The 142,512-nt window shown below is 41.9% G+C and overlaps 4 protein-coding genes across 9 annotated transcripts; 3 read left to right on the top strand and 1 right to left on the bottom strand.

Annotated features, from left to right (window-relative positions):
- Nucleotides 1-9,454: 9,454 nt before the first annotated feature.
- On the top strand, nt 9,455-11,668 carry LOC135492453 (thyroid transcription factor 1-associated protein 26-like). The gene is made up of 3 exons (XM_064778952.1): nt 9,455-9,572; nt 10,214-10,394; nt 10,586-11,668. Exons 1-3 carry the CDS (start codon nt 9,455-9,457, stop codon nt 10,836-10,838), a joined length of 552 nt encoding a protein of 183 aa, XP_064635022.1. The 3' UTR covers nt 10,839-11,668.
- Nucleotides 11,669-12,976: 1,308 nt separating this feature from the next.
- On the top strand, nt 12,977-17,465 carry LOC135492688 (NADH dehydrogenase [ubiquinone] 1 alpha subcomplex subunit 9, mitochondrial-like). The gene is made up of 9 exons (XM_064779273.1): nt 12,977-13,053; nt 13,641-13,811; nt 14,052-14,149; nt 14,524-14,615; nt 15,196-15,467; nt 15,828-15,972; nt 16,305-16,400; nt 16,560-16,626; nt 16,893-17,465. Exons 1-9 carry the CDS (start codon nt 13,014-13,016, stop codon nt 17,064-17,066), a joined length of 1,155 nt encoding a protein of 384 aa, XP_064635343.1. The 5' UTR covers nt 12,977-13,013; the 3' UTR covers nt 17,067-17,465.
- Nucleotides 17,466-24,936: 7,471 nt separating this feature from the next.
- LOC135492318 (uncharacterized) lies at nt 24,937-39,979 on the bottom strand. Of its 2 annotated transcripts, XM_064778708.1 has the most exons (15): nt 39,897-39,979; nt 38,503-38,728; nt 36,732-36,940; nt 36,190-36,423; nt 35,849-35,946; nt 31,719-35,410; nt 31,344-31,450; nt 31,041-31,119; nt 30,610-30,741; nt 29,393-29,638; nt 27,379-29,226; nt 26,877-27,040; nt 26,572-26,698; nt 26,020-26,301; nt 24,937-25,504 (listed from the first exon to the last, which is right to left on the bottom strand). In XM_064778708.1, exons 2-15 carry the CDS (start codon nt 38,701-38,703, stop codon nt 25,412-25,414), a joined length of 7,512 nt encoding a protein of 2,503 aa, XP_064634778.1. In that variant the 5' UTR covers nt 38,704-38,728; nt 39,897-39,979; the 3' UTR covers nt 24,937-25,411. The 2 variants fall into 2 exon arrangements, with proteins under 2 accessions (XP_064634778.1, XP_064634777.1); XM_064778707.1 differs by lacking the exons at nt 38,503-38,728; nt 39,897-39,979 and adding an exon at nt 37,285-38,149.
- Nucleotides 39,980-60,842: 20,863 nt separating this feature from the next.
- On the top strand, nt 60,843-141,116 carry LOC135492658 (LIM domain only protein 3-like). 5 transcript variants are annotated; one of them, XM_064779226.1, is made up of 5 exons: nt 65,059-65,410; nt 65,814-66,131; nt 134,638-134,857; nt 135,956-136,081; nt 136,332-141,116. In XM_064779226.1, the coding sequence occupies exons 2-5, from the start codon at nt 66,080-66,082 to the stop codon at nt 136,519-136,521; spliced, it is 588 nt and encodes a 195-aa protein (XP_064635296.1). In that variant the 5' UTR covers nt 65,059-65,410; nt 65,814-66,079; the 3' UTR covers nt 136,522-141,116. The 5 variants fall into 5 exon arrangements, with proteins under 5 accessions (XP_064635300.1, XP_064635296.1, XP_064635295.1 ...); XM_064779230.1 differs by lacking the exons at nt 65,059-65,410; nt 65,814-66,131 and adding an exon at nt 60,843-60,972; XM_064779225.1 differs by having other exon boundaries at nt 65,059-66,131.
- Nucleotides 141,117-142,512: the final 1,396 nt, after the last annotated feature.

Raw genomic sequence — 142,512 nt, 5'->3', positions numbered from 1 at the left:
GGTCGCAGTTTCCGGCAACCTCACCAATGAATGTCAGGAAGGCATATGACAGTTTTTATTCAAAGAAAATTGTAAGCAAACAAATATATGTCGTACCTTTTTTGCATCGGTCTCTGTGATCAAGCAAAAACATTGTAAGATCGCTTTTTGATAATGGTTGACACTGAAAGTGTCTCAAACTATATAAATCTATCGCAAAGCCTTCCTTGGTGAAGCTTTGCGAGGGTTGAAGTTATTTCCACTAGCCGTTGGACATCTTATGTATCGTGTAGTTATTTCATACTGACAAGCTTTGGTATTCGGATCCTGTGGACACACACCCACTCGCATCACGTTGACACACATTCATTAATTCATTCTTAAAGCGCTGCATGTTGGTAAACTGCGACAAAGCAAAACCATGCACCCTGTTACATATTCTGAGAGAGATCAGGCTCAGGCTTTTTTCCTCCTATGTCATTTACAAAAATATCGACAGGCGGAGTATATTGAAAACTACTGGTTCATGCCCGGATGCCTGCGATACCACTAATAACACTTTATAACTTTAACTATACCCCCTTCATATTCCAGTCGTCCTAATTTCTAATTTTAATCAGATTTTCTAATTTCCAAACGAACGGGATGTCGACATTAAAAGGCTACGTCAATAATCACATTTCTACTTACATAAAAGTACATATAATTTATTTTTATCTTCTTAGAAGTGCTCTAAGCAAACGCCTCTATCTGATACGATTATACCAGCTCTGAGGCATGTACATTTTTAATTCCCAATTAATCCCTGCCAAAAACATGGCCAAATATTGGATTGACAATTTTTCGCTCTAACTTACCGGACTGCTGACCTCCCTGAGATGGATAGTGCGCGGAAGGAGAAGTTACCTCTTCAAACTTCACGACCAGGGTCATGACAGTACACATACACGGGGGAAACTTTCTATGAAAAACAATGTATATAAAAATCCTTTTTAAATCTTTGGAAAAACGGTCAACTTAAAATTACGGACCCTGTGACAAATCTAAAAATGGGACTTAGTTTTTTTTTATTGCTGACAACATTTCGATTGTAGAATGAAAATGCTATCATCGTTGTAATCGCTTCTTACACTAAAAACAAAAGTTCTCGCAAAAACAGTTTCTCCTAAAAAGATTGACGTTAGTCACCAGAACAGCCTGTTAACTGAGCTTAAGTGAAAAATTAGTTTTAGTTCATGAACTATATCCTTGATAGCAGCACTGAATGGAGCAAATTTGGCCGCCTAGGAGGCAGTAAATGAACTAAAATAACTGGGGTTGGTATGGGATTTTTTCGTGATTAATAAAGTCAGTATATTCAGTGGCGTATTAGTGGCGGAACTTTTGTTTTAATATGCCGATTATCAAATTGAGCCAAAAAAAGGTTAGGTTAACAATATTATTTTTTGTCAACTTGTAAATCTTGCAGAAAAAATATTTTTCCCGGCATGGCATTTTTTTATTTGCGTTTTTATTTTTCTTTATAAGTAACAAAATTAGAATTCGCGGACTCTTGAAACCATCCCCACAATAAACAATAATATCGCGCCAAAATTGCTTAAAAATTCCATTTTATTCCCATCCAATATGAATAATAAGGTACATGCATCATATTTCTTAGGTCGAATTTTTGGCAGATGTTCTTTGTACTACTAATTATTCTGCAGTTGAATGCCTGAATGTATAATTACACGCCGTAATGCATCTATAGCCTACTTGTTTATTAAGCCGGGTATGCCTCATCCCACCCTGACATCAATTTTTTTCAATATACATACATGTATACTCTACCTCTTGATTATTTCAACGACTTGATTAATTTTACTAGCAGTTATTCGCGTACTTGAATGAAGAAACTCACCCCGACGTCGCTGCCGGCCGGAGGCATGCTTATAAAGGGACAACTTTGGCGTTACCTGGCCAGGAGGATAATACCCCTTCTTGCCAACATGCACCGCCACTGGTAGTATCTCACTTTGGGATCTATGGTAATGATTTTCGTCAGTATTTCGAGGCAATTTTGGGCATGGCATTTGAATTTCAGGCAGACCTATGACTATACACCCAATTCTTACATTCTTTATGGCAGTTCAATGATTTTTCAATCATAATGTTTGGAGAAATAACGACTGTGCTGGAACCAATGTTTACCTCATGAAACACCAACATACTGTATCCCAGACCCTATAGTTGTCCCTTTAACAGACAACAACTGCTTTTGCGACATCATACACAACTACATGTATTACTCTTCACTGTACACGTATTAGAATTTTTTAAATCGGTTCGATTGTTTTCATAAATTCCGCGTGGCGTTTGTGTTAAGAAAAAATGAAAAACCGACCTCCCGTATTACTTTCCTACCGTACCTAAAAAGGATGATGAATTTCCCAACGAGTTGAAAAATTTCTTCTTGACATCGATGACAACTGTATTCGTTGAATTTCTGCATATGTTTTCGCCGCCGTTCGTTAAAAATTTGAAATTTGTAATTGAATTTGAAAATTTCTAGTTGCTTCAATTCGATATCTATACATTTCATTAATGCTCTTGTGCAGACAGATAAGCAAATAACAGAAATGCGTTTCAGCAAAATCGTATGCATGATAACTGCAAGAAGGCATCGTGAAAACTGCATTTCTCTCCTGGACCACCAGCATACCTTTTTAAAAACCTGTTGGTTTAAATGATGCACATATCAATAGATTACGTGCTCTCATTATTGGTGGTGTACAAAATATTTGCAAATGTTCAAATGGTATGCTTTATACATGTGTTCCCTTTCTCTGTAATTTTATTTGTATCAGGTATGACAAGAATGGATGACGAAATGGACTGCATCGGGGTCTAACTGTACCAAGTGTTCCTTCGGTGCAACGTCTGGTAAGAACCGTCATTTCAGAATTAATAACATTGCACCAGTCGGAGGTGCATGGCCGTTCCGAGCCAAATCAAACATGGTTTGTTGCGGCTTTGTCAACGGCTTCCTCCGACTAGAACGACGTTACCTGAGTCACATTGTCACACACCAGTTGATGAGAATTCTGTACCTGATGTGATAATCTTTCACGAGGTTTTCTACAGTAAGACATTAAAGACAACGTGTTCTGCGTTATGTCAACCAGGGTCGGCATATCCATTCATTGGAGCATAAAGTGTAATTCGCTTTGAAACGAAACGAGAGCTCTCACATACATGATCGAAGACACACCCCCGACCCGCATTTCCTGGATATTTTACACAATAGCGTCTTCTTCCTTCATGCCTCCGTGGAGTCAACAGGCAGCAGAAACCGTCATGTAAAAACCTAGCCCGATTTCCTTTTCTTGATATTTCCTACTGTTAAATAACCATAGAATCAACAGAAAAAAGAAAACCCCCGTGTAAGAAAACTATCCTGAATTTTATTCCGTGATATTTTCAACTTTTACACAAACCATGGAACCAACAGAAAACCGTCATGTAACGAACCCATCCTGATTTACAATAACTTTACTTTCAGTAACCATGGAATCAAAGGACAGAAAAACATCATACAACAGAACTATCCTGGGCATCACGTTTTCGATCCTCTCGGCCTTGTGCTACGCTTTGACTGTGCTTTTCACGAAACTGGCGACGGATTCGGGAGCCAACCCCTTACAAGTAGGAACAATCCGTACGAGTTTTGGACTCCTAGTTGCAGCAGTGTCTCTCATTGTATTGAGGAAGCCAATAGAATATAAAAACCCATACGTTTGGTTAATAGGTGTTTCTTACATCGTACAAAACTATGGTTGCACCGTTAGTGCGACCTCACTCAGTGTTGGTGAAGTGAGTTCGATTTTTTTTTCTTCGCCGGTATTCGTAGGTTTCCTAGCCTATTTGATATTGAAAGAACCTTATGATATTCTGGATGTCCTCTTAACTATTTTAATGTTCGTTGGTGTATTATTTGTTTCCCAACCGGACTTCCTCAAGCGACTATTTCACTTTAAAATGGCAAATGCATGCAATACGTGGACGCCGGATAGTGCAAACGGCAACAGTATTCATGAGGTAGTAAGCAAATCGGCTGACGTTTCATTTTATGATGGCAACTTTAGTGACGTATTAACGGACGTGTTAAACCTGAGCAGAAACGGAGATGAGATGACCTGTATGCCGAATTGTAATTCTAATATTAGTGCTGGAAATTATCTGGGAGGTTTAAACAACACAGGGCCTGTACCAGATAATCACGACATGTGGTTACCACGACCATGGGCTTGTTTCCTTGTAGGGATTTCGGCAGTGTCTACGGCATTCATGTACATCATAAATAGAAAGGTACCGGACGTTCACTTGACGACCATTCTGGTCCAGGCGAATTTCGTAACAGCATCATTTGGTGTAATCTTGACCGCGTGTGTAGGAAGAGGCTGGTCATCCGTACCAACCGTGGTAACACCGTGGGTGTGGATCATTGGAACTGCTGTGGCTAACTTCGGCGCCCAGGCATTCCTATATATCGCTTTGAAATATGAAGCGGCCGCGGTGGTCGCAATGGCCGGTTCTTCGGAGGTCCCTCTTGCGTTCATACTCCAATCTATATTCATGCGAGAGAATGTCAATGCTGTGGAAATCGTTGGGGCGACCATGGTGACATCTGTGGTATTCGCCTGCGGAGGAAAGAATGCCTGGCGACAGTGGAAACAGGGAAGAGAGACGGTGAGAGAGCCGGAGCGCCAGCCTATTCTAGAGTCTTCGGGGAGTTGATGATGACTGAAGGACTTCCACGGAGGATGCAGCCAAAAACCGTGGGCCTCGTGCTGCTTCGGGAATGGCCTACAGTGATCGATCAAGACCTATTTCTGCTGTTTTATCGTCGGAATCGGGTGCAACAGGGTTTTCCAATACATGAATTGCGAAGCTGCTCTTACATGTAGCTTTATTCGAGTTTTTCCCTCTAATAGTTGCAAAATATCGTCTCGGCATCAATAATGATTGTCCTCGTTGAATATCTGTATATTTTCAAATCTTAAAAACCCTATGATTTCAATAGTGTCTCAATAAATTTCAGTCTAGTACATATACGGTATGCTTTGTATTCCCTTTATCTGTACGTTTATTCATCGTATGTCCATGTGCATATCACACCGAATCTATGAAATAAAGGTACAGGAAAAAAGGTACAGGAAAAATGGTATGGAAAAAAGGTACAGGAAATAAAAGTAGAGGAAATAAAAGTACCGGAAATAAAGGTACCGGAAAAAAGGTACTGGAAAAATTGGTACACAAAATGGCATAAAAAGGTAAAAAAGGTACACAATTTTGTTGTGTCTGCGAAGTGTCTGACGTCTTTTGGCGGGGCACATTTCGTAACTACTTGGTCTCTGACAACTTGAACATAGGTACATTTATCAGTTAACCTTTAACACAGGGAATTGTCCTAGAATGTTTACAATCATCATGATCTTGATAGCCGTGTTTCGACTATTGAAAACCATAACGGTATACTGGAAATTTGATATACCTATTTCTAAGGCCTATGCAATGCCTACGCAACAAATAAAGTTAAAGTTATGAATAGAAAAAGAGAGACATCAAATAATATTAAAAAAAAATTGTGTACCTTTTTTACCTATTTATGCCATTTTCTGTACCTTTTTTTCCGGTACCTTTATTTCCAGTACTTTTATTTCCTGTACCTTTATTTCCGTACCTTTTTTCCTGTACCTTTTTTACCGTATACCGCATATCACCACAGTGATGTGACACTGTATACTTGTATTTTGTTCTTGCACCCTTGTTATAATCAAATGGTGTTTGATACAGAATTAATTGAATCGTATTAGGAATATTACTGGCTTTACTCAATTAGTCATTGGAAAGACAACCGCGTGTCGACACTAATTAGCTACCCTTGGTGGTTGCATGTAGCACTGTGGCAACATATCGGCTAATTCACTGGACAAGGGTCTTTGGGTAAATATAATCCGTTACACTTCAATCCGCAACAGTCGAAGGAATGGCCGTGTGGAGAAATGATAAATCCCTCGCCAGATGCGACAACACGACTCGGCCAGGCCACCTTCACAATTTTTCATTATTTCAAGAGATTTGTGTAATGCACTTCCATTGACAGATGACCGGGAGAAAGTGAGGCATCTATCAACCATGGAGGTATTATTAAGATACCTCCATGTATCAACTTACAAGAACGATTTGGGAAAAAATAATCATTGCCTTGTTTGTAGCCATATACAGTAGAACCTCCCATTGCGGACACCTCTGCTAGGCGGACACCATCGCATTACGGACATGTTCGTTTAGTCCCGATTTTTTTCATTTGCTTTAACCAAAACCTCTGTAGGGCGGACACCTCTCTACTCCAAATTGCGGACACGGCCATGGTGACTTTTTGGTTCAATTACCTCGTAATTACGGACAGTAATCGCAAACAATGGCTTCCCGTGTTCACTTAGGTAGTCGATTAGACCTAACAGGTGTGAAGTTTGCGTAATTGATGATCATAATTAGACACTCAGTTCAGTTAATTACAAGGTAGAGTGAATTTAATGTCCGTTGCTCTCCTTCGCAAATTGCGAAATACTGACTATTTTCCTCCTGCTAGTTCAGCCACATGTTGTGAGAGACGACAGGATAGCTATGCTCCTGCTATAGGCCTACAGTACACGGGCCAAGAAGTTCTATGACACCATGGGTGATATGAATAAAGACTAGCAAATGCTTTTATCTAAAACTCCATGTACATTTACACTAGGCCTTTCTGTACAAAATTGAAGTAAAAGCATTTGCTAGTCTTTATTCATATCACCCCATGTGTCACCAGCTGAGAGTTGTAGGAGACAGGTGTCCATTCATGCTTTCAATGAAGCCATGCAAGAAACAGGGAAACAAATCCTCGGCTTCCGAAAGACCAAAAAGGAAGAGTGGATCAGCGCCGCATCATGGACCAAGATTGACGAAAGAAAAGCTATCAAGAAGAATCTACTGAGCACCAAGTCACCACGTCTACAGGAACGCCGAAAAGCTGAGTACTCCCAGAAGGACAAGGAAGTCAAGAAGAGCTGCCGAAAAGACAAGCGCCAATACTTCGACAACCTTGCCACAGATGCCGAGAATGCAGCCAGGAGGATAAGGACATGGCAACACTGTACAAGGCAACAAAGAAAATGAGAGGAAACACAGGACCAAGCCAAGACACCCCGGTGAAGGACAAGAATGGCTCATACATCTCCGGCGAAAAAGAAAAGACGGAGCGTTGGAGAGAACACTTTGCTGAAATCCTGCACAGACCCCCACCAACAGAACCAGCTGTAATACCAGAAGCGAGGGAAAGAATGGACATCAACACTGGCCCCATATCAGTTGACGAAGTAAAAGCAGCGATCAAGAAATTGAACAACGGAAAGGCACCAGGCCACGACGAAGTGAGCGCTGAAATGCTGAAGGCAGATGACAAAGAGACCCCAATATGGCTACACCAAGTTCTCCAACGAATCTGGGAAACAGAGGAGCAGCCTGAGGAATGGAAGACGGGCATCATCATCAAGCTACCGAAAAAGGGCGACCTTGGAAACTGTGGAAACTGGAGAGGAATAACCCTGCTCCCCCTAACCTGCAAGGTATTCTGCCGCATCATCCTCAATTGGATAGCCACAGCAGTCGAGGGAAAACTCCGCCAAGAGCAAGCCGGTTTCAGGAAAGGGAAATCATGCGCTGACCAAATCTTCGTCCTGAGGCAGATCTTGGAACAATCAGTTGAGTGGAATGCCAGCATGTACGTACTGTTCATAGATTTCGAAAAGGCCTTTGACAGTATACACAGAGAAACACTCTGGATGGTACTAAGAAATTATGGGTTTCCAGAGAAGATTGTCAGGGTGATTCAGATGCTATATGAAGACTTCGAGTGCCAAGTCGTATGTGGAAGCCAGATGACAGACAGCTTTCCAGTACACACAGGAGTCAAACAGGGTTGCATCCTCTCACCCCTCCTCTTCATACTGGTGATGGACTGGCTGATGAGAGAGACCACAGAGGGACACAGAACAGGAATCCAATGGACCCTTATGACACTCCTAGAGGACCTGGATTTTGCTGATGACGTGGCACTTCTATCCAGCAGGCACAATGACTCCCAGGAGAAGGCAAATACATTGACCCCAATCGCTGGGAAAATTTGACTCAAGATCAACGTACCTAAAACCAAGTTGATGAAACAGAACACAGCAAACAACAACGCAATCACTGTCTACGACAAACAAATCGATGACGTGAACGACTTCGTATACCTCGGCAGCAAGATGGCCTCGAATGGAGATAGCGAAGCCGACGTCGATGCACGCATCACCAAGGCCCGCCAAGCGTTTGGGATGTTGTGGACAATTTGGAAGGCAAAGAAGCTCAGCCGGATTACCAAGTACAGGATCTACAAAAGCAATGTACTGAGTGTACTGCTCTATGCGTGCGAATCATGGAAGATGACCAAGAAGATCAACAAGAAACTGGACACTTTCCAAACGAAGTGTCTGAGGAGAATCCGAGGCATCTACTGGCCAAGGACAATCAGTAACGAAGACCTACTGAGAGACGCTAACCTGAAGCCCATATCAGAATTGGTGAAGGAACGAAGATGGCAATGGTTGGGCCATGTGCTCCGAATGCCTGCAAATGCATTGCCAAGGAGAGCACTCACATGGACACCACAGGGGAGACGGAATAGAGGCAGACCAAGAGAGACCTGGCGGCGTTCCATGGCAAAGGAACTTCAAGAGAAGGGCCTAACGTGGGAGGCAGCCAGACAGCGAGCAGCCAACAGACTTGAGTGGAGGACCCTGGGGAACGCCCCATGTGCCACCTAGGGCACGAAGGGTCCTAAGTAAGTAAGTAAGTAGGTGTTCCTCCTGCATGCTAAAAACAGGGATAACTAACTATTCCTGGAGCTACGCCAGTCATGGTTTGAATATTCCTTCTGCTACACCAGCAACAAGTTGTGAAAGACGGACCAATCTTCCTGCTGCGCCTGTCGCTATTTTAATTCAATTCTGGCCGGGAGCGATTTCTCCTGCTACACCAGCCAGCGGTTGTGAAAGCCGCGGGATGGCCCACTAGAGAATTGCAATGAAGATACCGGGGAATTAGATCATCTTGACTTCATGGTATCCACCCCCTAGCTGGGGTATATCTTGTGTACCTTGATAAATGATATGCAACAACCTTGAGAGATTAGTAAAAATTTCCAATCTGACTCTCATGGTTTTATATTACCTTTGAATATAGAGTCAATTGGTGAGGTGTAAAAAAATGCTGGTCAACACAATACCGTTATAAGATTTTAATGTTAAGTTTTTAAAAAGACTTGGGTGCACAGCCGAAGACAATGAACATGATGAGATAACGGGCATGATGGAAGTGATCATCTCGTGTTTACAAATTGTTAAGAAATAAAATGGAGTCTTCGATTGCAAAATCTAAAAACACCCGGCTTAAAAAGTCATTTCCAGTAAAATCTAGAAGAGATAATAACAAAACAAAGCATCAGAACTTTAGAGGAAATGTCGAACAAGGTACGGGAGGGCGATTGTCTTTTAGAATATGCTTGTTTTCCTGAAGCGGCTTTCCCGCTTAATGTCCGGAAATAGGTCCTCACTTTCCCTTGATGCCATGAACGCCGCGTGCTAGGTGGGTCAGGGAATCGATTGTCGGATACACATTTCCGTGGCAAATAAATATGTGACCCGCTCTACCAAAACTAGGCGCTTGTCGCATCTGAACTTGACAGGTTGATACGGACTTGTTGTACTTGTTGTTCATTTCCCTATTGTAGACCTTTTGTGAAATGTGACCAAATCAGTTTGTAATAGATTTCACAAAAGGTCTACAATAGGGAAATGAACAACAAGTCCGTATCAACCTGTCAAGTTCAGATGCGACAAGCGCCTAGTTTTGGTAGAGCGAGTCACATATTAGCACTCTTCAGTTAAAACCTGATCGCATGAATATGGTATCGATTCTATTGTCTGCCACAGGCATATACTGGGTTCATATGAGATATCTGACCCCAGCCAGGCTCAGACACCCCGGGGCCGGGATACCGTACTGTGCCGGGCGGCTGTGCCCGTGGCGTGCAGTATTACAGGTAACCAAGTCCCAGACATTTTTTTAACGTTTTTTTAACAGATTCAAATATATATATTTCACTTTTCAGGCCAAGGATTCGCGGATATCAGGAAAAAGAAGATGTTTTACCAGTACAAGAAACTGCAGAAGAAAGAGCGCTATCATGAAGAAAAGCAGAAAAAATCGATGGTGGATTTGTACCAGGATGATGGCGATAACAGACGAAATAAAAATAAATCAGATAGTTCTGGGAAATCTTCTCAAAAAAGGTGATTTCTTAAAAATTCATGATAATACCAAGAGACAGTCCTGATGCCTTGCATGTACAAAAACTAATTGCTTTGAATTTAAAAAAATGTCATTGTGTATGTTGACTTCCATTCAAACCCTTTGCCTAACCCAAGCAACATTCTCTTTCAACAACAACAAACATTTGTATTTCCTGAATTTTTCTTTGAAGGGGTGGAAAAAAGTTGAGCGCCTTCGAGAAGCCACAAACAGAATTCCTGAGGAAGAAGGAAGAGAAGAAAAAAAAGTTTCAGGAGCAACAGAGACAGCAGAAAGAACGTGACGAAGCTATGGAGACGTATCAACAGAAGAAAAAAAAGAGGCAAAAGCTACTTGCTAAAAGGACGGAGAGAGGGCAGCCTCACATCGGTAGTCAAATGCAATATTTATTAGAAAAAATCGAGAAGCAAGTGAAGACGTCATGATGGTATTCAAATCTGTGATGAGGTGACTTGTCTCATATAGTGAGAAGACTTTTAGTGCTCGAAACCAGTGTTAGACAAGATTGGAATAACACCAGAGGATTACCTGTTCATTTCATTCATAACGATGACAGAGAGGTACCTTTGGTTGGAGGGTGTTTTGAACTTTGGAAAGGATATCTTCAGTACAATGTTTGTTAATAAACTCTGATGTAAAAATCTAAATTAGGTCATTGCTCTTGTTTTATTTCATGTCCTTTTTGTATCGTTATGTATGGTGTGGGAATTTGGAATGCGCCTCAATGAACATTCCATGTCCATGGTCTTGGATATTGTTTTCCATGTCTATTGGGCCAGCATCTGAATAACATTTGCTTCAGTGTTGCCTTGGTTGTGACTTCTGAAGGACGGCTGTCTATTTGTCTAGCATCTGAATGACATTTGCTTCAGTGTTGCCTTGTTGTGACAACTGAAGGAAGGATGTCTATTAGGCCAGCATCTGAACGACATTTGCTTCCGTGTTGCCTTGGTTGTGACGTCGGAAACGAAGAGATAATGTGGTAATTTTTTTCTTTATCTGGTAGTGACAAATGCATAATCAATTCACAAGTTTGTGTGATTGTGAACATTGTCCGAAGTCCAAGGGTACAACCATATCTCATTGAAAGACAAAAGAAACCTTAACTAACTATTGACAAAACTTGTATGCTTTACTAAATGGAACATTTATGATTGACAATGTGAACTACAATGACATCAATTAGGCCTGGGTTAAAGTTCAGATCATTGACATTGTGGAATTTCCTTTACCCCAGGATAATGCTGTCCTTTATAGAAGCGTGTCCTGATTACAAAGACATGAATTTGGGACCAAAACCACTGATCCCAATTGAGAGGGTGTCCTTCTTCTTTAGATAGGATATGTCTGAGAAGATTAATCTTTTCGAATATCTACTGAACTGTTATAGACAACATCCAATCCATAAAAATATGATAGTGAAGTGATGAAGACCCCTTTTAGTACCGATATTTGGTCGAATAGTCTTTTGGCGAGATCACTAAACCACGTCCTTTACGCGCTCCACGGAAAACGGTTTCGACAACGTTTACAAATTCTTGTTGGTCCTCTAAAGCCCAGTTTATCTTGTTATTGTTACCAGTTCCCAAATCAATCATAATGTGCTTATTCCTGTAGAAGAACATCACGGTACATGGATCGTACAACTCGTACATTTTGTTGAAATCCGGAACTTCAGTGATGTCAACAAGATAAATTACGGCAAAATTTTTGATCTTTTCACAAGTTTTGTACAGGATTTCATCCATTTTCATACACGTCGGATCCCAATCGTGTCCAAATCGTATCACAACAACCTTTTCCTCCTCCGACATGATAGCCTGGTCGACCTGCCATCCATTGTGAAGATGCGGCAACAAGTAAGACATCTTCTGTAATCAACTGTTTGAAACACCTGGAATAAGAAATGATACGAATGAAACGTCAGAAACTGTGCGTCAGTGAGTGTGTGTTTGTCAGTCGATTGGGGGGGGGGGGGGGCTATTGAGCTCTTATTTCCACGTGCCTGTGCCACATATGGCAATGGTAACGCCATGCTAGACAAAGATGATACGCTCTCTGTCAGGGTTGTACGTATACGGTCACTAGTTGGCCACTCGTTCTCCCCTTCAGTTCAACTTCTGTTCTTCACTTCACTTGCGCGCTTGGGCCTTGGCTTCTTTTTCACTTCCAACATTTACCAGGTGTATTCAAAAGAACTACTAAATAAAATCATTTAATGGAGGATTTTGTGAGTGGAGTACGAATGTATTGTTCAGATGGCTGAATATCTCTCAGAAACTAACCAAGATTTATTCGAAAAATGCAGAATTATTACCAAAAATGCCAGAAAATTCTCAAAAACAAAGATTTTTTTCAAGTCAAGGAACTTACCGACGTACCATAGCCTCGATTTCGCTTAAGTTTTACTCTCCAATTTGTGTCAATTTATTCAAGTTTATTACCTTATTTTATCACTATACGCTTACATATCTCATCAAGACCATAAATTTGAATGTTTGTTTGATTTTAAACTGGCCAAAATACATATTGTTATGGTAGTATTGAAAGACTGAAGCAATTTCTCATCCGGCTCGCCCTCTGGCGGTCACCTTCAGAAGATGGCGGCTCTGGTCGTATCAAAATTTGGCCGAATTGGCCGTAAGTTTCCCCAAATTTTGACCCATCTAATATAGTGTTATTGATAACAATAAATAATTATGAAAATTCACTTCACAAAGATTGCATTCAGCTATGCTGTTTCTAAAATGCACCATGGTTATTGGTTTAATTTATTCCGAAAGGTGACAGTCTGTTGATCATCGCTTCAGTAGAAAGTGTGTACAAAATGTACACTCCGCATGCATTCATGTAGGCCTATACATACTACATACATTACATACACAGCCTCACAGGTGCAGGTGAGATGACATGTAATATAGGCCTACACAGTTGACAATGAATGTGTCTCAGCTGAAAGTTAATCCAGTCTTGGTGACAGGAGTGAACCTTTCTACAAAGTCAAGGACAAATCCCAGCCCAAACAAATCAAATGCGCTTATCAGAACTCATCGGAAGCCTAAGGATACTTCGGACAATGCCATCACTGTGACCCTCTGTTCCCGGTGAAACGCATCATGACTCGTCGGTACCCAAACAAACTTCAACAAAATGTCGATGTCCCAAATCATAATACTATGCTATCATTACTTTGCCGCACTCTGACACTGTGTTTTCCTCTTCAACAGGAAAGCAGGTGACTCCAATACTTGGTGTTGTCGGAATCTGCAAACGTCACAAGTCACATACATTAACCAACTACAAGAGAGGAACTGGTGGACGGTCTTCCTTCAGTGGAACTGTCGCAACTGTCTTTGGAGCGTCTGGGTATCTTGGAGGAGACATAGTCAATAGGCTGGGTAAGATATATGAGAAGTGTTGCCTTGGCTATTGAATGAAAACACTCGGAACATCTGCACTACCAGAATTATTGTTGCGATCAAAAGCACAGTTTTATGACAACAAATATGGCACTTTTAACACAACAACAAGTGTGGCATTCACAACTTATGCCGTAGTTCATAATCATAATTTAGTGAGACATGTTTTTAAAAAATATTCACGATTGTAGAGTCTGACAAATACTTGGTTATTTCCAGGAAAGACTGGTTCCCAAGTGATCGTCCCATACCGAGCTGATCCATATGAAGTTCAGAGGCTGAGACTCTGTGGTGATTTAGGACAGATTCTTTTCTATGTAAGTTTTTAACTTCTTCAGTCACTCAAATTATAACAAACAGCTGCGGTGCTGGAGTGAAAACTTCTGCAAATAAGGCCAATGAAAATAATGTACTTGTTTCTTGTGAGCTTCCTGAATGTGCTGTGATTTTGGTCTGACACAAAAGGTGCATTTTTGAGTAAAATGCTAAGAATGTGGCAAATATATACTTGCCAACTTATGTTTCAGCTCATTCTGACTTGCTGCAAAGTGTCAAAGCTAGTCACCTCCACCCATGAAGCAATGAAAAGCTTGATTGAGGGAGAAACAAATCCATTGGAAGGGAAATTAGAACTGGTTGGTCTTGGATAATACTAAGCCAATAGCTTATCATGAGATATTTTATGATTCAGCCTATCCATTTGCAAGATGAAGCAGCTATCAAGAGATGCATGAAGTACTCCAATGTTGTGATCAACCTGATTGGTCGTGAGTGGGAGACAAAGTGAGTGCAATTATTGTCAATTCTCAGGGGGGTTAGTGTACGCAAGTGCCCCTTGTCTAATCTCTGACATCAAATTTTTCTGGGGGGAAGGATATTTTGTTGAAGGGCAGCTAGCATAAGCCATAAAGGGGCCTCATAGCCTAGGGGTTAATGCTGGCTTACAAGCATAGGGCCCGGGTTCAATCCCGGGGAGGAGCCAGAATTGTAAGTCTGGATAAACCAGCGTGGCTTTCTAGGAACTTAAATTCCTGGCTCTTCACACTCCTTCAAATCAGACATAAACCAGAAGTTCCTTTATATATTTGGTGTATATGCCAGGGCAAAGAAAAGACCGCATCAAGTGAGAAACATGAGAAGCTTGTGTGGATTCTACTGCTGGCCAAAGACACGGTCAATAGGCCAATAAACCCTGTTCGTGTGTGACCTCCCTCAGTGGCACGGAAAATCGCTCATCCCATGTTGGAGGAGGAAAACTCCTAGGAGAGGACACTTCTCAAGTGCCGAGTGAAAGCTGAAGAGGAAGAAATGTTAGCATTGTTCGTGTGTAAACAATATCATCTATGATATATATTTTTTGTAGGAATTTCAAATTCGATGATGTTCATGTGGACGGTGCACGCCTGATTGCCAAGTGTGCCAGAGAGGCAGGAGTGGAGAAACTTCTTCACATGTCAGCCCTGAACGCCAGCGAGAATCCCCAGAAGATCTACTTGAAGAAGGGCTCTCAGTTCCTCGCATCCAAAGCACGCGGAGAAGATGCCGTTCGAGAGGAGTTTCCCGACGCCATTGTTTTCAGGCCGTCTGACATTTTCGGCGGTTATGACAAATTTGTCACTTATTATGCTAAGTGGTGTAAGTGAATTTGTATGAAGCCTTTCTCTTTGGCCAGCACGGCTTGGGTGCTTCTGCTTTCTTGACGCGGTCAAGCAATTCCCCACAGTCAACATGTGACATGTGTTTCAACCCCACAGTCAACATGTGACTCTTGGCAGGTGTCTTTGTCTAACTTGTCTTACTCCACCCAGCTGTGTAAGGCTGCGTTGGATCATAGGATCATCCAGTAAGCCAAACAAAAGTTCATTTTGTAAGGATAGAGGCAGACATGGACCAAGGACAAACTGCACAAGTCTCTCTGTGGGGCATCCTTTACTTGAAGAAATGTATGAAAATGTCAATGAATATGATTCAGTTGTTGTGATTCTATCCTTGCAGGGAGAAGAAGTGGAAATCGCATCCCGATGTGGAGGAAGGGAATGGAAACAATCAAACAGCCTGTTTTCAGAGGGGACGTAGCCACGGGCATTGTTAATGCCATCCAGGACCCAGACGCTGTCGGCAAGACCTTTGATATCGTTGGGTGCGTTCCAATATATTTCAAAAAACCTTTTCAATACAAACATTTTGTTTGTAAATGAAAAGGTAGCTTGTTCTTTCACTTGTTTGGGACAGTCACTAAGGTGGCTTGTTCATTCGCTTGTTTGGGACAGTCACTAAGGTGGCTTGTTCATTCACTTGTTTGGGATAGTCACTGTTTGGGACAGTCTCTCACACAAGTCATTATCATCAGGACTGGGACCAAGTCGAGAAAGTTTAAGAGAAATATTTTCACTGGATATTAAATCAATCATGGGGAAAAACGGTACGATCATCAAAATTGCTTTTATGACTTTTGACACCACTTGCTTGCAGGCCTCACCGATACTATCTTGGCGATCTAGTTCAGTTCTTCTATCGCTGCTTGAGGAACGACTACGCAAAGATTTCGTTTATGGATCCAATCTTCAGGTAAGTGTACATCATCATCATACAGTGGAACCTCCCTTAGTGGACACCTCTCTATTAAGGACACTAGTTTTTAGTACTAGTACTAGTACTAAAAATGATTAGTTATTGATCAATTTGTTATCATCAATAATATATCAAATCATTATAAACTTCTTTCAGAGCCAAGGTCCGATGGATGACGTACGCCCCAGCCACTCCAATCATGACTTGGGAGAAAATTGAACGGGTAAATATGAGAGTTATTTGTTTGGTTAAGTATTATACTGAGAGAGTACCAGAATCGCCTTGTTCCTAGGCATCATGCCAGGGTACGATCAGTGCACAAGTGAGACAATCCAAATGTAAGAGAGTCTTCTTGGGGACAAGATTGAGGGATGTAGTCCCCCGAACCTGACTACGAACAAAAGTACGCACTGATTCAAGGCGGGCCACTCCAGAGGATGTTTCCAAAGTTCTAGGTTAAACTCATTTTCAAAACTTCCATCTCTACAGGAATTCATCACCGATATGACAATGGAGAATCCAACGCTAGAAGACCTTGGAGTCAAACTTACACGGATAGAGGACCGAGCAATTTTCGATCTGAAGCCCATGCGTCTTTACAACTATTACGAAGAGAAATTAGGAGAATTTGCTCCACCCTCGTGGCCACCGGTCCTTGCATGATCGGTCTGGTGCCATAGAACAATAATTCTTAGAGACTTCTGTGTGCTACAATTAAAGGGGGGCTATAGGCAGGAGCAAGGGGGTCTGATTTGTGGTCTCCATGTGACCAATTTGCGCTGGAGGGGAGCTGGGTCTTCATCGACTCTGTGATGAAGAGTCTTGCATCCTGTATGAATAGTGCTGATATGCTGCAGGATCCTAAAGACCAGCCATCTCCCCCATTTTTTCTGTGGGAGTTAACACAGCTCCGAACTTATTTAAAACATGGACAATTATCAAAATTCAACACCAGGGTACCCTTGATCCTGAATTGATGTGTAAGAACCATTTGTTTGAATGGGCACTGAGGTATTGTTATTGTAAATAAATTTATTGTGTAGATTTAAGAATTTGTTCAATTTGGCTGGTATTTTGTAGACTTGTCAAATCTAGCATTTTCGACTGTTGAAGTATTGTCAACTCTGATTGATTCGTGGCCTCTTTGGCAGGTCTCGTCTCTTTCCTCATGTTGTCAGCATTGAGCATCAGCCTGGCTCGATTGGGTTGCAAGAAGGCTGAGTTGTTCCCAGCTACTGCACTTGCCAATAGGAACAGCCCTGGCTGCTCCAAAATGTTGAAAAGGTTGTGAAAAAGTGGAGACAGTACAACCGTCTTGTCAACAAACCCCGATCAGGCGTGTGACTGTTGCACTTTGTTCACACATTGCGAAAGAGACGAGACACTAAGAACCATACCATATCAGGCCTGGTTACTCCATCATCGTCTTGCCAACATGCTCAGATAGGCGACAGTCGCAACCAGGCCGAATCGGACATTGTGCGAGAGAGGAAACAGTCACAATCATCTAAAGAAGCCTCATCTCTGGGCATGTTGGGAAGACGGCTGAGGAGCTGTCAGGCGCTATTTTTGTCTCGTGAGTCGTTGTGACTGTCTCGTCTCTTGCACCTCATTGTCAACACAGTAAACCAGCCAAACTCGGTCTGATGTGGTTGTGACAATGCCATCTGTCACATGTTACCATGGAGCTCATAGACAGTGACCGTCTCTCTTATCTCTTACCATGTTGTCAACACGATTGAGGAGGTCATAGGCCCGATTTTGACAGGTTGTGACAGTCTCATCTCTCACCATGTTGTCAACTCGGTTGTGGAGCTCATAGGCCCGATTTTGACAGGTTGTGACAGTCTCATCTCTCACCATGTTGTCAACACGATTGTGGAGCTCATAGGCCCGATTTTGTCAGGTTAAGACTGTCTCATCTCTCGCCATGTTATCAACACAGTAGTGGGGTTGACGGGCACGATTTGGTCTTGGTGGGACTGTCTCATTTCTGTCACCATGAGAGGAATATGGTCGTGGAGCAACCAGGCCTGATTTCGTCTGGTTGTGACTGTCCTCTCTCTGTCAAATTCAAAGGAACAAGCCAGACTGCTGCACCATGTGGCATCATTGCGAGAAAGATTGGACAGGCCCAACTACATCGGACCAAACCTGGCTGCTCCACCCCAGTGAGAATATCGTGAACAAGACGAGACAGTCACAACTAAGCATCTTTGGGCCTGGCGGCTCCTTGCCAATGTGGTGAGACAGAGGAGACAGTCGCAATCAGATCGAATTGGGCCTGGCTGCTCCGTGGGGAGGTAGATAAAAATGTCACAATCAGACTGAATTGAGCCTAGCATTTCGACCATCCTGTTGCTAGCGTGTAGAGACAGCGGAGACATTCACATTAGACCGAATCGAGCCTGGATGCTCCACTACCATGATGCCAACAGGGTGTGATAGAGGAGACAGTCACAATCCGGCCGAATCAGGCCTGGTTCCAGCACTATCGAGTTACCAACAGGGTGTGATAAAGGGAACAGTCGCAGTCAGACCGAATCTGGCCTGCTTACTACACCGCCATATAGCCAACACGGTGTGATAGAGGAGACAGTCACAATCAGACCCGATCACCCGACCGAGCCTGGCTGATCCACCGCTTTGCGGTGGGACGGATGGGATATAGTCATTACCGGATTGGATCAGCGCAATTTCGTCTAATCGTGACGATCTCGTATCTTTCACCATATTGGCGACACTGTGGAGCAGCCGGGCCTGGTCCTATAGTTGTGACTGTCCCATCTCTCTTTCCCTGTTGGCAACATAACAAATACTATGGTGATGGTGTACCAGGCCCAAGTAGGTCTGATTGTAAGTGTCTCGCCTCTTCCATCATGTTGTCAACACGAATGAGCAATCAGGTTCGCTCCAATCTGACTGTAACTGTCCCATACGTCTCACCATGATGGCAAAATGTTGGAGCAGCCATACTTGTCCGGGTGATTGTGACTGTCTCGTTAATCTAAGCATGTCAGCAACACGGTCGAGGTGCAGCCACAGCATGTTGGCACCACGATGGTGGAGCTGGCAGGCACAATCTTATGTGGCTGTGGCTGTCCCGTCTCCCTCACCATGTTGACAAAACGGTGAGGCAGCCAGGCTTCTTTAGATGATTGTGACTGTTTCCTCTCTCGCACAATGTCCGATTCGGCCTGGTTGTGACTGTCGCCTCTCTGAGCATGTTGGCAAGACGATGATGGAGTAACCAGGCCTGATATGGTATGGTTCTTAGTGTCTCGTCTCTTTCGCCATGTTGTGAACAAGGTGCTCCGTGGTGAGCTAGATGAGACTGTCACAATCAAACTGAATTGAGCCTAGCATTTCGACCATCGAGTTGCTAACGTGGTGAGACAGAGGAGACATTCACATCACACCGAATCGAGCCTGGATGCTCCACTACCATGATGCCAACAGGGTGTGATAGAGGAGAGAGTCGCAGTCAGACCGAATCTGGCCTGCTTACTCCACCACCGTGTAGCCAACACGGTGTGATAGAGGAGACAGTCACAATCCGGCCGAATCAGGCCTGGCTCCACCACTATCGTGTTGCAAACAGGGTGTGATAAAGGGAACAGTCGCAGTCAGACCGAATCTGGCCTGCTTACTCCACCACCGTGCAGCCAACACGGTGTGATAGAGGAGACAGACACAATCCGGACGAATCAGGCCTGGCTCCACCACTATCGTGTTGCCAACAGGGTTCGCTCCAGCCACAGCATGTTGGCACCACGATGGTGGAGAGGGCAGGCCCAATCTTATGTGGCTGTGGCTGTCCCGTCTCCCTCACCATGTTGACAAAACGGTGAGGCAGCCGGGCTTCTTTAGATGATTGTGACTGTTTCCTTTCCCGCACAATGTCCGATTCGGCCTGGTTGTGACTGTCGCCTCTCTTAGCATGTTGGCAAGACGATGATGGAGTAACCAGGCCTGATATGGTATGGTTCTTAGTGTCTCGTCTTTTTCGCAATGTTGTGAACAAGGTGCAACAGTCACAAGCCCGATTTGGGTTTGTTGCGATTGTCTCATCTATGTTGGTAAGACGGTTGTACTGTCTCCTCTTTTTCACCATCTTTTCTACATTTTGGAGCAGCCAGGGCCGTTCCTATCGGTGAGTGCAGCAGCTGGGAACAACTCAGCCTGCTTCCGACAGTCTCATCTGTCTCACCATAAGCAAGACAATGGTAGATCTGCCAGACCGACGCCTTTGTGGCGACTGTCATCTCTCTCCGTCAGCGTGTTGGCAACACGGTGGTTGAGCTACCAGGCCGAACTTTATCTAGTTCTGACTGTCTGGCCTCTTTCAGCGTGTTGTCAAAAAGATAGAGCAGCCAATCTCAGTCCTGCCTCATTGTGACAGCGGTGTACCCGACTCACTTCAAAGCCTTGGCAAACTAGACTGTCCTATCTCTGTTAAATTCAAAGGAACAGGCCAGTGTCTCACCTATTCCGTCATGTTATCAACACGAATGAGCAATCAGGTTCGCTCATGTCTGACTGTAACTGTCCCATACGTCTCACCATGATGGCAAAATGTTGGAGCAGCCATGCTTGTCCGGATGATTGTGACTGTCTCGTCAATCTAAGCATGTCAGCAACACGGTTGTGGAGTTGCCGGGCCGAACTTTATCTAGTTCTGACTGTCTGGCCTCTTTCAGCGTGTTGTCAAAAAGATGGTGCAGCCAATCTCAGTCTTACCTCATTGTGACCGCAGTGCACCCGACTTCGAACCCAGCTCAAAGCCTTGGCAAACTAGAATGTCCTCTCTCTGTCAAATTCAAAGGAATAAGCCATGGACTGCTTCACCATGTGGCAGCATTGCGAGAAAGATTGGACAGGCCCAAGCACATCGGACCAAACCTGGCTGCTCCATCCCAGTGAGAATATCGTGAACAAGACGAGACAGTCACAACTAAGCGTCTTTGGGCCTGGCGGCTCCACCACCATGTTGCCAACATGAAGAGTTTGATGAGACAGTCGAAACCGCACCAAATTGGGCCTGATGGCTGCACCGTGTTGACAGCATGCTGAAAGTGGATGATTCATTGACAACCAGGCTGAATCCGTCCTGGCTGCTCCACTACTGTTGCCAACATGGTGTGATAGAGGAGGTTGGCTGCTCCACCATCGTGTTGCCAATGTTGTGAGACAGAGGAGACAGTCACAATCAGATCGAATTGGGCCTGGCTGCTCCATTTTGAGCTAGATGAGAATGTCACAATCAGACTGAATTGAGCCTAGCATTTCGACCATCGTGTTGCTAACTTGGTGAGACAGAGGAGACATTCACATCAGACCGAATCGAGCCTGGATGCTCCACTACCATGATGCCAACAGGGTGTGATAGAGGAGACAGTCACAATCCGGACGAATCAGGCCTGGTTCCACCATTATCGTGTTGCCAACAGGGTGTGATAAAGGGAACAGTCGTAGTCAGACCGAATCTGGTCCGCTTACTCCGCCATGGTGTAGCCAACACGATGTAATAGAGGAGACAGTCGCAATCAGACCCGATCACCCGACCGAGCGTGGCTGCTCCACCGCTTTGCGGTGGGACAGATGTGACATAGTACCAACCAGATTGGATCAGCGCAATTTCGTCTAATCGTGACGATCTCGTATCTTTCACCATATTGGCGACACTGTGGAGCAGCCAGGCCTGGTCCTATAGTTGTGACTGTCCCATCTCTCTTTCCCTGTTGGCAACATAAAAAATCAAATGGTGATGGTGTACCAGGCCCAAGTCGGTCTGATTGTTAGTGTCTCGCCTCTTCCGTCATGTTGTCAACACGAATGAGCAATCAGGTTCGCTCCAATCTGACTGTAACTGTCCCATACGTCTCACCATGATGGCAAAATGTTGGAGCAGCCATGCTTGTCCGGGTGATTGTGACTGTCTCGTCAATCTAAGCATGTCAGAAACACGTTCGAGGTGCAGCCACAGCATGTTGGCACCACGATGGTGGAGAGGGCAGGCCCAATCTTATGTGGCTGTGGCTGTCCCATCTCCCTCACCATGTTGACAAAACGGTGAGGCAGCCGGGCTTCTTTAGATGATTGTGACTGTTTCCTTTCCCGCACAATGTCCGATTCGGCCTGGTTGTGACTGTCGCCTCTCTTAGCATGTTGGCAAGACGATGATGGAGTAACCAGGCCTGATATGGTATGGTTCTTAGTGTCTCGTCTTTTTCGCAATGTTGTGAACAAGGTGCAACAGTCACAAGCCCGATTTGGGTTTGTTGCGATTGTCTCATCTATGTTGGTAAGACGGTTGTACTGTCTCCTCTTTTTCACCATCTTTTCTACATTTTGGAGCAGCCAGGGCCGTTCCTATCGGTGAGTGCAGCAGCTGGGAACAACTCAGCCTGCTTCCGACAGTCTCATCTGTCTCACCATAAGCAAGACAATGGTAGATCTGCCAGACCGACGCTTTTGTGGCGACTGTCATCTCTCTCCGTCAGCGTGTTGGCAACACGGTGGTTGAGCTACCAGGCCGAACTTTATCTAGTTCTGACTGTCTGGCCTCTTTCAGCGTGTTGTCAAAAAGATAGAGCAGCCAATCTCAGTCCTGCCTCATTGTGACAGCGGTGTACCCGACTCACTTCAAAGCCTTGGCAAACTAGACTGTCCTATCTCTGTTAAATTCAAAGGAACAGGCCAATGTCTCACCTATTCCGTCATGTTATGAACACGAATGAGCAATCAGGTTCGCTCATGTCTGACTGTAACTGTTCCATACGTCTCACCATGATGGCAAAATGTTGGAGCAGCCATGCTTGTCCGGGTGATTGTGACTGTCTCGTCAATCTAAGCATGACAGCAACACGGTCGTGGTGCAGCCACAGCATGTTGGCACCACGATGGTGGAGCTGGCAGGCACAATCTTATGTGGCTGTGGCTGTCCCGTCTCCCTCACCATGTTGACAAAACGGTGAGGCAGCCAGGCCTGGCTGCTCCACAGTGTCGCCAATATGGTGAAAGATACGAGACCGTCACGATTAGACGAAATTGCGCTGATCCAATCTGGTTGTTACTATGTCCCATCTGTCCCACCGCAAAGCGGTGGAGCAGCCAGGCCCAGTCGGGTGATCGGGTCTGATTGTGACTGTCTCCTCTATCACACCCTGTTGGCATCATGGTAGTGGAGCATCCAGGCTCGATTCGGTCTGATGTGAATGTCTCCTCTGTCTCACCACGTTAGCAACACGATGGTCGAAATGCTAGGCTCAATTCAGTCTGATTGTGACATTCTCATCTACCTCACCACGGAGCAGCCAGGCCCAATTCGATCTGATTGCGACTGTCTCCTCTGTCTCACCACATTGGCAAGGAGCCGCCAGGCCCAAAGACGCTCAGTTGTGACTGTCTCGTCTTGTTCACGATATTCTCACTGGGGTGGAGCAGCCAGGTTTGGTCCGATGTAGTTGGGCTGTCCAATCTTTCTCGCAATGCTGCCACATGGTGAAGCAGTCTGGCTTGTTCCTTTGAATTTGACAGAGAGAGGACAGTCACAACCAGACGAAATCGGGCCTGGCTGCTCCACGACCATATTCCTCTCAAAGTGACAGAAATGACACAGTTCCACCAAGTCCAAATCGTGCCCGTCAGCTCAACTACTGTGTTGACAACATGGCGAGAGATAAGACAGTCTTAACCTCGGAAAATCGGGCCTATGAGCTCCACAACGGTGTTGACAACATGGTGAGAGATGAGACTGTCACAACCTCGGAAAATCGGGCCTATGAGCTCCACAACCGTGTTGACAACATGGTGAGAGATGAGACTGTCACAACCTCGGAAAATCGGGCCTATGAGCTCCACAACCGTGTTGACAACATGGTGAGAGATGAGACTGTCACAACCTGTCAAAATCGGGCCTATGACCTCCACAACTGTGTTGACAACATGGGAAGATATGAGAGAGACGGTCACTGTCTTTGAGCTCCATGGTAACGTGCGACAGATGGAATTGTCACAACCAGATCAGGCAGAGTTTGGCTGGTTTACTGTGTTGACAATGAGGTGCTAGAGACGAGACAGTCACAACGACTCACGAGACAAAAATAGCGCCTGACAGCTCCTCAGCCGTCTTCCCCACATGCCCAGAGATGAGACAGGACCATGTTGCCAAGACAGTGAGAAAGACGGGGCAGTCACAATCACCCAAAAAGAGATGAAACAGTTGCAAGACTAAATTGGGTTTTCTTGCTCCAAAATTGCGTCGCTAAGATTGTGTGAGTCATCGTGGGTGGAGCACCACTAGGACTAGGTCAAAACAAGAGGCGGTCTGTGGCCAATGATGCAGGGATTCAATGCGACTTTCCCCCACCTCACCCCTTTATTTCTGCCAAAGACCTTTTTGGGTTTTGCATGTGTCTTTGCTGTTCCTCTCCCATCCCAAATACTGGACAGTGGAGATCATGCACATTGTCGTTGACACTTTAAATAGGACCAGATCAATATCAAAGCAAAACAAACAACTGATTTTAAGAGTATGACATCTGTTCAATATATCAAAGTTAACTAATTACAAGTTTATGTACAGGTACAAAATCTGGCAAGGATTAAGACAAAAATGAATATTGAAAGTGTCGAAAAACACAGCTACGTGTCGTTCAAATAAAAGTATACAGATGCCATCTTTTTTTGTTTAATGGCGCAATTTCTGTTGCCTCCAAAAAATAAGTCTTAAGTTTCAATACAAAATAACAGCATTATGACCTTCAGTTCATATAATCGGCAGCGAATCATAATTGATATCAGCAATAACTAATACTAAAAAACATAAAGTTTTAATACTGAGAAATTTTATCATGACTACACACGTTTATTTTAAGAAGTATGCATAAAAACTGTCAAAAAGAATACTCCGCTCAATCATTCCTTCATAATCATAATTGGGCCGTTGGAATGGCATAATGGAAACATTAGCGCCTGTCACCACAGTGGTCCCAGGTTGATTCCTATTAAGCTAGCTTTGGGAACTCCTCGGGGAATAATGCATGTGAGCGACAAGTTGGACAAGTTCTCTCAACGCTGTAGACCCACTTCTTGATACACTGAAACAAGAGAGGATAATAAGGCAAGGTTGGGACAACGATCAGCTACACCAGCTCTCCGAACAAGTCCATCAAAATCTTGCCTGGTTCTGATTGCAAAACTTAGGCCCAGGGAAAAAGTGCATGTTACTGGTCGCCTTGGCTGGGTAGGCAGGCTGACCGGACACACAATTGGTTTTCTAGGGGTTATGGGTACAGGTTCTGGTTCTGGTCAATACCACGACGTGGACATTATATTGACTATTATGCTTTCACTCAGACAAGGAGGGGAGTCCACGCAAGCTACTCATGTTTCTCACTTGGTGGGGGGTTTTACCTGCCCTGGCATTGACACCAGGTACAAGAAACTTCGGTTTTAGGTCTCATTCCAAAGACTGTGAAGAGCCAGGAATTTTAGTTCCCTAAATCCACGCCAGTTCATCCAGAACACAAAGCCTGGTTTCTCCCAAGGCCCTATAGCGTGGGAGCTGCAGTGTTAACCACTAGACTTTGAAGTTCCTCACATAGGTACTCACCATATCATGATAGGTATGGCCGCAGTCGAGAGTCTTGGTGCTGTATGTCTTGAGGGAATCGTGACAAATGACGCACATGTTATCAAGATCATCATCATCATCATGATGAGAGTTTGGGGCGGCAGCTAGATGCTTGGGTGGAGCCTGAGCAGGGACGAAAGGTTCCGCAGTGTCTGGTTTGGTTTCTTTTTTCGATGGAAGTTTGCCAAGGCTTTGAAGTGAGTTGGATTCCTTCTGTTCTATTTTTGTGGGCGTCTTGTTCTGGATGGCACTGGCATAATTCTGAAATATGCCACATGAATGGGAGTCATTCGAATAGCTTCACTTTCAAATGCAAAGAAGATGCATGCTCTAATGTGGTGAGAGGTTCTGCATACAACTGCGGTTTGGAGGCATAAAGTATTCCTGCAAGTCTTTTGTTTGCCATAACAGGTATATTAAATGGAAACACAACCATGACTACTGTATTAGCAGTAACGCATTACACTTTCCGCTCCTCATCATCAACAACTTGGGCCAGACCTGGACCTTTTCTTTGGTCAGACTACTCACCAAAGCTTGGTTGGAAGCCGATTGCTTGCTCAACTCCACAGCCATTTCAATGATATTTTGTAAGGTGAGTCCCTGCAGGCCTCCATTATGAGTACGCACTTCCTTGATCAGTTTGATCACCCCGTCCCTGCAAGAGATAAATCGAATGATTTATTCAGCTAGATGCAAATTTTTGATAACAGTGGCACTAAAGGTGTGCTGAACATAGCGTACTACCTTAAAGCCTCTGAGCAGAGACCTACCCCAATAGTGACACGATCAGACAGACCTCAGGCAGTGAGAACTACCAGCATTTTTGGACTTACCGACTGATGTCAGGCAAGGCATTCTGCAAGGTTGTAATCAGCCGCTCAAAGTTGTTGCTTTTGCCAGATGTTGCCTTCTTGGTGCCAGCTGAATCTTTCTTTGCCTTGCCGGCAGTGCTACTCTCCTTGCTTGTGCTTTCACTGCCAGGCTTTTTCTTGGTCAGCTGGAATAAAAGTTTACTGATGAGCTTGAATCGACCAGCAAACAAGCAATTTTAAATCGCAGCGACAAACAATCATAATATTAGCACAACCCGGTCAGATGCTAACCTCGTTTAAACTTAACATCAACTGTAACCGAGAGAATCTGACCTCTGCTGGGATCATGGTTTAAAACAAATTAGTCAAAGGACTTGGAATTGGGCATGGAAGCACACTGGGAAACCAACAGCCCGCAAGCTGGTTGTACATAACTTAAAATTCTTAATCTTTATAAAGGACTCCACCTCCTCGGAATTTAACCAAGGTGTCAAGAAATCAAAAGAAGAAGAAAGAAAATTACCTGCTGCCATTCTGCCGCTTTCTTCTCCGGCGGCACAACCTCTATGTTCAACCCACTTCCTGCCGATGTCGTACTTTCCACATCAGATGCTGGCATGAAACTCTCCGGAGGTTTAAACTTTGGCTGGAAGGGATCATGGTTCTCACTGAAGGAGTCCAAGGCACCTGCCTTGTACTTTGAACTTATCATGCCGATAGACTCACTGGGTGTTTTGGTGGACGTTTTCTTGACACTACCAAAGTTATTCCAACTAGATGGCTGACTAGCAGGAGTTAAAGTACTGGTTGAGTCACTTGTCGATTTCTGAACATCATCGAATGCATCCCAAGTTGTTTGATTAGCAGAACCAACGTGTGCAGACTCGCTCGACGTTTTGTTTTCATCGAAGGAATTCAATGACGTTTGACTAGCAACGACATTCTCTCGACTCGTCGATCCACCTTTTCTTCCCCGCCTTCCTCGAGTTTTCGGGGGTTTTGCATCAACCTTCGAGAGGTCGACTGTGACGGCCTCGTCCACGGCATCGGAAACCGACTTGGCTTTGAATCTCCTACTGCAGTTGACCTTGTAAAAAGTCGGGTTGTCATCGTGGCTGACGCTACTGTCCCACTCCTCGTCCCAATCTTCCGACGGCTGGAACGCATATCCATAGCTGGATTGAGGGCCCTGTGATGATTGTGGAAGAGAACTGGACAATCCCTGGGCCGATCCGTAACCAGGCAGAGCAGGTTGGGAGGGCGGAACGAAATTTTGCTTGGAATATTTCGGTTTTGGATCACTTCCATCCCCAGTGACTCGACGTGCTAAAGAACTAGATAATTCGGCCGAACTTTTCTGTGAGAGTTTGGAGTTATAAGAATCAGACGCTGTTTGAGAATGAGCAGCCTTTGCTTTATAGAAACCACTTTTGAAGGACGAATTGCCACCTTTCAGAAGAGAACTCACTGGTTTTTTTTGCTCCTCAGGAAAACATTTCGTAGCGGAGTGAGCAGAGTTTGGACGGGATGATTCCGAGGAGGGAGATTTTCTACCCAATGATTGTGAACAACAAGTAGCTGTCTCTAATGATTTAGAACTAGTGGAAGATTTCCTGCTTGAAGTTTTTGAATCTGGGTAGGCAAGAGTATCTTCCCAAGAGTCTGGTACATCAGAATTCGCCACAGTCCGTGATTTGGAAAGAACAGTTTCTTTTGGCGTTTCCTCCAGGTTGCTGGGTGAACGGTTTGAACAAGTTCTCTTCATGTTCTTGGACGGAGCTGCATCAGATTTCTTTCGAGTTTCCTCAGGGCCACTGGATGTAAACAGAGCTTCTGCTTCATGTGGAACCAATGTTTCTGAAGCGCACGCTGGGACACCTAACGTTGCGGAAGCAGACGCTTGCACACCAAACGTCTCAGCAGCAGACGCTTGAATACCAGACGTCTCAGCAGCAGACGCTTGAACACCAAATGTCTCAGCAGCAGACGCTTGAACACCAAATGTCTCAGCAGCAGACGCTTGAACACCAAATGTCTCAGCAGCAGACGTTTGCACACCAGACATCTCAGCAGCAGACGCTTGAACACCAGACGTCTCAGCAGGTGCCTGAGCACCATAAGTTTCAGGAGCAGATGCCTGCATCTGCTGATTATGCTGCATATGCATTATAGCACTCATCTGCTGGAAAACGAACGTCTGCAACAACTGTGGATCATTGCCGAGCATCGGATACTGTTGCAGAATCTGCATTGCCACTAACTGCTGAAGGACGACAGGGTCAACGCTAGAAGTGGTTGCAGCAGGAGCAGACAGCATTGTGTTGGTGACGTACTTCTCCATCTCTGCCATTTCATTCTCAGCAAGAGGCTCCTGAAAAAGAAATAGATTCAATTAATTTTTTCATAATTGATATTCCCGTTGTTTTGATTAACTTTGGTCAAATCACGTGCATGGGGTTTCCTGATAGATAGAGATACAGTTATTCATATAGAGCATTACCGAACAGTCAGGGAACTTATTCTGCTGTTTTACTTACAGGTACTGTGTTCAGACCAGGTGGTCGGGTTGGTTTGGGTCTTTCCATCCGAACAGCTTCTGATGGAGTTATCTGGCCAGCTTCTGGCAGGGTAATCAGCCGCTCAGTTGGCTCTTTCGGTTCTTGCAGACTATTAGGGGGCGCCAGTTGTAACGAATTGGCATGGAGACAATTTTCCAGTTCATCGTCTTTCTCACTCTCTACTTCCGTAGCCTTCAGGATATTTGGTTTTCTGTCGGCGGAATCCTGGAATATTGCCAAACATATTCATACATCACCCTACGAATACATCCCAAATTCTAAATGCTGGGGATCGTTGCTTTGTCTCTCCTCTCCCCTTAGTACACTGCATGAAATGAGGGCGACACCATCATTCAATGTCAATGCTGATGAAATCGCGGTCCGAAATGACTTGAGTCGGCATGAAAAATCAAGGGAATTGTTGTTTCATTACTGTTTCATGAAGAAATAAACATTTTTCTATACATGGAACACTAAAATCGGAAGACATACCAACCACACACCGAGCACCATTCAACACTGAATATTACAGATCATACACACTACAACACCACTGATATACTGATAAGCCTAGATTAATCCAAGCTGTTATAATTTAAAGCCAACTTGTCCATTAAAGCCATGTTGACCAATTATAGCACATACTGGTTTGAGACCAAATAGTTACATAAGTCAAGGCAGCTATGCACATCAGGTACATTTTGTGAGTTTTTCACTCAATATGACTGACCCTTCAAACAACAGGTCCAGTTCTACCTTACCAAAGTCTAGAACTGAAAACACACAGACAGCAAGTCACTATAATGGCCACAACTCCGATTATTCTTTTCTTTATGTTCACTGTTCACAGCTGTTACGAACACATCTTTTCTTTATGTTCACAGTTCACAGCTGTTACGAACACATCTTTATGTTCACAGTTCACAGTTGTTGCGAACACATGTTTTCTTTATGTTCACAGTACACAGCTATTACGAACACGCTTTGAAATCACAACAGTGTAAATCAGACAATGTTTCCACGGCTAATTGTTTGCAGACGTTTTATTTAAAATGAGCAGAGTCTTGAGATTAAGCCGGGCTGGCACCAACAAAGTACACTGCATAAAAGGACAATAATTGGGATGCAGAAACTGTACGCCTCCAACAAGGTTTCACCTTTGAGAGCAATATCTTTGAAATGTGATGTTTATTTACCTGTTTTTTGACTGTGGTCATCAGATTCTGGTTGATTCTGGTTTCAACACGTTGCATTGTGACGGTAATGGGTGGGAGCTTAGCCAGGGCCTGGCCATCTCTCAGTCGTTGTAGATTCTCCAGGTGAAGGTTCTGTAAGGATGCATGAGTAAGATTTTGAACACGTGTCAAATGGACCAGCAAGGCTTCCCAAGACACCGATGGAGCAGGAGTGAGTGGCCTATAGTAATCAGGGATGGCAAACTATTGATTTCACAGTAGGTAGATTTTCCTTCCGACCTGGTTGGAACTGTATTTGGCTCAAAATACGTAATGCCTGGAGGGATGTGGAGGCACAATTGACCTAGAAATGTCAGGTTGCCGGAGAAAGTGGCCGAGAGTAATCAGAAATGTCAAACTTTTGAATTCACAAAAGGCAGATTTACACCTACCTGTATTCTAACTATTTCATGATCAATGTTGGCCAATACTTTCTGATGGTTTTCATCCATGCCACCTTTCTCTTCTTGGCTGATGAAAAGAAAAACGAACAGGAGCATATAGAAGTTTTCCGCTGAGACACAACTAAAAGGTTTAAAGGGCAGCATGATCAAGAGTGCCCAATCGATTGACCATACTAGAGTGGGGAATAGACTTCCAGTAACAGTAGACCCACCTTTGTGGCTGATGACATGAGAGGTGTAAGGAATTTCTCACCCCCATTATACATGTAGCAGCACTAGCAGCCAACTCACCTCAAGCAGAGCAAAGCCTGTTCCTGCTGGTAGCTCATGCTCACATCACATTTCGATCTTGTTAGATCGGAAATGCATTTGCTTGCCTCCAGCTCAAGGATTTTTTCCTGAAAGAGAACAATTGACAAATAAGGAACTGTACTTTATTGATTCCAGGCCAGTTCGGACAAGGCTTCCCCAAGACACTGATAGAGGTCGACGATGCAGGTACCTGTAAATTATCAACGGGAAATCGTTCGTCACTTCTGATTAATCGAAGTTGTCATTAGACGAAAGTTATTCTCTCTCAAAATTGAAGTCAGAGTACTTAATGATGCGCAACCTCTCCCATTCCATGAAATTTCCCCGATTCACACAAGCACAACTACTTCTTACCTCAGCCATTAATGCCCTGGCGAGCGCCTTCCCGTACAGACTGCTCGAGACCAAATGAATCTTGGTTTGTGTGCTCTTCGAGGACGTGAGATTTTCAGCCATAATCCGTGTCAACACTGCCTTGTCCATCATCTTAGGACCCTTGGTGTTGGTCCCGACATCTGCGGTCTCCACTGCAGGCATCAGGAGGTCTAACTCCGTGTCGTTGAGCGTGTTGATCATGACATCGCACATGACCGGCGGAACAGTCTGACTCGAGACTTCCGTCATTTTTATTCGATGTGTAGCCACACTAGCATCCTGCGTGTCCCGGGAATCAGTTTGGCACACAGAGTCTCTACGAGAGTAACGAGGAGCAGCAGGTAAATCAGAGTCACTACGAGTACAGGATGAAGATGACTCTGTGCCTACCGAAGTGGTAGCCGTAGCACGAGCATATATGGGAGCAGTTGCCGGGTCTTTTGTCACAGACTTGGCTGGTGACGCACTACTGGGTCTCGAGGCCAGTGGCGTGGCCTTTTGAAGGTCCAAAGACTTGTCGCTTAATGCCTTGGTAGCAGCCGTGCCAGATCTAACTTGAGCTTCGCTACACGCTTCATATTCAATAATGGGCTTTGGGGACGGTGAGCAGCCGAATCTTGATAACTGCGGCTTATCCTGTGCTTGAACTGGTGATAATTGAACTGGAACTATATTGCAATTTGAAACTGTCGGAGAATGTGGATGAGGTAGAGGTGATGAAATGTGTAAAGGAGAAGCTTCTGGTGAAAGTACTGGAGGGGCTGAACAAGGTACGAATTGCACACGCTGACCAACCGGAGATGGTGGCGGTCCCGGGCCTACAAACTGAGTCTGCATAGGTCCTGGTACTTGAGACAATATTGTAGGTCCAGGCCATCTGACTGGAACACACCCAGGCACTGAACATGGAGGAGGCCCGGCTCCCATTTGAGGTCCTGGTACCATTTGTTGTCCTGGTACCATTTGTGGTCCTGGTACCATTTGAGGTCCTGACACCATTTGAGGTCCTGACACCATTTGAGGTCCTTGTACCATTTGAGGTCCTGACACCATTTGTGGTCCTGGCACCATTTGAGGTCCTTGTACCATTTGAGGTCCTGGCACCATTTGAGGTCCTGACACCATTTGAGGTCCTTTTACCATTTGAGGTCCTGACACCATTTGTGGTCCTGGCACCATTCGAGGTCCTGGCACCATTTGAGGTCCTGGCACCATTTGTGGTCCTGGCACCATTTGGGGTCCTGGAACCATTTGCGGGCCACAGACAGGCACTGGAAATGGTGGTCCCGATCCCATCCGAGGTCCTTGTGCACGCCCTTGGGTAAATACAGGTGCTTGAGACAGTCCAGTTCCAGGTGCAAAATAAGAGGCAGGAGGACCCACTACTTGGGCCGATTGCGGAAATGAAGCATATTCTTGATTTGGCACTACTCCTGCGTTTGTATTTGATATAGGCGGAGAAAATACTTGGGACGGCATATACGTAGAACCTTGCGAGGATACAGCACTAGGTCCGAAATAAGAAACTGAAGGACCAGAAAGAGTCGGCATTTGTCCTTGACCCGCTACTGGAGCAGGCTGTTCCGACGGGAAGGTATGATTTGGCACTGGTCCTGGGCTCATATTTGTTGTAGGCGGAGGAAGAAATACTTGAGAATGTATGGAACCTGCTAACGGCAGTGATGTTACAGCTGAGTGTGGTATAACTACAGGGGCAGGGTATGTCTGAGGTTGAGCCAAGGTAGATTCCGATGCGGATTTAACCGCTGGAGTGGACACAGACATTCCAACCACAAACGGAAGCGAGCTGGAATGTTGTGGAGTTTCTCGGGACGGAGTGGCATCTTTTGTCAATGGAGAAGAACCCAACAGCGGTTTGGAAGACTGTGGCACAAATTCTGGGCTGGCGAGGTCAAATTTGGTGCAGGCATCTGGTGGAGGAGTAATCGGAAGTCCAGGTACAAATGCAGGGGCATCGAACTTCAACGATGTTGTGGTCGATATATTGACTTTCAAATCTTTAGGCGATGGCTTCCCAGGCACAAACACGGGACAACCAACCTTAAAAGCAGTCTTTTTCACACTTTGACCAGAGCCCGGCATATCTTTGTCCAATCTACGGTTGGACGGCACTGACTTGTCATCTGAACTATGCGTAACGGAAGATGCAAAAATAGTTTCCTTGAGACGTAACAAATGCTCCAACTCGGATGACGAATTGTGCCTGTCGCCACAAGCCTCTGCTTCAATGATAAAATCCTTGAAATTTTCCAATGCATCAAAGACGTGATTTGGAGTATGAATACGAATTTCAGCAGCATGTTTAAGATCATCGATCCTTGCCAAGATATTGTTGACGCGTCCAGGAACATCACTGTTTTCAGACTGGTCTCCCACATCAAGAATAGCATCCCTAATAGCCTCAATTTCATCAAATAACACACAACCATTTTCAACACTAGCTGCATTGACAGCCTCTGATATAATGCCCTTGTTTCCAGCATCACCATCATTGTAAGAAACAAACATTTTCTCAAGAAGTAAAAAACGCTCCAACTCGTACAACTGATTGAGGCCCTGGCCACAAGATTCCGCCTCAATGATGCAATCCGTGAAATTTTCTAATACGTCACAAATATTATCTGGAGTACCGGTACAATTCTCAGCAGCATGTTTTAGATCATCGATCTTTTCAAGAATATTGTTTATTCGTCCTGGAACGTTTCTTTCTTTCGATTGATCGCTGGCATCGAGGATAGCATCTCGAAGAGCCGCTATTTCAGCAATAAACTCACAACTGTTTGCGACCGCCTCTGTAGCCAAACCCTTGTGTTCAACAGCAGCAACAACATCAACAGTGTTGGTTACAGCTTGGAGTGCGAAGTCTGTCCCAGCTTCTTTTTTCATGGCAGCTGGAAATCCAACAATATCGTCAACATTTCCATCAGTCGCAGCCTTATCATCAGCTCCTGGCTCGGTCGTTATCGCCATCCTCTGGCTTTTGAAGGTAGCAGTGCTAGCATTATTTTCATCATGAAGAGCATCCTGCTCTTCCTCACCATTAGGCACGACATCAACTTCAGCATCTGCAACAAGTTCAGCAAATACTGCACCATCTTCATCATCGCTGACGTAAATTTCATCAAAATCTCCCACATTGTCATCATCACCTACGTCAATATCATCATCAGCATCAGCGTAATCCACAACCTGGACACAGCCCTCTTCATCGGGAATGACCACGCCGTTAATAACCGTATTGTCTGCAACGGCTAAGTGGTCGAAATGAGTTGTAGGCTCATCATAACCATGTGACCACTCGGCTGCGGGACAGGCATCCGCCTCCGCCTCCTTCTTCAACTCGACTTTTATGCCCGACTTCTTCAAATTCGATAAAAACTTCTGGAACATTCCCTGCTCTGGCGACAACACGAGGTCTTGATTGTTTTCCTGGTCACCTGCCCCCAACTCGGCGTCTGCTTCCCCAACTTTGATACCGATCTCATCCAGGCGGCTTATGAACTGCTCATAAGACTTGTCGCTACTGGTGGTAATCCTTGGCAGCGTTTTTCGGTCCTTCTCCGGGTATTTTAAGAAGAAGTTGTTTTCCGTGCCGCCGTCTTGCTTGTTGGCGACTTCTGCGTCTTGGCATAACAACGTTGATTTATCGGCTGTAAAAAACAAGTTTCACAATTATAAGTTACATGACTTAACCCTCCTGGTGACCAAAAGATGCACAGTGTGCATCATATGGTAGCTAATGTGTCCATTGACTTATGGTGTACGTCAAATTGTCAAGTTTTTAGTAAGACAAGGTTCATCATTTTTCGCGTATATTTGGATGTACAGCGTACTTTTTATTGGGCACCTGGCTTATTCTAAAATATAGCTACAATTTCTTCGCGCTTCCATGAAATGCCAGCACTTGAGCTGGAGGTGCGTGGCAATATTTTATGTAAACAGTTGTTTTTTCGAGATCTGCGAATAAAAAAACTCAATTCCAAGCGAAGTTTCCCATCCGTCCTTTAGAGGGAGAGGGGGGAGGGTCAGTCGATCTACTACATTATTAGTGTAGGCCTAAAATGGAATGAGGATGTATCACATCATACCTGGGGTGGTCGGTGATTCGTCAACCTCCTCATCACTGAACTGAATATCTCCACAGTCACCGTAGCCACCTTGGTACCCGGGAAATGCGTGATCATACCTTCAAAACAGAAAAGAAAACACGAATATTACGTGCACCAGAGCATAGGACAGTCTTTCGTAAAACTTTTGCGTTGATATAAAGTGCATTTCAAGGGCTCAGTACACAAAGGACACACTCTATTAATGCACGGTTCTTAGGACAGACTGCAACCCAGTCTATCTGCATTTGACAGTAACTCACTTCTTTAAAAATATTGCATGTATGTCCGGTGTGCTCTTAGGCCTTCAAGTGACGTCTTACCCGGTTAATAGAGGTTCATCATCATCCACCCGCACAGGATTCTGGCCATCGTTTCGGACAAAAAACTTCGAATCATAACAGCCGAGATAGGGGCAATCCTTAAGAAAGTTGTGCAATGTGCCACGTTTCATGACGTATTCCCTCTCAACTGACGTCAGGCTTTTGAAGATTTCGATTATTTCAGGACTCTGCACTGAGATGACACCATCGGCAGGGATGAAGGATACGACTTTCCTGAAATAAGAACAATTTGTGAGTCACGAGCTTTTCAATTTTCAATTGGTGGTTGACAAATTTCCGTGTTTACTGTTGAAATTTATGGTTTATGCTTTGGAACTGAAATGTCCATGCTTTTTATGTTTGCCTTTGGCAGTGCATCTGAAAATATAGCTTTTTTTATTCCCGAAGATGATATTGATATTACTAAAACAGGCAAACCTTAGGAAAATGTCATCGTTCGAGATTTCATCCGCTACTGGTGATAGATACCACAGCTGCCAGGACTTTTAGGGGCCAAGCAACGTCCAGTTGACTACATTTACCTATAAATTGCTTCTTGAGTGACTTCATCTGTTGGCTTGGTGGGCTTTTTCCCATGGAAATGCGGAATTGGAGGTGGATTGTCAAAAATAGTTCTTTTTCGAGGTCTTTGACGAGGCTGGTTGAAATTCCAAGACTGGTCACCCGACCCTTCTAAGTCATAGTCGTTGTCATACCCAGCAACAGGTCCTCGAATACTCCAATGGTGATTCTGAAACCAAATGAACAACACTACTGTATTCAAATGAATAACTACTGTATTCAAATGAATAACTACTGTATTCAAATGAATAACTACTGTATTCAAATGAATAACTACTGTATTCAAATGAATAACTACTGTACATGTACTAAATCACTGCACTGCACCAATAAAATAACTACACAGCAGAGTCAAGTGTCCATATAATTTTTTTTCTTTTTTTCTTATAACAAATTGCAAAAATTGACAGGGCAAGTTCTATATATTTTTGCTAATTGGTAACACAAAGAAAAAAACAGGCTGCAATCAGGGACAAAGCTACAAAAAATCTGACACTAGACTCAATTACACACCAATTTTCCACGTCCCCATCCTCGTCCCACGGTGGAGAATGGAGAATTCAGATGTCGTTCGATTGGTTGTTGACTGTTAGATGCTGAACGACTTGCCCTGAGGTCAAGACTTTCTTCTACAGAGGACTCTGCTGGAGTTAGAGATACAGCCGAAGTATCAAACTGATCTCTGGAGACGTAACCAGCTTTTTTGGGTGACTGCATCATTCCAAGCTTATCACCAGTCTGTGCCAACAGCCGCCTTTCCGTTGACCGTTGGACAAATTTCACTAATGTTTCCTCATGTCTAGAACTGCCACCTTCTTCCACGAAGTCTTGCATTTGACTAGAATCAGCCGCATCCACATCAGACGATTTGACAGTGGTATTCAACCAACGGACAACAGATACATTACCATTAGTCTCATCGTCCGTTTTGTGGGAAGTATTCGAATTGTTCTTTTGGTCCATCTGCATTGGTAACTCCTTCCGTCTATTCGAACCACAATTGCTACCAGAACGGAAGTTGCCTGAACTTAACATACTCCTCTCAGCACATTTTGGCACATCAACATTGAATCTGGCACTACCCTTTTCACAGAAGGTGCCAGAATCATGATTCTTCCTTATCAAGTCGACAGAGTGCGCATCAAAATTAGAAGTAACTGACTTCACTATACATGTAATTTTAACATTATTAACAATTTTCTCTGTTGTAATAGTGTTAGCTGATAATGGCTGTTGTTGTGATGCAGTAGCAGAATGAGTTGAAAATACTGGGACAATAAATTCTGGTGGATTTTGAGCAGGTGAAAGCCTACTAGTAACCCGAGGTTTCAGACCGATGCTTGGATTCACAGATGGAATCGGACTTCGACTTGTGAGTTCTTTTGCGGCAGTGGCAATTGTATTTGATTGGTTCACATTTCCACTGAACTGTCCTACACCACCACTTGATCCTGGCTGGAATGTCTGGGCATACGAACCGGGAGAAAACATGCTTTGATTCATGCACTGACTAAAACTTGCTTGCTGCGGATTCAAACTTGGACCTTGATTATAGCTGTTTGGGTCTTGGTTAAAACCAGGCGCACTGCTGATATTTTGAAAATCAGGTGGCCTGACACCATGATAGACTTGCACATTTGTTTTCACTGGAGTCCCAGTACTAAATAGTGGTTGTCCTAGGAGGGGATGCTGGAACTCTGTATGCTGGTTTTGTTGTGCCCCCAAGTTTACCTGAGGAGGGCCAGAGTCTTGGTATTGTTGCGGTGGAGGAGGAGGAGGAGGAGGTGGGGGATATCTGTAAGGCATTGGATAGCTCATCATTGGTCTATTGGGCGGCCAAGGCGGGTACGGTGGATCTGGTGGCATGTTCATCGATGGCCCAGGGGGATGTGGTGGTGGTGGTCCATATCCATATTGGTTTCCAGGATACATTTTACACCGTAAGCGTTATGAAGACCTGAAATAGATAAAATAGAATTTCATTTGTTAGATATCTAAACTAGATTTGCATGTTTTTTGATTCACTTGGGTTCCAAGTGAGAGCTGCTTGGCCTGGCGATGTACAGATTACAGAAAGCTATTCTTCAGCCATGAAAAAAAGCCCTACTGACTGACTGAAAGGCTGTCCCTATCTCCATAAATCAGTGCATTTTTTCTGATCGATGAGCTTAAATTTCCAATTGGAGTCCACATACAAGTACTATGGACAAATCAACCTCTCCCTCTTGTGTCTTACACTACAGATGATAAATGAGCCAATGACAATATGCGCACACCAAATGTACCTGGGGCCAGGAAAACAGAACATCTTCATTAAAGGTCAGATGCCAGACAATGCCTCTAGCTCCATTTTCTGGCGTATTTGACCTATTACTCCATGGTTATTGTAAAAGACTTTTGTTTTCCTGTCCCTTATTGATGGTGTCCGGCTACATTTATCCTGCACTATAGGGGCCCTTACACCAGGCGGAGGAAGTCAGTGCTAGCCCTAACAAACCCTAATATAGGCACAACGAACAAAAGATCATGTGGTGTGCGACCATGCGGTCTTTTGTTTGCTGCTTGTTTGTTTGGTCCCGCAATGACTTCCTCTGCCTGGTGTAAAAGGGTCTATGACCCTAGGCCTAGGGTATAGTTTTATGTCGTCGCACGTACCACCACACTTTCACTAAACAGAAAGTCAGACCACACCCCTTTTATGTCATGATGTCGTTGGCTACAGTTATTACATACAACTGTAGGCATACCTGTACTGTGTGGGGCAGACAGGAGAGCCAGGGCAGGACAGGAGGGGTGAACCGTACTTGACTGAATGGAGTCCGAGCCACAGATGGATGGCACCAAAAACACAGAGTACCACTGCCACCAATGTATAAAATACCACAGAGGACAGGAGATAGTGTGATGAAGAGAGCAAGTTTCTTACGACTTCCTCAATGTCCAACAATAGGTACATCCTTGATCCTCTATATAAGATCGTATGCTTGTACTATCGTCCAATAGTCGGACAACATTTCTTTCGCCAACAAACATGGTTTTTTTTCGTTTGGAGGTGAATATTATGCAAACTGAATGCCCGGTACAATGTGATTAAGAGTTGTTGACAGATATTTGCAAAAACTGACCGGTTACAGTGGTCGTTTGATGCAGTCCCTTGGAGGTGTCATCTAGACACATCAATCGCGTTCCTATCCTTTCAATCGAAACTTTCTTCTTCAGTTCTGCAGGATTGACTCTGATTTCATAAGTAGCCCGCCATGGTTGGAATCGGTCACTACTTTGCCACGCAATTTTAAAAGATTCTTGCATGCTGTTCGGAATCTTTATTTCTTACATATCCACTCAATTGTATTACTATACTTTTTTCATGTCATGTTTACAGAAGAAATTATGGCAGATTTCTCATAAAATGATTATTATTCGAAGGACTATAAACCAACTCACATTCTTGAACATTGGAGAGCGGACCGATATATAGTATGGCAACTGTCATGGGTAGCAGGGGTGTCAGAGGATTGTTTTTTACAGATGATGGGATGCTGATTATAGGCCTTAGATACCAAACGGTTGTTCGAATGTTTTATCGAATGAGTAATAGTAAAAGGCAGGGAGCAGTAAGTGCAATTGGTCTTTTCATGTTATATAGTTCCAGTAGGCAAAGAATTCAACTCCACTGGAACTCCACTGGGATGAGCCTCTCAAGTCCAACCACAGCTGACTGGGGTAATAACTTATAGTCTTGAGCACATGTTGGAGATGATGCCCCCCCCCCCCCCCCCGTTGATGCCCAGTGGTGGTAGCAAATGAAGGATTGAGGTTCTATCCTTGGGCAGACTTCCCGTTCCAGAATGTCCATAGGTTGTCATAGGAATCCCATTGGCTTGTTAGGTCTAGGCCAACTGTGATACATCATATACTCCGCCTCTCGATATTTCAAATTATATATTTTGTGTAGGCCTACAGTGTATAGGAGTATCAAAAATCTGTAGGCCTATCTCAGGATGACTGTGATAATGTCTAAGCTTATAGCCAGGAGGTCAGGGAAGCAGGAATCCTTACCAGTTGCCAGAAAGGTAAAACTAATAGGTCCATAGATTTTTCATCCATAGTTTCTTATTGTTATTTTTATTTGATTGATCAATGTCAATTAAAATTGCATCTCTACAAGTTTATTCGGGCTCCTCCTCATCAACTCTGGGTGGAGGGGAATCCAGGTAAGTTAGACAAAAGTAAATCAGACAATGGTATTTTAGACAAGTTTATTTTAGTCAATGGTAAAGTAGACAATGGTAATCTAGACAAGTTTATTTTAGTAAATGGTAAAGTAGACAATGGTAAACTAGACAATGGTAAAGTAGACAATGGTAAAATAGACAATGGTAATCTAGACAAGGTTATTTTAGACAATGGTAAAGTAGACAATGGTAATTAACTAGACAATGGTCATTTTAGACAATGGTAAAGTAGACAATGGTAATCTAGACAATGGTCATTTTAGACAATGGTAATCTAGACGCAAGGATAGGTAAATTAGACGATTTGAAGAGGCTGTACACCTCTCCAATCCAATATAATAGATAAGGAAAGATTTTCATTTTGGCAGTTTAACGAATAATAAAAAAGTGGCCTGAAGATGGTGGGCTGAGCTGGTAAAAGCAGCTTATGAGCCAGTTCTCCAAATTCCTTTCAACCCTGATAGGTAGAGCCTTGATGCAATTTACTCTCAGTAGATGGAAGCACTGACAAATTGTAAGGCAGTCCCCAGGAAAAAGGTAATCTTGTCCACAGTTTCAGGTCGCAGAATACATCAGTTACAGTTTGAAGAACCTCTCTATTATGGACACCCTGGCTGCCTTTAGGACTGACAAGTTCTGTCCTCAATAGAGAGGTGTCCTGATTGAGAGGTCAAATTTGAATGGAAATGACCTATTTTGGACGAAAGTTTAAGTGTTCTCATTAGGGTGTCCTTATAAGAGAGGTGTCCACTAAGGGAGGTTCTACTGTTGATCCATCTAAAACAGGACAAGTCTCCCCTAAATTAATGTGTAAAGTTAAGTTAAGGAAAGTTTCCATTAGGTATCTCTATCTTTTATACATAACTTGCAGTCATGACAGTAGGCCTACATCGCATCCTTGCATTCGGCCCCAGCTCCTCACAAGGTACCAATGTAACTATCCCTACAATTACAATGTTACCCTCTTCCATAAGAAAATTACTCTCTTAGCGGACACCTCTCTGTTAAGGACCCCCTTTCTACAAAGGATACTGATTTTTGTCCCAAATAGAGTGTTTCAAAGGACATCACTTATCAGTCCCGAGGGTGTCCTTAATAGAGAAGTTCTAAATCAAAATGTTTTTTGCCGCTGTACTTATACTGGTAACCATGCCTCGAATGAATAAGATGAAGGAATTCCACTTCATTTCTTTCTTGGAGCAGAAGGCTGCTAAAAATTGATCATCTTTACATGACGGGTTTCGTCTTCCTGCCATGATTAGTCAAAGAATTACTGGCCATCGCGTAAAATGACGAAGATAGATGGTTCTCACTAAAAACTATCAATTTGAATTTGTGTGCTTAGGAATGACACACCGACATCATTTTCGATATACACCCCTGTCAGAATTTCATTTGGGGGGATGTAAGTTCACAACAAAAATCAAGCAAATTATACTGTCATGTTGTTTGGTTGCGTTTTTAGATGAAAACAAATGATGTCACTGATATTCTCCGTATTGGCTGGTTTACGTCGGAAATTATTCATAAAGTAAGTGTCAACTTGCTCGGCAAAGATGAAGAAAGATTTCACCAAGAAATGAGAAGTAATGTGTTTAGGTTATTGAGGGATGACACTGGGCAACATGTTCAATCTTGTCGTTATAAAGGAGCTGGATTGGGCCCCAGTCGGGCGTGGCAAATGCGATTATGTCGCCCATCGGGGCAAATGTCACGCAGTTACAAAAAATTGCGAGCCTAGCATCATGAATATACATGATGTCACTTTGTCTTCATAAAATGCTTGATTGTCTTTGCACGTTTATCTTTTTATTTGCAGCCGCGATCCTGCGACGCGTTTCATTATTCATGCTGCATTATTCTCTCCGCCAAACTGGAGATTTGCCATTGGTTTGGTTGTGTAAGTTCAGAAAAATGTGTCTTCTTCTTCTTAGGGCTTGGCGACATCGTCAAATTCTTAGGTCGATGGATGTCACGAAATGGGGTCTTCCCCCATTCCCCACAGTTTCTTTAGACATTTTGATCATCTGGCCAGGCCGTTGTCCACTGAGATTCAAACTGAGAGCACTCTTGGAGGATGTGGTGAATGGTCTGTTCATCTGGTGAAAATGGGTCAAAGGAGTCACTTGAAGAACTGCATGTATAGACTTGGAAATGTTTGTGTCCCAGTGACTTTCCCGATTGCAAAATATAATTGCAGGCAAAAAAGAAAATCTGTTTGAAATTAGTTTCACCTTGAATAGTTAGACTATAATATATTATTTAAAGTGCGCTAAAGTTACAATTTCACCAAGCTCTCTGAGGTACTCTCGCGTCCCCGTATAAGCTGTTTTCAAGTAGCATTTTTCATCCACCTGAGATCTGATATGTCAGAGGGTGGAATTCCTTCAATATGTTGATATAACATCGTGTCTTTTAGTTTTATTTCTCAATTTTACTTTTAGATTCTCTCAAGTAAAATATGCAAGGCTGGCTGAAAATATGACGAGTTTGTGCATCGCTCAGGCTCTGTGTTATGAATGGCATGACCAGAGGAAACCAGACTTAATTGGTAAGTAAGTAACTGTTTTACCAGAACTCATCTTGGTCAACGATTTTACCAGAACTCATCTTGATCAACTATTTTACCAGAACTCATCCTGGTAAACGATTTTGCCAGAACTCATCTTGATCAACTATTTTACCAACACTCATCTTGATCAACTATTTCAGAACTCATCTTGGTCAACTGTTTTACCAGAACTCATCTTGATCAACTGTTTTACCAGAACACATCTTGATCAACTGTTTTACCAGAACTAATCTTGATCAACTGTTTTACCAGAACACATCTTGATCAACTATTTTACCAGAACTCATCTTGGTCAACTATTTTACCAGAACTCATCTTGATCAACTATTTTACCAGAACTCATCCTGGTCAACTATTTTACCAGAACGCATCTTGATCAACTATTTTACCAGAACTCATCTTGATCAACTATTTTACCAGAACTCATCTTGGTCAACTGTTTTACCAGAACTCATCTTGATCAACTGTTTTACCAGAACACATCTTGATCAACTGTTTTACCAGATCTAATCTTGATCAACTGTTTTTACCAGAACACATCTTGATCAACTATTTTACCAGAACTCATCTTGGTCAACTATTTTACCAGAACTCATCTTGATCAACTATTTTACCAGAACTCATCCTGGTCAACTATTTTACCAGAACGCATCTTGATCAACTATTTTACCAGAACTCATCTTGGTCAACTATTTTACAAGAACTCATCTTGATCAACTATTTTACCAGAACTCATCTTGATCAACTATTTTACCAGAACTCATCTTGATCAACTATTTTACCAGAACTCATCTTGGTCAACTATTTTACCAGAACTCATCTTGGTCAACTATTTCACCAGAACTCATCTTTGTCAACTATTGTTCCAGAAAGCACCTCAGATCAGCTATTTTATCAACTACATGTACATGATTATTATATCCTTTCAAGTTGCAGTTACAGCTCAAAGTCAAACATTGTTGAAAAAAAGAATAGAATCACTATGAGATGTGCCATTGATTGGAAATGTTGGTGGTAGTGCATGCAGAATACCACTTTATCATAATAAACCTGGTCAAGGAAAATCTCATTAACTGGAAGCAAACTAATTTTAATTTGAAATCGCCGATCTAAGAATATTTTACCATGGATCAAATTTTTTCAAGCAATTAGAAACCAAGTTTGTTAACTTTTTTCGACATTTGGCTTCAAGACCGGTGCTTTTAATGCGGATAATTCATTCATGAGCATGTCCTACTGCCTCTCTTTTCCAAACTTGTGCAAACACTTTTCATCTTCATTTGCCACTTAGGAGCCTGACTTGTCAAAATGTTGACAAAACACCTTTGTCAGGCGAACCAAAGTCGTCCAAAATTATTGTCCCAGTTACAATTGGTTGTGATTCTGATACCATATCGAATGGCATCTGCAGTATCTTTCGCTGACTCAAAATAATCTCCAGAGCAGGTTGTGCGTAGGGGAGGGTAGTTTTTGATGTTGTGTTACTTCAGTTCAATCCTTGGCCTTTTGGGTAGTCTTAGATGTTGAGATACTTCAGTTTAATCCTAGGTTAGTCTTAGATGTCGAGTTACTTGAGTTCAATCCTAGGGTAGTCTTAGATGTTGAGATACTTCAGTTTAATCCTAGGTTAGTCTTAGATGTCGAGTTACTTCAGTTCAATCCTAGGTTAGTCTTAGATGTCGAGTTACTTCAGTTTAATCCTTGGGTAGTCTTAGATGTTGAGATACTTCAGTTTTATCCTAGGCTAGTCTTAGATGTCGAGTTACTTCAGTTTAATCCTTGGGTAGTCTTAGATGTTGAGATACTTCAGTTTTATCCTAGGCTAGTCTTAGATGTCGAGTTACTTCAGTTTAATCCTTGGGTAGTCTTAGATGTTGAGATACTTCAGTTTTATCCTAGGCTAGTCTTAGATGTCGAGTTACTTCAGTTTAATCCTTGGGTAGTCTTAGATGTTGAGATACTTCAGTTTTATCCTAGGCTAGTCTTAGATGTCGAGTTACTTCAGTTTAATCCTTGGGTAGTCTTAGATGTTGAGATACTTCAGTTCAATCCTTGGGTAGTCTTAGATGTTGAGATACTTCAGTTTTATCCTAGGCTAGTCTTAGATGTCGAGTTACTTCAGTTTAATCCTTGGGTAGTCTTAGATGTTGAGATACTTCAGTTCAATCCTTGGGTAGTCTTAGATGTTGAGATACTTCAGTTCAATCCTTGGGTAATCTTAGATGTTGAGATACTTCAGTTTTATCCTAGGTTACTCTTAGATGTCGAGTTACTTCAGTTCAATCCTAGGGTAGTCTTAGATGTTGAAATACTTAATATGTTGTGAATCCTAGAATCAGACTTCTCTATGTCTCGTGTCTCAATCTACTGGTAAGTTAGATTGTGACTTCTCTATTCTAAGTGTATGATATGTTGAATTACTTCAGTTCAATCCTCGGGTAGTCTTAGATGTTGAATTACTTAATATGTTGTAAATCCTAAAATCAAACTTCTCTATGTCTCGTGTCTCAATCTACCGGTAAGTTAGATTGTGACTTCTCTATTCTAAGTTTATGATGTGTTGAATTACTACAATTTAATCCTAGGGTAGTCTTAGATGTTGAATTACTTAATATGTTGTAAATCCTAGAATCAGACTTCTCTATGTCTCGTGTCTCAATCTACCGGTAAGTTAGATTGTGACTTCTCTATTCTAAGTTTATGATATGTTGAATTATTTCAGTTCAATCCTAGGGTAGTCTTAGATGTTGAATTACTTATGTTGTAAATCCTACAGACTTCTCTATGTCTCGTGTCTCAATCTACCGGTAAGTTAGATTGTGACTTCTCTATACCAAGTTTATGATATCTCTGTGTTAGTCCGGTCAGTTTAGGAATACTGTAACTCGACCTGAGACAATCCATCTTCTCTAACTCTACCTGAGTAAGCTTGTGACATCCCTATCCTACATTTGTCCTAAGTTTATGACTTTTCTCCCTGAACCTGAATCAGCTGGGCGATTTGGGACTCCATTTCAGCCAGAAACCTGAGTCCCTTTGAAGACTTCCATGTATGTCTCTTCCCTCCAGACTGCACATATATAAAATTTGACCTTTTCTTCTGAAAAAACCCAAAGACAATTTAGGCCTGAATCCATCTCAAGCAAAAACTGTTGAACTGAGCACATCATAAGCTAAATACAGAGCTGTCCTCATAATGACAACATTTTTCCGACTTCCCTTACGGAGTCGCTGTACTGTGCCAGGGAGCTATCTAGGCACATCTCTCGAATCACGAAATGCGCCAAAGCCATTTTGTTGCTCTTCATCGGTAATAATGGTGGCAATTCGACACATCAAACCCCAGACTAACATCGGGAAGTTACCCGACTGTTCTAATTATATCTCTAATTTGTATCACATCAAAAACTGAAGACCCTGAAGGCCAAGAGCGGAAGATTATGGTCCTCACCTCAATCTGCCGTAATTCAGCCAATCAAGGGCCGTGATGTAAGATATGGCAATTTTAAAAGGCTTATTTTACATGACCAATTTCAAATTAACTGCTTGAAAAGTCGCTCGTTAACTGTACCCCTTTGGTTGCCATGGCGATGCGATGTGATTCGGCCTGATTACATTTCTGTGTGTCCTATTGGTTAATTAGAGGTTTTCGTCGTTCACAAGACGACCAATTTGGTGATCATTTGTCGCGTCCTTGTGCGCTGGGTCATTTGGACACTGTGGAGATATGAGGTGAGGAAAAGTTGTCGTTGTGGGTGGATCTTGACACACGAGTCTTTCAGAGATCAAACTGCCCTCCACCAAAACATTTAAACAGTGCTATTTTGGGATTTGGACCTATTGGGGGGGGGGGGGGGGGCAGGAGAGGCAGTGGAGGGTAACCTGTCTATCATACATGTAAGTGTTGCAAATCGTTAGCCTCATAGCATAATTGCCTAACTCATATTAATTTTGAAGGTTTTGAGAAAAATTAAAGAACCATTTTTTTTAGACAACGCTTAGGAAATTTTTATTCGAACTTTAACAAAAACTTATAACAGATGTCTCAACATTTTTAAAACCATTAAATAAGTAAATAATGCTTGAATAACACAGAAAAGTGATATAGACATAAAATTTTCACATTTTGGCCAAAATATGACTTAGGCAATTATGCTATGAGGCTAACGAAATATTGAATATATCATCATGATCTATTATGCAATATCACATAATGTAAGACTGATGACAATTGTATACTTTAATGTCGAAATTAAATTGCGTCTAACTAAATAAGGAACCAAAGCGTTTTTCTTTTTCATTTCGATATTGCTAAAAGCAGGTGAGTGTTCAAATGACTGTCTTATGATGTATCGCTATAACGTTAATAAACATCCCTAATGGAATGTTTAGCCCTCAGCAGGTGGGAATCGGCTTCTGATGATGGGAAACACAAGAATAGATTTACGCAATTGAAATGTGGTAAAACATATTAGTTGCAATTAGGGAGTTAAAATTGTCTAAGAGTTGAAGACATCACATTAGTGTTCAAAACATATTTGAATTTGAATGAGGGTCAGCATCCTGACTAAGCCCCACAGCAAACAAGCAATTTTTGTTGCTGCGATATGCGGCAATGAGCTGAACGTTTTTAGAGAAGGGGTGTTTTCGATACACTCTTAGAAAATAAGGTTTTTCCGTTTTTCAAAAACCTTTGAACATTTTTCAACCAACACCATTAAACACAGCGTAGACAGGTTTTTTGGTAAAATGAAGATTCCTGACTGCTTTTGAGATTCTGATGAACCATTAAGGGTTGTATAATTGCATAGGCAAAAAAGCCTTAAAACTTTTTTTTTTTAAACCTTTATTTCTAAGTGTTAAGGTAGGTAGAGTTGCATCTAACAAACGTCTTTTTAGTGCGGCATCATTATCTCGAGAAGGGGGAGTCCAAGACACCCATTGAAAGTTGCATTAGCGATCACTGGATAGATCTGAAACGGAGCGGAGACAAATGAACTGTTTTATTCCATATTCCTCGCGAATCGATGCAAAATAACCGACGCTATTGTTTGGCGTAACCGAGTTGTAACTATCAGTCGTCTGCAGACATGCTTCGACATCGCAAAGTATGCGCCATTGTGCGCCCCAACGATCCGTTTGTCAATGTCATTAGGGCGTAATCAGATTTTGATCATGTAGCTTTGAGTGTCAGTCATGAAGTTGCATTTGCTTCCTGGTGAGAACTGTGAAATAGTTTTGAAGTGCAGGCGTGAGGTGTGACAAAAAGGGGATGTCTGCATGTTTTGTATAATTTGCGTTCTTTGGTGCACAATTCCGAAAAGATTATCATTCAAAAAAACTTAAAGGTTTTTGAGTTTTTGAAAAACCTTTCAGGTTTTTTTGGCCATCACAAATATGAATCCCATGAAGGTTTTTCAGTAAAAAGAAAAACCATCTCCCGGCAGGTACCCGTGATGGCCACCGCAACAAGCGATTATTGTCTAATTATTTGTTTGCGGGGCTCTTATACAAAGCAGGACTTTTGACAAAGGTTGTTTGAGTCACAAGGCATCCTCTATTTTAAAATCATATCATCTCCTTCGTCAATTACTGTACACAATTCTACATGGAAAGGAGCCACTATCTGACATATATCAGAATTCCGCCGAGACTTGCAACAAAAACACTCGCGCTGGTAGACTTGGTCGCAATAAAAGCAAGTCTTAACGAGAACTGGTGCAAGAAATTGAAAACTCCCCACTTCACTCTGCTTGAAGTAGCGATGCATGAATGCAAATCTCTTGATCGCCGATCCGCAATGGTTTATGGGGACATTTTATGCACTGTGACAGCTAATAAGTTGGAGCTACCATGCTCTTGGGTTTAGGACTGTTGTAGACTCATTTTATGCCTGTATTGTATGTTTGGATGTTGGAATTGAACAGCCGTGGAACGATTTTGTCATCTTTGGCGGCAAATGAAATCATCACCATTATCCATTGGAGCCTTGCAGAGACGGAAACAGAAGTCTGAGAAAGAGGGCTGCTGCTGAGAAAGCATTTTTTCAGACAATTTTAAATTTTGATGAAGGGTGTAGACCTTTAAAACTGACGTTGTTGATCATGCGTGCAGGTGTTTCATGGACACCATCACATATGTGTTAGTGCCGTCCCTTAGCATCACTCTGGTTTCCGAAACTCCCAAATTGATATGCTGTGTTTTAGTTGAGTACCGGTCTGACTAATTTGACGATGATTTAGTCAATTATCTCACAGCAATGTAAAGTTTGAGTGGCACAATTTAATTCCTGGGTGGCGTGTCTTGCAATTTCTTCTGAGGTGACATAAAACATTGTACCAATTATAACGATATCAAATATACCATTTGCGAGAATACTGAGATGTCTGCAGGCATTCGGGGGTAAGATAAAACCAGAGTGAACTTGATGCCTTTTTGATTATGCCAATTAGCCAAACTTGGAGGGAACCGACTGGATTATATTCCTATTAAAGTTAATTTACAGTAGTGCTAGTAACGCAAAACTGTTATGACGCAAATGTCAGGGTGTTGAGTACTGCTAGGACCAGGGCTGTACCTAGTAAGGGGGGTGGGGGTGGATGGAGGCAAAAGCTACTGCCCCTAGACTTTATGTTTTCCATGTAGTTTGGGGATGAAAAGTGTGCTCCCTCCCTCCCCCCCAGGACGAAACAGTTTGATATGGCCCTGAGGCCTAATGGTAACTTCGATCTTGTCATACTTCAAATTTTCTAATAGTGTTCAAATTCAAATTCAAATTTTTCAATGAATGCAGTAGGCCTTTAACTAAAAATTGACTTTTTACGCAAAACCTGTTAGAAAGTCGCTGCAGATCCATATTCAATTTCACTCAAGACTTGAAATGAGATCAAAAGCATTCTTTGCTCATTTCACAAACTGAGCATAATTAAAAAAAGGTCACCACAAATTTTATTGCTGAAAAACCTCAAATTGAATTCAGCGTTTCAAAGTTCCGAAATATTGTCAAAGCGCGACTTGTTTCTGATTCTGTAATTGGTTGATTGTAGTTTACCGTTCGGTCAAATTGGCTCAGTGGCGCCCTACAGTGTGTGATTAACTTTTTTCTGCTTCGGTTCGAAACCTGAGAGTTATTAAATTCTCATCATTGCCGCTGGTGATATGATTGATTCTCTTTGCAAAATGGCTTGCTGGAGATTAAGGCATTCTGTGCTTATCATGTCCAAGTCAAAAGAATAAGCGACATCGTTTGGCAAACCTTTAAAGGGGTACGCCATACTTGTTCTTTGTATTTACTGGTGGTCCAGGTAATAGAAATACACAATGCCATGGGACAGTGATTGTGCATGCAAATTCACTGAAACTTGGCATTGATAGTATTTGGGTGTCTGTCTACTCAACGTAATTGTTGAAATTTATATACTGTGCATATTAACATAGGTACGAGTTTTCAAATTTGAGTTCCGTTTTCAAATTTTTGAATGAATGGAGTTGCCCTTTAAGATTGTGGTTAACACTGTGAAGACACTGCTAACACTACAAATTTGTAATGATAAGATCAGAGGATACAAATGATAAAAAATCATTGATGAATAGCTTTACCTTTGACATGTTTTTATGTTATTTGCAGCACAAGTTTGTAAAATAATCCATTCCTCGGTATTTATACGCTCTTAGTGTCCTACCTGAGTATAAGAAGAAAAAGAAGAAGAAAATGAAAAAAATGTAAGTTAAGGAAAAGCTTGACCCAGGTAAGACATTCTATGTTCATGTCTTAATCAAAGGAAATTGCAGGTTTTGCAAATGATGGCATTTACAAAAATATCTTTGGAGCAATTCAAACATGTCCGTGGTTTTCAGCACAAATCTATAGTATAATTATTCAATCATAAGATACAAGATACATGTCCGGAGTTTTGCTTAATGTCATTTGCAGCACAAATCTATAGTATAATTATTCAATCATAAGATACAAAATTGCTTCAAAATTATGGCAAAAGTTCTTCAAAATTATGGCAATTACAACAATATCTTTGGAGCAATTCAAACATGTCCAGAGTTTTGCTTAATGTCATTTGCAGTACAAATCTATAGTATAATTGTTCAATCATAAGATACAAGATACATGTCCGGAGTTTTGCTTAATGTCATTTGCAGTACAAATCTATAGTATAATTGTTCAATCATAAGATACAAAATTGCTTCAAAATTATGGCAATTACAACAATATCTTTGGAGCAATTCAAACATGTCCGGAGTTTTTTCCTGATGTCATTTGCAGCAAAAATCTATAGTATAATTATTCAATCATAAGATACAAGATACATGTCCGGAGTTTTGCTTAATGTCATTTGAAGCACAAATCTATAGTATAATTATTCAATCATAAGATACAAAATTGCTTCAAAATTATGGCAAAAGTTCTTCAAACTAATGGCAATTACAACAATATCTTTGGAGCAATTCAAACATGTCCGGAGTTTTTCCTAATGTCATTTGTAGCACAAATCTATATTATAATCATTCAATCATAAGATACAAAAAGTTACAAATTGTGCTAATTGATTGGACAATAACAGCTTGACTAAGATAAGATATTGATGTTCATGTCCAAGATGTTCATGTCCTATCACGTCCCGGTCAAAAGGAAGTGTGGCAAGTCTTATGCTTAAAAATTCAGCAATTACAACAACACCTTTTGAGCACTTCAAACGCGTCTAGAATTTCATGTTCGTCATTTGCTGCGCAAATCTGTAATAATAAGATGCCAAGATACATAAAATTTCCAAATTGAGCAATTCGCAACAAGTGTATCATCTTCGACGCTGATCAACGATATTATCACATATCTTTATCGTTGCTTTCATGCAAGCGCACAACAACACCTGGCAAACTGCTCACAACACGCATCGCGGGCGACAAAGGCGTTATCTTTAATCGGAAACTGTTGCGTTTATTAATTGATCATTAAACTTCGATAAATAATCGGACATTTTGAAACTCTTGACAGTCCGAATGTGTCTCGGGTGGAAATCTGAAAGGTTGTGCCTCAAGAGGTTTGATACCGATCTTGAGAGTACGCCACGGTCTATGACTTGTCACGACCTCTCACTCCGTCTTCCGTACCGATTGTTTGCCGAGTGACGCTTGACGGCCCGCCGGGCACAATAGGTCGTCGCTGGGACACAATATCTGAAGTTTGATGTTAATATGACACTCGAGGTCTCTGACTTTGTGCACTGTGCTCAAGGGAGGAAAGTTCTGAATTGTGTTTTCAAATCTGGGAATGGTTCGGATTCTTACAGTCTGTGATTTAGAAACTTCCTGAAATGTCTTTGTAAATTTGGAATTCTCATGTCTTTCTGATCAAAACCTACTTGAAGTCGTATGTTATTTTCAATAATATCATGCTGTTGGTGAATGCATATCCTTTACAACTGAGAATATTATAGTTTGAAAATGTGCCATCCACCTGAAAATAAAGTTTTTTGAGCTTTCCGAAAATCGTTTGACTTTTTCTTCCGATACAAATATGCACCCTGTAGACGTTTTTTCAGGGAAATGAAAAACGTTTTAACAAGCTCAAAAACCTTAAGGGGCTTTCTCTGAAAAACCTCTAAGAGTTGTATATATCTGTTGGCTAAAAACCCTAAAAGTGTACAGTAGAACCTTTCTAATAGGGAGTACACATCGAAACACATATCGCTTATACAGCTGTAAGTCTTTTATTAAAAAGTCAATCACAGCCTAAGCGACCATTGTCACAGCGGCCCTTACAATTAATCTTGGCATATGACAGACTGGTATAGCCCCCGGGCGGAGAACCAAGTGGATTTGACAAGGAATAGATACCATCTTGAAGAAATGATCGAGAATGCAAGAATGGCATGACAACTCTGTTGCCCCTGGCAGAAAGAATATGATTAAGATAAGTTATTTCATAAAGTCTATCACGTCCCATGGCATGAATATAGTTGGCCACGATTTGCATCCGTGTACTTTCAAACGTTTTGCTTTGGGGTAAAGAATTTGACCATATTACACTGATCCGTCAAATTGAAGTTTTGTGTCGTTGTAATTGATTTGAAAGGTTTAGAGTCAATGTTTCTCTCAAATGATACCAAGTATTCATGAAGAATTTATTAATTTCTAATGATGTTATTTTGATTGGGTTTATGGAGTGAGAAAAAAGGACAAAAACGAAAACAAAATCCTAGTTAGGGGGGTACGCCCCATGTGTTTGTTGTATTTCCTGGTGGCTCAGGAAAATGAAAATAAACAATGTCATAGTACAGTTATTGATGTTCTTTATAGAGAGGTGTCCTGATTACCAAGGACAAATGGAGTAAAAAAGACCAATTTGAGACCAGAATCATTGTCTTAAATAGAGAGGGTGTCATGCTTGGCAAGGTGTCCGCTAAGAGAGGTTCAACTGTATGTCTTTATTTCAATTCCAATACCATTGACGCAAGTATCATGTCACCCGGGGGTGTTTTAATTCCATGCACATCTTCAGAGGGTACTTGTGTCGATTCGATTCGAGGGCCTGAATTCCAAAAGTTGCGATCAGGCATGCCAGGATGCAGATATCTGAATTCATGACATTCTCATGTACAGTAGCAATTCAAATATATCAGAAAATTCGATCATAGTTAAAAGTGTGATCACATAACTGATATTTTCAGAAAGTATGCAACCATCGCCTTAAGGAGACAGTCTGTCACCACCTTAAGGAGACAGTCTGTGGACTGTCACCACCTTAAGAAGACAGTCTGTGGACTGTCACCACCTTAAGAAGACAGTCTATCACTGCCTTAAGAAGACAGTCTGTGGACTGTCACCACCTTAAGTAGACAGTCTGTCACTGCCTTAAGCAGGCAGTCTGCCATCGCCTTAAGGAGACAGTCTGTCACCACCTTAAGAAGACAGTCTGTGGACTGTCGCCACCTTAAGAAGACAGTCTGTCACCACCTTAAGAAGACAGTCTGTCACTGCCTTAAGAAGGCAGTCTGTCACCGCCTTGAGGAGACAGATGTCATCATATTCTTGGTATTCTTACAGTAAATCCTATGACCAATGGGCAGTAAATCAGATGAGAAGGTTACTTGAATAAGTCATGTCACTTGTCACAAATGAACATTAGTAATATGGTGGACCTCCAGACATATCTAAAAGTGATGCTGCATCCGTGGGGAGTTTGAAATTTCTCGAACGATTTCACGTCGGGGAGGGACGTGGAATATAAATGAGCTGCGGCCAACTCAAAGGAGTCAAGCCCGTCACCTTTGGGTTTAGCGATAAAACTTTCAGGAGGCAAGAGATAAGACGGAGTTTGCAAGTTTATAAATTTTGCACGGTAATCACCGAAGTTTTATCGATAATGGTCTTGGCATCAATCTTTGTGTGCTGGACTGGAAGTGGGATGAGAGAGGATGGACAAATTAGTAGTCAACGTCCCCTTGGGTCGTCCCTGATCTGCCCTTGGTGGGTTTGCGACTTCTGGTGTGTCATTACGGTGAGCAGTGGGCATTGGGGTGTCATTTGGGGGTCTGTTGGCATTCAGCGGGAAGTAAAATGTACTAATGATGTCTCATTCTAGTGGGACTTGTACTTAAACTTAACGACCGTATCTGTGGGGAATTCAAATTGCTGATTTTGAAGTAAATATATGTATGTGCGGTACCTTGTTTTTGCTTGGGCACTGCATAATCAACATTAAGCATTAGCCAATTACCATAAATCTAAAAAGTGGAATCAAAACGAGATGGCATTGGATTTAAAAATCATGGCATTCCCACGACAAGATATTTTTGTAAAATTTCTTTTCGGAGTTTGGCATCGAATTGGTGAATAAAATGTTTTAACTATTGACAGAAGGCTGGAGTTGCTTTCAAACCCAGTGAGCATAAAACTGCCTCTACACAAGATATCATCATATTTTTCACAAATATAACACCTCGGTGAGATTTGGCGTCAAAATTGGCGATGTTTCCGGTGAACAATTTGTTGTGAAACTTGTCATAAACAGGTTTATCTTACGGCCGCATCGGTGAACAATTATTCAACGTCAGATAGGGCTGACGGAGCAAGTGAACAATTATTGATGGTTGCGTCTTGTATTGAGTGCAGGGGGGCAAGAACGATGCAAAAACCATGTTCCACGAAGGCAATTACATAAGAACTTTGCTGTTATGCCGACTTACTGGTGATATAGGTCAATTCTAAAGTCTCCTCCTTTCAGGATGGACACGCACAATGCCATGCCCGGTAGATAGGCATATTTGCTGTAGAGTTTAAGCCTTATTTTTTTGCTCCTACAGTACAGCAAGATTTATGGCCCCGTTGTTGGAAAGTACAAATTGCACGTTATCCCTAACAGTTACGGTAGGTATCCTTAAAGGGCTAGGGCCATACGGCGCTAGCCACCACTGCTGAGCTATCTACCTACCTGTAGAGATAGCAGGCCGGGGAGGAGCAACATGTATGCATATTGAGCTAGCACTTTCAGACAATCCCTCTAACAGAAATGGGGGTGTCCGCCTGGAGGAAGTGTCCGCAAGGGAAGGTTCTACGATCCAAAAAAATCCAAGTTTTGTGCACTGCAGATATGTCTATTTGTATTCAGCTGAGCCAGAATAAAATCGTCTTGACCACCAATGTTTTTGCATCTCATCAAGATATAACCAGGCTACTTTTAAAGGGAGTACAGACCATTAGGGTCAGGTTGGAATTAAACAAACACGACCGGTGTTGGCCTTTAAATTACAACTCCACCTCAGTCGGAGAAGAACCAAGATAAATAAATAGGATAATTCGTCTACCGAATTTTGATGGCCAACAGTTGCTGACAGTCTGTGAAGGGGCAAGAGTATGCTGTGACAAATGACCCAACGTCCGCATTATAATTCCATTCGAACACGTTGAAGCTTTCAACTTTGTCTCGTCCTAATCAAGTCCCTCACTGATTGGCCCGAGATCAGACGTGGGCAAAATACCCCTGGCGACTTTGGAGCACGAGACGTCAAAAGTTTGTGCTCCAATCAGCCCAGGTATGCTACTCGTGTCGTTTGAAACCGAATGCAGCGTAATTTAGACATAAACTGATTACGCCACCTGTGGATTAAGGGCGACTTAGAATTTAAATTTTGTGAGTAATTATCATGGTTGCCCTTTAAGACTTGTTTGATCGAACTATTCGATCCCAAGGCACTCTCGGGTGACTTTGCCAATTTAGGTAGAACTCGGGATGAACATGACCAAACTCTGGTCTATCTTGGCTAATTAGCCCCATCTCTGTCGGTGCTTACCTTGAGGACATGTCAGCTTTAAAAAGCCAAACGGGTAACCAGACCAGACCTCCAGACGTAAAGAGGGTTGACTTTTTCAAATTCAATTTAAAATTTTTAACAAACGGGGTAGGCCTTTAATGCCATATTGGGATTGAAATTGGTCTGCACGAAAAAAACCAATAGAGAATGCACGCCTATCTCATTAGAAGACTTAATTGATTTACAAATCATGTGACCTTTTGATCAGGTTAATCGAAGCAATTCTGCGCTAATTGGAAAAGTTAATCAGAATGCCACAACAAGCATTTATTATTGCATTGAAATGTGGTGATAATGGGTGAAAATGTGTGAAATTGACAAGCTCGATATGTTCATAAATGAGGTGGGTTGGGAAAATTCATATGGTGTGTATTAACCCTTTAAGGCCTATCTCCACATAAGTGATTCACTCCGCATATCTTGCACAAGGCATTTGTTATTTTACACCCTAATAAGTATTTTGAGAGATCTCTTGAAAGCATTTTTGTCATCTTGACTGCGTAAATCCAAGCAACCTAGCGAATTTGATTAACTTATATGAGTTTGGTTCTGGGGTTAGCTGAGCCAATTAATTGCCCTTAAATGAGTGTATTAACAGGACCAACTGCACCTTCAGAATGTAAGATATTATGCTCATGGTTGTTCGATGCTATTCAAACTACTCAATTTAGAATTAACAAATCCAAGTCCATGTGGTTATGATACATCCAGGTTCTGACAGAGCCTTGTTACAAATTGTTTCAGAACGGGTCTTGTATCGAAGAAACTAGAGTATCAACTCTGTGCGGGGAAACAACTGGTAGTAGTATACTGGAGTTGTTGAACTCTTACCACATGTTTAATATTTCCAAACGAACAGTTTCAAAGGAAATTAAATTTCACTCGGACATGTTGAAGGAAATGACAATAACACAACTTGTCAAATTGTTTGCTCAGTTCTTATGTCTTCACTGTTAATTTTCTCGCTTCGAGCTGGTATGTATATTCGTTTAGTTACAGAATTTGATTGAATCAAATTAATATAGGAATATATTGGCAATATTCAATTATTTCTGACGTGGGAGAGTTGGGTGTCAACTCGTGCTGTTGTACACATGGTGATTGTAGATTCGTAAGAGGTAGGTCGTATTTCTCAATTTGTTCGGTCGGTTCTCATTTTTGTTCAATTATTTGGCGTTGCCAGGTGTCTGGGTGTCACTTAAGGAATTTTCATCCTTGAACTTTGATGAAAAGGATCTTTATAGCCAAGTTGCTAACACTACTGGCTAGCATGCAGTGGGGCCCTGGTTCGATCCCGGGAGAACCCAGAATTGTATTTCAGGATGAATTGGCATGGCTTTTAAGGAACTCTTCACAAATTCAAGGGTCTGTCAGATGAGACCAAAAGCTGTGGTCCCACTTAACCTCAGTGTCTCTGCCAGGACAGGTGAGTTCCCCCCACACCAGTAGACAGTAGCCTATAGTGGCCTCCATACCTCTGGCCAAAATCCAGTATGGTTACAGCGCCAATAATGATGATGATCGTCAGTACTTGCTAACTAAAGCTAGCTTCATCTTGTTCTGGCATCCTTATTCTGATTATCCAAGGCGAGATTCCTTCTCTAAATAGGCAACCCCTCTAATAGGGAATCAATCACGCTTGTTAACATTGGGCCCAGTTTGATTTACAGAAATTACCAATTAGAGGATACGTTGACAAAAAATGTCCAATTACTCCGAGTTGACTGTACAGATCTGTCATATAATATGTCTGACGATCGTAATTTTCGTCACACGAGCTGCGGGCAAACTAAATTAGCTTATTGATTTGAAGAAGTAGAACACCTATTTGCCATTCGATAGTGTTCTCTGGGCAGAAAAACTGTTAAAATTTCCCAAATTAAAGCGGAAAATTTCACTAATGAGCCTAGGGTTGCGATCCTATCCCATTAGTCTTTGTACGGTGTTATACCCGAAGGGTCACCGCGAAGGTGATTTTACATTTCAAAATCTCTGCATCTCCATTCTAATGAAGAAATTTTCCAACTTGGTTGAAATTTTAAGACCCAATTATCGGAACATTTGCTAATTAAGCTTTAGTATTGATTACTTGTGGCATGACTTGAAGCGCAGGTTTATAATCCATGACGGTGATGGATGCATTGCTCGAGGATTGAAGGATTCGAGATGATCACCATCGTGTGACAGATGATGTTCACTTTGATGAAGAAGCTGTCATTGGTTTTTAAAGGGGGAATAAGTGAGGTATAATAGTTTGGAGGGCCAGGGGTGATGATTGACAGTAGTGTTACTTATTAAAGGGGCAGTATAGTGTTGTACTAGGGGATAAGATGATTTAACGTGATCACCATCTGTGACAAGATATTCACGTCACTTTGTGACTCGATTGATGAAAGGCTACGACTCATACTTAAAGGGGACATAGTGTTATTGGGTGATTGATGGTCCAGAGAATGGTTGACCTTCTGCGTCAGTGTCATCCTTGAATTATTTTTGGATATTTGAAATTTTGGCATACATTGCATTGAGAGGTCACAATGTGCCAAGGGAAAATGTTGCTGTCGAATTTCACAAAAATAAATAATGGGCTGTGGCACCAGTAGGCCAACAGTAAAAAAAAACAGTGGACTTCACGAAGCGGACACCTCTCTCTTACATGTAACAACAACCTCTCCATTAAGGACACTAGTTTTGTCCCAAATTGGTTGTTTCCATTCAATTTGACCTCTCTATCTGGACACCTCTCCACTAAGGACAGCACTTGTCAGGCCGGAGGTTGTAATCAATAGCGAGGTTCTACTGTGCAATGCATAACTTGAATTTTATCTTTTGCACTGGTTATAGTACATGACCCCCTCCACCACCTAGTGGTACTGGCTTTGCCATTAGCTGCCTCCCCAATTATACCCGGCAATTTCTAAGAGCGCCTCCTACATGCATTTCTCAAGAGGTTTGGTTCAGCATTCGTTAATGTTGTATGCAGCGATCAGGCCGGCAGAGAAATTAATTAAATGTTTAATTTAATGAGATATTTCTTATGCCTCTGTGCATACTAATTGGAGATTTAACATTTGGTGAGGGCCATTCAGTAGGGCCAGTTACAGGGTCTTTCACTTGGGGCTGCCATGCAATTAATTCTAATTGGCTTGGTGTTGGGACTTGACCATCATGGTACAACTCTCGGTAATGATAAATTTGATGAAATTTGTCCACAGTGTTCTCGAGCGCTGTCAAATGGCTGTATATTTCTCTGAAGGGAAATCTTGGTTGAAGGAATAGGATTTCTATGGATGAGTATTTCTGTATTTGGTAAGATTGCATACGTATTGATTGGGTGTACTTTTTTTGAGACACTCTGTGTAGGGGGCAGGGGTGGGGCGAGGTGGGTTGTCGGGGGTTACTTCAGTCACCCTGTCCCCAAAACCTTTCCTGATTCCAAATGCGTCTGATAAAGTAATTACCCCGTCCCCCCCCCCCCCACACACACGCATCTCAAATATCCCACACACCACATTTCTCGTGGCTCTTATTTTGACCTAAATTCTTCAAAGTTAGATTCAGCCTACTCTCATTGATAGCTATTTATTTCCTTTACCCAGCCGCCACTCTAAAAATCCAGCTCGGAGGACACTGCCTATCCTTGGCATTAGAACTCCCACCTGTATCCCATTAACCTCATTCTAGTTGCCAGATATATCATTTAATTTCAATCTCGTGCATCAAATTTCCTGCTTTTAATTGATTGTACCGAAAAAAAGCCAAATTACATTCATTAGCCTCACTTCATGGTTTGCATATAGGTGGGGTCCTGTTTTCACAGGCAGATCATGGCGAGTCTAGTGTTATAATTGGCCCAAATAATGAGCTGTGGTCTGAGCACTTCCTTGTGCAAGATAAAGTCTGACATTTCCTATAAGTTATTCTGAGTGTGGAAGTTGCACAGTAAATGATCCTGCTAGGGTTGTAGAAGATATACATGCTGGAAATGTGAAGGGATACCCAAGGTTGTTAAATTTTGCAATATTTTGGAGGGATTAAAATCCTCGTCTTACTGGATACACACTTGATTGTGAGTATAATTTTTCTAGGCATACCATGTAGGCCTACACCCTTCGTTAAATATTTGAAATTTATAATTGAATTTGAAAATTTCAGATGTGTAAATACGCACTGAATATAAATTTCAACAATGCCATTATGTGGCAAATATACACATAGATACCAAGTTTTAGCAAATTTGCATGCATGATAACTGCACTATGGCATTGTGTATTTCTGTTTTCGTGAGCCACTAGTAAATACAATGAGTCCAAAGGGCGTATTCCTTTAAAGCCATGGTGTAGTATGTCGAGTCTGTCTGATTGAGTTCTGCACTCTTCTCTTCACAGTGGATGAAGTTAAAAAAAAGCAGGCCTGTCTTTGGTTCACAGATGATGAAAACCATAATGCAGGTCGAACCGTTTGGTGACAAGCAGGTGCCTCCCTCTCTCTCTGGTCAATAGACACTCTCTGATGAATGAAATTGAGAGCTTCTCTCTGAGGAGTGAAATTGATAGCTTCGCTCCGATGAGTGAAATTGGGAGCTTTTCTCCGATGAGTGAAATTGAGAACTTCTCTCTGATGAGTGAAATTGAGAGCTTCTCTCTGATGAGTGAAATTGAGAGCTTCGCTCTGATGAGTGAAATTGAGAGCTTCGCTCTGATGAGTGAAATTGAGAGCTTCGCTCTGATGAGTGTAATTGAGAGCTTCTCTCTGATGAGTGTAATTGAGAGCTTCTCTCTGATGATTGAAAATAAGTGACACTCCCTGTGCCAATAGACATGCTCTAATGAGTGGAGTGACTCTCTCTTATGAGTGAAAGTGAGTGACTTTCTCTGGCCAACAGACTACATAATCATTGGGTACAAATATCATCATTGGCCTTTTACATTCCTAGTTCAGCCCTCAACGGGCAGGCATGGTGTCATTCTAATGATCACCCAAACCAATTATTTTGAAAATAATCTCAAATTTCTTTACTTATTACGCTGCGGATATCAGGTCCACTTATTGTCTCCCTGAAGAAATGGTATGGACAACGTATCCTGTTTTAATTGATTATTAGTGAATCCTAGTGCTTATTTTCTTTGTATTTCCTTTAGTTAACAATGTTGATCTATGCTGGTTGATTGTGGTGTAGTGTCAATGATACTTCAGGACAAGGAGATAGGGAAATCATTGGGTGGGGTGGACGGAGAATTGTCAAGTGTCGCGGAGTGGACCATGGGAAAATAGTTTCTGGTCATCTCAGGTGCTCAGGTCTGTTAAAGGCCAACGCCGTTCTTAAAAAATTCGAAATTTGTCACTGAATTTGAAAATTTCCAATAATTTAAATACGTACTGAATATTAAGGTCAACATTGTGGTTGCGTAGACTTATATTCAAATACTATAACTACCAAGTTTCAGCAAATTTGCATGCATGATAAATGTTGATCATAACTGCATCTCTATTTATAGAGATATATACTGACCCCCCAGTAAAGATGTTAGGCCTATTCCTTTATTTGACTGTACAATATGCAGGTGGACTTTGATAAAACACCTGGACCTAAGCTATCCGGATAGGCATAGGCTTTTTTTTTGCACGAATCTCCCTCCCGTTCATCCACAGTGCAAAACCATTTAGACAAAATAAACAGACAGGTTTGATATAGTCAGAAAGTTTGTCTACCGCTGGGAGGTATCTGTCAGCAGGATGCTTGAGGTATGCGCAGATATTAATTGAAATATCACTTTGTTGAGATGAACATGGCAGTCCATCTCTCTGAGATTGGCATTCCCATAAGCCTACAAATTGATAGGTGCTAAAAGATTCTATATCTTTTCACGGAGCATAAATATCTTTTGTAGGATGTAGGAAGGACTTGTGTTGAAACCTAGTATAGAGTTATTGTTGTATCATGCAGAAACTTGCGATACAAGTTCTAATATTTCTGGTATCCTTGGATATGAGTTGAAATATTAAATAATAATAATAAAACGATATTTGTATGGCGCCGCTCATGTATATATCGCAGCGCCTCACAGAGATAAAAATAAATAGGCCTAGATACATTACTTAAAAACATTACGTAAAAGGTATTAATACATATTATAAAATGATTTGAAAAGGTGGGTCTTCAGACTCTTCCTGAAAGCTGGCAGCGAGCTGGCAGATTTTATTGCCAGAGGGAGATCGTTCCAGAGCCTTGGGGCTGCAACTGAGAAGGAACGATATCCAATGGTATGCCTAGTGCGTGGTACTGCCAGCTTCAGGGAGTCTGAAGACCGTAGTGATCTCGTTGGAGTATAAAATTCAAGTTTTAGATAAAATGGTGACATGTTGTGCAAACACTTGAAGACAAGGACGATATAAGTTGAAATATCATCTTGTTGAGATGAACTTGGCAGTCCATCTGTTAGAGATTGGCATACTTATAAACCTACAAATTGCTAGGTGCTAACTGAAGCTCCCCCTCTCTTCCTTGAGCACAAAAAGGTGTCTAGACCTAGCTTTAAAGGGTAATGTACCTTACATCTTTATTTAGACTTGAAGACAAAAAGATGGTGGTAAACTGATAAGAAAAAATGCCTCTTAACACAAAAGGCCCCCTCGGTTTTGGCCAACATTTTAGCTCCCCCTTGCGGTTTTGGTGAGACAGCCACTATCTCCAGTTTGGTATTGATTCCTTAAGACAAAATTTGACTTGAATCATGTAGAAAAAAACACAATAAAAGATCCTAATATCAACACATGTTTCAATATCAAATGTCTCATATTCTTTAAGGTTTCTGTATACTTGCTGCTGAATAAACCGAGACTGACTAATTAAGGACTGACTAATTAAAAATTGCATTATTTTTTTAGTCTCTCATATCAAGTTTTGGTGTGTCCTAGAACGGAGCCAATTAATAAACATATACTAATTGAAGTCCCATGCAATAATAATTTGTTCCAAAATAATAGTACAGTGGAACTTCCCTTTAGAGCGGACACCTCTCTACTGGGGACACCCTCTCTATTCAGGACACTAGTTTTAAACCCAAATAGGTTGTTTCCATTCAGTTTGACCTCGCTAATTAAAACACCTCTTGATTAGTCAGTCCCTGGGATGTCCTTAGTAGAGAGGGGTGTACCTTTTTTACTTACTTATGCCATTTTTTTTACCTTTTTTTCCATTACCTTTACTTCCGGTACCTTTATTTCCAGTACTTTTATTTCCTGTACTTTTATTTCCTGTACCTTTATTTCCGTACCTTTTTTTCCTGTACCTTTTTTCCTGTACCTTTTTTACCGTATACCGTTCTTACTAAATGACCATCTGGAATCGCGGCACCTCATCGGACATACGACGCCATGCGACCAGGCCATCAGATTAATACTAATGTTGCTTGTACATCAGCGCTTTCCTAGTGCTTTATTCTTCCATGAAAAACGATTTTCCAAATCCGGCACACACCTTCGGAAGTATCTTATTGTTGGAACAAACCAGGATAGGTCACTGAACATAACAAGCCGTCTCCTTGACTCCAAGGAATAGGTCTGATCTATATTGACTCAAGTGCCCATTGTGGATTTAGCGTTAGAGGAGCAGGGTGTGCTGGGTCATCTAAGCTTATTATCTCCCCAATACTGTTACTGTAAGTTCCATTTGGGGTAAGTGGATTTCGGATGCTGATTTAGCCTGTAATTAGTGAAAGCAATGTCTTGCAATTCATCGTTCATAAGCCAAAACACTTGCTGTGTTTTAGCAGAAGGGGGTCCTCTTGACATAAAGTGAGTCTACTGTAGGTTAAGCATCAGAAGTGCTTTTAACGCCTTATCAAAGCTCATTATTGGCCAAATACTGTTACTGTAAGTTCCATTTGTGGTAAATGGATTGTGTGATGCAGATTTAGCCAGAGAACTCATCAGATCGTAGCAGCAACCTTATAGTTAAAGGCTACGTCTTGCAAAATATGTGTTAAATTTTTTTAACTCACGGAATAGACCTTTAGGCCCAGTCTGAATGGTTCAACAATTAACTATACTCACTAAAGATTTGAGATTGGACTATTTCTAACGTGATATCCATCACTAATTATTCATTTGTCATCTATTTACAGTGTTGATTTTAATTTCGAGTCACCTGGACTTGCGTCCCCAACGCCACCAGACTGAAAAGACCTTAACAAACCCTGCATCGGAATCTGCCGGCAACCAACCGACTCATTGTCTGCACCGCCACAATTGCTCTTGATCACACCGCCAGGGCTAACAGTAGCACGACATAAAAGCATTGCTCTAATCCCCGCTGGCTTATTCAGTCAGCACGTGTGGAGGAGGCAAGATGATCGATCTTCCCTAATGCGTCTCTCGGTTCACTCGATACTCAGCTGCACTCTGGATACGTCGGGGTCGGAGAAATCTGTGGATTCTTAAGAAAGATTTCATAAAATTTTCATTTCTTCTTTCCTGTGCAAATTCAGTCGTCTTCGTCAGTTCCAGTAAAGGTACTCGATTGGTTTTATATACAGTTTGATGATTATTCAATAGACTTCTCCAGGACCTGTTTGAGTTGTGGTTTCATCAATATTAGAGGCTTGATTGCAGGAATTCTTGGTCCTTGTCTGATATCTGGTAAAATTTTCATTTCTGTCTCCCCTGTGCCGAGTGCTAGGCCAGTCTCTACAGTGAAACAAACCGGACTTACTATATCACTCACAGGACCTGTCATACCTACTTGAGTCCAATGCACTGGTAGTGGCAGTATCAATCGAATCAATCATTTCATGACTTGAACCAGGATTCTTAAGTTTAGGTGTCAAATTCTAGATAAACTTTGCGTTTCTCTTTATCCTGTGCCAATTGGACCTATGTCGTTTCTGTGATACTCAATCGGTCTTCCAGGATCATTCAGTGGACGAGTACCTGTTTGAATTGTAACGTATCGATCAATAGGGCACCTGATCTCGTAATCTCGCCAGGATGGCTCTCCGCTTTGACGCTTGTCGCAATTAAGGACTATCATTTCGTCGACGCTGATGAGTTCATCGAAGGATTGCATTGCGTTGATTGCGGACTAGTGTGATCGACTCCTTGATTAGACTTGCTGAAGTGCGAGCCTTTTAACTGTGATCAGTTCGTCGTTGACTTTTGTAGTGCGGACTTGACCCATGATGATGAGTAAAGTAGGTGAGGATATGGAGAAACCAAATCAGCAAAACGGTAAGTGTTTTCGACAGTCATACAGCGTAACCTCCCTTAGCGGACAACTGTCTATTGAGGACACCCTCTCTATAAATGACTCACTAGTTTTGGACCCAAATTTGCATTCAATCAATTCTGGACACCTCTCTATTAAGGACAGAACTTGTCAGTCCCAAGGCTGTCCTTAATAGAGAGGTTCAGACAGCAGTTGATTAGATGCAGCAGTCATCTGGCCTGTCACCCATATATCTTTACAAACACTGAGCTTGAAGACAATGCTGATTATGTAAGCACTGCTTAGTGCACTGCATCATGAGTGGGTTTTATCAATAGAAAGTATGATCAGATCTAGACAAGGCTGCTGATAGCAAATCTGCAGATATAGGCCAGATCAATACTGCATCTAATTGACTACTGGTTCAGGCACAGATCAAGGGGATGGCACATTGGGTGCCCCCTCCCCCATTTGAGGAAATATTTTCAAACTGACCATAACTTTTGCAAAATTGATGTAAAAGAAACCTTAGCATCCCTGCTTTCCATGCGGTCCCCCTCTCTCCCCCCACTGACCGTATTTGGGTGTCTATTATTTTTGTGTTGTCATTGAATTCTTCATTGATGTGTTAATACTAATCATTCTCATCAGTGCAGAAGACCTGCGATTGGCAGTTTTGTGTAATACACCATAAAAATTGCACATCGCTGCAATAAAAACTGCTAGTCTGCTACAAGCTAAGGTTTGCCGAAGCTGAGCCAATTTTGGGAGAAAGTAAAATGACACCTATGTTAACGGAAATCAGTTAGATTGGCAACTGGTCAACACTGTCATCAAAATTGCTCATTAATCTGTCTGGAATATTAGGCTTGTCAGACTTTCATATTCAGGAGGTCTCCTGTAGTTTGGTCCAAATAATCGTTTCCTTGAGGAGAATGATGGGGACATTCCATGATATTGATAATAAAGTAGCACATTCCAAGGGCGGGTACAGGAGATGGGTTCGGGGAGTTCAAACCCCAGTGGACGCCAACCAAAATGTGCCAAGACTTCCAGATGCTTTTTGACACTTCTCTTGTCTAGATTTGCCTGAAATGTCTCAGCGCATCAAACACATCTCAGTGCAAAGTTCCTATTAAAAGGGTAAATATGGTCAGTCATGTCAATACCAGCAATGTCGAATGTCAAAAATGGTCTGAAATTGCGTCTCAGAGCATCTAGATTTTATAACATTTCTGGGTTGAACCCCCAGACCCCCTCAAAAGTGCGCCTTTGGCAAGCAAAGTAGAGAACATCTCTTTTAATGGGAAGTCAATAAAATTCCAAAACTCCACCTCTAGCTTCAGCAGTGTATGACCGCTGCTGCTAGCATGAGTGAGGGTTCAAGTAAGGGTTGAAGTTTTCAAATCATTTGGCAAACCACATGATTGGTTTAGTAATTTGAAGGGAAGTCTATTCCTTTCATTTCAGGTTTTGCCCTTTGATGTAAAGCTTCCCGGCAACACTTTTTCTGTCAGCTTTTTCCTTGAAGTTTCCTTCAGGACTTTCTTAAGTCGATTTCCGCTTAAGTTGGCCTTGATCAGCTGTGGATCATGTTGATGTTGAGTAGGCTAGTTTATATAAAAATGCAGTTGGAATGAATTTTGATCATCTAGCTCATGAAAAGGTGATCTGAATCATAAGCACAAAATGTTTGGCGTGGGTATGAATATTTTCGGCAACGTTGCATGGAATGAACTAAAATCCATTGATACTTTCTGATACTGATACTTTTGATCTCGAATCAGACTCGAAACCAACCTCGTCCAAATTACAGGTATGAATGCATAGACACATGCTAAAGCCCCCTAGATCATAACCTGGGACCAGGTCTAACCATAAGGGTCTGATAACTTCCGCTCCCGCTGATAATATTTCCCCGATCCTTCCAGTTGAAGGGTCGATGATGGTAATGACTTTTCCTGCTGTTAGGTGGTGTAACATTTTCCAGCTGATGAGATGGTGGATTTAGATGTCGCGGGTTGGTCAGTGCAGATCGAGGAAAAATGCAGAAATGCAAGTTCTGTCTGATAGTTTATCAAAAGGATGGCAAAGGTTTTAGATAAAGGTGCTGAGGTTATGGAATAAGTATTTGTTCATGATAAAACTGCAAGCAAAGAATGCTCAAGTGTTATTCTTAGCTTCAATTCAGCAGTCGCGATTATAGCAGCAAAATGTAGCCAGTGGCTTTGATGCCTTTTGTTATAGCGATGGAGAGTGACGTACTCGCCCCATCTGTCTTTGCACCGTGTCAAACTTCCAATTCAAGGGTCTTATAACCAAATAGCAGCTTCTGGATTCCCTTTCTTTGGAATAGGATCTAAAACCGATGCAATAGACCTCACCAAGTAAGAAGCATGAGTGGCTTGTTATAGACTCTTTCTCTGGCTGATGACGTTCTCTCTTGGCCAATACACCCAACTGGTGCCTAAACGTAGTGGCATGTAAAAATGTTCATCCCGCCTTGTAGGAGGAATACTCCCTTGAGAATAACACCACCAAGTGCAGAGCGAATGCTGTTTTCCTGACCCAGGATTCGATACACACCACACAGCATACACCTTTAAACTCTGAAGCCCTCAACAATAGGTTTACTTTTCCTTAGAACTTGCCCTGTCCTAATCACTGGCACAAGCTAACCTGGCTAGTTATCTTGTAAGGTGTAAGACCTTTTGATGAGCTAAACTAGCCTTAGATCGCTATCGGGGATGAAGGTGGCTTGTGAGCTTCAGTGCAGGGGATATTGTCCACTTCAGCAAGTACAGATCAGGGATAATCATCGGTAAGGGGCAGAAGGGTGGAAAGGGTTAGTCTGATTTTTTCTAAAGCCCCTGACCTGGTCACAGGAGGGGGAGGGAAAGGTTTTGTGCTCCCAAAATGCCCAAGAATGTAAAAAAATTACGATTTTCGGGGCCGGGTGGGGTGGGTTAGTTCCCGTAGCCCTTCCCCTTCTGCTCGATCAGCAGTTGTGTGCGCCCAAATTGTTCAAACTTCTCCAGATCGATCATGTGCCAATTTTCTTCGGAAAAAAATTGATTGTGCTATAAGAGTGAATACTATTTATCCCCTGAATGATTGCTACTAGCAATAAATCAAAATTTTTGAAAAGATTGACGGTAATTTTGTCATTTTAATCAAATCATAAACGAATATTACTCACATCATAACAGAACGATCAGAAATGATCAGAGTGACAACTTGGAACAGTTTTTGCATCACTGCCGATTTTGATCAATTGACATTCTGACTAAAGAAGGATGTTTTGAAAGGAAGCGAGATTGTACTTATAAGACAACCACCCCTTAACAACTGTGGGTAAAATAGGGGTTACCCCGGGCAGGACTTCCCCACCAAGCCACGGTACTTGGTATGTTCTGCCTGTGTAGTAAATCTTACTCAAAAGTGACAAAAATCCAAAAATAAACCTTACATTTCAAAAAAGCCTCTGAACCGATTTTGAATTAAGAAATCTCAAGTCCCATTAGCCTCTCCATGGCACCGGGCCCCCCTTGCACCAGTTGATGGGTTTTATAGGAAATTCTATTGATTATTAGCAATAATTTAATGAACTGATGGGATCGTGGTAAACTTCTCATAACATAATCATAATCTATTAATTACCGTATAAATTGACATTGATTTTTACTAATCAATCAATCAATCAATGGCTTGGTAAAGAGTTGACCTTCTACAATCTCTCTCTGAATCTATACACAGTTTGATTTAAAAGGGGAGTGCAGAAATGGCATGAGTGACAAATGACTTTCACACCCGGCTTAGCCAAAATTGCGTACTTTAGCCCGAAATAGCAACAACTCACACTTATAGGATCCCTACCTGACTGATGAGAGTCAGAATAAGTCAAAATTTCTTGCCAGAGTTAAGAGCTCTCGTGTGTATACTCTGTGGGAAAGAGTTTCCATTTTTCCATCAGATGGCTATTCCTCATGCTGTTCCTTTTGATAAAAATCTGATTACTGATAATCAGGAAAGACCAAAAGTTCCTTCAAAAGACGAGGCAAAAGAATGACGAAGTATTCATGACTTTATTTCAAGCAGGTTCACTTATGTTGTTTATTTCTACTACCATTCATTTAAGTGAAAACTGCCACTTTGATAGATTTTTCCAACGGCATGCCCGCCATCCCGAGGGGCCAACATTCATCAAATAGCAGTAAGAACATATCAGCGGCATGAGTCAAGCTTTTGTGCTCCAATCACGACGCCCGATTTCCAGATTCGGTGGGGCAATACGTCTTTAATTCATTCGACTTGCTCCAGTACGAGGCGGGTTGTCAGCCATGATGGAGTGTCACGCAGCCATGGTGGAACGCGATAGTCATCTTTAATTTAGAAATGATTTCTCTTTGAAGTTCCATGCCATTTCCGCACATGCGCTATCGATAAGAATCTTTAATTAAAAAGAGGTGCTCCGAAGTAATGCGGCGCATTCTTCGCCGGGATCTTTGACGGGCATATCAGTAGCCAACTTCGTTAGTCCGCCATTAACAATCAGTTAATTTCCTGTGTCAGTGTGTAAACACCGTCGTATGGGTGGAGGTAAAACAGTGGCGTGGCTGTCTTGTGACGTGATTTATGGCCGATGTAATAGGTTGTTTGGATTGAAAGGGAGGCTGTTGCTAACGCGAAGCCGATGGCAAATCTTTCGGAGGAAGCGGGTCGTAATGATGTCGGAGAGTGAGGGCGCTCTGATTTATCTAGCATGTTGGTATATTGGGCAGCCAAGTTCTACTTGGGCAGCATCTTTAAGTTCTACTTGGGCAGCATCTTTAAGTTCTACTTGGGCAGCTTCTTTAAGTTCCACTTGGGCAGCATCTTCAAGTTCTACTTGGGCAGCATCTTCAAGTTCTACTTGGGCAGCATCTTCAAGTTCTACTTGGGCAGCATCTTTAAGTTCTACTTGGGCAGCTTCTTCAAGTTCTACTTGGGCAGCATCTTCAAGTTCTACTTGGGCAGCATCTTCAAGTTCTACTTGGGCAGCATCTTTAAGTTCTACTTGGGCAGCTTCTTCAAGTTCTACTTTGGCAGCATCTTTAAGTTCTACTTGGGAAAGATCTTTAAGCTCTACTTGGGCAGCATCTTTCTACAACATTGTATCGCTGGTGTAAGGCAGAGGAGCGATTTAAAATTGCTGGGACCTGGAATTATAATCACTGTTATGTGTGAGCAACAAAATTATCTCTTGTCTGGGGTTAAAACCAGTTATCACAGAGTTAGATAATGATTGCAAGTAGCTGCGATCACCAATTCTTGTCGCAGGCACCTGTGGTGACTACTGCAAAAGAGTGATTTTTGTCGCATGCAATCGTGATCGCAGGTCGCAGCGATTTGGATCACAAGTTTGCTGGATGCTTTTATGGTGGAATAATTTGGTAAAATTACAAAATATTCCATTTCTTCGTATCAATCTTGGTCCCATCCATCATAATCAACCTCACCTCCCGCCCAGTCTTCACGCGGCTTCCTCTCCTTAACAAAGCCGCGCGAAAACCGGGCATTTCTTATGCAACGATTTCTCACGACGGCACAATAGCCTATCATGGCGATACAATCATAATTACAAATAATCGGGCCACGCGACCAGATGAAAAGTACAATCAAGGAGCACAAGTTGTTAAGTTTGTCGCTACGTTGGGCATTAACAATGAGGAGAGGAGGAGTTGGGAAGGAATACGTCTTGGTCGATGAGATTACGCCTCCCAACACAGCAGCGATAAATCACGACAATGCCAGGTATTGGTGGCCGGTTACCTGTCGTAATTATGGATTGTTTGACAGCGGACAACAATATTGATGCCGGGCGGAGGTCTGTATTTTGGATGATGACAGGTTTTGGCAGAGTTGTTAGGTAGTTATGCGACTTGGTTGAATCCTGATGGGAATTTCTCATGTGATCAGTGATCTGAACTTCTGAGCAGAATTTCAGATCAGGGACGCAAAAAGTGCCCTGAGTGAGACTAGAGAATCCAAAAACTTTCCCTTCTTTCTTATCTTGAGACAATTTTCAATGCATGCGATCATGATTGCTGGTCTGCAGGGTTTGCAAGGCGCTACAATTTCTCTATTGAGCACTAGCATCAATTATTACAAGCCATTTTCCATTAGCCAAGGAAGAACATAGCCGCTATAAGAGTGGGAAAACAATTAGCGTAGTACGAAAGTGGTATTTTATGTCGGATGAAATATGCAAACAAAGGTAATGATGAATTTGGCGAGTAATAGTAGAAGCTTTTCATTAAGCTTATGATTAATATGTCGACAGCTGATTAATTTAGTCGCAGAGATAATCATGATGATTGCTTCATGCGCAACCTCAATATTTGAAATATCAATTTATTAATCATTTTTTTGCTGGTAGCTTGAGAGATTTGCCCGGAAGGAAAGCTTATCTACTGTGAATTTGAAGGTAGGTAGGCCTGAAACTTAGTTTTGCGTGAAACTGGTTTGCTGCAGTGATTTTATACTTGCCAAGGTCTGTCCCAAAGCACTTGACACTCCCAGTAATGATGGCATTCTAACTGCTCTAAGCAGCCTGTTGGGGCGCCGAGCCAAATCAGGGCTCAGAGAAAACTGCCACAGGCTACTTCTGCGCGGGCCAGGTTCTGACTCGAGCAGCTTGGTGCAGCAAGAGTTTAAGATTATTTTGGGGGGGGGGAACTTAGACTTCCTCGGTTAATGTCATTTTAACCACCAAATGAAAGAGTGTAAAGAGATCTATTTCAGCATTAGAGTTGCCCTTATTTGTTCTAAATGTGGCTTGTCGTCTATCCCTAGAAGTGAGCGATTTTGTCGTCACACTTTTTCCTGGCATTGTCTCTCCATCAGAGAACGTCAGGACAGGTTCTTCCCCCTCATCATTCCATTCGCTGGCATGTCTTTGGCGCTTCGAAGCCATCAGCCTTGATTTGACACTATAACACAATAGACAACCAGCATCGCCCAATTCGAAATCCACTCTCACACCCAGCGACAACTCCGGCCATGCAATTCACGTTTGATCATGGCCGAATTTGCACAATGCGAATAGACGATATTCCCGAGTTCATTTCATCTCATTTTCCACATGATGGCCGCCATTCATCTCCGATGGGGCGCGCAACTTCTCATCACCGTGTATCAGCAGTTACTCTTAAAATATTCATCATCGCAATCACAATGTTAATGCAAGAATAATACCATGGGCCAAGGGTCAGTGTGGTAGCTTGGAGAGTGAGTCGAGTTGTGGGTATTGTCTGTAGATATCTTCCACTCGGTGGCTTAGACTACAACAAGTGGACAGTAAAATTGAGCTTTATTGTGTGACAATGAAATTGGGAGGATTTGACTTTGAATTTTATTACCCAGGCTCAATTAGCCATAGTCTGATGATATAAGAGGCTGGTTTGAATTATTGCTTAATTTGAATTTGAAAAGGCAGGAGGTGAACCGAGATGCTGGAAAACTTGGAGTGTAGTTAGGCTAGAGGTTAGGTTCTTTGGATATCAAAATGGTACAGTAGAAACTCTCTATCAAGGACACCTTGGGACTGGCCAGTGCTGTCCATAATAGAGAGGTGTCCTGATTACAGAGGTCAATTTGAAGGGAAATGACAGGTTATGGACCAAAAGTAGTGTCCTTGTTAGAGAAGGTGTCCTTGATAGCAAGGTGTCCTGGTTACAGAGGTCAATTTGAATGGAAATCACAGGTGTGGGACCAAAAGTAGTGTCGTTATCAGAGATATTGTCCTTAATAGAGAGGGGTCCACTTAGGGAGGTGTCACTGTACATCACATTGTGAGGGCTTTCATATTTGGCATTCCTGGAGGCTTTGTTCTTTCTTATTTGGTTTTAAAGTGTATCTCAGTTTGATGTCTGATTCCAAAGACAAGGCAATTGAAGTAAAGGGATTGCCCAAGGTCACGAGGAATTTATTGTATTGAAAAAAGTGTGTATCCAATATGTTATCAGCTGAAGCTCGGTATGGGGTGAATGAACTTCTTCTTAAATATCGAGCAATTTTGCTTCCAAGTCATTCTTCCCGATTTCCTTCAAACTGATTCAATATGAGAAGTAATTCCGAGGTTTATACAATATTCATCATACAATCACGATCTTAAGGCAAGATGGAGGTTGACAATTACTTCTGAGCAATGGCAAGAAAGAGCATGAAAGATCACCAGTTTGGTTGGAAGTTGGTTCCCACACTTTGCTTATGGTGACTAGGACAGTACTGGTCAGAAGAAATTTCTTGTAGGTTGCCGATAACATTTGAGCAATGGCAAGAAAGGGCAAAGATCACTGACTTGCTTTGGTTTGGAAGGCTGGAAGTGCACATGTTAGTTTCCACACTTGGCTATAAATAGATGTGAGGACAGTACTGGTCAGAAGAAATGTGTTGGTGGTTGACACATCTTAACAATGGCAAGAAAGAGCATTAAAGATCACCTGCTGGTTTGGATTTGAAAGTCTCCTTCAACTAATATGGTACATTTATATCTTATAAGGATGATAAAAAATGGCTATTAGTGATATTATAAAGCTAGTCATTGAAATATTGGATTCCGTACACTTTCCTCTTGAACATCCTTTAACTTCGTTATTCTAAATGCAACACTGGGCCATTTTCTGGGATACGGATCCAGATGCAAAAATATTACAGCTCAACTTGAGAGCACATTAGATGAATCAGCCATAAAGCGTATTGGGTTGTTTATCCAAAATCTCTCCAAAGAATAGAAATTTCCAATTGAAAATGTTTGCCTAATGTATATCCATTAGTGGTTTTGAATAGAACAATAGGCTTAAACTTTGCTGAGGAAATTTTGTGCCGTTCGATTGCACTATTTAAGTAGTAATGCATGTAAGACAATAGCGGTTCATTAGTAAAAACAAAGTTTTTTGCTTTCATTATCTTTGAATGCGATTATAATTGCGAGAGTATTACATCATGGTGTATCACGCAAGAGTATCATGTCATGATGTACCCAAGCCGTAATTCAAGATCTCAGTTCTCAAAGGATAAAACTTATATAAGGGAATAAAATTGGTAGAGTAGGAGGGAAACCAGAGATTCCATTGGAAAATGTACACTGTCAAAGTGAATTGCTCTCGCTTTCGAATGAGAGTATGCGTGGTCCAATAGGGAATTGAACTTTCAGGGATTCCACATCGTGATAAATCAAAGTAAAATAAAAGGGAAGAAAAGACGAGGTTCCTGCTCCGAGTTTATTGTGCTCATGGAATATGTAACCAAGAACATACAAAGCACGGCCCAGATTGGCCGAGGCCTAAACAACAATATGGACACTATGGTTACCTAGCAAAGGCCGGGCACAACAGCACTGGTCAATAAACCATAGGGGACCGGTAATCTACGACAGAACCATGGGCCTCTGAGGTGACAGGCACTGATGTTTCCATTGAGCTACTCTGACAGCCCAGTGTTGGATTGGGAGTCCGACACCTTTGCTTGCAAAAAAAGAGTGGTAATTGGGATACAAAGGCATTATCAAGGAATTGATGGATGCTGTATGAACAGTGGTAATTGCTTTGCAAGATTTGCTCAAAATATCAAGAAAAAGGCTCTGACTGTCTTGTAATTAACTGATTGCTGAAGAGAAGCTAACAGGCCCTATTTGAGCGACAACTTTTTAGGGTTTGTATTTGGTAAAGATGATCTGTCATGTGTTAATGGAGACAGATGACTTCGTACTCATTTTTTCCCCTCGAAACATTTCGGTTCTGTCTTTATTGATCTGCATGTGAGGGTTAATGAAATTCTCATTTAAATCACATTTCTTACTTCTAAAGATAAACTCATGACGAACATGCATTTGATGACCTCTGCAGGATTGCCTAGTTTTGAAAATTTATATAATTTTTCAAGTCGACCAAAAAATAATCAACAAGAGAGACGCGAGTAATTGAAATGTAGAATCTAGGTTTGATAAGTTGTTGATGAATATGTATTTAATGACTTACAGCATCGAAAAGGTATTGAGTCCATGTCAAGTTGGTCACGACTCGTCTACATAAATGTACAACATCTTAGGTAAATTGTTTGTAAAACAGTCAGTGGGCCGCGCCCCCGTTCGCAGCGCCAAAAGAGCGTTTCTCTCTGCGTTGCGCTGCTACTGTCACCTATCGGTAAAAATTTGATACTAATTCGCGCCATATTTGTGGCAGAGACTAAAACCTCTGTAGCATGCACGACTGTTCGGGGAGAGCGATTGATCAAAGATGGCGAAATTGTTAGTTATTGAAAGAAAAAATTGGTGTTTATTTCATCAAATTCCAAGCAAAATCAACCGAGTTTGATCAATTTTTCGAAATATGATATTTTCGCAATCTTCGCTGAACATACCTCACTCAAAGATATTTTCCAGCTTTGCGGCGATATTTGGTAAATTGATTTTTTGCGAAGTGGTTGACCAATCCTAAATGAATTCATATCTTTTAAAACATTTGAGCACCCGGTTTCCTAAATATTTCTTTTTTGGCACTTAATTTGGTGATTTTTCGAAGAAATCTCATTAATATTTATGACGTTTTGGATCACGTGATGTTAATCAAGCCGTTTTCGCGGCAATTGCGTGCACGACGCGATATTGTAAAAATATTTTAATGCACAGCGTGTCTCAAAAAAATTGTGGTTAAAAGTGAGAATGGCATGATGGTAGCCTGTTTGAGTTCTGTTGATGAATATGCTTAGTCTGACTATAATTTCTACAACTTGTGGCCAAATGACCAGATGATTTTGAGCCTTTTGATAAAGCTACTGGTAGAATAGTCGTCAGAAATGTCAGAGCGACAGTGACTGAGTGAGTGTTATGTTATTGTTATGTTATGAGACTGGAGGTATGTCATGTGTTCCACCATATCGTCATTGATATTGACCAGGAATACTATCGATTTGTGTGGATGTGCTCAAACAGTAAAGCATGAGCCATGATGCTTCACTTCCGAAAAGATCCAGGTGACTGAGATGTCTACTACTACTGTTGGGCAATCCGGCTGATTCTTCAGAAATTTCTCTGTATATCCTCTGTGAAAATAAACTTTCTCATAATGATATATCTTTTGTTTGTTTGGTAATTTTAGTTGCCTATGTTTAGGCACTTTTTTGCCAGATTTGCCTGTAAAAGGCTGCCATAGTTCAGGAAAAGAAATCATATACACATTACAATGTGGATCTTCACGGTCCAAAACACCAGGGCCTACTAGGTGACATGGCTCAATAATAGGCATTGTCTGGTAATTTTGGACGACCTTTGGATGGATAGTTTATTTTCCCTGACCCTGGCCTGGGTCTGAACGGGCTTCCAAGCCATCAATGATGCTTATAAAGCCGGGAATAGCCTCATCAGTACCCCCACAAGAGTTATTTTGTGCCAGACATCGCGCACAGAACTTGCCATCATCTCATTTTTAGAGATGCTGTATCAGTAAAAGATAATACCAAAAAGCTGATAAAGTATGTAATTTGAGCAGCATGACCAATGCCAGTGTTAAAGGTGTAAACTTAACCTATTACAGGACATCTTCCTGCAAGATTGTGATTGGTTTAACTTGAAGTTTGTCATCAATTTGTCTGTTGTAATTGTACATCCAGGCTGTTGTCATTCAGGAAAAATCTGCTTTATCTTTCAGCTTAATACTTTCACTTCTCCAGTCAATCGGGTTTGATGAACATGTCAAGCTGTTGAATGGTGTAAACAATCATTAGCAAATAACGTCACGAATGAAAATAAGTTTGATTCCTTCCACTTGAAAAGTTCAACAGCACCACTTGCAAGAATTTGAATTTGGCATTGTGTTTTACACCCTTCAACAATTGACTCTCTGTTTGTTATTGGTGTTCTTGTTTCAATGTTAGCGTTTCACTGTTAAAGAGTTTCAAGATGCAGAAGAGAGGATTAGTTATCTTTAATGTTAAGTTTCTTCTTTGCATCATTTTGTCATTAAATTTGGGCAATGGTGGTCTCATGAAAGGAGGGATGGGACGGCAGGATGGGCTATTGGACAAGTTTTCATAATCAGTATTCTAGAACACGTTTTGTAGCGATGGTGGCGATCCTAGTGTTCGGGCCTCTTCGGCTCAACTTCGGGTGTGGTCGGAACCTAAATCCGGCTGCAACATTTTCTGACAAAAATCAGAGGCAACTTAAACGTATTTTCTAGCCGTGCGGCAGAAATAATCATTTTCACTATCGTGTTATTCAGTCAAAGATACATATAACAATAAATATCAGTCATTACTTCTGAGCACGCGCGATGTTTTTGATGAGTTAGGTGCATTTATTCAACAAAATTACGTGAAAAAATTGCAAATTTTCGGGCGACGACCGCTGTTCAAAGTCACGTAAACAGCAAACCTCAGGACTTTTTACACTTTTTTCTTAATGAAACTACTAATTAATGTTTCATCTAGAATAATATGTTCCGTTTACATGTCATTCAGAAAGATTTTGGCAAGTTTAGGATCGATTTCCGACTTCATATTTTTCACGCCTAAATGTACGCGATAATGAGCTCGTAATGATATGCAGTGACGTCATAGCGCAGAGAGAATTACGCGGAAATGGGGCCGCGGCCAACTGACTGAAAAGTTGTGATATCAAGGTGAATTGAATTCAAACTGTTCCATCTTGAAATAACTTGAGACATTTACATGTACATGCTTAACACAAACTCCATTACGTTTTGCTGTAATCTTAGCACGAAACTGGCAATTTGTTCTGTGTGAAAAACACACCTTCTCTCGGGACACCGTCATGACGAGGCGTCTTTTTGATTAATTGCAGAAAACGTAGCTTTGATATGGGTGTCTCAAACTCATCATTCATATAGTGGAAAATATCATTCAAAACGACATAAATTCCGCCTAAGGAATAAAAAGTTTTCAGATAAAACTGCAAGCAGGTATCAGAAGATCCTATCCACTGAAAATCTTGAAATTCTAATGCTGTTATATTAGAAGAAGATTAAGGTTCCATTTCGTGTGTTTGATGGACGCGTTTTAAATTGTTTGAGTTCTTGTTTTAGGATAACCCTGGTGTCTGCCTGGGCGCGGTCCATCTTACAAAGTTTACAGCTGCATCTGTCTGGTCCTTGTTTTACGAGAATCCTGGTGTTTAGGGGACAAAAGAGTGGAGGATATTTGTCCCGATTGCCGATGAGCAAGCCTGAAGCAATATTCACTGTTATCCCGCTCCTCGCTAAAATAAGGCCATGTCTTTCAAAACTCTGACTTCAATTCTCTGCTCATCCCGGCTTCCCGAAAAAGACCATTTCCCCTCCGACAAAAAATGCAACGTAACAAAAGTCTGTATAAAACCAGGTTTCATTTGATGAACATCAACCGATAACGCATTGCCTTTTGGGTGTGATAATCTGCCGGAATGCCGCTCTAAAAATCACCGTAATTCTGCTAATTTGGCGCAGTTCTCTTGTACGATCACATACAGCCATCATCAAGACGAGATTTTCATATCTCTAGCCACGTCTCAGAATCCTCACGTTGCGCTACAGATCTACGGACAACAAAAGAGGTAATTTCGTCCGAGAACTACCGTATATACTTTGTGATACTGCCAATTAATCGGATCATTATGAAGCTTATCCCGAGAAGAAAACACTTATTTAGAAGCGGACGAAGAAAAAACGCAAATTCTCCCATTATGCATCCGAAGATGGACTAATTTTGCTAATTATACCTGTCGCAAGTTTGAATAATTTTGCTAATGATCTGATTGGTTGGATGTCTCCTTGTACTCGCTTCTTTGTAGTTAATGCGCAGGCAGCGACTGTCATAATAAACGTAGGGGAAGACACGCAATTAGGCGTCTTGGCGATGAACGGCTAGCTTTCTTCTTCAGTATGTCGTGCTCCTGTTGCAACAGGCAACATTTCAAATGATCATGACCATCTTTTAGGTGAGGCGGATGTCCTTTGTACATCCGATCTAATCATATTTTGGCTGTCAGAATGGCACAACGATGCCTGTCACCTCTAAAGTCCCGGGTTTGATTCCTGATCAGTCCGCTGGATGTTGGTCGATTGCAGGATGTTGGTCGATCTTGCAATCGACCAACATCCTATCCCACATAGTTTAAAGAATGGATACTCCAACCGATGTTAAGCCAACAAACAGGTCTCTTTGATAATTTGACTATTTTTATCCATGGTAACCAGAATCACATCCAACGTCATCCATTTGACACGTTTTGATTGGTTTATTTGAGTAAATAACTTCCTGAGGTGTCAGATTTGTGCATATAAGCCTGGTCTGGGACAATATTTTGTTATTTTGTTCATCATCCTTAAGAGAAAACAGTTAGTTCCCACTCTAACCTAATATCTTGCTGCTTGGAATATTCCAATTCGAATAGATCGTCTTGCTGGTAGCTGACAAAAACATTGTTTTGTGAGGGATTAGGGACATGAAGCCTCCCTTGAATTATTGAATGGACAAAGGGCTTGAAGGCCTCCTAACTCGGCCCTCAAGACAGATTTGATGAATTCTAACGGTTAAAACATACAGGTTTGAGTGAAGATACAGACTTCCACAACCTTTCGGGTGTAGACCTACAATAAATCTTCCATTTGATACAATTATTGATGCTCTGACCCAAGCTTTTTTCGCCTCGCGTTATTCATTTGAATAAAAGGATTTTTATAGCTGAGGAAGTGGTGATGATGAGATTAGCGCTACCTCCATATATTGACCACTGGGACTCCCCTAGCCCAGATCTGATAGAAAACAGCTCCCACTAATGATTTTAATGGTTGGATCGAGCGCAGGCTGACTCAGAACAGGTGTGCTGTACGGTATCAATGGTACATGTACGGCATACTTAAAATAAACGATTGCTTTCTCTCAAGAGTCATTGAGAACTGTGAAGTATCTTTGGTGAATTTGATACTGTTTTAAGGGTATTTATCATTATTTATCATTATTTGGTCAAGAAGTCAAGGAATATATCTTTATGGTCATAACAGCATCTGAATCTCTTTAGGCCGATTCCACTGCAGCCTCTCGCTCTTGTAGTTTTGTCACTTTTACCGGCTTTTGTGGTCACTGCCCAGTACATCATCATCATCATCATCGTCATCATCATCATCATCATCATCATCATCAGTCGGCTGCTCATCAGCAGGTTGACACAAGCTTTCCCCATCTAAGCCTATCCAGGCCAGGTCCTCAATTTGTCGACGATTGCCATCAACTATCAACTTACAACAAAATCAATCTGTGAAACTGCGTGCCAAACTTTCCCCAGTTGTGGAAACATGCCTTTCATCCATGAAATTGAAATAAATCTATGAATTTTAAAAGCAATAACACCCTGCTTTACTACTGGTGATCAGCACTGTGACATACACCCCTCTACTGTCAATACGTTTTTGTGAGATTTCAATTCATGATGCTCTCTATAAACACGTTAACAAAATTCAGTCTGTCTCGAACTCCCTTGTGGACGGTTTCTGCCAGGCTATTTTCGAGCCCACTGGTTTGAGATGAGTGTCATAAGGGGACTTGTGTTTGCTACAGATAAGGACTGACTAAGGGAAATTGCATTTAAAGGAAATCATGCAAAAAACGCTATGAAAATGGAGCATTTTGAACGGCCCAATCAGAATCTTTGATGGCGCACGCTGTCCGTTTAGATACGTTTACTCTTAGTTCTACAATATCTAGTTCCTATTTCTAACACCAGGCGATTTCATTGATAGATCTTAAGCCACTCATTTAGACTAATGGCCCTCTTGAAACCATTGCCATATGAGTTATATCATCACCATTATTAGAATGTGATTTCGAGGAGCAACCACAAAGACCTCACTTGAACTCAACCAGTCGGGTAACCAAGGAATGACTTGGCTGGGAGTTGAACCCACAACCTCTCAATCATGAGGTCAGTGCTCTTCCACTGAACCACCACTACCTCATCATCTTTTGAATGAAAATATGTTCCATGCGTTTCTGTTCTATTCTATTCGATTCTATTTCTATTTTACAATTTGAAAACTTTTTGTTAGCATCATTGTCAGGTGAAGATTATCGTCCTTTGTCCAGTGACTGTCTATAACTATCATAATCATGATCTCTCCAAATGGTCCTGGTTATGACAGGGCAGGCTGTCCCTGGCAAAATTAATTAGGTTTTCTTTTATGACGAAGTTAGTGGGTTTCATTCAAAAGTAGATCATTACCTCACAGTTTTATGTCTTCCCCTTTTGGCTGTGTGGAACAATCGGAAATCAAATTTCACGTTCCAGGCTCTCTTGGCTAGAATCTGTGAACACTGATGCACGATATATAATGATTTCTGCACTATAGTGGATCCACCCCACTTCAAGTGATTTTACCTTTGATTGGCTTCAGCAAAAGTTGGAAATATTGTGTGTACATTTTATAACAAAATGTATCCAAGATTTAGGTCACCTTAGCAAGGACACACTTGACAATTAGTGTACGTTTTCCTTAACAACCTACGAATCTCTCTCAAAACAGAGACCAGTTTCAGGCACACCTCCTCGTCTCAAATTCAATAACAAACCTATTACCATCGGACAAAGAACATCGTGCCCCACGATATTTTCCGAAATTAACACTGTGGAGAGTGTCACCACAAAGGGGTGAAGACCCGGACGATAATCGAATGATCTTGCAATTTTCTTGAAAGGTATTGTCTAGCGTCACCCAGCGTATGCAGAGTCACAACAAAACCGTAATGGCAGCCTCCGTCTAATTATTCAATTTCACGGGTGCCACTTAATTGGCTCGCATCAAGGCCACTTGATTTTACTTCATGGTTTATTGGAGAGGCAACCTGTATTATGGGGATTTTAAACATGTTAAGGAGAGAAAATTGAAATTTGAAATTCCAAGCTTACGAAATGGTACTCAACAATAATGGTCGACTGTGGTTGCTATGATGAAATAAGATGTCAGAAAGAGAATTAAAACATTTTATACTATGATAATAAGTTTTTTTATCAAATTGGTGCTATGAATATTTTGAAATGACCATTTTTCTCTTTCAATTTTTTAGTAAATTCAAAACCGCTCAACCAACACTTCCACGGGGGCCGCCCCGTAAACCAGCAAATGAATAATCGTGGCCTTAAGGTATTCCTAAATAAAGTTATTATGTTAATGCGGCTATAGAAAACTGTTAATTGGATTCAATTAAGATGGGTCTGTTGAATTGCGATAAGACTCCTCCTTGGATAACGTCTGCTTAGCGAGGTACCTGTTTAAAGATACAGTGCTGGTGTGGGGCGAAATCTGATTCACCTCAATATAGTACATCAACCCTTTCACTATATTTGACCAATTTGAAACCCTGAACCCTATCACAAAGGTATTCATTGAAGAGCCCTCGCGGAGCGCTTTCAAATGAGTACCGATGTGACATGGTTTTAATAATATTTCAGATTTTCAGACATCTTCTTTCTTGAGAAAAATTGCCACAGCCAGTGAAAGAGTTTAAAGCACGGGTCCGAGCCTTGTTCATTTGGAGTCGCTGTGGACTAGTGGCTCGGACACTTGGCTAGCAGTCGGGAGGTCCCTGATTCAAATCCCACAATCAGCGTGAGACCATACTCTCTCTTTGTCTCAGGTGCCTTATTCCAGACAGATGTACAAATGAGCACTGATCAGAAATGCTCTCGCTGTATTTTGTAGCTCATCTAAGTTCTACAAAAAGCTTTCTGGATAAACCAGGGTTAAATTATGTAACGGAAATACCGGATTTGTTGCTTTTGTTAATTTCATATTTTTGCGATTATGATTTTCGATGTGGTTTGTGAGATTAAGTTAACAAAGGCAAAAATCCGAAGCTGGTGCAAAAAGATAACCTGAAACTAATTGAATAGCTAAGATGTTCTTCTCCATTGAAAAATAAATCAAAGGATTTTAAAAAATTACAATAAAAACTTCATTATTTGCAAACTTGAAACGAAACCTGACACTGGAAACGAATACAGACACCAAGTTGCTACCCCAGGTTAATCTCCTCCCAACCATAAGGCCGCTTCGAACAATCACAATGTGTCCACCTTGTTTTGTAAACTCCAATTAAAAGCAGCGCAAATTTAAATGGTGCGGCATCCCGCCCTTGCCCACGCGCATGGTACAATCTCTCCTTGAACACAGACATGCACCTGACTCTGTCTTGTGCCGCCACCGCGCCTCGGTGCCTTGATCTTGAATTTTCATCCCGCACAAGCTACGCGACCTTAGCTGTCCATTATCTCGCCAAGACCATTCTCAGCCGCGGTGATTGAAGACAGACGGGTGCCACTCAATATTAACCAGGCATTTTGTCAACGAGTATGTTTGAGCTCAATCTAAAGCTATCCAATTCTTGGCGTAGACAATCGCGTAAGTGTGCCTCTGCAGCGCGCTTATTCAAACGACGACCGAGCAGTCGCAGTGGCCGGCCATTCATGTGAATGGATGGCACGATCTCCCATAATGCCGAGGGCAGTTTTTTAATGAGCTCCGGATCAGCGCGAGATAGTTGAGTCACATAAGACGGAATGAGTTGCAGAGTCGATATCGCCACTGAGGCCGCCAGATGAAAAACCGGCGCTTTAATCAAATTAGAAGAGAAATCAAATTAGCGATCCACGCGGTTGTGACACGAGTATTATGGACCATATGATATTGGATTGTATTAACCGGCAATGCCAGGCGGAATAGCTTCAGTCAATCACTTATACGCCCCGTGATAGGATGTACGCGGCAATCGCTCGTCAGCGCTTAATGTAACGTACGTTGGACGGTGATACACGCAAGATTTGCACTGGTATTGTACTGGACGCTAACTGGACATCGTGTTCTTTGCTTGGTGACTTTTCCTTCATGGATACTTGTTCATTTGGCATTCAGAATTGAGTCAATTGTTCGGATGAAAGGTGGGTGATTTTGATTCGCGTCTGCTGATTTTCCTCATTTGATGACTGTGTCGTCTGCTGCCGATTACAATGTCGTCTGCTCTGTGTTCAGTTTGAACGTATCCTGTCCCCTCGAGTTTGTTAACGTGGTGGGCTCAGTCAGCAGTCAAATTTTATTGGAGAAGAGGCACTTTTGACGACATCTAGGGAAGTTTTCCTGAGAAAGAGCCCAAAGAGGGTACATTTTGATATAGAGTCCTCAAAATACTTCATTTTTTAAGATGGGGGGGGGGTCTTTTTGGAACAGGCAAACGAAGAGATGTGCTGCAAAATGTTGAGAGTGTAGGCATTAACGTATCGCCTGCTCCCTGTTTTGGTCGAATGTATCGTCTGCTTCTCTCCGTTGTCGTGGTGATTGAAGTACGGAGGCTGCGTTATTGATTCGGAGCGAAGTCATCTGTGCTCCTGATCAAAGGAGTCAGTGACCATGACACCCAAGAAGATATTGTGATCAGTTGGGTGATTTTTTATTGTTATTTACTATAGCTTTCGTTCTGATGACTGTGCTTACGCTTGGCTTGTCATTATCATCAATACGAACCACAGGAAGTTGGTTGGGGCTTCCAAGGCAGTGTTTGAAAGTGACCATGTCATTTCAATCCCACTGCAGCCCCAGACTGTGATAAATCTCGAGTTTTTTCCTTCTCTTTCTATCTGGATATTGTGCGTACCCTTGGCATGGTATCACGAGAGAGAGCCTCATTCGCCGAAGGGTGATTCTGTAATACTGTACAAGTGTCAAATCCTGGTCCATTTGGGCTAAAACCCAGGCACTGTCACATGCAAGAGTGGTACTCTCCACCCCCAAGGGGTATTTTAGCTTCCCAGGCAGAGACACCAGATACAATGGACCACAGCTTAAGGAGTGCAATGCAATGATTATGCATTCAAAGATAGATATTTGAAATTGTTAAAATGCATCCATCTTTGCCCAAAAAGCGTCCAATAAAAACTTTTACAGGCGGCCGAACTGATGTGAGTGATATTGTAGATGATGCTACCCATTGATCTAATAGTACTATGCAATTATCTAGATTGAGCAAAGAACTCTGTGCCCTGGGCCATGCTATTTTAATCAATTTATGATTTTTTTTGGTCTTCAATTACTTTACGTTTCCATTTGTCGATGGGTTGTGTGTGGTGTGTTGGGTGGTTATGCATAAATGACGGTTGAGTCTGGAATGAATGTTATATCAGGCGCGTCCAATTATGGATATTGGAGGCTTATTCCGAGTAATGATGGCTCTAGCATTTTTGGACACTTTATGTTGATTTGCTCATTTCGTTGAGTGGGTTATTTTTCCTGGTGCGCTAGGGTACCAGGGTACTGTGTCTGCTCAGTTAAGTGGGTTGTATCAGAGCATGTGATACTATGTCTGCTCGGTTAAAGGATCTGTACCAAAGGCTAACCAGAAATGTGTACTGTGTCCATTCAGTTAAGAAGGCTGTACTATGCAGAGTGCAGGTACTGTGTCCGCTCCGTTAGTTGGGTTACCAGAGCATGTGGTACTGTGTCTGCTCAGTTAAATGGGCTTCACCAGAAGGCTAATCATTGACACAGAGGGAAAAGTGAATTAGAAAGCTAATGCCGGTCATCACTTAAGTACAACTACAGTGTTTCTGTGTAGATGTCGGCTGTCCGAAGCATCCAAAAATGTACTCAAAGCCTCTACTAACTCTTGACTTGCACATCTCTGACCTTTTCTGGAGTTGTTTACGAAAGGAATGATGATTACGCATGCTCCTTGCTATTTCAATACACCGGTGCCGGAAACAAAGATGGCACCCTCTTCTGGTAACACCATCCCCACCATTGCTTGTGCACCTGCCGCTGAATCTGATCAGATAATGATTCCGCAGTGAATAATTTATTGGTTTTGATTGGCTGAATCTGCTAAACAGTTAGTGCTAATGCATCCACTGTCATGGTCGATTTTGCTCAAGTTTCAGAAGTTTGCGAGAGTAAAGGCAGGTTTCTGAGCGACCGTAATTTGCAATTTTACACGACTTTCACAGATGCGCAGTATGATGATCCAGTATTATTATTTGTAACAGAAATAATGCCTTTAAGAATTTGTCATGCTCTTGATGGAGACACTGAGAAAGGTTTTGTTTGAAAATACAGTGGAACCTCCCTTATTAAGGACACTCTCTCTATCATGGACACTGGTTTTGGTCCCAAGTTGGTTGTTTCCATTCAATTTGTCATCTCTGATCAGGACACCTCTCTATTAAGGACAGCACATGTCAGTCCCAAGGGTGTCCTAAGACCTTAATAGAGAGGTTCTACTGTAATTGGATACAGGGTATAACCACTTTAGGTTTTTCTCCACAACTCTGGGTACCTTTAGATAGACTAATAGCCAATTAGTGGAAACTTGGAAGATCTTCCTTCTCAATTCTGTTACCATAGTAATGATGTATGTGATTCCGTGTATAATTTTCCAAAGTCGAAACCCTTTGAAGGGTATCCAGATCAATTTGTAAGTTATCTCCATGGCTTGATTGCCACAGGAGGGAAAATTACCTTCAATTTGGATCATGTATGTCGTTAATGGGCATTTGGGTTGATTTTGATGATAATCGGGCAATTTGAATCAGTGATGTTGCCTCTGCAGGTCTGTTCAAAAGTAACTTGCCATCTTGCAAACTATCTCCAGCAAACTTTGACAAGCAGCATGGCCTAGTTGTCCGCACTACTGGCTACCAAGCAAGTGGGACGAGATTTGGATTTGACCCGAAGATGCGGATGCATCGTAGTTCTCTGTTATTGCGCACCTGGGATGGAAAAAAGCTGAGTTTTTCGGCAGAACCAACGGTCAACACCTGTTTGATAAAATAGCACCAACTATATTGATAACCTTAGTGTCATCATCTTGTAGAATTTAATGCTGGAACTCTACTCGGCAAATCCGAAACATTTCATCATTCCATTGTCCCAGCTACGTTTTCCATCACAAACAGATGGTGCCTGATTTTCCCAATCTCCTCATGGTGGCCATATAGAATTGACAGAATGAGCGGAATGAAGGAAATATAATGGAATGCCTAATCATCGCTAAACGTTTTCCAGTAGCAGAAGATATTGCCATGTCATCTACTCGGGCTCCTCCCTTGAACATGTTGAACTGGAAGGCATCTTTTTGCCTCTTTAACATGTATAGGGCATGATTTTATGATGTTCCATCATATTCCACAATTCCGTTCCGTTCCGGTGTTTCGTCAATTTGACGTGGCCCCTCAGAGTTGATCTCATTTTCTCATGAACTCACCTAAATTATTCCCACGATTTGATCAGTTCAATAGCTGATGTGTGGCTGCTTCTCACGTCTGTGGTGATTGCTTTATGTAGCAGTGAGAAATGGTCTTTTTCAGGATAGACCAAAAGCAGCCGGGATGTTTGGGATTGACATGCATATTTTAGCGGGATTTCTGAAAATTTCTGATGAAATTGGAACACTTGGCCCGTTGTTAAAAGCATATTAGCTGGTAACATCTGGTTGACATGTTATTCTTTGTACATCAGTGACACATGTCCTATATAACGTGGCCTAAGAGAAATATGCCTATCACCAAGCCTGTACATACTGGTGCTTTGAGATAAAAAATCAGAACCCTTGAATTCCTGCCTACAGTACCCCGAGTCCTTGAGTGAAAGTTACAAGGGTAGGGCTTCTGGCTAAGGTGAGAAGCCCAATAAGTCATGTAAGTGGTATTTCAAAAGTAATGCACCCGTGCCAAAAGCTAAATGAATGTGGGAGGTCCCCCACTTCTTATGACACCTTTTAGGATGAGGATGTTACACTTGCAAATATTAAGTAGTTCCTCGAGATCAGTGTGAGCTTTTGTGGGAATTTTAACCTTGAAATTTGCGGGACGAAAAACACCTTGTCTCGTGCTTTTGTCACCTTTAAGGCCACCTGCGCCGAGACTTTTATCGCTCAAAACTATCAAGGGTGACCTCTATCTCTATATCTATGTTATGCTTTTATCACATTCATTATAGCTTTTCCTGTGCTTTTATCACCTTTTAGGCCAACCCCCTGGAGACTTTTAACGGGACAACTTGGGCGTGGGATTTACTTGGCCAGGGGGATAATACCCCTGCTTGCCCCCACGGGCTGCCACTTGTAGTACCAAAGTAATGCTGACCTCTAGTAATGATTTTCACCAGTGTTGGTGAGGCAGTTTTTGACGTGGCATGTTTTGAGAGCAGCCAAAATTACCTAGTCAAAATGGCTACCGTTTGCAATAGGCCATCACCACAGACTACCCTTGAGAAAAACCATTGCACCAGAAATGAACCAGCAGCATTCATTCTATAAGTTCAGTCCCTGAGCCAAAAAGCCTGAATATGAATCTTGATTAGCATGACGAGAAAAGGTTGATTTGATATTTTGGAGAGAAAAATCCAACTGCACCTCTTGTGTTTTGGTGATTCTGAGCTTGTTGTATCTTTCCGATAGATTCCAATAGGAGACGGTTCGACCCCTGGGAAATCTGGTATGAAGTAATTTCTCCTGGGTTTGCGAGTCTAAACTTCATCTTGACTTAAATGGACTTCATGAAATCCACTTGATGTTACATCGATAGGAATTTATGTGCAATTTTGGATTCACGATATAGACAGTTTGTGGTGACAAAAATCACTCGTTTGCACGAGTAGGTGTAACATGCATTACCACATATTCAAATTATACTATCGAAGAAATCCAATCTACCCGCTTATGATTACACCCTGAGCCTCGGGACTAGCAAAGGTGTTTGTCAAGATCAGTGTGTGCTACTGCGCCTTGCCATTCAACCCGCTTTTGTTTTTTCTCCACGAGGCCATTGGTCTGGGCGGCCCACCCTACCTTGGCAGCTTACTACTCACCCTACCTTGGAAGAGCCACCTTACCTTGCTCTATAATGTTGTAAATGGTTTCTATAGGGCCATCCTACCTTAAATTGCTGGCCAACCTACTTTGTGTTGCACACTGGCAAAATATCTTTAATATCAAGGGTACCCCCACCTTTATAAAACTTTATATAAGCATAAATCAGGGACGGGACAAACTTCTTACATATATATCCCCCTTGGTATTCCAAATAGATAATGCCCCACTACAGAACCTTGTTTTGATCTTCTTCCTCAAAGGTCAGGAGATCCCCATTCATTGCCTCTGCATCTCCGAACCACCAGTTTCTTAGCCTCGCTAATTCTGGTCACATTTTCCCATTTCACTTGGAGTGATTTAACTAATATTCGTTTGGCACCTTGCCCTAAATTACACGAGCTGGTCGCTGTAATTTGGCGCGGAGACTTAATTTTCGTTGCATTCACGTGTTATTTATTTGGCTTGATAAAACAAATGAACCATGGGGTATTGTGTCTTATGAGCTGGATTGGGAGGGGGGGATGGGATCATGCTCGGGATTGCTACGAGCCAGTCAGCCAATCAGATACGGTAGTGTCATTTGTGCAGCCTCCTTGCCCAGTAGGTAAGCTGTTGGTCGGCCGCGCAATAGGGCCTGGGCTTGGATGAGGAAGAACCACGGCTTGTGCAGCTGGCAGTTAGTCCCAGTTCCCAACTAGCATTTTCGACTACACCTGGACTCAATCCGCAGCTCGTCTTGATTGGCATAAGGGTGAATATTCTCAACCTCGACTGCAATTTTCGACCTGTCCCTGCGTAAGAAAGACCAATACCTCTCTTGAAGAAGATATATGTAGGTTTGAAACAGTAGTGTCTGAAAGAAAAATGAAATTACTAAATATTCATCATATTTGGAGCGCTAATTTTTTGAGAATGAACACAATTTGCCTATCGGTAACTTGATATCTCCCAGAGCCGAAACACAAACATTCGACCTCATCATATGATAATTCATGCCCTCCAACCTACCATATCCAATTCCCATTTTCCTGATGAATAATATTATATGGGTAATTCGGTATTCATGTGAAGGAGCTTGTCAGATAGGACAGGCCGTGCCATTTCTCACTTTATTCGCGATGATTGAATAAAGTACAGAGAACTTTTCCTGCAAAATGCAATATCTGGACAATGCACACGTAATTTGCATGTAGGTTGCACGAATGCTCTGGCAATATTTTCTGTAACCTTCACGTGAGCTGCACGTAACTTTTGCTCACCTTTCACTCAGTATGATCGTCATATGTACACGTAACATGTGCATAACATTCAACGCGCTATGCACGCAGCATGCATGTGACCTGCACCCAGCTTAGGCCAAACCAGAGCATAGGTTGTGCACAGCTTACATGAACTAGCTACTTTAGGAGGTATGTCAGTTGTGACCGGGACTGCATTGCACATAAGGCGTCCTCCACTGCACCATAATCCACCTTCAAACAAAACTGTCATCTCTTCAAATCTTTGTGACATCAGCAAAATCCAGGGGAAATATTTGACAGAATTGGATCACGCTTTTAATAGCGCAATATCTGAGATACTCAGTCCGACGGGAAATCAAGCTTTGGCAAATACTAGTGTTTTATATTACTTTTTCATGAAATTTTTAATTCAATTTAATACTGCATATTCCCTGAGGAGAGTTATTGCCGTAATATAAAGTATCTATACGCATGTCAGTATTATTGTAAAAATTGCTTTTGCTGGGACATACAGCTTAAATTTAATTGAAGAAGTGGAATTAATGTACTTGATTACTGCTGTTTCATCTTTAGAGGAGATTTGGAGTATCAGAATGTTGCGAGTGCTTTCGGAATTTGTGATATTTGGTTATTAATAACCTTGCATTTTTGTTGAGTGGTCCTTTGGCTCCAATTCTGAGGCAAATTACAGTTCTAGCCAAAATTGACATACACTCTGCTTTGCGTAAGCTTGTGCACAGCTTATGCTGTGGTGCATCGTAAGCTGCTGCTTGCGGCTTCCTCACTTTTCAACAAGAAAGGATCACCTATTCCAGTCAAAATCCATCAGAATGAAAACCTCTGAATCTCTATTGTTATCAAATCTCATCACCGAGATACCGGTCAGCGAATCAGATTATACGGCCCAGCCTATATCGTAAGCTTGCAATAAAACACTCGCCAGTCATAAATCTTAAATTCAGATTCCGTTTAATGTCTGAAAACGATCGGGTGTTGATGTATAATAATGGCTCTGAAATCAAAGATGATGGGATGGCCTCGGCCCGTGTCTGATCTCTCGGCAACAGAATTTTATATTCCTGCCTGCAATATTTGAGATAATATCAGGAATCTGTGGTAATGGGCGAGATATCAGTTTTCACAAATTAATGTGAGGCGAGTCGTCCCGTGTCTTTCTTGTCAATTTCACATTTAATCTTGATGAATTGTTTAATTTCATTTGGTGAATATTTTAAAGGTGACATGACAATGGTTAGAGTAGGGCTGGCAGGGTGGCGCAGTGGCAACACCAGCGCCTGTGACCTCCTGGGTTCAATTCCCGGTACACTTATGTGCCAGAGAGGGTGACACTCTTTGACAGCGTAGGCTTCCTCTGGGGTCTCCGGTTTCCTCCTACAGTTGTGTTCCATGAACCTTTTGCCTAACATGTCTGAGTCTGTTCTCTGTTTCCTGATTAGAAACTCAAGCTAAAATTCATTATGATGATTACAACACTATGGTTGAATTGGCAGCGAAATTGAGTTGGGTGCCCCAGTGAGTTTTTCATTTCCATGTAATTGCTTTTCTATATTGCCAAAATGTCACCAGGCTATGCCCTGGTCCAAGTAATTTAGGTGACAACAGAGCGGTTGGCATGGCAACCTAACAAATGAGCTCTTGCAATAACTATTTGTGTCAGTCTTCACCCCAGCCAATTTCGGATTTCTAATCCCCATTAAAAATTGATATCGCAATATAACGTCATTGAATGCGATATCATTGGCACGTTATACAATATTCAAGTCCAATATTCGGTGAGATCACTTGGCAGTAGCTTGCGTCTTTCGCCGGCAACTGGTCATGACTTATGCATCGAGTGAGTTGCACGTTGTTAATTTCCCGCCGTTGTTTACGAGTACGCGATGACAGGTGCATTAGTATCCATTAATTAAGCGATTATCTTCGGCGTTCGAGTAAGAATGTACATTTATTGCTTAAGTTGATGTACATTAGGTTCTTCATCATAATCTGTGTGTTTTGGTCTTGAGATAATCGCTTGTCTCTATAGTGAGCGGATCGTTTACACAGACCTCTCTCGAGGCAATTCAACTTTCTTCCAAATTCAACATCTGGTATACAGTGGACCCTCCCTTAGCGAACACCTCTCGATTAAGGACAACCTCTTAAGGGCACTAGTTTTTGTCCCAACATTAGTACTTTCCATTCAATTTGACCTCTGTATAATCAGGACACCTCTTTATCACTTGTCAGTCCCGAGGGAGACCTCACTAGAGAGGTTCTACTGCATTTTCTTTGGCCAATTCTGACATCTGGTGTATACCTATGACAAATCCGCTGCTTTGATAAATTATGAAACGTGGTGTCTCCTGCCAAGTCCACCCTCTTCGGTGAATTCCAATATCTGTTTTTCCTGCCAAATCAGCTATCTTTGGCCAAGTCTCACATCGAGTGTCTTCTTCTCAATCTAGTGTCTCGACCAAATCCTCCATCTTTTCCCACTGCTGCGCCTTGCTCATAACCTCTCTATAATTGCCTCGTGCCTGCAAGCCTGGTGTGCATACTTAGCTGCGACTGCCGCTTCTATAGTACGCCGAAGCTATTACGGTGGAGGTTCCATCATTTCCTCTCCCTCGAAATTGGTTCCTGAAATTCTGTTGTAGGATCTAATAAAGTGACTGTTGGAAGGTTAATAAGATGAAATATTTAGCGCAGAGTTAATTAGAAGACTCGTCGCAGAGAGTTCAGGTGGCTGGGTAATCGAATTGGAAATCATCGGATACAAAGTCTGCGATGATTAAATGACAAGTACAGTTTTTAGCAGCGATAATTGCCTACTGGTGTGCACTTTAGTTCTTCTGGGTATCTAGCATTTAGTCAATGTGTTTTTTGAAATGCGATGCTTGAAAATGACTGTATCAATTAAAAAATGTATGTCATTAATTGCATGCCATGTCTTTCGGTATTCAGACAAAACCCAAGACTGGTTAACAAATTCAGCGACAAACGACGTCGTTCTACGTCAGGTCTACTTTGTCTATGACGTAGCTGTACGTTGGCTTGAAATGTTATTCAAAACAACTATGAGATTGTCTCAAAGAGCAGACCTCAAATTACGTCCCAAATCCTTGTCTCTGCCTTCGGTTTTGGTTAGCATTTTCGGTCTACCCGAGTGGTCTTGATCATACAACCAAGGAGCTACAGCTCGGTATCAATTCCTAAACCAATCGACTCTTGTTATGTCAGCGCCACCAATTTGCGATCAGAGAATCTATAAATGGCGCTTTGTCTCTTCCAATTTCATTTCACTGTTAATACAAGAAAATCCTTGAGCAGATTTTGTAAATATTTGATATTCAATTATATCTCCGAGGTCAATCCATGAATATGAAAATGTAATTATTATTGTGCATGTCATTTAATTTAGATCTGATATTAATCATGACATCCAATAATGAGTTATCAATATTTAGATGTCATCTTTGGATATGCTCCGTATTGATTCAGAAATCAGCAGGATGGCCGGTCCAGGGCTTATAAGTCAGTGTCTGTTATCATTTCTTTTCTTAGTCCAGAAAGTAACATTATGGTTTAGGCCAGTGTGGAAGCTGGATAAGTTTTCTTTGGTCATTCACCTCAAGGCACTGATGACACAATGGTGACATCTTCACTGATACAGCTTCCCATTCTAATCCAGGGTCCTCTAATATTATCATCCCTTGACACAAATAGACATATAATGATTCTGACACCAACCGCCTCAAAATGGTGCTAATTAAGACCTTGACAGACTTTTCTTATATTCAATTCATGTTTTTCGAAATCCTTTATTATCACTGTACAACCAGTTGCCATGGATTTCTTACACTTGATATTTCACTTAGTAACAAGCCCTTTATTGTGAGGTCCACCCCCAGGGATGTCGAGTGGTGTCCTAATTGCTATTGTAGCGTCACAAACAGGGGGAGGGCAGTGCTAGGGTATCACTTACTGCAGCGGGTCAAACAATAGAGCACGTAGGGTCTTCTTCTTACGGAACCTTTCATTAAAGCTCGTTGAATCCATTAAAGTGTTGTTAGAGTCCTCACTGCTGGCTGCATCGGTTGATTCTGAGGATAATTGGTGGTGTGTGCAAAGTGTGCCGGGTTTAACTAGCAAATTTGAGATATCGTTTTGCACAAAAGACGCTGGGGGCATGGTGCAAAGCCAGAGTCTGTGTGAGACTCCAGGTTGGCCTCCTTGTGTAACTTGGCTAAGTATACACCCAACTTTTTGTTTCTTTTAGAAATATTTGTGAATGGCAATTTTGGTGGTTGACAGCGAATTGCCACTGTGGCCAACACTATAGAACTGACTCGCGATAAAATTGACGATAGGCAAGCTTAATTCAGCAAATAAACATACAACTCCTGACCATAAAGCATCGTACAATGTAATATCCAAACGCTGATTATATTTTCCATTTTCTATTAGCGAGAGATTGGATGCAACTGTCCACTCTGTTACTCTCGACATCATATCTAAGCTGCAAAACGTTTTGGGCAACACGGACCTTTAATTGTGTGGACTTATAAGACCGTAGTCATGACAATGACTGTAAATTAATTATTTTTTCTACCGAGTTTATACTGGCTAATGATCAGCAAATTTAATTTCAACGAACAGGGAAAAGCCGGGTGTGATTTGCCAGCTTCTAGATGAGCTTCTCTGATTGCAGATTGTGCATTGTACAGGAGGTCCCAAAATAAAGTTACAATGGAACCTCCCTTAGCGAACACCTCTATTAAGGACAACCTCTCTATTAAGGACACTAGTTTTTGTCCCAAATTCGTTGTTTCCATTCAATTCGACCTCTAATCAGGCAGGACACCTCCCTATTAAGGACAGCACTTGTCAGTCCCGAGGGTTTCCTTAACAGAGAGGTTCTACTGTACAACATCAACACCATTTAATCAAGTAACGATTAAAGAAGAATGTTTAACTATCTAATCTACACTTGGTTTAATGTATATCTCTTATTTTTCTCTTTCCATATTCCTCTTCTATTGGAAAATGTCAGGTATGTATTTTGGGATTAAAGTGCCCAATAGGATTTCTCGTCTGTAGGTTAAACTGCCGGGTAGTAGCTGGGTTTGACATTGACTTGCAGGTTCTTGCGACCCCTGAAATCAATTACCTCACTATTGTACATCAGGCATGTGACCATTGCATTGCAATTCAACACGGGTCACGAAGAATGATATGGGAGTATTAGTGTCTTTAAGAGCATGTTCTGCCAATGATTAGTTTGGGTTCAATCTGGCCTTGTTTTTGCCAAGGCCTCCTTCCGCAGTGATTCCATCTCCCTGCGCACTAGGCTGTAACGTTCTCATTTCCCCTCCGAAATCATTTACCTCGATATTAGCCATCGCGGACCAAGGTATTAATCAGAACCGAGCAAATTGATTCGAACAAATATGGGAGGTTTCATTATGTGAACAGGAGGTTTCATTAATCTGTGCAAATCAATTGTGTCCATTGTGCTTTGTCAAATAAGAACAGGTTTTTTTCTGTAATTGGAAGTCGGAAATTAATTGCAAGGCAGGGTCGTGGTTGGCGAAAGTACTGTATTTGGCTGTAGGGGCAGCATCATTGGCTGTGTTGGCAGCAGCCTAAAGGTTGGGGTCATTGGCGTAATGAAGGTTTAGCATGACATTTGGGATCTTTAGCTTTTGCTTCAGGTTGTATCAGTGATGTGTCTAGCTGGCATTCATCTATGGCCAGGTTCAGAGTCTGTTGACCCCATTACAGTGACTATTCTTTGTGATGCTAATGCTTTCTGCATTGAAACTGTATTAGGAGCCCAGGAGGGCACGAAAACTATACAAGGCCGTGAGAAAACTATACAAACCCGCCAAAAAACCATACAAGCCCGGGAAAAAAAGGGGATCTGACATCTGTGGAGAAGCATGGTAATACTGCAGAGGCGTCATCTATACTTGTACGACCGCACATTATAGAATAGCTCAGTTGGCAAACAAGATTTGCCAACCGGAGGTTGATGATATGATGATGATTTTGAGTTCTTACGTCGCTTTTCCAGTATTCCCTGCTCGAAGCGCTTTGGGGATGCCATATTGTTACCCTGGTCTCCACAGAAATCAATCTCGAGTTTCAAGGAGCAACCACAAGGCGGTCACTTGAGAGAATTGCAAACTGGTGCAGTCTAAATTTAATATTGGCCACTGCTTGTACCCTCCACACAATAATTGAAATCCCCTTTCTCTAGAGATGAGCCTGGCTAGAAGAATCCATATATCTTCCCTTCATTCATTGAAATACTTCACTATCCATCGCCAACAATGAACCATATTTCTAAATCATTTCTACATTTCCGTCTTAAGTAAACGTCAACTCTGCCATATAAGCCATCATTTTGCCCCATTCAGGCTAAATAGTCCATTTTCCCGTCCTAAATCAGCTGCAAGCGCTCAATCCATTGCTTTCAATATTGCCGTCCATTTTCATATTGAATTGAGAAGCCAAATGAATGGATTTGACTCATTGGCAGAGGAAGCCCAGTAAGATTACCAACGTGCATGATTGTGCATTGAGGGCGGTAGTTCTGGCTGTCGCTTTCAATTTATTTTCCCTCTGTAAGGGAAGTGTGTGCATGGTATTGGAAGAATAAGATGAATTGGAGAATATGCTCTAGATTCTTGTTCATGAGATCTGTTGATTTTCTGTCCCAGTCACACTTTGATAGTTTGCTTTACATTGGTGACACTATAGCCAACTGAATCATTATCACAAGCACTGATGGTTCTCCTCAGATCTCTTTATTCATGTAGAAATACAATGATAGAGCCAAGAAATGGTTATTTGCAACTGACCTTATATAAATGAATCTAGAGTTCATTCAGATACGGTACTGTAAAAAACCTTTCAATCATCGTTGTACATAACGCAGTGAATAGAATCAGAGGAACAGATAATGTACATTCAAGAGTTTGCGCGAGGCAAGGTATGTTACATCTGGACAGAACTGTATAGCGAACAGATTGCTCTTTGATATGATGAGTTTTTGGTCAATGTTCGTACCAATTAGCTATTTGCTAATGATGATATATTCCTGAAGGTCAAGTTGTCCACAAGTGGCAGAGTCCCAGAATATAGCCTCGGTTGGATCAAACCTCGTTGATCCTAATTTTAATCATGATTCATTCAAATATCAACTCGTAAGTTAAACTTTGAAAATAAAATTCCCGAGTTCAGGAAAGAAACCTGCCGGAGGGCGATTATAATTTGAAATAATAAGCCGAGACATCGAAGAAAATAACGAGACGAAAATAGTAACCGCAGACTCCTCCAGTCTTGATTTTCAGCAAATTAATTTGAAAATCCATTTAGTCTCTCTAATCAGTGATGTTCAGTGGCAGTAATCCATTCTGATAGTCTTTCTTCTACTAATTAAGTGCAAAATAAGCCTAACGACCTTGCTCGTAATATAATTAACCGAGGAGATAATAGGATGCGGATTCGTGGCAGGAACTCTAACGAATGCTGACGATGCTCTGATTAGCGGAGAGGCGGTTTTTGGATTTTGATGCGGGACGATCGCTTGTCATTTGCGGTGAGGGCTGCGGGTTTAGTGGATGTTGGGCAGGGGTGCTCAGCCACTGTAATATAAAACCACTCAATTAACATTCAAAACAGTTTCTGTCTGGCCATTTCTGAAATCAGAATTTGACTGGAACTAACCCCAAAATCTGCCCTTTTGGCTCCTTGTCTCCCATCAAACTAAGCTTGTTGATTGGGAGAAACTGTACATCAGTCTTTCATAACCTATTGAACCATGTTGATAAAAAGTTGACAAGAAAGTTGAGATAACAATTATTTGAAAAAAGCTTCTGCTCTGCCCATGGCATGTCTTATGAGAGTTTGCACAACTTCTTTTTGGTGTCATTTTGAGTTCACTCACACCCCTGAAATTCCTTCCTTAGCTTTTGGATACCAGAGAAGGGGGAGGGGGGAGGGGTTATCAACGATACTAAAGTGGAAGTTGTAAAAACTCTTCTAAGACATGCCATGGGCCATGCAACAGTTTAAAAATCCCAACATGAGCATTGAGGATCGTCACGCAATAGGGCCCAGGGTTCGATCCTCGGGACCCAGGATTGTATTTCTTGATGAAATGGCTTGGCTTTCAAGGAACTGAAATTCCTGGCTCTTTACAGTCCTTTGAATGGGATGTAAAACAGAGATTCCTCCTATCTGGTGTCTATGCTGGGGCAAGCAATAGACCCCAGCAAGTGAGAAACATTAGTAGCTTGCATTGGACTCTACCTCTGGCCGAAGGCAGAGTCACTGGGCCAATAGATTAACACATTGGTTGTCAAATTGTTAGAAAGTAACAGGCAAGATAGACCAAATTGCCAAATTTCAAAACAAGACAAATTCGTCTTCCATTCTGATTAAATTTCAACTGAAAAGTAACAGGTTTTAATCAAAGCAGGTAAAAAACTTGTGTCACCAAAATGGTTAAACCAATCAATTAAACACTGCTTTAATTTATCTGGTGGCATGAGTAAATGTTGTTTCAGTTGGTGCCGGGAGGCACGGGCAAATGACATTTATGCAAATGATCCGGAATTAAATCACTAAATCGTAAGTTAACACAGGCACGGGATGTCTGTGGACTTTTTGCGTGTTAAGTCCTGATTGTTCAAATTTATACATCGGTGAGGATTCGAGAAGATAGATGAGTGTTTGAGTTGCCTTCCCTGGGTTGTGAGGTAAAGGATTTTCATCTCATTCTGTGCAAACGAATTGATCCGAAATGTCTAGGTTTAAGTCTTCAGAAGACATAAATCACTGTTTAAGAATAGGCTCAGCAGGAAGGCACAGTTGGGACTGTACCACGCAGAGTTTTTTCATGGTCTTTGGTACCAGATGATCTTGTGGTCAAGGGATCCAGTACTATCAGTATAAGAGCGGCAAATGCGGGTTTGAGTAAAATATCGTTTTTTGGGCTGATGTTAAAGCGATTGGGTGATGTAGGAGGAAACCGGAGCTACCAGAGGAAGTCGCCCATCACAATGGAATTGATCTGTCTGGGTATCGAACCCATTAGCCTGTAGTTAACAGGCGCTGGAATTTCAAACATCTGTTTTACCGCTCCGACATCTCACATGTGAGTCCACATCAAATCACTTGGTGTGTTAGGAGCAGAGACCACTCTTTGTGTCCTATGTCTATTGATACTGGGTTAACATTTTTCATCTAATTCTATGCAAGTTTGTTGACATAAAGTAATTTTCGCCAACTTTTGAAAATGAATGACAGTCTCTCCAGAGACGAATTGTTATTTTCGTCCTAAGTCAATTGTCACTGGGTTATAGTTATCCCTCTCTGTACAAGTTTGTTGACAAGTACTTTTCACCAGTTTTTGTTGGCCTTTATAGTCACACATCTGAAAATGAATACGATCAGAGACAATTCGCTATGTTGTGTCCATCGTTCGTAGACACCGGATCAAAAATAGTTGTCTAATTCTGCACAAGCTTGGAAGACAAGTAATCCAATAGTTGGTATTATCCTGCATTAAAAACCTATCTATCTTGATAGATTGGAGACGGAGTGGGGCATTACGCTCAAACTCACTCAAATAAGCTTTTAAATCAGTCAGTAGTGGACTGCAAACAGATGTATGGTTGTGAGGTCCGGAGCTGGCATCTGATGTAGAGCAAGGATGAGTTGTATGGCTTTGAGAAGGTCGGGAGGGGCACCTGGTGTATAGCAAAAGTGTGATTTTTTTAGTTGTATGGCTGTGAGGCCAGAAGGGCCAAAGACATTGGCAAATAACAGTGCCATTTACTAAACTTTGGTGGCATCCAGACTAATGACAAGTCTACTCATTGGGTTCCCTCTTAACTTATCCTTCACATTGAAAAGTTATTCAAACCGTCATGAGGATGGCCATTATGCAAGTTAGAGAATAGGTCTCATTTGACTTTGGTGCAAACATGTTCCTTGTTCAAGCAGGACTTGTGCCAGTACACTGTAAGATAGTAGATCCGCCTATTGGTGAGTGCATGTGGCCTATCTCGTCTGACACCTCTAGTAATCTCCCTTTAAAACGGTACAACCTTCAACCTGCACAAGACTCATATTTGAATGAACCCCATTGCCACTGATTGGACGGAGCCAAATGGACCGCAGATAAGCCACTGCACCGTAGCCAGGAAATGAATATCTTTTTCTTTTTGCGTATCTGTACCTTCATTACTCTTCTCGGCATAAAAAAACGTGAAATGCATTTTGCTTCCTATGAGAGAATGATCCCAGGTCTTTGTAGTTTTTCGTAATATCCTGTGGTTCTTTGTTTTAAATTCTAATCTTTCAAAGGGGATGGTATTAAATGATGGATTAAAATTGCTCTAGCGATGCAATGCTTTTTCTTGATACTAAAGATTTTGTTGCACAAATGGGACCACTCTATTTTCAGAAGGAGTACCTTTTGAAACTGATACGTAAAGCACATGGGATTTCGTTGGATCAGACAGAACTTTCAGAAATCCTGTTGTAGAATTAGGAGGTCTCAGGTTCAATCCCTCCTATGAACTTTTAAAAGTTCAGGTCATGTGTAATGGTTGTGGAAATACTGATGGCCATCACTACTGTTCAGTCACATCAGTTGTGCTAATTGGATGCATCAGAAAACATCAAAAAAAGTTTCACTAAGTTTTGTCTTTTAGGTGTGCAATATTCCTGTACTGCAGTCCCCTCTGGCCTACGGGCCTACTCAAATAACTTCACATATCGTCATCGTAAGAATCCGCACAAAAAACATAATGAGATTTTTTAAAAAAACAACTATAAGTAAAACTTCTTTATTAAAGAAGGTAACATCAGGTAGAAATTCAAAATATAATCCAATATTACGATTTACAAAACATCAGTTTGTGAAATTTTGAAAACTTCTGATTTGACGTTTGCGCTTTTTTATCACCACGCCAGCATCATATGATGCAAGCTCAAGAGACAGTGCATTAGGCAAACGCCCATCAAAGATTTCGTCGTGAACCTAATTCAAGATGTCATCTCGGCGAATGCCATTAAGTTTTCGAGTGATCCAGTTATGGTTAAGCTGAGCCAATTACAAAAGCCATTACAATCGGCCGTCATCGTCATTGCTTTCAAATTTAAAGGCAAAGTCCATTTGTGTACTTTATTTTCACGTTCCCCGCAGGGAATTAGAAGTAAATATGGCCATCATGTAGTAATAGGACAAGCTAAGCTGTCAAAACTTGGCATGTATATAGTTTTTATTTCATTGCGCACTATAGCACTGCTGAACACATACACCAAAGACCTATCTAAAGAGTTCGAAAATCTCAAATTCACGTTCAAATTTCAAATTTTATACAAAGATGGATCTTGACTTTAATGATTGATGTTTTACAGTTGGAAAAACAGCAGTTGGCATGGAAAGATGTCCTTGGCCAAAACAACATAAAACCATGGCAACAAGATATCGTTGGTTTTGAACATGATTTTATCGTACAGGAAACGTTTTAAAGACTTCAAAGCTTCGCCTAATGTATCGTGGGACGATTTCAAAGAAATTCAAAATTCGAAAATCGTTCACTCTCGGTCCATATTCGTTCCACTAAAGACTAATGTGTTTGGTCTCCTTAAAACACCGGGTTGCTTCAAGAAGCGCTCTATAATATTTTTATAAAACACGCCTTAAAATGTCTTCTATTAGCAAGAGCTACTAGTGATGGTACTTAAAAGTGTCTAGAAATTTTGAATCGGGATTAATTCCGAGGAAGCTCGTGTCACTCGGCCTGCCCTTAAGACTACAACTATAACATACAAACCCAATTTGGCACAGTGCATTAGCGAAACGAGCCCATTTGAGGAGACAAACATTTTCCTTTGATCTGTATTGACATTTGAGAGCAATCGGAGAAACCCATTTGGATGAAACAGGCCACTTACACTACACATTATAAGATTCCATTAAAGGTGTCATGCGTGCGATTAAGATTGCAGTTTTGATTAAACATCATTTGAATTTGAATTTTCAAACATTTGAATACGAATTTGAATTTAGGACCATTGTTTGGATAAGTTAGTTTCTATGTCTTTTTTTATGAATAGCGCTCAGCACTTCGGCTAAAACTGCCGCAGTAAATTAGCGGTAGGCAATACAGAACCTTCTGTGGATGAAATTGACATGGGTTGAAATCTATTGTGCCGGTAACACAGTGTAGACCCTGCCTAGCATTCAGTTTCCCGTGATAACCGTTATCAGACTGTGCTCTCCAATCTTGTCGATGTTCTACCTTTAAATATAACGTGTCCGATGAGACATGAAAGAACATTCTGATCCCAGAAACGATCGCGCTCTATTGGATCTTAAAAGTTAATTAAAAACAAAAGTTTTCCATTTTATGAACTCTGCTTGATTGATTATGGGTTTAATGGGTTCGGGATTAATTAGATTAAATAGCTATGAAAGGAGTTTTTCTGAATTTTTTGAAATCGTAGCTGAATTTGTGGTGTTTGGTCTCTGTGTTTGTGCTGATATTTTTGTCCTGTTAACACTTTAAGGGCCCTCGCAACTGAACAGATTTCATCACAGAGACCAGCGATTATGATTGCATGCAACAAAAATCTCTTGCCTGCATTAGTCATAACCGGTACCTGCAAGTGCGACAAGAAGAATCAGTGATCACTACGACAATTGATCACAATCATACCTGTTGATTACTGGTTCGAGCAGATGAACGCCCTTTTTCTGGCTCATCCCAGCAATAATTGTCGCAGGTCCTGGCAACAAATACAGCTCGTTTGCGGGGTTCTTAAATGGGCGGCTATAGTGTATAGGCAGGAGCCAAGTGTGCCAGATGGAGCTACACAAAGTTGTCAACAGGTGTCTCTACTGTCTTTATTACTTTGGCTTTGTTCATTTCTGAACAGGCCAAGACTAGACCAATTACCCCAATCGGCACCTTACGGTAGTGGCTCACAACAACTCACCAGCTACCAACAGAGGAATGAAGATTTTTAAGTTGATTTATCGCTGCACCCGATTCTTGCATCCTGATATTTTTAGCCCATTAGTGTTATTTCTAATTGGGGGTGGGGCCACTCATTCATGATATCAAATTAACCAATTCCGTTGGACTTCGTCTTTAATTGATGATTGTAAGAAAGCATAGTTTCAAGTGTTTTCCCACTTGAGGGCACTTCCGGCAAGAGGAAATTTAGTTCACGTCGGTAAACGCCAATTAGACACGCTTTGTTTATTCAGTTGTGTTCTTGAGTTGTAATGGAAGGATGGGTGGGGACAGATGGTGGTTTGGGACTTGAGGTTTGGTCTCCTTTTTATGGTTGTGGTCTTGTGCAAGTCACTTGATTCCATTGACTTGGATTTGAGAGTTGGAGTTGTTTGCCAGTCTGGCTTGGTACTTGGCACCAGGACACTCCAAATGATGATGCAGCCCTGCCCTACCATCTCTCTATTTTGACCAGCCGATCTAGTTCTTCGTTCGCAACTTTAGACGGAACATTTCCTGACAGAAGATTAGGTCAATAGCCAATGGAATATCGCAAGTTGAACCCCTAGCTTGTGCCTATACTTATCCTTTAATGAATAAAGAATACGACCTCAAATTCCATCCACCTACCTGACGGATGCGGAACTTAAAGGGTTAACGCAAACAAAACTCGATGAGAGTTTTTACCATTTTTGCCTTTAGGACAAATTTCTGGCCGAAGAATATTCTGAGTGCCTTTAAAAGGGGGCACTTAGCGCCTGCATTATAAGATTAACTTAAAGCAGATTTGTCGTAGCACTTAGAATAATGTAGCCGGCTCAGATGTCCCCGTGTTTATCCTGTTAGAACATTCTCAGGCCCATTGTAATGGCCGATAGAGCGAAATGTCATTATCTTCTCGAGGCACACTTATCGGAGAGTACACGATTTACCGTTTTAACGTTTTTTTCGGCCGGGTTGCCCTGTTATACGGACTACATCTCAAAATGTTTGACCGTAAGTTTCCCGACTGATATGTATCTGAGGTAAGAGAAAAGGTATTTAAAGGCTATCGACATTCATGTTGATTGTGTTTCTTGTGGCACAGGTAAATAGAAATAAACATTGCCGTAGAGCAGTTTATATGATGCAGGCAAATTTGCGTCCATTTTCCGATGCACTCCCTAACCATCCTCTGTCTTGAAGCTGTATAAATATGCATTAGTGTTCGCTGTTTGTAATTTGACTCCTCCGAAGTTAAAAGTGTGTCAAGCGATATTTTATCTTTAATAATCTGAACGATTCCATATTTGCATTTGCTCACAGGTTTCCAGGGGTTAACACAAAGCCAAAGCACTGATTCGGTTCCATTAATAAGGCGATGGCGTTAGCCCTAATTGAGGATATCTTTTATAAGGATGCCACTTGCCATTTCCATGCAGCGAGATCCATTAGGGCGGGGATAAAAATCTGATAAAACACTCGCGTTAAGATGTTTGCTAGCAGGCTACTCATCTTAATTGCGGCTGGAACTTTAACCTTTGCCTTGCTGTCAGGTTGGTGGAAATCAGTAAGCTAACTATGAAGTCACAGGGAGGTGTTTGTGATCTTGAGTAAGTCGTTTAACTCTAAAACACTCACATTGAGATGTTTGCTACCTGGCTTATCGTCTTAATTGCAGCCAGATTGCAGCTTAATTGCAGCTACCTGGGTACTCGTCTTAATTGCAGCTAGAACTTTAACCGTTCCTAAGCTAATTGATACGCAGACCTTGTTTATGATCTTTGGTAAAACACTTTACTTAACTGGAACTGGAACCTGTGCATTGCAGTGAAAGATACAAAGCTGACTGATATGCAGGCCAGGTTTGAGATCTCAGACAAGTCACTCTAGTGATTCTAATTTTGGCTGAACTTAAACCTTTGTCAGCTGCCAGGGATGATAAAAATTAGTACACTAGCTAGTATGCAGGATGCAACAGCCACATTGGCTTGATTTCATGTTTGTGATCTTGGGCACCTCACATCACTATTGCCTTACATCTTTGAATACTTTATTGGTTTATTAAGTGACATGCACTTGTGGGAATGTGGGCAGATTTAAAAGACGCAAATTTTGAATCAACTTTTCAATTTACAGTTCGACGCCTTCTCCAGATAGAAAGGTGTATTGAGCATACTTTCACTTAATAATAATCTTATCGTCACACACTCAACAACTCTTTCCGTGCGTTTCCGTTCTATACACCCGCCCAAGAAATCCAGATTAACGCCACTTTGCTTCAGATACCAAGAGTTTGAGTGACTTGTTCATTTGCCAGCATGGCCGCTGAATAAAAACAATCAAGCCATTTGTTGTAGTGGATCTAATTTAGAGAAATTTATGGTGTACGTTAAAGTGGAATAGAGTAAAACCAATCAGTTTTCAACAGTAGGTGGAGTGCTATAAAGTGATGTTTTAACATCCATTAGTTCAAGTCAAATTCACTTTAGGCTCTTGCCTTAAATGTGCGCACCCATTTCTTACGAGTGTACTTTATTTAAAGGTAGAGTGCACCTGTTGAATCGATTTCTGTGGTGTGGACTTGACTTTGCTTTTCTTGTCGTGGCACTTTCTCAGACACCGAATTTAAAGGCTTGCGAAGAAATCGTCCAGACACTCTTTATAAATGTTCAAAACACTGATTTGATGTGTAATGGTATGCTCTCTCCTCATTCAGTCAAATTAAGTAACAAATGTGTTCTGTCTTGGCAACCCTCTGTTTAAATAAACTGATTTGGTGAAGTCCCTTCTTCTTTTCTATCAATGAGGCCTGGTCATTTTGAAAAGCGATAGGGTTATAGGTTCCAGTATTGCAATGGGTCAATGCTTACAAAATTTTCTGAGTTCCTGTATAGAGGGCGGTTCTGGAATGAACTAGAAAACGTGCAGCTTTATTAATAGATATCCATAGCGCCGTCGACCCGGCATTATCTTGAGCTACTCTTCCTTTAACTCATATTGAGCTACTACTCCTCTAAGTGGGGGTGAGAACCAATCAGGGTAAGAGCTGTCACTAATGAAGTTACTAATTGGTATCATTTTCATTAAATGGTGGCGTACATCAAGATGTCAGGTTTGTATTACGATTTCTCCTCCAGTGCCACACATCACATGCAGGCTCGATTTTTCAATTGATATATTTGAAATGTCTCCGCACAAAATCCCATTGCTGATGACAGTTTTAGCATTGTCGACAATGGGGAGTCACGTGGCATGAAATAGTTTCATCAGAATGTCTTTAATTAGGAGACATACGGCTGAAGCTGAAACCCATGTATGCTTTTCATAGCTGTGTTGTGTTGCCTCAAAGTGGGGTTCGAGTCCTTTGCTACCAGTAACACCATCTATACATGAATCCTGTAACTATTTATTGACCTGAAGCTTTCAAGAACTGACCGCGTTCTTCAAATTTCCCGCCTGTCATTTCCGGACAATATTCTTCGAACATAGCCATTGTTATTGACTCTGACATTATATGATGAGTCGGTAAGGCTATATTACGGCCATTTATGTGTTCAGATCCCCATAAGCCAATAATGGTATTTTGGAACCTTCCTGTGGGGCCGAGCGACAGGAAACCATTTGTCGACTCGGCAGATGAGAATATGCTGTCGAAGATCACCGCCAACTCGCGGCTACTCTTTCAAAACCCGCTTTAATTTCAGCGACAATGTTCGTAGTCAACTTACATACGAAAGCTTTTTAGTTGGTGGATAAATGGGGAACATGTGTTTCGTATTAGGCGTGAGAATTGCTCCGATTTGTGTTGCGCTCTGCGATCGCATTAGTGTGAATCTAGCCCCCAGCAGCGACTGAGCTAACACAGAAGCAAATGCAACCAGGGTTGTTGAGACTCAATTAAATAAATGCTCGTCTAAAATGGCCGCGATTATCTATGAATGTGAAATTTGATAATGGATATTAGAATGGGAGTTGGTGATTAGGTTGGCAGGGAAAGTGCTGGCTATGATGGACAAATTGATTTAGCTAACGTTCGGGGAATTTTTTTACTAATTATGCCAAATGCCACATGGAGGATATTTGTCGAAGGTTACAGATGGAGTCTTATTCAGATGTTGGTCATTTGAACCAAAAGAAAGTTAAAACACTTTTTTCAAAGCTAATGCTCGCGTGAAAATCACAAAATCACAGGCTTGCGAAAATGAAGTGGTCTACTGTATTTGTATATGTCAACAGTACAGGGACATCCAATAGTCGTAATATCATCCTGTCTCGACAGTCTCAAGTTTCCATCTCAATTTTCCAACACGAAAATCCTCTCTATTTTGGCCCGTATTAATCACCATATAAAGACACGTAATTAGCTCGCCCGTAATACCTTTTCTATCAAGTTGCGATCCCCCTGTCGACTTTTAGGCAAACACTAATGGTAGCAATCTTGCACGACCCTTAATTACATTCGACTGCAGTTGAGACAAAGTGATTCGTTGAAGAGACAGTCAGAATTCGTTATCACGCCTGAGAGTTTAAATCACTTGGATTTAGGGGGTCATCAGGCCGATTTTGCCGTAATTGAGAAAAAATCGTTTTTGACTCGGTTGGAGACTAAATGATGTACGACTAAAGTCTGAAAATGTCCGTGTCATTGAATTCAAATCACAAGGAAAAGTAACAGAGGCTAATGTCTCAAATCGTTCAACTTGGAGGGTTCTGACAGTGATGTAATATACACTTTTGAATAGATTTTTAACCATATGATGACTTTATAGGTCATATTGGATCTTCAAAAATTCAAAATGGACGGTTGTGCCAATGTTCTTTTGAAATGGATTAAATAAGTTTGCTTGACCTCTCAGTTCCGGGTCCAACATCCTGATTAGATTCTTATGAGGCTCTCCATCATTGTCTTCGTCATTATTACCAAAGTTATATTGGATATTTACCAATCGGATATTTGCCGGAGGTATTATGGCATGCACTATAGGCTGCTGTCCACCTGTATGGAATCTTTTACTTGCTATGAAGTACCTTACGTGTAGCATGATGCCCCCCTCTAACATGCAGCAGCAACCCTAATAAACCACACCATTGATTGCCCCAGCCCGCCTCTAAAGCTCCTTCAGTTCATCAGGCTAATCTCCGCGTCCATCAGGGCCAAGATCGGGGTGTTAATAAACTTTCATCATCGGTCCTACACCAGGCGGTAATAGTCTGTCCATCAACTGTCGCCGTTCTATCGCTGCATATGGCAAGAGTGGCCCGACGGTCATTGATTTAATTACGATTTCCAGCCAATAATTGTCCCCGGGGACCGTTCATTGGTGTATCACCTCGGCATCATACCGGGACAAAATGATCACTCGTCTGCCGTTGTGTTGTGGTCTGGTTTGATTCATCGGTGTCACTTTACGCCGCCTGATTTGGATTTAGTGCAAAGATTCTATCATTATCACTAGCAAATTTCAAAAGGCAGACGTGTTCTAATTGGGTATGCCATTGAGACACCACTGCAAAGCTATATTAGGAAGTTTAATGGAAACAGATATCTAGCTGTACTGACTATGGCTGAATGTACTGCATTTTATACACATAAAAAATTTTTAACTGGTGTACACACATAAAAACTATGTGATATATCGCTAAATCTACTGTTGGATTTCCGCACAGTACAGTTGGATTCCCGCACCTCAACCATGCACCAACTTGTTTGTGATACCCTGTTGTCAGCGTGCACACGAGATGCATCTCAGAGACACCCACCTTCACATCCCTCAGACAGCTCTCCTATTGTGATCATCCTCATGTTTCAGCGGCCTGGATGGGTTAACAGGTCCTCATAATTGTTGGATGATGCCAAACATCACTTTTACATTCGCTGATTGTTAAGCTGGAGAGTGTTCGGGCTTTCTGCTCTATGACGAAGCAATTTTCTAAAGTAATTTTACTTGTTCCATTAGAATCCCATGGGCCCTTGTTAGGGGAAATCTGGGTTCGATTTGATTGCGTGTCGCACTCGATGGTGTTACCAGGGCTTAACTCTTTACAGCTAACGGGCGCGTGCTTGAAGCTTGTGATAGGGTGTTGTGGTAGCTTATGTTCTGACATAGACCATGAATTCAAGTGTTTCGATATTTGGTGTGGTGGTAGAGAGCTGGGTTTGAAACTGGGGGTTATGAGTTCAGCCTAAGTCTGACTTGATTGTGCAAAGCTCTTGGTGGTGTTACCAGGGCTTACTCTTTGGGGCTGATGGTACGGACTCGTACTTGAAAGTTGTGATGGGGTGTAGTGGTAGACAGTGGTGGAACTGATGTTTCAACATAGATCGTGAATTCAAGTGTTAGGATATGTGGTGTAGTGGTAGAGCTGGGTTTGAAACTGGTGGGTTATGAGTTCAGCCTTAATCTGACTTAATTGTGCAAAGCTCTTGGTGGTGTTACCAGGGCTTACTCTTTGGGGCTGATGGTACGGGCTCGTACTTGAAGGTTGTGATAGGGTGTAGTGGTAGACAGTGTTGGATGTGTGTTCTTACATGCCCAATTGAAGTTGGTATATATTCGTAGTTGGATCATAATCGACACAAACATGTCACCACAGAGATATATGCACTCTAGCATAATTCCTTTCCCCCAAACTTGTCTCGAGTGTTCACTCTTGCCGGCGGCCCCCTGGTTATGAAACGCACGTCTCCTCAAGCATGTCCAAGAAAAATACAACCAACCAATATGACCGCTTTAATCTTCGCCATTGCCTCGCCGTTCAATCTCATAATGAGGCTGCGACCCGCGGAGATCAACGTGTACGACCCGAGTCAATAACGCAATCACTCTGATGATCGTCGCTTGTTTCATCTTTAATATTGTATCTCTGAGTACACAAACGGACGGATCATTCCCTGGCCAACTTTTCATTAAATTTGGCAGGATCCGCTGGGTCGACATCATCCGCATTAGAGGCAGTAAAATACACTCGAGATCAATACGCGCCATTAACTGGACAGAGGATCGAGTTTTCATAGCATTACGGCAATTATCGCGACACGGAAAATCACTTAAATGTATATACTCGCTCGATGTTTGTTAGCCTTTCGTTAATGGAATATATTAAATCTACAAACAGATTGCGCAAATCCCCGAATTTCACTTCTAGCATTACTCGCGAGTATCTTGGGGATTCTGCGAGTGCCGTTTCTGATCTTGGAGCCCTAATGGAAAACTGTGTTGGGTTACGCTGATTACGTTAAAGTCGTCTACTTCCGTGAAATGTTAAGCTCGCTAAAAGCCTATCAAAAAGCTTCTTCTCTTTTCGTTTTTAATCGTTCTAATTGTGTCGTTTTCCTTTTGTCGAAATTGGTGGATTGGTACTTGTTTGCTTTTGATGCCATTTCAGCTCGTTTGCGTTAAAGAGGAAATCTTTCCGCAAATTTGCGGGAAATGTTTTAGGAAAATAGGTTCAGTCAAGAAAATTTAATGGGAGCTGAGTCATGTAAAATCCAAGAAAAACGTCAAGGAGTCGCCGACGGTCGGGTACCTGCAAAAATGACGCACGTTGTCGCAACAGATGTCGTCATGACGTCATGTACAATCTTGTGATGTCATACCATGTAAATGGCGGCCTCCATGGACCAGTGTAGTTTTTTGGCGGGAATGGCCAACATGAATGGGCCCTTTGTAGCTTCGTGTGACCTGATATATCCACGCAGAAGTTTCTTGGTCTTTTTAAGTTCTCACTGTGGTTACTTATTTTTTCTTTTTACTTCCTTTTTTTTTTCTCACTGTGGTTACTCTAATGAAGAGCAGTGCCGCTCTCATGTACTTACTCTTTAATCGTGACATAAGTGTTCCAACACATTAAAACGCTTCCCACGTGATAAAAACACAAACAAACCTTAATATAATGGGTTTGATTTTATCACAAGTGCACATTTTTCAAGCAGCATTAACTTCGGAAACCAGAAATCAGGAACAAACTAAGTCGTTGAAAATCTTTTAATGGAATAAAGCTATAAAGATTATGATAGGTTTTTTCGATCAGGTTGAAAGCTTTATGAGGCCATTTAAAGTACATCACATGTTTCTAATCATCTGTTTTGCATTACATCATATTTTCCTTAAAATTACTTTCACTAAAAAGGTAACCACCCTCCCTCTCCCGCTCTTTTAATTGTTTTTTCCTATTTTCTTGTTACTCTTGACCCGTCCTCATCTCTTATTCGGTACTTGTGAAAACTCTTGTATATTTTGGTAAATCATGTATTAAATGGTAGCTTAATTTACGAAAGGATGAATTTTCAGTGAAGGTTCAAGACTGATAGAGGGTGCTGACGAGAACCTGATTATCTACTTCCATTGGCCTAAATTTGCATTGGAGATTAAAACAGTGTAAAACCATGGGAGCATGTAAAAACAATGTCGGCCCATTATCTTCTTCAATTACACTCGTGGCAAAATAATCGTAGAATAAATTTTCAAAGTGTCAAGGGTTTTTTGCCCCTATCAGTTGTTTTCGATCAATACAACGAATCTGGGTTGTTTTAAAGGCCTACACCATCTATTCAAAATTTGAAATTTATAATTGAATTTGAGATTTTCCCATTATGTAAATACAGATTGGGTATATATTTCAACACTGCTGTTGTGTGCACTGATATAGATGTACAATATAGGTCCATTTCTATCAGATTGATCAGATGTCCTGTTATTGTTTTATATGGCGATGTTTATATTTTCTACTTCTCTTGTGGCACAGACAGGAACAATGTACACAGATGGCATTGGCCTCTAACATCAATCTTGTCTACATGGTATCTGATATACAACAAATGTCTTTATAAAAAAAAGACAGCTTTCTTTGACACAATTTTGTCTAGTTCTCTCCAACAATAAAGTGTTTTTGTGAATTCAGATCTCCGCAGTTGTGTCAATTTCAGAATGAGGGATAGCACAAATTCTGTTTTTGCAATCAATGTAAATGTTGAAATTTGTTGTATTCAAGTTGGTATCAATCATTGCAGGATGTATTTTGCAGTCAATCGCTCTTTTCTATTCTTACGAGATTAAGTGGCAATGCTTGTTTTCACGTACAGTAGAACCTCTCTATTAAGGACGCCCTCGGGACTGACAAGTGCTGTCTTTAATAGAGAGGTGAAATTGAAGAGAGGTCAAATTGAATGGAAACAACCAATTTTGGGACCAAACCTAGTGTCCTTAATTGAGAGGTTGTCCTTAATAGAGAGGTGTCCGCTGAGGGAGGTTCCTCTGTAGTATAACATAGTGCAAGTGCAAGTTTTGCTTGACTGTCTTTAAGGATTTTTCAATGCAATGGATTGATGTAAAAATGACAGTTTTCAAGTCTCTATCAATCACTTAAGGGTGGAGTTTGCTGTGACAATGGTCACTTTTGTCGCTAATCAGAGTGCAAGTTTGAGGACGCTGTTTGCCTTGAAACGGATCAACAATCATCTTCTAGGACTTTTCTTGCCTTGAAAATTCAATCAATCATTGTGGTGCGAGTTTTGCCACATCAGCAGTGATTTTCATTTAAAATCACAAAGCATGAGTTTGTGTTTTTGTGTGGGAATGGGTCAACATGGTAATAGCCATCTTGAAGCTGCCATCAATTATTGTAAGATCAAGATAAACATGTCAGCGTCTTTGTCCAGTGAAAGACGGATTGGTCCAGCGCCGCTTAACTACAAACAGAGTACATATCAGTGATGAATTAGAAACTAGCCGTCTCGATATAATCTGGCACGTTTCTCAGGGGACTTCACCCTGGACTTGTCAACTTGAAGGACCTCTCCTAGTACAGGGTTGTTCACCTGCAAGTGCTGGTGACCCTGGTCCAGCCAGAGGGCCCCCGTTTCTCAGTTGAAGGGGATCTCCCAGGGAAGGTTGAATAGCTGGTGACCCTAAGTCCAGCCTCAGCTTTTTCTCAGTTAGAGGAGATCTCCGATTGAACCTAACTTGTGTGCTGGTTTAGCCTCAGCACACCCAGTTCTCAGTAAAAGGGGATCTATCTGAGAATGTTTAAATAGTGGTTACCCTGGTCCAGCCACACTGCAACTGTTTCTTAGTTAAAGGGCATCTCCCAGAGAACGTGGAATTTCTGGTGACCCTGGTGCAGCCACAGTGCACTCGTTTCGTAGTTAAAATGGTTCTCCCAGAGAACCTGCAAATACTTGTTTCCATAGACTGTTTCTCAGTTAAAGAATATAGCTTAGAGAGCCATCGGTAACTGGTCACCTGCTAAAGGACCTTGACCAATCAGTTACCTTTCCAAGCTGATCTGATATTTGCTGCACTGTCATTGTCAAGGGATGGTCCCCGATGCCTGATGGTTCCTTGAATAAAATATGCTCACTTGGGCCCCCTCACCTATTAAACCAACATCATATTTCCCAGTATCAGCACTTTCATCATTTCTGATGAGGTATCTGTTTGAGTTAATCAAGCTTTCATGACATCATGACCTATGCAAATACAATACCGCTTTCAGATCCTATATCATAAACGGCCCAATCGCAAAAAAATGCACCGACATTCAACAGAAGACAACTAAAAGGGTATACGTGTAACATTTACCCACCTCAATCTAGTAAATTGCTTTTCTCTTCTATGTCACTTTTATTGCGAGAAAATTAGGCGAGAGCGTGCAAAAGACGAGAAGCATAATCACAATTACGGGTGCGAAATTTCCTAATGGGATGGCATGTTGATTGGGGAATATGGAATGGCTTCCGAGTTGGTGAATTGAATTGGTAGAGAAAGTGCCTGCTAATATATTAATGGATTACCTCCTGGAATACACAGGTGATAATCAAGTAAACACCGCAGAGATATTCTGAAAAATGATGTCTATTTGATGGCATTGTGTGACCTAATATTGTAATATAATAAGCGGAGAGAAAATGGCCATTACTTTTGATATTTTCCTGGTAGGATTATCTTTGTGATTTGGCTGTGTCTGTTGATATAAGAGAATATTGCATGAGTTCGAATGCAGTAATCATAATGTAGTTTGAACCCCAAGGGCCACCTAGACAGAGAAGAATAAATGACTGATTTAAATAGGTTCAGTGCATCCACTGCTTTCTTTGTATATGATATAGATATAGCTACCCCCTTAGGAGCCCCTAGTATCATTGTTGCCAACCCCGCCTCTCTCATCCATCCAAGCAAGTAGTGGCCAAGAGAAAATGCCCAAGCCAACACCTCTTCCAGCACCCTCTCTTCAGCCTGACTGATCCCTGCATCTGCTGAGAAGATGTCCCAAGCCAACACCTCTGCCAGCACCCTCTCACCCTTCCAAGCAAGTAGTGCCCTTGTTCTTCAGCAATCTTCTCTGCATCTGCTGAGAGAATGCCCAAAGCCAACACCTCTGCCGGCTCCCTCTCATCTAGCCATGCAAGAAAAGAAGCTTTCTTCAACTGAAATCTGTTCTGAGCTCAAACAGCACATGCAAAAATATGCAATCAGATGATGTCGTCTGCTAAAGACCGTCATCCAACGAGTTAATATCATCTATCGTCTGCAGTCAAATCAATTTCACTGGGAAATCCCCCGGCGATGGAGATCCGTATCATTCTATAGCTACATGGAGTCCATCATTAACTAACGACAGCACAAAAGGCAAGCATGAATGGCGCATTTATTTGAAAACGGAGTCTAATCACAGTATTGTTGACGACGGGAAATGAACAAACAGATCCCATTTCCCGCCATTTTTCCGCGTTTTCCATTCCCTTTCCAAAGCCTGGACTATCGTTGTGATTAATGGGCTCGTCGTTACTTTTTCATTAGATTGCCTGTTATAATTACCAAGATGGATTGTGCCCAGCTTCTCAAGCTCCGGTGGAAGTAAATGAAAATTATGGTGAATACGTTCTTATCTTAGAACGGCGCGAAGGGGAGCTAATGGATATTTCGCCGGTATCGTACCTTGCAATTCGAGATCGCAGCGCCATCCATTTCTGTCGACAGCGCCCGCAATAATCTTGATATGACCATTGTCTGATTCGCTTTCCAATTCATTCCAAGATGAGTGTAATTATTTCTTACTTGGGTGAATAGGATTTAATTAACGCGGGTCCACAGTGTTGGCCTCGGTCATCAGGAGATAGCCCTCGCTACCCGAACGAGTGATATGATCAGTTGCCGGTGGAGTTAGCTGGAAATTGACTGAGGGCATAGGATGCATGCGTCAGTCTGCTCGATGGGATTATAGCTGAGGAAATGAAACAAGGTGAGTCTGTGTGACAGGTGGTCTTGTGTCTTCCAAATTTCTATTTGCTTGCTAAGTTCTTTTGACAAGTCGTCAAGGCTATCCATGTTTCTTGAGAAGGATGGTTGAAATATGCTCATGAATCTAGATTGGGGTCACTGGTTTTCAGGGTTCTCTGATGTGTTTCTTTCATCAGGCTAGATTGAATACAGTGGCTAGATTGAATACTAGGTGAGATTGAATGCAAGTTGTAATCAGTTGAAGAAATCTTCTTTTCTCACTTGGCTGGCTGAGATGGTGCTTGAGGTGTTGGCTTGGGACATCCAAGTCCTCCATGGAATCCTACTATCTACTGACCCTCAATTCAATGGTGTTTCGCAAACCCCTGCTCGAACTCGTAAACACCGGGTTACCAAAACCTCAGCAATGCTGACTCCTCTCCTCGCCTCTCGAGTTGACAAGGGTCAGGTGTCCCATTCAGTGGGAGAACATGCGTAAATGTTGCATGAGTACCTGCCATCCTCTGACCCTCAATTTGACGGTGTTTCGCGCACCCCTGATCCATTCTTTATAGCTCGGCAGGTGGACATATGTTTTATGCATGAGCCATTAGAGTGGGTCGTACCAGGTTACTCCGGCCACTCATCAGAATGCTATCAAAGTTTGTTCAGATGTCTCTTCCGCTAAGTGCCTGCCCATTACCGCTCAAAAACAACAGGCTGCACCGGTGTTGGGCGATGGTCGAAAAACCGATATCCTGTGATTCCACTTAAGCAGCTCTCAAGGCGATGGTCCTAAAACAGACCTATATTGATGACCATTATCTGCTTTGATCATATGGTCAGCTTGATCTTGATCACAGGGTTGTTGGTTTGATAATCTTGTGGATTTGCTGCTGACATTGGGCAAGTCACTGCATCGTGATTGCTTCGTCCTACCTGATGCCTGTATGCCAGGGCAAGGAAACAACCATTCAAGTGTAGAGTGAGTTGTGACTTGTTTTCCCTTGTTGGAGATGGAGTAACCAGAGCAATAAGTGCCACTTTGATTGGGCACCAATTAGGTTTCGAGACCAAGTGACTCAATCAGTGAGTCAATCTCTATAGCTTTTAAATGTCACTTTCTTAAACGTTATCTTTTACTTGCCATAGCCTTGGCACCATGCAACAAGTAGTTTGTTTTACATCTCATTTAAAGAGAAATGTTATTAAGATCACATGACTTGTTAAAGGTCAAAGTCTAGGTGTCGGATCTCTAACTCGGGATATTCAGATTTTGTCGGAGTCTGACTCTTCCACCACTCGACCCCATCCCCGCTATCGTTCTTGTTCAATGCGTATCTGATAAAACCGTATCGACAAATCGATCTATTCCTCCTAACTGCATTTTAAAACCATTTTAGAAACATAAGAGTACAATGATAGCGCAGTGAGTCCTGATGGAAATGGTTTAAATAGATAATTGTACACTGGAGAAGTTAATGGAATGGTCCAGTGTCATGGCAATGGTATTCATTAAGATCACTGTCGAGTCGCCCTCCTTAGCGAAAGCACTAAATGCTCGGAAGCTGCACCAGAGCTTTAGATTGGCTTGAGTGCTGTGTGGGTGTAATGACTTGGTAGTGTTATCCATACTGGTGCTACATGTAGTGTGGCGGGAGTGTTGTGGGTGTAATGACTTGGTAGTGTTATCCATACTGGTGCTACATGTAGTATGGTGGGAGCGTTGTGGGTGTGATGACTTGGTAGTGTTATCCATACTGGCGCTACATGTAGTATGGCGGGAGCGTTGTGGGTGTAATGACTTGGTAGTGTTATCTATACTGGTGCTACATGTAGTATGGTGGGAGTGTTGTGGGTGTAATGACTTGGTAGTGTTATCTATACTGGTGCTACATGTAGTATGGTGGGAGTGTTGTGGGTGTAATTTCTTGGTAGTGTTATCTATACTGGTGCGACATGTAGTATGGCGGGAGTGTTGTGGGTGTAATGAGTGTTGTGAGTGTTATCCATACTGGCACGACACCGAACCACTCCTAGACCGCACTCTGTTTGAAGCCCAGCAGAGTCACAACCTGGGCAGAGAATCAAAATATCAAGAAGAAACTGGGGGAAACGGAGGAAGACCTGAAGGCCACATGATGGGGTCATCGAAGGCTAAGATGAACGAAACTCAGAACCACTCTCTCTTGCAGTATCATAGTACCGCCACAGCAACTCGGTCAATCTGAGCGGCACTTTATATTCTCATTCTCTCATCCTCTTCTCTCACTATGCATTCTCTTTGCCAATGATGATTATAATTACCCAGGTGACATGACCAGCTTGTGGTGATGTCATTTCTTCGCCGTTCCGTTTACATTAATAGCGCTCGGTGGCATGTCGACTGGAATTCATCGAGTCGTAACGCTCAAAGGAAACATCCATAAAATGGTCATCAACGGGTGGCCATAATGACCCTTTCTCATGACATGAGTCCTTAATGGGCGGAGGTGCTTCTGTGGGGAGAGACAGATACCTGCCTGTGGGTAGTGTCCCCTCTTGTTTCTAACTGTAGTGAAGACTGTTGAATGGTGATGGTATTATTTTAAGGGAGTTAGTGTATGGGGAGGCTTTCTTGAATAAGTTAGTGATATAAAGCAGATAAGACAAGGCCATAATATACGGAGCTGTTTCTGTGGGGAGAGGCAGGTAGCTAAGTGTCCCCTCTGTGTTTCTAACTGTAGTAAAGACTGTGGAAAGATGATAGTATAGTTTTTTAAGAGAATTGGTCAGGATGAAAGACCATGGCGTGTATATCTATTTTGACTTTTAGGAAGTCACCATACTTCAATTGCCACATCTAGTAACTGGAATAAAACTGATGATAGACTTATCATCCCTAGCTAAGGACAGAAAACTTTGGTGCTGGGAGGAAACTGCTGGCTGTCACTCTGGCTGTCGCATGAGGCCGGAATTGAACTTGGGCCGAGAAGTGACAGGCACTGATGTCAATTTTGATATCAGTCATATCCATGTTGCCATGCTGACACTTGCAATGTCTTTAGTCGGCTGACGGTATCAGCATCGTCGTCTGACAATCGATTCCTTTTCAATTATCCGACAACCCTCAGGTATTAAATTAAACAAAACGTGCAAAAGGAAATTCATCAGAAGATCAATATAGTATGTGCCATTCCGACTTCCTAATCATGCCCAATATAGATCAGTAATTCACTTTCTATATTGACTTTCCAGCTAACATGACTATCCCTTTTGCATTCTTAATTGGCAAAGAAAACTTCAATGCGCCTCCACGGCGAAATGGCCAGCTTATTGGCTTGTCCATGCTTGTTACGACAGGCGAAGACTTCTAGCAAAAATGTCTAAATGCATCCTTAAGATGACTTGAGGGCGGTTTATAATGTATTTGTCTGGTTATTAGAGTAATGGAGTCATTTAAGCACTTTCGCAGAGAGGGCTATTAACGAGAACATGTTCCTGCTTGATGGAAGTCGAGAGAGCTTTCGCCCAGAGGTTCATCGGCGGTGGTCTTTGTGGCTCGTGCTCCGGTGTGGGACAAGAAGTGGGAAGCTGGGGACGTTTAATTAGCTTCTAGTTGTAGATTGCGGCTTGGGGCATAAGTTTCAGGAGTGTTACCAGCACTTTATGAGGGAGTAGAAAGAGGAAGAACTTCAGACTGGAGGAGCGTGTTTCCGTAAAAGGGAATGGAAAGAGGGGGGCTTCAGACTGGTACAAGCCCGTTCACAGGGAAGGCCCACGAAATGGACTTGAAGCCATCCCACGAGCAGGAGTGTGTTGGGATATAAGAGAATGGAAATGGGGGGAACTTCCGACTGATACAGGCAAAGGCATAGGGGAGGTCCACGACATTGCCAGCCTGCGCTCAAGATTCAGTTTCTACTGATTTGTTCCTCTTTAGTAATTCCTTCGTAACATTCCCAAATATTTTCTTTTCGTAATCTTCCATCGCAAGTGGAAATCCTTCCATGTCGTAAGGCACTCAACTATTCATTAACAAGCTTTCCTCTTCTGTCAAAAGAACATTTACTCGTCAGTGCAAAAAAGCAAAGTAAAGTGACTACTAATGCATGGCGATTTCTACACTTTTATCAGAAATACCTTTCAGTGTGAAAAAAAGGCCTCAAGAAACACACGTAAGTCCACGTCGGTGATTTTTCCACGTGAATAATTTTGAGAAAAACGTACACCTGCCTGCTTGATGACTTTCTATAAAAATATAATGATGCAACCGTCACAAGTTGCTAATGCATGTTTGCCTCTCCTAATGGCAACGCTAAGCCTGTTCCACTTAGAGTGGATATCATCCCCATGGGTAAGGCTAATGTATGGCACATCCATTACTGGAGTGCCACACTTTTTCTCTCCGAGACGAGTCCTCATGTTCCTTACCTCAGACCTTTCCACTGCGGCTTGTCGCCCGCCTAAGGCTAGTGTAGGTCTAATGCACTCATGTCATTAGCTAGGTTGTTTTAGCTCCGAGTCCTCGGGGGGCAAGCGTCCATAATGCCATCCTGACGCAAGAGTAGCTGCTATCAAGTAATGATTGGGAAAGCCATGCTATCTTGGGTCCGTACCCTGTGGCACGCTTAACTTTGGCTTCATTGATCAGGTTTAAATCACTTTTAGGTAAGTGGTTTGCCTTTCTGTCAATAAGTTCAAAGGAAAAAAATAGAAAATGCCCATGTGAGCTAACGGATCGATACTCTTAATCCTCTTCTGTGAGGTGTCTGGAAAGCAGAAGGTGGAGCCTTTATACTATTTGAACAACCTTACATTTGGTAGTGTACTCATTTTCACTGGCCCACCCAATACACATCCAGGCTCCCATGGTTTGTATTACTACTGTCTTATTATGTTAAAATGTTAAAGGGGCATACCAGATGTCTTGTCATGTCAAAGATTTGGGGGAAGGGGTCTTCTTTTCCTTCCGATCAGCATGTGCTCAGCACTTGACTGTGTTATACCCACGGAGTAATCCTCCTACAAGGCAGGATGAGCGGTGTTATGTGCTACTATGGTTAGTAACCAGTTGGCTTTATTGGCCTTGTGATTCGGACTTTCCAATGCTGGGAAAAGTAAATACCTCATCCAAGTAGAAAACATGATAGCTTGTGATGTTCTCCCCTTCTCTGGCCAAAAACAGAGTCACTGGGCCGATATATAGTAGCACGCAGCGAATGCTTATGAAAAGAAAGTGAGAAAAAGAAGGAGACGAATCCTTCTAACTGTGCCGTAATACGTCATTCTTCTATTTGGTTATAATGAACGTGTTATCTGTTCAGACATGCAGTCGTTTTTCTCCATTATTTGCTGAGTGGTGAAGTCATTAGAGAGTTTCTTTGGGAGTAGGTGGTCTAAGGACGCGTGACTGGGCATCTCGGCGATCGTAGGTGCTGAATACAATCATGAGAATAGGCAGTGGGAGTGATCACCTAATGAAAGTAGTAGGACAGATGAGGGATAACAGTCAACTGATGAAAATAATGATTATGCCATAGTCCATCTGATTGACAGTGCCCCTAATCATAAGGGGGATCAGTGGCATAGTGGTTGGAGTGCCGTGCTCATAATCAGGAGGTGGTCAGTTGACTCACGGACTTGTATCCTGAAGCAAGGCACTTAACCCTACTTGTTTCCCTCTACCCAGGAGTATTATAAATGGGTAACTAGATATACATGTATTCTATGATGCCATCTTCCAACTTGAACTGCAACAGAAACATGTAGAAATGTTCGCTCTCTGTTTCCAAGTCCAGTGATGTCTGAAATGTAACTTGGTAAGATGCTGGCGCCACCTGTCAGTGTAATGATAAAAAACAAACTATCCGATGTCAAGAGTAAACTTCACGGCCTCCTTTGTTTCAAATGTTTTGATTTTTGTGAAATTAGGGGAAGGGTGGGCTGAGGAGTCCTCTTGGATACTCACCTCCAGACGTAAACAGATGTACTGAATGGTTCAAATCTAACTCACAGCTACTAAGATGACAAAGATAAATGTCCAATGCAGTATATTTCACCCGTATCTCCACCAGAGCCTTCATCCACATCTCCACCAGACCCACCCGCCGTGATTTTTTCCTCAAAGTAATCAAACTCTCAAAGCCTGTACAGATGCATCACTGCCAGGAATGCAGTTAATATTTCAAATAGGGGATTCCATTGAACAAATAGAGCGATTTTTATCCGAGATTCCAATCCGACTTGCAATCAAGCACCCTCAGCTGGTCGAAATTTTTCCAGAGATTTTTCTAAATCGACTCCCGCAATTTCCTGCAGCTATTCCAATCTAATCTTCCCGTGCCATTAGAGCGCACGATCAGCCTACGAGCTCATCAAGGCCAAAATAAACGACACAACCTCATATAATCTCGGAGAAAATTAAGACGCAATCAGGCAGTCTTTTGTCGAGGTGCTTCGTTAAAAAAAGCTTTGCATCTATAAAGTAGGGAAGTGTTTCTATTCGAAATGCCTAAAAACTCGATGGACTATTAGCCTACATGTAGGCCAAATTGAAGACAGGTGGCAACACTTGTGGAAGTCACAGGATTGTCCTAAGGTGACAAGGACTGTCAAAAACTATTTGGATGGTACCATCGTCTGAATAGCATGAGCTCCAGACAGGCCTTCTTGAGACGACCAGAAACACCTCGCTGCTGAAGGGTGGTCATTTCCACGAATGGCCAAGTAGTCTCTCCTCCCTCCATCTAAGCCAGTAGTTGCAGTCCCTCCCTCCATCTAAGCCTGAGACAAATTCCAGTGGTTGCAGTCCCTCCCTCCATCTAAGCCCGAGACAAATCCCAGTGGTTGCAGTCCCTCCCTCCATCTAAGCCCGAGACAAATCCCAGTAGTTGCAGTCCCTCCCTTCATATAAGCCTGAGACAAATCCCAGTGGTTGCAGTCCCTCCCTCCATCCAAGCCTGAGACAAATCCCAGTGTCTGCAGTCCCTCCCTCCATCCAAGTCCGAGACAAATCCCAGTGGTTGCAGTCCTTCCCTCCATCCAAGCCAGAGACAAATCCCAGTGGTTGCAGTCCCTCTCTCCATTGAAGCCTGAGACAAATCCAAGGGTCCGCAGCCAATGCTTAGAAAAGCCTTCGATTAGACGTCTCTGTAATGGATCTGGCTTCCCCTTCCTGCTGAGGGAAACTTGCCAGTATCAACCGCGTCACATCCTGGCCCCAATTGGTCTAATGGTCCATAGCCCGAGCTCCAAGACATGCCTTCCTGAGATTTATGGCCAGAAATATCAGGCGGCTTAAGGATGGTCATTCCCATTGCCAAGTATTCTCTAAGACTTAGATTGGAGACTTTATATGTAGTGATAGATTCCATGATGCTCAGCGTTAAAGCCGCTTAGGAAAATTTCTCAAGCGATCACAATGGCCAGTTTGCAAGGGAAGTGAACTCAGAGATTTTTAAAATGAACTTCAGAGCTGATATTCGTTTTCTGTGGATAGTGGAGTCACAGGGCCAATGGCCCCTGTGTGAGGCACCCAACATGGTGGCAAGCACAAATTTTCACGGGAGCCTCGAAGCAACTCCTCCAACATATGTCCTTCCTAGGGGGAAGGAGGAGGGGGGGGGGGGGGGTACAATTTCATGTGCTTCTTTAAGGACATCAAACCTGAAAGAACAACAACAGACTTTTGCCTCTGCCTGCTTTTGCATCATTTCTTGTATCATTACAGGTAATTTTCATGCAAATTCTTTGCAATAACTTCTAAAAATATTTGAATTTTAAGGTCAAAATTTCGAGAAACTAGTCAATCTTAAACCGCTGCAATCGTCCAAATATTTCCACTCTGTTCTACCGTATATATTTGTGTAGTGTGCCTTAATAACAGATTCATTTCTACTAGGCATGCAAGGGTTAAACTGTTATTGTCTGACCACCACAGGTGGCACCACTAGACATGATTGCACCGTTCGCACTTTCAATTACCGGTGGCGTCTATCACCCCGCCGCGGTCTTTCCTCTCATTTCGCCCGAGCCAATGACCACGCACGAAAGATCGCTACCCTCGGCAGATTCTGGGTGGGAACATGGCGTGTGATCTTCGGTCATTTCTGATTAGGTTTCCTGCTCGGAAAACAAGACGTTGATGGCATGGTGAACGAAGATGAATTGACGCGCTGTTTTGACTGGTTAATTATTCAACGAGGACCGTGTCCACGTCTTTTGTCTCTAATGGACAATCGATTGAGACGCTCGGAGCTGTGGCAACTTTTCTGAACACCACGAAGGCCAACAGTCATGAAAAATAGATGACCCTGTGATGTCGTTACTTATATTCCAATGAGATATCATGGTCAGTGACCTGGTAGTCGGATTCGTGATTCTTTTTGCTAAACATGTTAGTCAATGTTTCCAAGGTGAAGGCATCGCATTGTTATAAAACAGTATACTCTCTCAGAAGTTAAGGTTTTTGGGCTTCAGAAAAACCCTCAAGGTTTTTCAGCCAACACAGATATGCACCTTCAGAGATTTTTTTGTAAATTGAAAAAACCCAACTGGCTTTTGAGATTGTGAAAAACTGATAATGGTTTTCCATTTCACTGAAAAACCTCTGTATGTTTTGTATACTAAACTATATGTTTGGCATCTTTAGAGAGGGTGCGACCAAGAGCTGGTGAATTGACATTTTAGTGGATGACGTGCTATGCACGTCATTTGCACGTCGTGGGGCCATGTACATGACGTGCTGTGTACATCACCTGCAGTGACAAGGTTGATACAATCACCTCCACAAGCCCTCAACAATAAAACCTGCATACATCTACCATTCATTCCCCTCCAAAAACAAGTGTGTACAACGACAAAAATTAACGCGTTAAAATATATCATCATCAAGCAAAACAATCACACCAAGCTATTCCAATCCCTGGCATGTTACCGCACGAACAACGCATGATATATTACTTCGGGGATGAATCGATTCGTTGTAACACGCTCGACAAAACTTTATTAATTATAACAATAAACAGTATTAGTCAATCACCAGTTGATTAATTAGAGGCACATTATCCTAAGCCCTTGGTGACATGTCGTTCCGGACGTAGATGGATCGTCGTTGGGGGAAATGTGTCAGTGCCTGTAACTGTATTGTATAACTACATGAAGCTGTGTAGTGAGGCCAGTTGAAAAACTAGCACAGCCGGCATAAGTTTGCACCTGAAGGAAACTGCAGTGATACACACAAGTCCTTGGTGATATGCTGTTCCTGTCTGAGATGGTTCGGCGTTTGGGGGGAAATGTGTCAGTGTTTGTAACTGTATTGTATGACTACATGTAGCTGTGTAGTGAGGCCAGTTGAAAAACTAGCACAGTCAGAATAAGCTCACACCTGAGGGAAACTGCATTGATACATATATGTCACAGGGGCATCTTTGCTTCCCCGTAAAAGGTTCTGGATTCTTCCCAACAGTGTTGGCATGGGGAGAAAGCTCGACCCCTTCTCCCAATAATAGGCTCACAAAAAATAAAGGGGTTACAGTCCTGAAATATTTTCTCCATATTTATGCATTGACCATTGACAGTATGAAGTGAAATCAAACGACTGGATGTCATCAGATTACCTCCTCTGATATTTTGTTATGGTTGCACAAATTTCTCTTTAGCCTGGCTGAACCTGTGTTTCTTCTATATCATTTCAAATATCCCAACTCTTATTGTCGGTGTTGACATTTCATAACATGACATCATATAAGGCTCCAGACGTCTTCGATGAGGCTATCATCGGACGGTCAAGCTGATTACGGTGACATATACGATTGCGGGGAAAATACTAATTTACTAAGTGCACCGAAAAGCACGATATTTATTTTTCGTCACCACCTAAATCTCGCCTGAACCAATAGCAGTCTTGAGCAACCAATTCAATCATGCGCTCAACACTAATCTTAATCTGTAAAATGAAATTGAACACACCATCCGCCGAACAATAGACGCAGGACATGCGCAAACACATCCACGTAAATGCTAAACTTACAAATCTTGATAAATTAAGGCATAAATTGATTTGTGGCAGATCATCTGTGGTAGCTGATTCGTCTTTTGTATGGAGTTATACGGGGAAAATATTATGCGTTGCATTTTCGTAGGAATTGTGGCACCGAATACCCTCAGTGACAGAACGTTGGCGCGATTCTTTAAATAGTCGAGAATCGAACGGACATCAATATAGAAGATGTCAAAGTGAAAGGTATTTATCATTGACCAATGAGATGCGTTGAAGACGGTTATAAATCGTTGTCAGCGACTCACTGACGTTGTAGTAAACCGCGTAGTCTTGTCATCAATAACGCTTTGTCAGGGTGCTACGCCGGCGTGCCAACTGCTGAAATTTATTCATTGTGGAGCGATTTGGTAAAAACGTCGGTCCGTCTGTCCCACGTGGTGCGTAGTGTTTTATGGGGTGTATTTGATTAGGTTTTTCCCTGCTACACGAACGTCCTGGCACTGATTTATAGGCGGCGTCGTCAGGGCTGATCGCGACACGGAAAATACCCCGCGATCACATACAGGATTAAATTGGTGTGAAATGAAAAAAAAGCATTGAAGTTTTGAGCTAAATGAGGCAGGTTTGTTCGCCTAATGAAATGCATTTCAAACAGGGCTTCTCGAGAATATCAATACGAGCAATTAGAGTTGGGATTATGGCAATAAACCATCGTCTGCTTGGCAGAGTTCTTGACAGGCCAATCATTTGCTGAATTTAATTTCGAACGCCATGACATTCTCTGGCCTCGGAAATTATCAAAGTCCGGAGATTAAACCTTGAAGGGTAAGCTGGATATCTTTGGAATTTGTGTCTCAAACTTTGGCTGGAATTAATAAAGGTTGGCAAAAATTAGGTATTTCACAATGTGTTACCTGAATTAGATTAGTGGGAGATGGAATCACTGGGCCAATTACCCCCAATGGGGCCTAACTGTAGTTGCATCAAAAAATGCTCATACCACCTTGGAGGAGACATATATACTCGCTGGAGAATAATTCCTCCATGTTCAGAGTGAAAACTGAAGAAGACTGACCTAATTTATGGAGTAAGCCCTCAAGTGCCGAGCAAACTTGTGATATTTGTTGCCGCAACCTAAGACCAATGTCTTAAGCGAAAATGATATACAGTTCGTGCGACACAAATTGGTCATTGCTGCTACCCGCCATCAGTGTCAAACAAGAGATCTTCTTGTCGCTCATCACAGCGATAATCACTTAATAGCCTGTCGTTGTATTTTGGAACATAGCATAATAGCCTGGTGTCTGTTGTGACCAGCCAGTCTCTAATCACAGAACCATGTTCGCTGTGATCACCTGTAATTGAACATGACTCCATAATCAGTCAGTAATTACAGGACCTCCTTCGACTAATAGAAAGTCCCTTGTGTTGTAACGGTTCTGCACACGGGTGGCGGCTGCTGGTCTATTCTCAGCAACCACGGCGCCAAACAGTTGCTTCTGTTCTATTGTCAACTGTATCTTCTGTCTCTTCTTTTCTACTTTTCCTTCTATTTCTTCTCATTTGTCATCTTCTTTTCTCCCCTCCTCCTTCCTCTCTTCCTTCTACTCTTCCTCCTCTTTCTTCCCCTTCTACTCTTCCTCTTCCCCTTCTACTCTTCCTCTTCCCCTTCTCCTCTTCCTTCCCATTCTACTCTTCCTCCTCTTCCTCCCCTTCTTCTCTTCCTTCTTCTCTTCCTTCTACTCCTTCTCCTCTTCCTTCTCTTCCTTCTCCTCTTCCCCTTCTCTTCCTCCTCCTCCTTCTCCTTCTGCTCCTTCTTCCCCTCCTTCTTCCTCTGTGATTCTTCTCTTCACCATTTTCTGCATGACACTGCATTTGGGTGAAGACTGTGAGTCACAAGGTGGTAGGAATGCCACAAGTGCTTAGCAAATGCTGATGAAGAAGAAGAACTTGTGTTTCAGTTGACCATGTTAACAAAGACGATTGCCTGATTTGCCCCTTTGAGACGAGGGGAACCCATCTTGGTTCACCAACGGGTGCATGGCACTCAGAAAGAGTATATGTTGTCAAACATGAACCTGGTCCATCCCACTAAACTTCGGCATGAATTTCCACCAAAAATATGAAATAAAGAGTGCTAAACTACTTTGTTTTACATCAAGCATAAAAAAGTTTTGAAGAAATTTCAGCATATCTGCCAAATCATGTGAATTATGTCACCCCCTGGTAGAACTTTTGACTTGATAATGGATCATCGTCAAATGTAAGAAATGAATTTCATTAAATTTTCAATCAAGGTGGCATATTATGTTCTTGATATGGATTTGAATGCAGTAGAAAGTCATTTGCAGCCACCTGCAATGCTTTCGGTGGGGTGTTGTTAATTACTTCAGCGTTAATTGTAAAGTTAAAGAAAAATTAAGTATATTTCCGGAAAGTGAAGTTGAGAATTTCTTAATCCATCACCACCGTTATCTTTGGGCAAATCATTTTCACTGGATTCAAACTTTTCTAGGTCAAGGGTTGGCATCTTGGAGAAGAGGGCTGTCACGTTAGAATTACTAATTATTTAGCTCGGTTTAAACTGTTTTCTCTCAGCGTCGCCAGTCAGATCGGGGATCTGCAGATTCTAACATGTCCCATCCACCACACAACCCATCAGAAAAAGGAAAAAACAATCATTGGTGGGGTTCTGTCCCGTGTGTAATTATTTCTTAATTACTTAAATTAGGGGGTGAAATTATCACAGAAGAATATGTCCTCTACTATTCCTTTGGTAAAGAAACTTGCACGAGTCGTTTTCTTGTTTTCCACCATCCAAATGTACGAGAATAATTCACGTCAGTTCTGTGCCTCGTGTAATTAATTTCTGTAAATTAGTGACATCGTGTAATTGGTTTGGGACCGCCGAAGTGTCATGGCTGCAGTTTGCCTATTTACTCTTAACTACTTCAATTATTTCGCTTCTAACGTGCACGGAAATGAGTCTGCGTTGCGCGCAGGGTCGGCTGGGTCCACGCCAGTGATTAGATCGCGTTATCGGATGCCGGATAATGGCGGATTCCAGTATTATGATCGCAGTAAAGGGCGGATTTATTTTTTTAATCAATTCGGATGCCGTTAATGTCACCCGATGATTTAGGGGCCAATTCGTGCCACGTTTCAGTCTACTGCTTGGTCTGATTGCAATAGGCTGTGTGAACTTCATTCCTGCTGATGAGACATTGGAATGGTAATCGGCGATGATGTCTGCCAGTCAGCCGATTTGATTTAGTCCCAGTTGTTTATGTAGGGGGTGTATAATGTCACTGGTTGTTTCGTAGGGGTGTATCATAAAATGGTATGTCTGTTTTTGATGAAGTTGAGTTAGTCAGTCGACGAGTCAGTTGTTTATGTAGGGGGGGGGGGTTGGTAGCTGATGTTGTATTGTCTCGTACAGGGTGATTCAATAAAACTGGAGATTTGCTTCATGTGATGTATCATCAAAAACAAGATATCACTGATTACAGATCAACTGTTTTACAAGATATAGTGACTTTAATCACGAGAATAGAGCTGTTTTTGTGAAATGGAGTATAGGGACCCTATGCCCTTGAACACTCAGCTATAGGAATGAACCTACAAGTAACTACAATTTCCTTGACAAAGGTCAATCATCCCTGTGGGAATTGAACCCGACACCTCGGGGGGTGACGGCCAGAGCTGTTCATTTTTCCAGTCATGCACGAAACTGAAATGCACCGAATGACCATTTTCTGACAAAATCTAACGGAACCAGAGCATATACAAATCGTGGAAAACATCATGTGTTCTGACGGAGCATGATCGAGACGGAGTCACGCACTGATTGGTCGTGTCACATCCAATTTTACGTCCTCTTCATATAATCCGATCTAGTATCACGTCGTCGAAATTCGTCTCTGTCGATATTTAGGAAGCCATTTTGAAACAAAAGACGGAGCAAGTAGGGGATTTACTAATCGTTTTGACATATATGTGTGAATCGTGAAAATTTAGGATTAAGATTTAATAGTTTTAGGCGGGTTTTATTCAGAATTTTAATATTTTGAAGCCTCTGAAGTGGATTGTACACCTGACTTTAGGAAATTTCTGGACTTAAAAGATTGTGTTCGGAGATTAGAACTAACCCCATCTCACAATTCCATCTCACGATACTGACAACTGATTGTGAGAAGTGGGGGAAGGGGGGGGGGGGGGGTGGTACCTGTCCTGAGGTCCCGTCTTTCAAAATTTGTAAAAAATATGTATTAAGGGCCGTATCATGGTTAGGCTTCGGCATCAGAGGCCATCTCACTCGTTCTTTATCTCGGCGAGAAAAATGCCGAGATATAGCGTTTTAAAAACGTTAAAAAAAAATTATATTTTCTGATGCATTCATGATGTAATCATTCTTATCGCACGTCATTTCCTCTTAATCTTTTTTGCTACTTCTGCTAACGAGCGCCAGTAATTATGTGATGTAAATGAGAATCGTAAGAGTTTTAAGTAAATAAGATTTCAACACCTTCAATTCATTAAAAATCAATTTCATTTGTTGCTTAATGGGTAAGCATCTCCTAACGAGGTGATAAAGCAGGAAAAATGAATTTAGTTTAATGAAAAGTTTTGAGAAGAAATTACATTTTATGGATAAGGGAGAGAAAAAAAGATGCCTTGGGATGTATAAGTCTTCGGTTTCTAAATTAGGTTGTTTGTTATGATTTTTATTGGACTTTTTTCGGGTACATTTCAAGTAATGTGACCTTGGAATGTGTCACTGGCTGCAATGTCGCTGAATCACCCTGTAAACTCGACGCATTTCCTTTCTTACATTTGAGGCAATTCTTATTCAAAGTGCTTGTCCTCCCTGAGACCTCTCCAAAATCAATTGTTTTCACAGGGACAATTTCTTTTAAGGACGTAACACTGCACAGGCGGGTCTCATCGAAATAGAGACAGGGAGAGGGGAGATAAAATGAAGGGCCAAACCTGAGATGTTTTGGCCGAATGTTTTGTTGAACTCCATCCGATGGACTCGATTTCTGTCTAGAGACCCAACAGGCTGATCATAACAAGACTCGATGCGACAAGATGCTGTGATTGCAGTTACCAGTGATCAATGTTAAACCCAGCTATGATCAGTTTTACCCGCAGACGAGAGCATTTTGTTACATGTTGCAGCAATTATCATCACATGTTGCCATGACAAAAATCACTCGCTCGCATGGCGCTTTAAAAGGCCTAGATATCAGGCTATTGCAGGCAACTTTTATCACGATTTCGCTCTTACTCATTGTAATTACCAATTCAATTTTGAAAAGACATCTATATCTATGTACATTTCTCTGACGGTTTATGTCACCCTAACGGTACAAGAATTCCCTGTGCATTTCACATACAAACTGCTATATCATCACACTTATTCTAGCTCACCGAAGATGAAACGTATTCAGCTTTCAGCTCAGAGGTACGAATATTAATGAATGTTTCAATTAATCCTTAAACTGATTTGCAGCCCTATCGGGCTTCGTAAGGCATGATCAGCTGATATCAGTGCTGATTCTCGGGAATAATTTAACGTCGAAAACTTCCACTTAATTAAAATTGCCAACTCGCTAAATTTCAATCTTGTTGGCGCTAAGCTGATGATTCTGGCCATTTTTATGTAACGCCATGTAATTAGATTATGTGAGGGAATATATCGAATTGCTAGTATGTTAAAAGGTGAATGTAGGTAGGGACTAGGGGGTCAAATAGGTGGTCTTTAGCCGATATGCACAGTTAGAGGCCTGGTTCGTGTTAGACACAACGTTGATTATATTCCTCATTGTACTGAGAGGTAAGAGAGACACCTATTGACTTCTTTCTGTAACTTGTATCTGACCTACCCTGCTCATGTCTATAGCGTCCCTTTAAAAGTAAAATGTTGGTGACTTTGTGGACCCCATCTCCGCATGAAGAAGAAAAACATGTGGAAAGCTCTTGCAAATCTCGAGTTCCATCAGAAAGGTATATTTATTTGATGTATGTTCATTTAAAGGAGGAGTAGAACAACAGTCTCTTGAGTGCCTCCTCCTTCAATTCATCGGGTACAGTTGAATGTCCCACCTTATCTGCTAAAAACTTTAACATTGACAGTCTGCTTCTTTTTAACTTGTGCATTACTGGGTAAAGTTATTAAGTTCGTCAAAAGTTCGAAGTACACCTTATTAATGACGACCGACTTACTGTGATGATTGAGCCTGCTTTGTCTGTGTGATTTGCTGTGTGGGGCTTCGACAAAATTCTATTGGTTTTTTCACCTATAGACTTAACATAATGCTTAAGGGACTTAACATAATGCTTAAGGGACTTAACATAATGCTTAAGGGACTTAACATAATGCTTAAGGGATTGACAGGGTTACAAGTTTCTGAGGAAGGATGATGCCGGTAGTTCACAACAGCAGAGTTCTTACCGCTGCTGAAGAGGTTTAAAACCACAGACTTCATCAAAATCTCTTCTCCTGTGAATAAATGGGCTCCATCATGCCTTATTCCAGCATGGTCCACTACCCCGAGAAACAGCATCATGGCCGCATAAGAAGTCATGGCATTCACCACGATAATAAAATCGTGGTAATTATTTCGCAAACGCCATAAAGATGCCGATATCATCAGTTTGCCAATAATTAGAGAAGCCTTGGATATACAATGAAATCATTTACGGGCAGAAAAAACGACACCTAGGAACACATCGCGAATGCATATTCTATTATCACGGGATAAAAAGCAATCATGAGACGGAGATTGTGAGTCATTATGAATCTAGTGTTTCTAATACCGCGGTGATTCCGCCAAAGTCAGCGATTCTAATTACGCCTTGGTTTGGTGGGTTGTTGGGCGCTGATGAATTTGATTGTATCGGGGGCTGCGTTCATGATTGCAGTCATATACATGTAGCTCTGGGTTGATTACGTTTGTATTAACCTGGACAGGGGGCATTTCATGACCTAGGAAGGGGGCATTTCATGACCTAGAAAGGGGTCATTTAGGAAGTACGCTCTCTATAAAGTAGTATCAGCGTGGTAGAAAAGGGATTTCAAGTGTGGTAGCTCTTCCATACAGGAGAGATTTAAAATGTAAGTCTGTGACCTGACCAACCTTGTATTACCCCTGCTACGGAGAGTGCAGATGTCGCCAGAAGTCCTAAACTTCAATTGAGACAGATGTACAGTAGGCCATAATTGGTGCTAACTATGAACCCATTGGGTATGCACTGTCTTTTGAAAAACATGATCCTGAACTTCTCAGAAAATTCGGTGTCATGATCACTCCTGTTTATTGCACAATGCAATATCTGTGATCTTTTTGTAATAATGAAAAAAACGTAGCCAGTGGCATTTTTCATACCTCAAAATCGTGATGAAAATGTCATAGCAGGAACTACCTGGCTGTACCATCCTGCCTTATTACTATGCGTAAACATGGTGGACAGTGTCATAACTCCCCACACATGAGCGATCCCATCAGTTTCCCGAAAATATTCCGACGTCCAAATGAACAAAAAACGGGGTGATGTAAATTACCTAATTTCAGGTGAAATGAAGTTGTGAACGTAAAAGTAAGGTTGAGCAAGCTGCATAATAAGACTGTCATGTCGAAGGAGTCGAAACAACATGTCGAAAATAATAACGAAAATGATATCGCCACGCGGGGACCATTTCCATTGGATATTTGTCTCCTGATTATGCCACCTGTGACTGGTCATGGTATTGAATGATGATAGATGAAATAGGTGATGTGGGGTGGCCGGGGTCGTGATGCTGGCGATGATGACTTCGGACAACTTTTTGTTGCGCGGAAACTGGCTGGTTTGTGGTTGTCGGTTAAGAATTCAGATTGTGTGTCGTGCTGTTCGGATTATGATTGCAAAGACAATGGCAAAATCATGTGAAGGGTTTCAAATGCCACCACTGAAGGTGGTCTCGAAGCAATTGAACAACTTCTCGGGCACAGGAGGGAAGAACCCTTTTTTAGCCTGTGAATCAAATGACATCAGAGTTGTTCAAAATGCTGTTATTCGAAGATTGAGGCAGAATTACCACCACTTAACATCTTTTACCACCACTTACCATTTTTTACTGCCACTTACCACCTTTTTACCAGCACTTACCAGGCTCGTCTCTATCATTCCAGGTGCCATGCAGATCTCACAAGAGCCTACCACCGCCGGGGTGAAGCAGGAGTGCTCGGGTTGCAAGAAGAAAATCACCGACCGGTATCTCCTGAAGGCGTTGGAGCAGTTCTGGCACGAAGACTGCCTAAAATGTTCGTGCTGCGATTGTCGCCTGGGGGAGGTCGGGTCAACGTTATTTACAAAGGCTAATCTATTGTTATGTAGAAGAGATTATTTAAGGTGAGTTGTTGTTTGTTATCATTTGTGATTAGCTTTAGTTAAGGGATGTTCATCAGTTATGCAGCGGTCAATGTAAATCCTGTACCCCCTCCACTCAGGGACTGAATCACGACTGAGTCTAATTCATCGGGGACTTGAAATGAAATTGTCAAGATTTCACCTTATCATGATAATGACTCAAAGGTAGTCTCCCCACCAAACAGCAAAGTTGGCTGGTATGATGTCCAAAACATCAGCGGAAATTATTCTGGTGGGAAAAGCATGGATTTGTTACACGAATTATGAATAATTCTGTTTGCAAGCTTGTGTTTCACTGATAAGATCTGGGATAGTGCATAGTTTTTATTCAACTTCTTAAGGAGACACCTAACAACGTAAGAGCTAACGCTAACAAGATTGCACAATGCCAAGTCTCATTCACCATAATTCCCAAAATGCATTATTCAACATGGCAGCCTTTGTGTAATGGTCGCACCTAATTGGAAAATAATTTCATAATCGTCGGTCCTTTGTTTCATTATTCATGAAAAATTCCAGTGTTTATTAACAATTTTCTTTGATCATAATGCGGTCAGACTTGTAGGATGCTTTTGATTTTGTTCATGGTATTTGACGCTGATGGGTTCTGGCTTTGTTTGAGGAAATAAAGGGGGCGATAGTCAAGTGTCTAAGCCAAACGCGACACTGGTCAAATAAGCCACTGACCAAATGAGATCTCTTGACCCCGGGCCACGATCTGATGACAGGCCGAGGTGGCCAATATCAAGATCGATGGCCGAACAGTCAAAGACCTGACCAAAGCTATTAAACCAATGACCGGGAAATGATGAACCATCCACAGACAATATTAATGACCAATAGATCGGTCAACGATCAGGGAGCCGGGGCTCGGAACGATTGACATTCAGCGACCAGCCAGCCATATGGTCACTTCTCATTTATTTGGGAAGTGTATGGGTTGGGGAAGGTCAGTAAGTCCTAATCCAATGATAGAATCATGTCATCGGCTGACTTTCTGCTGTTAGTCTGTTGGGGTGTTTAGATATTCCCTCAGGTCACCATCTTGCCCTCAATCGTTTCGTATTTGAATCTTTGCAGGTTATTTGGGACGACGGGTTATTGTTCAGCTTGTTCCAAGATGATTCCTGCCTTTGAGATGGTGATGAGGGCCAAAGGAAACGTGTATCATTTAGAGTGTTTTGCATGTCAGCAGTGCAATCACAGGTAGGTTCCCATTTACTTTGAGGGCCTATGGTGAAAAGTTTGTGAGGAAATTTGGCTCGTTGATCACGAAAATGTTAAATTCAGCTTAGCTTATGTTTTAGTGCCTGTAAATTGTAGCAGTCACTGAGGTGGTAGCTGGCACACGTCTCCAAATAGGCTGATGTAAACAGAAGAAAAAAAGGAGGCCTCGACATTATCAACTCATTCTAATTGAGACAAGTGACTGAAATTGTCTTTTTCCCTATTTCAGATTTTGTGTAGGGGACAAATTCTACCTTTGCGACAACAAAATATTATGTGAATACGACTATGAGGAACGTATGGTATTTGCGAGTATGACGTATAACTACAACACACTAACGCAGATCAAGCGCCAAGCACAGAACTTAAGTGACGACGTATCGAGCGGGTACGGCAGTCCAAGCCCAAACTCGTTATAGGAGCATCTGGAAAGGTCACCAAAAGGTCTAGGACATTGTGGCGTACTGCGCCATGTGACCTCAGGTACTTTTATCAGGTTATTTTATTCTAAGTCAGTGAGCGGTCCGTGAATTTAAACGTCGTCAGGTGGGCCGTAAGCAGTGGCCGTAAGCGATGGCAGACCCGGGAAAGATGAAGGAAGCAGGAAATACGACGTTTCATTTTGATCTCGGATGTCTGAATGAGAAGAAGAAGAAGAGGAAGGAGACACTGAAACTACGATAAACTCCGTCATTTGTAATGTTGTCAGACCTGTTGACCAGGGTGGCTTGGTGAAGGTTTTGAACATTTGGCAATAGGGAGTTTTGACTCAAATTGAGATTCTGGGAGGAAAGTATCTTTGATAGACTAGTCAATTGATATCTAGCCGCTGATGACATCTTTGTTATTAGGGAGTATTGAAAGGCTTTACGATCGACAGTGTGCAATTTGAAAAAAAATAGGTACAGTGGAACCTCCCTTAGCGGACACCTCTCTATTAAAGACAACCTCTCTACTAGGGACTATAGTTTGGCCCAAATTGGTTGTTACCTTTCAATTTGTCATCCCTAATCAGGACACCTGTCGACTAAGGACAGCACTTGTCAGTCCCGAGGGTGTCCATAATAGAGAGGTTCTACTGTAGTCCCACGATGCACAGCAGTACAACTGGAGGGTTTCTTAAATCTCAGGGGATGCCACGCAGTGCGAAAATGTCCTACCCTGACGCTTTAAGTCAAAATCTTTGGCTAAAAAACGGTCACAGGCATGTTTTGTTGGGTCCTTCCTAGGTGCAACTATTTTATGTGGCAAATTTTGAATGACGTGATGCTTTCACCTTTTCATCATTAGGACATTTTTTACTTTGCCCAAGAAATGTTGTCACGGACGACGGATTCCTGAATTTGGCCCACAGCCTACCTATCAAGCAGACGTTTTCTCGGACCCTGACTTCTTAATGGTGCCGTAAACTTGTTTAATTGTGATGTGAGAATATTAACTCTTTTCTTTGTGTGTATATTGAGATTTGAGTTTTGGCCACGACGGTGGTTAGGGGGCTTGACCGGTCGTAGGCTGATCTCCTATGGAGCTGTTTCAAGACCCCTTGGGAATCAGCAACCAACTCTCCTAGTTAAGGCCATCATTCTCTCCAAGTAAATGTAAGGGAGGTTCCACAGTATGTTTAGGTTTTCAGTTTTCAAACTGATGTTGACTCTCCGTCTTCTGTATTTCAACAAAAACGGCTGGTATTGCTCAGCAAGGTAGTTGGCCTTGACTTGTTGAGGTGAGAGATTCTCGAGCAGTTCGTTGTTGATTCGTCTTGGCGAACTTGAGGGGCATAGAAACGCCTGTTTAGTCCCTGACCTGTTTATGGAATATGTATAGTGTTGTACAGTTTGTCTTGTTCATTCCAGGGGGCGCTGATATAAGCGCTTGAGAATGGCATGGTTAAGATGTCGTTCGGAACTTAGGGGTTCAAATGCATTTATTCTTAAAACAATGAAAGAGAAGGGAGATATATTGGGCAAATAGCTTGAAAAGGTAAATCTCCTGATTTCCGAATGGTAAAAATTGGGATGCTGAAGTGCTGATAATGGGTCTCTTCAAAAATAGGGGAGCAAATTATTTATCTACAGTCATTTATTGCATAAAAACATGAATAGACAATTCAACGAGTAGTTTATTTCATCTAACTGAAATGCATTTCACCTTATATTACTAAAAAAACTTAACTCTGTTGCCATATTTTGATATGATGGGCATGGTGCAATTTGTCAAGTGCAAGTTATAAATGCAGAGTGTTTTAGGGAACCTTGGACAAATGATATCGCCGACTTTATCATGCTGAGGGGAAATATTGGGTATTTATATGCATTTATCCACAATTTGTAACGTAATTTCTTCATTGAAGAAAGGGACCTGTAAGTTATTTGCTATTATACAAATGTTATAGTTGAGTCAACATGACAGCGTTACCCTATTGATTCTAAAGCACTACACAAACAAGCAATTTAAATTGCTGCTACCTGTGATTATAATTGCTGCGACAAAATATCTCTTGTCTAAGGGAAAAACAAGTAATCGCTGGGTTTGATCACCGCAAACGAGATATTTTTGTCACATGCAATTTAAAATTGCTTGTTTGCGGGCGCTTAAGGGTAATCTTTTATTTTGTGGAATACTTGAAAATGTGACTGGCTGTTTCCAATCTGCTGGCAGGGAAGCCAATTGGGTTGATTTTCATAACACATGACGGAACATTTTCCTCCTGAATTCCGGGGTCTCCATAGAGGGAATGACTCTAAATCTAAGGGTGCCATCATTTCCCTAAAAAACCAATGATAATTTATCATTTTAAGTGTGTTATTTCCTGAATTTTATGAAACTGGCCCTATTGTTTTTAAAGGGTTGAACAAAATGGTCTGATGAACACAAAAGTTGTGAGGGAAGTGGACAGCTATTGTAAAATGATCAGCCCATCGGTTCTTATCTTGAACCTGATTGGTCAAATTGCCATCACATGACTGTTTTTCATGCCTTGGGAGCCAATGGGTTGATCCCTTTCATCGAGAATTTATAAAGACTTAGTTTTTATCAATTCTTGCTTTAATAGTGTTGATCGTTATGTATCAGTGAAATAGATCTTGTTTAAAACTGAAATAAATTATAAGGAAATATTTTGTACAAAGTCAAAAAATGTATCATGGATTTTGTAAATATAATTAATTGTAAAAAATGTCTTAAAGGGACTCTCGCTTGCCATAACTGTCAGTGTTATCTACACAAAAACAAGGGCACAATAAACAATATCAATTGCTCTAAACCAGGAAATGTTTGTACGCCTTTATTTTATCATTTGTCGCAATTGTGCATGATTTCACAAATATTGTCAGATCCTTTCTAAGGGGTCAGTAATCGGGCCTATGATTTGTATGGTCTGTGACCTCTTAGAAAGGCTTTCACAGTACATGGCATAAAAGAGAACATTTATTTGAACTGTTACGGGAAATATCATGACCCGTCATTTTTTTTGAGGTTTACGGAACATACAAACTGAGGAGGCCAAATTGGGTATATAGCTTCGGTCAGGTAATAGGGTTCCTACTGCTCACACTCGTGAGGTAAAAGGTCCGAAATAAATGCATTCTGCCAAGAATTACTATAGATCAGTCTTTATTAGACCCGCATATATCTGATGCTAAAACTATGGAAGGCTAGAGTTCCTTTAAATCTTTCACAGAAATTTATGTGAGTTTCTTCTTGTCAATACTATGTTTATACAGGTTGTTTGTGCTTCATTTCCTAGTCAAGGACGAGTCACTTCATGGGGTCATTTTGGTGATTTTCGGCAAAATTCAAGACATGACGGGCGTAGCTTTCTTTACTGTATGATTTGAAAGGCTGTGGTCTTTTGCATGCCATTGCAAAAGAACTTGTGCAGTTTTCCTTGATATATTTTTTCTCTAAGGGGGTCAGATGGAGTATCTTAATTCCAGCCATGGGGGTAAAAGTCCTGATATGACGCACTCGGTTTAAGCTAGTGGGGGTTGCTTTTCAGTTGCCTTTGGAGAATTTCCATGAATTTCAAAGTCCTTATACGACGTACTGTTTTCTAGTGGGGACTGGTTTTCAGTTGCCTGTGGAAAATTTCAAGCTGGAATGATCTTTGAAATTGACAGAGGACGATTTTTATCGTTAAACTTTGGCACTTGTGCGAAATCTAATCCCAAGGCATCGCAATCAAATGCAAGAAAGAGATTTTCTTTGAACATCGCTTGCCTCCTCGACCTCCATCCCCCGGATGTCTGAAGACAAGGCAGCATCCCTCCTCCATTACTGTACACTAAGTGCTTAGATATGTTAGCGATTGATGCGAACGGATCTAGCTACTTTGCTTGAGTGAAATGCCGTGTAGCATCAGGCGGACTCTAATCCCCGACAAATCCCTTCTCTCTAGTATGATGGACTTCCATTTGTTGCTGTTATCTTAACCGTTAAAGGGGAAGTGGTGAAGGAAATTTTGTATCCTTGTTGGCCATCAGAATATTGCAGTTGAATGATGTGTAGAATAAAGTGGACCTAATCCCCCCCCCCCTCTCAAAAGTGTGAAATTGGATGATAACCTTACCCAGATGATATCAGTTTATAGACCCAAACTTTATAAACTCCAATTTTCTCTGGAATGACAGACTTCCATTTGTTGCCTTTAAAGAATGTTAAAGGGGAAGTGCCCTTGGAGCTTTTTGTATTCTTGATGGCCATCAGAATGTTGCTTTGACACACTTCCGAAACAGCAACCTAAACTAATTGAACAAAACTCTCGAATAAAATCTATTAAATCAGGAGGAATTGTTTCAGCGGTTACTGCCCGGCTGTTTCTTAGTGTGTATGTTCACCTCAGTTTTAAGTTCTTATTCTGATTATTCAAGATTGACGAAAGTCTCAGAGACATTTTCAGATAGACCAGCTATTTTATGATGTTATTTGTATATTGGAAATAGAATATGAAATAAAAGGAAATTCATGTGTATTGTACATACGTTTTGTTTGTGAAATATAGAATTTTCCTTTGAAATTTCGAGCTTTTCTTCTTTCTTTGTAAATGCACATTTTTCCTCAGGAGTGCCTAAATATTGGGATCTTTCATCCCACGTTTTGCCCCAATAATGGTACGGTTTGTGACACTGAAGTGGCCATATACTATTTGTCCCAATTGAACAGATTGTGGGACGATTTGTCCCCAGGAGTGTAATAGTCATGATGCCATTCATCCCCAGGAGTGAGACGGTTGTGCCATTCGTCCCTTAAGAGAGACTCAATCTAGGTTTTGTTTGAAAGAAATATTGAGTTCAGAGCTGAGCGTCATCTAGGACATCCTTAGCTCTATGAACAAGATTTGGAAATTTTTAATGTAAGTAGGAGGAAACCTACACTGTCGAAGAGAGTCGCCCTCTCTGTCTCATGAGAGCACCAGGAATCGAACCTGGCCCCTCTCGGGTGACAGGCACTGATGATTCCACTGTCACTCCATCGGCTGAGGATTTACACAATCCTCGCGGTAGTGTTTGTCTCCAGAAGTGGCACAATCACGGTAGAGTTTGTCTCCAGGAGTGGCACAATCACGGAAGTGTTTGTCTCCAGGAGTGGCACAATCACGGTAGAGTTTGTCTCCAGGAGTGGCACAATCATGGCTCTGTTTTTCCCAAAGAGTAACACAAGAGTGGCACTATCATGATAGTGTCTCACCAGGGGTGGCACAGTGATCATGGTGGTACGGTGGTGCGGTGGTGCGGTGGTATATTTTGTCACCAAGAGAAATCACGTCCTTGAGGAGAAAACAGATCATGGCAAAGTTGGTCCCAACAACTCAAGGAACATCAGTTATTCCAAAAGATGTGAAAACATTTAGCAAGGAGTGACCAAATCATAGTCCAAGGAACGGCAGACAAAAAAATCTTCGGTTTTAGACTGCCGCGGGCAGATATGAGGACAGCGACATATCTGAAAGGTCCTCAGGCAAGCCATAAACGCTCCAACCGAATCCATCCAATCACTTTAGACACCCATCAAATCATAATCTACAGGAAGCCTTCTGTCCTGATGCAATAATAAATCAGCACACAGCCTGTTATAAGTATTGGTGTTCCATGCCCATTTATTTCCAAACACACCTCTCAGACATGGCCACCATAACCCAATCACCCCCGCCATTAAATCACTAATCTGCCTTTCCGTTGGAACACCTCTTCCTTAATTCAATATCAAAGAAGTATCTTTCCCCAGCACTCTGTATAATGACCAGGCGACTACTTCCAGTCCTAATTATCAGCGATGTCACCGGAGTATCTCCATGCCTTCCCTACCATCACGCAAATAACATCACCATCGAGTTATTTAGTATCAGAAAAGTTCCGAAATCAAGTTAATGGCGAGAGTTGACGGCCTCAGGATGTATGAAATTTTATTTGAAG

Source organism: Lineus longissimus, chromosome 8 (genome assembly GCF_910592395.1).
Source record: "Lineus longissimus chromosome 8, tnLinLong1.2, whole genome shotgun sequence".
Lineage (NCBI taxonomy): Eukaryota > Metazoa > Nemertea > Pilidiophora > Heteronemertea > Lineidae > Lineus > Lineus longissimus.
Note: the sequence above shows the minus strand (reverse complement) of the source record. Positions and strands in the feature narration are given on the sequence as shown.

Bases quoted from the DNA above. Each gene is read 5' to 3' on its own strand.
- LOC135492318 (XM_064778707.1), bottom strand. From the start codon at position 37,806: ATGTTAAGTTCAGGCAACTTCCGTTCTGGTAGCAATTGTGGTTCGAAT. The intron at 35,411-35,848 runs GTATGATGTGAT...TGTTTTTTACAG, and splicing joins CGAATCACCGACCACCCCAG to CCGATAAATCAACGTTGTTA. The intron at 31,451-31,718 runs GTAAGAAGTAGT...GTTCTCTTTCAG, and splicing joins CCAGGGCATTAATGGCTGAG to GAAAAAATCCTTGAGCTGGA.
- LOC135492453 (XM_064778952.1), top strand. From the start codon at position 9,455: ATGGAGTCTTCGATTGCAAAATCTAAAAACACCCGGCTTAAAAAGTCA. The intron at 9,573-10,213 runs GTACGGGAGGGC...TTCACTTTTCAG, and splicing joins TAGAGGAAATGTCGAACAAG to GCCAAGGATTCGCGGATATC. The intron at 10,395-10,585 runs GTGATTTCTTAA...TTTTCTTTGAAG, and splicing joins GGGAAATCTTCTCAAAAAAG to GGGTGGAAAAAAGTTGAGCG.
- LOC135492658 (XM_064779226.1), top strand. From the start codon at position 66,080: ATGATGATGAGTAAAGTAGGTGAGGATATGGAGAAACCAAATCAGCAA. The intron at 66,132-134,637 runs GTAAGTGTTTTC...CTATCATTCCAG, and splicing joins GAAACCAAATCAGCAAAACG to GTGCCATGCAGATCTCACAA. The intron at 136,082-136,331 runs GTAGGTTCCCAT...TCCCTATTTCAG, and splicing joins TGTCAGCAGTGCAATCACAG to ATTTTGTGTAGGGGACAAAT.
- LOC135492688 (XM_064779273.1), top strand. From the start codon at position 13,014: ATGGCGGCTCTGGTCGTATCAAAATTTGGCCGAATTGGCC. The intron at 13,054-13,640 runs GTAAGTTTCCCC...CCTCTTCAACAG, and splicing joins AAAATTTGGCCGAATTGGCC to GAAAGCAGGTGACTCCAATA. The intron at 13,812-14,051 runs GTAAGATATATG...GGTTATTTCCAG, and splicing joins AGACATAGTCAATAGGCTGG to GAAAGACTGGTTCCCAAGTG.